Source organism: Coturnix japonica, chromosome 11, assembly GCF_054131305.1.
Source record: "Coturnix japonica strain WE chromosome 11, WE-NBRP24, whole genome shotgun sequence".
NCBI lineage: Eukaryota > Metazoa > Chordata > Aves > Galliformes > Phasianidae > Coturnix > Coturnix japonica.
Genome location: NC_140673.1, coordinates 10,919,129 through 11,035,993, shown reverse-complemented (window position 1 = coordinate 11,035,993; position 116,865 = coordinate 10,919,129). Strand labels below are relative to the sequence as shown.

The window sequence follows — 116,865 nt, the reverse complement described above, 5'->3', positions numbered from 1 at the left end:
CAGAGAAGGGTGAAGGGGTCAGCAGTGAGGATGGGCAGGGGGTGCAAGGCTGGGGAGCTCCCTGCTGAAATGTCTCTAACAAATACTGCCACCTCTCTAACAAATATTGCCACAGCCTTGAAATATTATGCTGTCAGAAGTGAAAAGAGCCTGAAAAAAAAAATCCCTAATTAAATACCAAGGAATTCCTCACAGTGGCCTGGGAGATACAGCAAGGAGCAGATTTCCCTCCTGCCACTATTGCTAGGGAACAATCCACGCACATGCTCATCCACCTCCCCCGCTAGTGCATGTGTGGGATGCATCCCTCAGATCACAGTGCAGGATGTGTCCCTCAGCTCACAGCACAGGCCGTGGGAGGAGGCTGGGAGCATAGCAGCACTGCTCCTGTGGTCATTGCCCAGAGTCAAGCTACCAGAGGCCATTGCCCTCCCAGCAGCACAAGGCTCTTTCCCTGCTGTTCCTCACTGAGGCTTGTACAGGCTGGATGCCTCTTTCCACTGCTCCTGCTGGTCTCCAGGCTCCTCAGGACTGCCCTAGCATGTCTCTGGGTGCTGAGCATCTCCATGGCAGTACACCTGCTCCCTCCCTGCAAGCACTCTCTTGCATGGAATCCCACCCACCACAGATTCCTCCTCCTCCAATACACCTGTCAGTGAGTAAGACTGTTCTGCTGCCAAGGACCACATGCTTCTCCATTCACATGTATGGTTTGATTGAATTACTGGTAATGACCTGGGAGCAGGGTGCCCTGGAAGGACTGTTTGGTTGTGAGTTTGGATGAATCAGCTCTGTATGTGCCTGCATCTGACACTGCAAGCAGCCAGGTTTCCTGTTCTGGGGTTCTGCTGGGACCTGGCTTCTCTCAAAGATGCATGGAACAGCCTAATTTGTCTCCATCAGATCCTCCAGCTAGCACAGGCATTCCTAGAATTGGCATTCCACAGCATGGAGAAACAGAACTGTCTCATGTCTCTGCAGTGCGGTGCCTGACTTCATGCATGACCGCAGTCACAGCCCTGGTAAGCAGCCCAAGGCAGCCTGTGCAGAGAAAGCATCCATTCCCCACTTAGCCCTGACAAGAGCTATGACTCACCCTGCTGCCACATGCTCCATTCGCTGCTCACATGCAGAATTTCTGTGAGTGGATTTATCTCCAGGCTGACCCAGTCACCTCTTTGCTTTTCTTGTCTATGATAAAGACCAACTTTTAAAGGCAATGCAGATTCGACTTGTTCTGCTGAGCCTGCTCCTCTCTGAAGTGATGCTCTGTAGATGTTGGCTTATTCAAGAAGCAGGCTTCATCTCCATAGACTTTATACAACCAAAGAAGCAACTCATTCAATGTTCCCACATTCCCAGGTATTTCTTGCTTGTACATGTGCCTGTATTACATATGACTCATTTGGGGCTGTGATTTTTTTGGGGGTATTGCTTTTTCTTCAGTCCTCAGTTTCTGGGCTGCCTACTTCCATTGCTATCAAGAAGGCTGAGAAAAATCAGAAGAAAATACTTAAACTTGTATCAAAGGAAGAGTTTTGTTTTGCCCATGCAGACTTTTTTCCTCCTGGTTTGGGTTTGCCAATGAAACAAAGAGGTTTTTTTGTCTGAGCATTGCTCTTGTTTCTGGGCATCAAACAGCAGAAAAAGCTGCAGTTTGAGTCATTTGCCTTCCAGTTCCCAGATCTCCATCCCATCTTCCATTGTGATTAACAACCCCTTAAACATTTTTTCTTGATCACTCAGGAAGTTTTGAATAACACTGGACCACAAACCAATGCCTCCATATGCCTCTTCACTGATGCTTTCCAAATACTAAAACCACTTTCAAATGTCTCAGCCAGTCTGAGTCCATTTAATATGGATTTTATGGTATTTTAACCCAAATATTGATAGCAAGTCAGACTCATTTATAAATCTGTTTTATCACCACATCTGTCTCAGAAAAGCACAATTAGGTTCATTAGAAAAGGTCTGTTTTTTTCCATTAAATCATGTCAGCTGGTATCAATTACATCACCTCCTGGATCTGCTATCATCTGTGTTACCAGTGTTCCTGCACTGATCAAAAGGTTAATAGCTTGGTGACTACACAGCTCTTCTGCTTGCTGGGAGATGCCCTACCAAGGCAGCAGCAGACAAAGGTGAAGGTGGGACAGCTCAGACTGGCTCCACCATAGCAGCATAGGATTGTTTGATTTGGAATAGACCTTTAAAGGCCATCTGGTTCAACTCCCCTGCACTGAACAGAGACTCTTACAGCTCCATCAGGTGCTCAGAGTCCATCCAGCCTGACCTTGAGTGCCTGCAGGGACAGGGCACCACCACCCGTCCAGGCTAATTCCAGTAGCTAAAGGACACTGTGGTCTGTGTTCAGCTTCCTTGGGTACCTCTCCCTTGTGGGCTGACTGCTGCACATAAGCATATCCAAGGATGCAGGGGAGGCAGAGAGTGAGGAGGGAGAGCCTGGCTGCATCAGGATCTATGAGCATCAGCTCCTTTACTCACAGCCAAAACACTCCCTGCTCTTCCTGCACCTTGGCAACCCAGCTGTGCAGGGACTTCCTATCTACAGCTTTGAAAAGCCTGACTTTTTAACATGTCTGAGCTATCTTCTGCTGAGGTGATCATTGGAGGATGTGAAGTTACATCCTGCAAAGCCACATCTTTCATGGTTGCATATCTGGTGAGATCTGCAGCCTTCACCTTCCTTTCTCCCTTCCCTCCCCCCTTCTTGTCTTTCCAGCAGCAGCAGAGCAGGATTAGAGCTGCCATACCTTGGAGGTCCATGCCAGGGAATGAGGCCACAGTTTTGTTCAGGAGTGCAAAGCCCCAGGGACACTTTGTAGTGAGGTCACGGCTGGGCAGCCACAGCTTGTTGCTCACTGCTCCAGTCATAGGTTGGATGCTTAAACAGCACTTGGTGCCAGTGCCTGCCTCAAGGCTATGCTGGCTATCTAAAAGGTGATGCCTGGCAAATCTGTGGGTGGGGATGCAGAACGTCGTGAGTGCAGCCTAAGGGAATGCAGAAGCAAGGACAGCACCTGAACCAGAGGATCATCTATTCAAAAGCACTGTGTGATGCCAGGAGGGCAGCTCCAAAAGGCCCCAGCAATCACTGGGACAACAGGCTGCTGGCTGAGGAATCACAAAGAGCAAGCAGTGAAATGAGAGGACACTGAACAAAAGCTGATCCCAGCCTGACATTCCTCAACCTGTGTCTTGGGGGGCGAACAGGACAGGATGAAACTGCAGATGGTAAACATCCAGTGTAGCAAGTCACTTGCTGCACAGGCTGATGGCACAGAAAGGCACGTGGTTTGTCACAGACATGCAACGACTACTAGAAAACAGCCATTGCCTGATGAGCTGCTTTCCAGCACCTCTTGTTTAAAATGCTTGTTATAGCTGCACTTTACAGCAGATCTGAGCTCCAGCATGCCACAGAAACAACACGGAGAAAAGCCGTGAGCAGAATCCATGGCACACAGCACTCAGCTGTGCCAGGCAGCTGATGCTCTCAGCATGGTGCTGAGAGCAACAGCAGTTAAAGCTTCCTCATTTAGAAATGAGGCTTTTTCAGGAAATAAATGAAAAGAAAAAAAAAGAACTAAATGCTCCATGTTGTTGCATTTCATCCTTCTGACCTTCTCAGCAGAATGGCTGTGGCTGAATTTTCCCTGTCTCCTCTGAAGCTGTGCTTGCCTGGGATACAGGCTGTGTGCTGGTGGCTGCAGTCAGGCTCATCTGTGTGGCTCTGCCGCCTGCCATCCCACAGCATCTTTTTGCTTTGGTGCTCCACAGAGGCATAAGTCAACACATGAAGAAAAAGAGGGGCTTTCAACCTAGTTTGAATCAAGCCCCTAACACTAATAACTGGCTCTTCTAAAGGAGGATCACTTGGAAACCTCCGCAGGGGAAGGCCTCTAAATGAAGCGATTAAAATGTAATATAAATAAATGAAGAGATGCCAGGCAGAAGCATGGTTTCCACTCTTGGCACGCGTGGCCAAGAGCAGTTCATGTGCCTGGTGATGCTGTGCCAGCTGCAGGGCCTGCTGCAGGATGTCATGCTGCCATGTCACGGGGAGACACTCAAGCTGCTGGGAGCTGGAGGCAGCTCAGGGAAGGGAGCCTGCTGGGAATCCCATGTGCTCTTCCTGTAAAGCAAGGTGCAGTGCAGACCAGGGCAACTGGTCACACTGGGACTGTCAAGGATCAGCATCTCTGGAGTACAAAATAGGAACGTGACAAAGACACACAGCAGGAGTCCTTAAATTGGCAACCATTGAAGACCTGTGGTCCCAGGGATGCAGTGCAAGAGCCAAAGGAGATGTTGCCTTGGTTATTCTCAGACAGACACAAGAAGATGCATTTTGGTTCTATACATTCTCAGATCAGATCCAAGGCACCGCTTCTGATCACTGTAAAGCCAAGCATGACTCCTAGGGGAGCTGTAGCGTTCAGCATTATCATGGCATAAATTGCTATCATGTACGAAGTGCTTGATATTCCTTAAACGTAATGTTTAGCTTATTTGTGCATCATTGGAAACCACAGGTCTCTGATGAGGGTAGCACTGAGAAATTATGTTTCCCTGTTTTGTGAAGCAATACTGCAGTTCGAGTCGGCTCAACCACCCACAACACCCCCACATGAGACTGCTGTCCAATTCCAAGGGCTAGTCCCAGGTGGAAAGGATTGCCAGAGACAGACCCAGGTTTGTTATAGAGAGCACCTCTGTCACTGAAAAGGTCTCACACCCCAGTCATGCCATGTTCTGCGTCCACATCTGCCCTGTGAGATGTGTCCTATCAAATTCCCAGCAGCAAACCCAGCTGTGCGAGCATCAAATATGTTGGAGTGTCTGTGGAGGGAAGGTCAGGCTGAGGAATAGAATGGAGCCTTGCTGACCAGAAAGGGGAAAGACTGGGGTCATGAGAGCTGGAAAGGAGGAGAGCAGGAGGGAGAAAAGTGGTCAGTGACGTACAAAGGGGGCAGGAGGCTATGTGAGGAGAACCCCCAGAGATGAGCCGTGGGAAGGAGGAGGATGCATCCCATGGCATCTGGTCAACCCGATCCTTGGGAACACTGACAGCCAGGGATCCCCTGGGAGACGTGGATGTCTCTGGAGGGAGCCTGTGCACGTGCTGAGCAGCCTTGCTGCTCTGCAAGGAAGGCTGATTAGAACTAAAGGCAGCGCCCCAGGGCTTTGGGGCAGCACATGAGACCACTGGAGAAGCTGTGTCATGCATGGGCCTCCAGCACCAGCCTTCTGCTTGGCATGTCCCTGAGCTTCAAATCCACAATGGAGAATCGCTTATGTTCTCTCTCTGACTAAGACAAGCTAAAAATAGTGCTAATATCTCAAGGATGAGAGATAAATTTGCAAAGTAGAGCAAGAAAGCTCAGAAGCCCCTCACAGTCATTATATTCTCCCACAGATCTTGGCTGTGCTTGCAGTGTGTAAAGGAAAGAAGAAAACTGCCTGAGACAGCGGAAGACATCGTATGGGAATGATTTATTTGTAGCCTTCCTCTTTTTAACACACCCCAGTGCTCTCCACCTTGCAGCCCTGCCTTCTTCAGCCCCCTTCTCCCAAAGCTGCCAGCATGCACACACAGTTCATCTGGTAAAGCACCACATCAGACCTTGCACTGGGAAAGAACAGGCTGATAATCTGCCATTTTCTAAGACAGCAACGACCTACAAAGATGCTTTTCTTTCTCATCAGAGTCAGAGACTGCCAACAACTCTCACAGCCTCTTCAGGCTGACCCTCGGTTGTTCTGACCAGCGTGGAGAACCTGTCGCCTCTGATGTGGGCTCATTAGCAGATCAAGTTTTAAATAAGCTCTATGGATCTGCTAGATTTTTTAAGCACTTTTTGATAAATGAAAAGCAGAACCTCAGGGGAGGAAACAGCCAAGAGCTCAGGATACCAAATTAGCCAGATCCCTGGTGCAGTCCAGCTTCAGATGAGGGGCACAGGAACACTTGCGTCACACCACACCAGTGGCCTATACACCTTTTCCAAGCAGCAGGAGCTCCGAGCTTAGCAAAAAGGTCACTTTCCTTTAAGAGGTCACCCCTTTGAATCAAGAGACCTGAGCAATACCTGGATCTGGTGCTGCTCCCACCCATCTTGCACCCACGCTGGTACTGCTCAGCATACTGTGCTGCACAAGCACTAAGCAACCCCTGCCCCTCTGTGAGGCTAATTGAAAGGAAACTGGCCAATTTAAACTCTCTAAATAATTCTGGAGGTTTTGGGGGTTGGTTATCTCTCCTATTCTAATAGGTAGGGGCTCCAGGGAAACTACTTTGCAGTGTGAGCTGCATCCAGAGTGACAGGCAGCTGATGCAAAACAGGCTCACAGGCAGTTTGGGAAAAATAACTGGGATAGTGAGAGGGTTCATCCACCCATAGCCACAATAAAACGTTTGATGTTTCCCTCCCCTGCACTTCATCACGTTCCCACTGCCTCTGTGATTCCTATTATGCAACTGATTGACTTTGTAAGCTATGAGAACAAAGTGTCTGCTTGCCTGTTCCCTGATGTGCGTTAAGTGTGTTGTGTTGGAAGGCCAAAGCAGAAATCAAAACAAGCCCCCCGAGCCTGGTTCTCTGCTCATTGCTGTGCTCACACCCTTGTGATGCTCAGACTCAGCATGGCAGCCATCTCCAGGCAGCATCCAGGGAATGCTTTCACTGCCCTGCAGTGCTGTTCTGCCTACTGATGCTTTCTGTATCAAGCAAAAGTGTCTTCCAACAGGATTCTTCCCCTTGAAGGTTAATGAACAAACCTTAAAGCTGCCTCTGATCAACAACATGTGAACCTAACCAGGAGGCAGAGGCAACTACAGTCATTTCAAACAAAAGTTTAAAAAAAAAGCCATGAAGAGAAGACTGCAACCACAGGCATCCCTTGCTCAAACAGGGTCATGGCCCCTGAAAGCATGGCTCAGGCAAGGTATCTCCCATGAAATCTCAGCCTGCTTCTTCTCAAGAACTCACTGCCTTAGGGTCACCACATTCCATTTTGGTATCTTCTGGCCAGTGACATATCCCCAGGGTTGTTCTGTCAAAATGACTTGGTGCCATGATGCTCGTACTCAAAGGGTACAGGCACTGCCAACAGATGACACCCACATCATGTACGTTCATAGACAAGGTACATAGATATGACAGTGCTAAACTTAGCTGTTTTATTCCACTGGTGTTGACTGGAGAGGGTTTTGCTCCAGTTTTATTTCCATTTTTCCTGTATCCAGCTGAGGATTGCCTTTATACACAGCTCCTAGATAATACAGGCTGAGTGCTGCCGTGACTGTTCTTTAAACTCTCTAATCCATGCACACCTGGTCCAAAAACCACCAGTCCAGCAGGAGAGGCAGGTCAGATTCTATCAGCAGCAGAGACCCAAGTGGGCTCTAATTTTAAAGACATTAGCTCTAAAATCAGTTTGTCTTTGTTCCATATGAGTCACACAAGGAAAGAGAATGGGAACAACTCTAAGAGGGGAACCATTTTTTTTCTTCGCTTTCCCTTTTGTATAGTCTGGAGTTGTTCACAAGAGGGGAAAGACATGCTACCTGTAGCCTGAGATCAGCAGAGCCCTACAGCAAATGCTGCTGTCTGCAGACAGCAGAGCAGCAGAGCCTCATTAAGCTGTTACAACGGGGAGCAGCCCTAGGGACAGTAGGTAGCTGTGAGATAGAGGCAGCCAGGGAGAAAAACAGAGACAGTTGGGATACAGCAGTGTGAAAGGTTTGCAAGAGCAACAAGAAAAAGGGAATAGACTGAATGGAAGGAGCAGCAGAGATCAAAGACTTGAAGGAACAAAAAGGAGAACAGCAAGGACCTTGATGGCACAGTGTTGCTGGAGAAATGGAATGGAAAAGGTTCAGGAGGTGCAAAACCCAAGGCCTGAAGCTATAATAGCATCCTTCTGGCTACAAATAACATGGGCTAAACACTGCAGATCTGAGAAGTGTTTAGGGCAGTAGATGTAGGGTGGAAGACCTCTAGGTGCTGTAGAGAGCCCCGCTGCCATCCTACAATCTGCTCCTACAGTTCAACTGCAGACAAAAATTCTCTGTTGTTTGGAAACATTCCCAAACTGCTCTGAGCCCTTATTCTCTTTTCCTATCTGAAGTATTATTCATGCTAGTGGGGGTTCATTCATGCTGGTTGATACCAGATGTTTGCCTAGTGTTTCTCACTAGGTATAGAAATATTTGCACAATATATTTCAATGAGAGTCCTTCTGGGAGGAGGAGATGATAGTGGGGCTTTTGAGTTGGGTTTTTTTTTTTTTAAACCCTCAACAAGAAGCTGATTTTACACACACACACAATCCCTCTCTCACAGATTTCTTTCACTCAGACCCTCACACATTCACAAGCACCACGTTGTGAGAGTCCAAGGGGCCTGGATGAGATCAGCCACATGCAAAGCAGAAATCATTGGCTGTTAAGGAGTGGTTCTTTGCCTCAGAAACATACCAACTTGCTTCCAGGCTGCAGCCCTCCATCTGTTTTTTTCTGCTTAGGTGGCCTGTCAGGAAAAGCAATGGCATCCTCTCAGCGGATTGTGATCATCTGCTGATGAGCTGTCTGTGCTGTGACCTTACCAGGCAGGACACAAACCTTTATGTGCCTGCCATAAATACATCCTCCAGTTTAACCAGGAATGGCATCCCAGGAACTGGGGCCTGAGAGGGGAGATCTTCATTATCACTACTGGCCATTCTTTCAAAATTCATTTGCTTCTTTCTCTCAGTGTTTACACACACATTTCCATTCAGACTTCACTTCAACTTTAGTATTTCTGTCACAAACCTTGTGTATTTTTGTGTGGGATAATCAATATGTTCTGCCTTACTCACACATTCAGCAGGAGGTTGCAAGATGGGTATTGCTCTTCAAGAAGGCTGTAGGCTAACTGGAGAGAGTCCAGATCACAGATCTGCAAGGAAAGATGGAAGAATGAGAATTTGTTCCATCTAGATGTGAGCAAACCAAAGGCACACGGGTTAATGATACACGAAGTACCTAAATGTCACATCCATAAAAGGCTGCAGTTGCAAAGATGAGGATGATAAGCTGTTCACCATGTTAATGCTGGCTAGGACAAGAAATGTTTGTCCTGAACAAGGAAGTATTAGACAGTAGACAAGATATTATAGCTGTAAGATCATGAAGTACTGAACTGGATCAACTGGAGCTTGTAATAACCAGGTAGAAAAACTACTACAAGTACACTTCATTTCTTTCAGCTTTGCTGAGACCCTGGGTGATGAAGCTCTATGCATTTCCTCAGCTAAGAGGTCTCAGGAGATGATGAAACAGAAGTCTAAAGTCCAGCTTCAACACTCACATTTAGGTTCTGGTTAAACATTGTATGCATAGGATCTCCTGCTCCCAATGATCCTGCCTGGCTGTTGCAAGAGACAAACACCTGGTTGCTGTTGGATAGCAGGAACACACTGGCTCCGAGCAACCTGTCTTTAGCTTGGAAGGTGCAGCTTCCCTCTGCAATCCAAACTGTTCCATTTGTACCAAGCTTTGGTGCTGCTTTGCCATTGCAGTAAGGCAGGCTTGCCTGCATCACCAAACCTACCAACAGCCAGGACACTCCCCAATTGCTCTGTAAAGTTCTGCAGTGCCAAAGCCTGTCTGTGTAAGCCATGATGGTCCAGACATGTTGGGGAAACTCTAGATATGTTGTTCCATTCATGAAGAGGAGATGGGTTCTACTACTTCATATCTATTTTTCCCCTACCCCACTTTTTATTACTGTCATTATTTTTAGAGCTGAATATCCTTCCAGGCACGTTGCACCCACGGGGAAATAGAATCCGATTTTCTGGCTGGAGAAAACAGCTCATAGTGACCAGTCCCAAGGGAAAGAATGAAATCAGTGTTTCTAAGTTTCCAGTTAATTGTGTTTACTGAAGAATACATAACATTAGAATGCCTTGAGCCTTGGCCAGGTTTGTAAAAGTAAATAAAGACAATTCCAGTCTAATGTTAGAAAACTGACCCTTGAATTATTTCTGAGCTCACTTCTTCCAGCAGCTAGAATAAATTCTGATGCTTATGATGTTAAATAAGGAGCATCAGACCCATACCTTGTTTTTTCAGCAAATAAAAACATTCAGCTGCTATAGCTGGAAGGCATCTCTCTTCCAGAAGAGGGGCTATGAGGCAGAAGAACAGATCCTTCCTCCTCAAGAGCCATGTTTGTTGGAGAAATCTGCTGCACAACATGCTGTGTCAGGGTGATGTGGGAGCAGGACTGGAGATAAAGATGAGCACGTTATGCTCACAACTAAGAGGCACCATCCCAGGGCAGGCAGCCCAGAGAGCTTCTGACAGTCTATCTGCAGCCCTAGGGATGCAGCAAGGCAGAGGACATCCAGAGAGGCCTGTCAGAAATAGTAAGGGATGGGCTTAGAGACAGACAAAATAGCTCAGGAGAAGAGGGAGGCCTGAGCTTAAGCACAGCTCCTGGTCCATGGGCAGGTGAGGCTGCCTGGTATGCCTGTACAGTGCTGCCTGCCCCAGAGAGGAGAACAGCCATCAGGTGCTTCCAGTTCCTCTCTGATCCTTCCCAGCCTCGTTGCTTTGTCTCTTTGCTTTCTGCCTGGCCACATGGTATCAGCTGGGGACCTGCTGATTTCTCCTGTGCTCTCCAAACACATCTTGCAAATTGCTCACAGCAATCCTAATACAGCCATTTCTGCCCAGTAGAGTCCCATTAACTAGCAGCTCTCTCTTCAGTCTCTAATGATTCAAACCACAAAGCTATTTGTCATGGCTACATCTTCTTTCCCAGGGTGTAAAAGTCAATTAGTGTTCCCAGTTTGGCTCTGAAAGAGCCTTGGCTCTCTCGTTTCTTCATGCTACCAGGAAACCATCTACAGTAATGACTTGTTTGGATGTCTAGTTCTCTGTTAAAAATTTCCTTTCTGTGTATCAAACACCTTAAGCATAAGGGACATTGGGTGTGCTCACCTTCATCCCTACTCAACAGTGGATCTACACATTTGCTTAGATTTCATTAAGGTTAATCAAGTGTGTTTTTCAACCAGAATCTGAGAGGAAAGGCTTGAGAGGTGCACACAGAACGAGTACACTGAATTTGTACACCTTGGTCTCCTTTAGCAGTGGCTGTCAGTCATCTGCCGATAATGGCTCTTATTTCTCAGCAAGAGTACCAGACGATGACCAAAGTTCCCTCTGCTGGTACAATGTGACACAGATTTTGTTTTGATGTTGCATTTACTTTTGCTCCTAAAAGACAAAATCCCATTTGGCCTTCAGGCTCTTGTCAGCCACACTTTGCAGGGGGCATCCCAAGCTAACTCAGTTAGTAATCCATCTCTGGAAGGAATTGCCCCTCCTGGGCAATTTCTGCTATATCACCTGCTTCAAATGGCCCACAGAGCAATTCCTGGCCTGTGGCTCATCCATGAGCAGAGATGTGAGCTGGCCTTTGATTTGCACTGCATGCTTTCTGGTACCTCATGGTGTAAGCTGTGTATAGTGCCAGGCCCCTAGTGCTCCAGTGAGTGTGCTCTCCAGCATCTGCTGCTCATGACTGTGCACAACTTGTCTTGGGAAGCCAATGCGGGAGGCACAATGCAGCCTGAGTCAGTTTTTGGGAAAACAGCCACTATTTAGATGGGGCTGAACACGTGCGCACTGAACTGTTTGTGAGAGATTTGCTCATCTCTGATTCAGCTTGAGGAAGTAGCCTGCAAAACTCACCCAGCCTGGCTTCAGGCCCAGCTCACACAATTAGAAAAGTATTAGCTGAACTTAGTAGGAAATTCAACATTAAGCAGATAGGAGCTGGTGCAGTTGTTAAAGACAATGTAGTGTTTTTCCCTGGCAGAAACCCAGACTAATGGAGGGTTTCCAGCATCCAGAGCAGCCTTAATTGGCCTCAAAAGCCACTCATATAATTACAGATACTTGTAATGAAACATGAAAAATACAAGGGCTCGGGACTGCGACTTAGTGGGAAGAAATAGTCTCAGCTGTCTTGGGAAATAAATCACAGCTCTTTTGCCTTTTTCCTTCCATGGAGCCAGCTCCTCTCTGGCCAGCAGGCTTCACTCTGCTGCTGGTGGCCAATCGACCCCCGTGCTGCTACCTGAGATTGGGAGAACAAGGCTAAGCTCCTGCTTTCCCCTGGCAGCTGGGGACACTTTCCCTCTCTGGGTGCAGTTGCTGGTTGGATATTGGGAGGACACTAGATGGGTTTAGACTGCCCACTGCTGGTATGCCACAAAACATCTGCTTTGCTGAACGCTGCGTACTTTGATTCCATCCATCTTCAGCTAAACGACTCTCCACGATCTCTGTTTGGCAAGAACAGAACACAACCTCTGTGTAGCTGCTCCCTGAAACATGCACCTCTGCCACTTGCTCAGATACAGCACCTGACTCTGGCAAAGACAGGTGCTTCCCCCCTAGCCTTCATTCCAAGGACCTGCAGCTCCCAGGACAGCCTGATGAGGAATTCAGGGTATGATTCCCAAAGTTGCTATGCTGGATTGAGACAAGGATCAATGAGATTTGAGCCACGTGTTGCTTTGCAAGTTTCTGTCTCAGTGGAGACAACTCAATGGCTTGTTTGTGCTGGGGAAGTCTCTCAAGCCCTGCTGTGAGTTCAAAGTCACAGTCTCCAAGGCTGCAAGGGCTCCAGGACCCAACTAGTCCAGCACTTACACAAAGCAATGATAGCTTCAACATTTACTGTGCACCCTTTCTATGAAGCAGATGGTGTCATGTCCCACTGAAAGGAAATTTCAACCAAGCATGCTAGGGAAAGCCTGAAAGGGTTGTTAATTTTGGTCAGGAAGGATTCCTTGCCACAGATACCCACAAGACAGATGTAACAGCACCACACCAGCTTAGTCCAATTAGCAATGCCATTTCCCTGACTAATTAGACCACTCAAAGCTTTGCAAGACCATGGTATTATTGCTTGTTCTTTCAATATCAGATCAAATGACACCAGGTCCCTTCACCTCCTGCATCTGTGGCATCCAGCTGCAATTACATATACTGAGGGCTGAGCCTTGGTCACTGGAGGACCATTTGTTTTCTATGACTCATGTCTGTCCACAACTTTGATGGAAGAGAGGCCTATGTGAGCCAGATTGTGTCAAGATAAACATACCATAAGACCATTTCACATTTAGCACGTGCAGCCTTACAGTGCACCAGCTGGCCGAATGAAGCAGGCAGTATTATAGCAAAGTGGGGAGTATCCTATCCTGCCTAAGAAGATGGTGGTTAATGCAAACTACAGCCTCCTGAGCACAATCTGGGCACAGCCAGACCCAAGGTCATGAGATTTCCCTTGCTTGCACTATTTTGCATCATTTTACAGCTTCAGTGCTAAAATGTGACCAGCTCGCGATTAGCAAAAGCAAGACCTGACGCAATCTTAACTGCCCCAGCGTGATGATAAGCAGGAGGTTCAGATAAAGAAGTCACCTGAAAATAAGTGTGTTTTGCAGGAGCCTGAGAGACTATAGGGAGGCTCAACTGTGTGCAAGAGCTTTTCCTCCACTTGCTGCAGGCTCAAGACTGCTGTTTTACTTTGAAGTGCCTGCCCTGGCTCTGCCCCAGGGATGGGGTTAGGGCTCCTTGCTTTCAGCTCTGCTCAGATAATGATCACAAAATGAATATAGCACAACCACCACAGAGGCGGAACAGTGACACATGTTTCTTCAGCAGCCATAAAAGGACCCCAGCTCAAAGCCCATCTCTTTTTTGCAGCTGAGATTATGCAGGTTCCTGCACGCACTCAGTTACTAGAAAATGACCCCAGGTACAAACATCAGGAGCAGTCTGTGTGTTTTGCCACGTCTGCACAGTCCTGCCATGAAAGCAGCAGAAACAAAAAAACAAATGACGTGTGTGCCCTCAGTGCGAGCAGGGATTTGTTATTGATGGGGCCGTCACTGGGAGAGGGCAATCAGGAGAGCTGTGCATTATCAGAAGCAAAATGTGCAGGCAGGGCAGGTGTTAGGGAAGAACGCTCTGTCAATTCTCAGCAGGGACAGAAGGTTTCTGTGGTACTGATGATTTTTCCTGAGCTCTGAGCATGGCAATAACATCAGGGAACACGTGAATACTGCATGGCAAGGAAATACCAGGAGATGGAGTCTTGAGAGAGCTGTCACATAGGGCAGAGCCATCCAGGCTGCCCAGACCAGCTCTCATGGTCTTTTCAACTAGCAGAAGGGGCTGCTCGGCTCTGGCTGCACCCAGCACATCCACTGTGCTCCTGCCCATCAAATAATGGTGGCTCTGGGGCTTTCCCCATCCCTGGGCTTGTTACCCTTCTCTCACAGCCTTTCCTGGACATAAAGCAGCTCCTCTCATTGGAGTGCTCACTCAGCAAAATATTCACCAGAGCTCAGATAAATAACGCAGTATTTTAGGTCTTTTGTGTATTGCTCTGTATTTCTGCTGTCACAACAAAACACCTTCTGATGGGATGTGTCAGGCAAGCCCAGCACCAGACCAAAATAAAAGGAAGGAAAGAACCTGCCACAGAGGAGTTCACACTGCACACAGGGCTCTTGGACTCGGATAGAACCACTGTTACCCACACCGGGCTGCTGGGGTCAGCCCTGTTTCTGAAGGAGAAGGGACATGGCAGAGTTGTTCCAACAGAGGGAGCACGGGGACAGCTGTGGCTGTTAACACTGCCCGTCCCTTCCATGGAGGGCATCGTGGGCACTGAGAGACCCTACAGCTGTTCTCACCTTTGTTTTGGGGATAATCTGAGCTCTAGACTTAACAATTCCCATCCTCAGGCAATATGAGCCAATTTGCAACAGAGACAGTATTTCTATTAGATTTGGTGGCTCTAGAAATTGCAGAATTATTAAATAAGTTTATCAAATCGACAGGGTAAACTGACAAATGATCACCTGTTTTTCCTCAACAGAGAGACTGGAATAGCTTGCTTCCTGGTGTGTATACTGAAAGTATCGTGTTTCCTCCATTTTGAGGAAGCATTCTTTGCAACCTTTGCAAAACTTACTTTTGCAATTACAGTTTTTCTACATGAGGCAGGGAAACTCAGACAACAGAAAGAAGGGACTGTCAGGCAGGGCCAGATAGGGACTGGGTTTAGAAATTAATGTTGAAATCACAGGATGGCATGTTCAACGTTCAGAAAAGTTATGATAATAACGAAGCACACTCTGACATGGCCTAAAAGCTAGGCAGAGCCCTGGTGAGAGGGTAATTTGCTGTGGACACAACAGCAAGGAAATGGGGAATCTATGAAGTACATACAGCTGCTAGAATACAAGGTGAAGAGCGGTAGCTCACATCTACAACATAACAAGAGCAATTCACTATACTACTTTTTAAACCCTAGCACCATCAGCTAAGTCAGGACCTCAAACAGTGCACTTTTAGGGAAAAAAAACAGTTTTGTATTGCAAAACTCTTAGCTGTGCTTTAAATAAGCAAAAGTGCGTGTCTGTATCAGTGTAAACTGATATTGAGAGAGGGAGCACCAATGAAGCTCTGCAACCATCACGGGTGGCTTTGCAATTAGACATCCTTCTCATTCCATCCTGAATACCTAAGGTATGACTTTCAGAACACATGTTGACAGCTCTCCCAGCCCTGCAGCAGCCCTCTTCCCTGTGGAGCTGCTGTTTAAATACAAAATGCTCCTCACAGCCTTGTTAATTCTGTATTAAGGACAGTGCCAGGCCCAGTAGTTCCACTTGTGCTGCAGGTATCTTGGAGATATCCTCAAATTATCTGAGTGGGAAAGCAGTGAGATTTAGATTGGATATAAGGAAGAAGGTTTATCCAATAAGGGAGGTGAGGCAGTGGCACAGGTTGCCCAGAGAGGTAGCAGTGCCCCATCCCTGCAGACAGCCAAGGTCAGGCTAGATGGGCTCTGAGCACTGACGGAGTTGTGGGTGTCCCTGTTCAGTGCAGGGAGTTGGATCAGATGGCCTTTAAGAGTCCCTTCCAACTCCAAACATTCAACAACTCTATGCTGACCTCTAACACCTGAGGGCTTTGCTTGAGCGACAGAGTAGTTTACTGACAGTGGACTCAAGTGAGAGAAAAGGGATTATATTCCCTTGTCTGCTGTATCTCCTGATTTATGGTCTGTGGACCAGGGCTTGCTGCTTTCTAGGGGGAGGTTACTAAGCCATAGTTTCTCCATTCTGTTTTCCCATACTTTTCACAGATGGAGCAGAAAATGCTCAGCCCAGCTCATGCCATCGCTTGCACCATTAGTATGGTCCAATAAAAACCAAGAAGGCTGTCACATGGAGACCCCATCTGAGTTTCTGTAAGTAATACCTAATTCCAGTCAGACACTTTGGGCAGGATTTAGAGTACATTCCTGCCTTCAACATTTCCTGTGGATACACACCAGGAAAAAACAACACATTTTAAGATGTGTAAGAGCGTCCAAGGTGAGCGCTTCCGGAAGCTGGGCATTAAAACACGGTTGTCTGATGAGCACTGATGTCATTGCAATACACTTGTGGAAAGCCAGTTGTAAACACGGAGCGGTCCAGCTGGGAAAGCAGCTTCCTGCAGATTAATTGTGACAGTGATGTATGCACTATGTAAATAGAGCTAATCAGAGATGCAGGCCATAGAGCCACGGGGCAGGCAGGAAATGAATGCTGCTGAGAACTTTGCAGACTCACTTTCTTATTTTAACCTTTCAAAAGATGAAATAATAAATTTAGCTCAGCACAGATGAGAACATTTTTCATAGCAGAAGCTATGCTGAGATGACAGGAGGTTCCCAAGCCTCCACCGAGTTTGATTTTTCACCACAGACTCCTTACTAAATTCCTTGGACACTCCTGTCTGATGGAGCACACCTGCAAGGCATTCTGTTTGTGTTTTCAGTGATGCATATCTACAGCAATGTAATTGTGTTTCCTCCCTTTTAAGCAGCAGCAGCAAAAGGTTTTGTAATGTGAACTATGCATAGATGTAATGGTTCTCTCCCACTGACTCGGAAGTATCTCACATGCCAAATTCCTCCACCATGATGAATCTTTTAAGCGCACCAATGAAGACATTCACAGAAGTAGCAGACTGCAAGCTCCTCTACTTGAGGTGTACAACCAAGTTCTCTCCCTCTGGTACTGGTTCAAAATAACATCCAACATTGGATCGTAATGCTATTAAATTGTAGTTCCAATTATGGTTTCCAATAACAGGCAAGCAATAAACACTGATGAGTGATAAATGTTGAGCAGTTTTGGGGGAGTCGCAGAATACTTTTACAAATATTAATTCATCCAAAAGCTGTAATTTTCACTTTCCATTCTTTAAATACCACAGCAATAAGGAGAAACATGGAAGCGTGTTCTTACAGTACATGTTCTCCTGTGAAGATTCGTGCCGTGCTTACCCTTTACAGGACACTGTGAAGGTCAGTCTCACTTCCCTTCAGCAGCAAATAAATGTAACCCCACAGAAGGCATGCAGCTGGTGGAAGGGGGTTGAGTAAGAATGATAGCAGAGGTTGGTTTTGGAGAAGCCTGGGCAATGCTGGAACACAAGCATGGATGTGAAGGTGGCAAGGTTTGCATGTACCGGGCCAGCAACAAAATGTGTTTGAAGAAAGATGCATTAAAGTTGCTTAGGAAGAAGCACTTCTGGTTGTGTGCTCCCAATTCTGAGCTGAGCTCAGTCAGGATTTCACTTGTTTTCAGCTGACAGGAAAATCTGAATTATTCAGAGCTCACCTTTACAAAAAGAAATAATTACATATTCAGCATATGACACAAAGTCTCTATAGCTAATGCAATCAGTCAATATTTCTCTCACAGAGAGCAGTTCTCAGTTCTACCTAACTCAAGCATGACTTAATCACCAGCTGAGCTGGATCCCTACCAAACCCTGACATCAGTCTGTGCAGAGACGTTTCAGCTGAGGAACAGGCCCAAAGAGATCAGTGCTTTCCGTCATGAACTTTGTGATCTATTCAATTTTGCTGTTTGTGTCAAGGAAAGGTACTTCTGAAAATACATATTCTATTCAATTATCTGTAAAAGGTTTGCTAATGTATTTCAGAGGTCAGATAAATGGTTGCTAATTAAGACATCAGTTCTCATCCTGAATTTCTTCAGAGCTTTCTAGGGCTGAAGTCATGTCAACCACATCATATTCCAGGTCTGTTTTTTTCTGGCTTAAAATAACGTACTCTCTTTTCTAGCTCGTCATCCTGCAGTATATAAACCAGCCCAGAAGCATTTACGGGGCCATTAATACCGTTGCTATAACAACTGCAGCCTGCAGTGCAAAACAGAAATGCTTATTAGCACCAGCACCATCGCTGACAAAACACAGGCTGACTTTAATGTCATTTGGCTACTTCAGGGACAGGGTTTAATATTAGCTTTCTTTTTGTGGGAAAAAAAAAAAAAAAAAAGAGAGAGAGAGAAAAAGATTGATTGCAGTGATTCTGTATTTTCCTTCTAAATGCCCAAATGAGTTCTCGGGAGCTGCACATCACAGTGCTGTGCTTGGGCTGATACCATTGTCACACAGCAGTACAGTCATATTTTAAGAGGCATCGTTTGCCTTGGAGTCATGTAAGAGTGGACTGGACAAGGCCTTCAGGCACGCACTGACAGATCATTGCAAACACAGCATTACAGAGCTGTAAAAGCTGAAAAGATTCCATGTGACCATCTCTGTTAATGAAAAGTGAAATAAAATAATGCATTCTATGTTTATTTTTGTACTTATTGGTAAAAGGCAGGATATGTTACTAAAGACAGCTGTGGTTAAAGAGTCCTCAATAGGCAGGATGTGATAAATTAGCCTACTCTGAAACTGAAAATGTAGTTTAAAACCATAACCCTTCTTCTCAAAGGTGCTCAGGCTACAAAAAGCAGTTCTGCACTGAGTATTTTCCTTTCAGTCTGACCTTAAAATGTGAGTCACAAAGGTAATACAGAGTAGCTTCTCTCTGTTCCTTTAAAATAAAATATAATCAGTATAAACACATATAGAGAGAGGGAGTGGTTATATTTCAGGAATTTGGAGATGCAGATTTTTTACATTCTTTGGACTCCGAGTACTTCCCCTCCTCCTCAGCCCTGTAGTCACAAGGAAGGGACCTGAACTTAGTAGCATGTCAGTAAGTGCACAGAACCAGCCAACGCTGTGGGAAGAGGATGAGGTCATGCCTTCTCCTCAAAGCCAGGTATCTTATCTGAGTTATCAGAATGAGTCACTGCTAAGAAGAGGAAGATTCAATGAACTACGGTATTGCTTAGCTATAGCGAGGAGACTTTCTCTGGGACCATCATGCCAGTTGCTCTTTTCCAGCCTCTTATTCAACTAACAGTGGTTTCTTTGGTGGATTTATTATTCCTGTGGCATCTCCAACATAAATTGTACTAGAATGAGACATTTAACCGAGAATGATCTTGTATGTTAAGAGCTAATTTGTGACAATTAGCCTTACAAAATAGCACATTTAGGTTACGGAAGCTGAAGTAGGAAATTTTTAGTTATATGGTGTTAAAATGAGAATAAATCACTTTCTTGTGTATGTGTGTGTGCTGAGAGTGTTTTTACTCAGGCTGGGAGACTGTAAGTCAAAATAAAGCCACAAAAGATACATGGGAAGCTGTAAGTGGACAAGCTTGAAATTAGCAGTAGGTGTTCACCACTGCTGAAAAATGATGCAAAGATCAAAATATATCCTTACAAAAATATTTTATCAACCACCAGGACAGCCTCAGAAATGCCAGGTTTCCCGTTAGCATGTTGTATGTAAAGCTGACTTTGTGTCCAGCATATGGCATCGGAGACTGCAGAAGGCAATTTAAGGTCATCTGGAAGTTCCTCTAGGAGCTTAAGGGTAACGTTACCCATTTTGTACTACAAAGCGATTCTCATTGAAGTTCATTTTAGAGGAGCCATACGCACTTTTCAAACTTTTTTTTTATGGGGAGAAGATGGTGGCATCATCCTAATGATTCTAGCATGTGGAGTTCCACAAGCACTCTGCTAAAAGCTGTGTTTGTCCGTACAAGCAGCGGCCATTTTGGAGAGTCGTAATCTCACTTCCTTAAATGATGACTGTAAAAGCAGAACTCTACTTCAAGTCCTGTGTGCGTGCAGCTGCAGTGACAGCTAAGGTGGTGAACCTCCTCCTTCCCACTACCTGCTCTGGAAACTGATCTACAGCCAATTGGGGGAAGCCAGCCTGAGACAGCATGAACACGCCTTGCTGAACACACCGCTTATACAGATGAAACCACTGTAAGGGAGTTAAAGGAGCGTTCTGTAAAACTGGGAAGCTTATTTAGAAGATGGAGAACCCACTTCTTTTGTTCACTCAACTGAACAATTCTGCTTCGAAGGATAAATCCTATTACAAAGTCACGAAAGCAACAGTTAAAGAAGAGCCAAATAAAGCAAGCAAGCCTGGGTAAGTTTTAAGGTCATGCTGACACTTTGAGTGTTGTTTATGCAGAGGATTCTTCTAACATAGCTTGTGGGTGTGAATTTAGGGCTCAGATCTTTCTGGTTTTGACCAGCATATGTGAAAACTGGTGAACTGCAAGCCTGGGAATTGTAGACATGAAATATTCATTCAACAAGGAAATATTTTTTAAGAACAAGAAACAAATAAATAATAAACTAACTAAACGGGAAAGGGAGGCTTCACAAAGTTCTGAAAAGGGCTTTTTAAACCCTTAGTGTGAGCTGGAAAATATTCTTTGTAAAGACTTCAAGTGTGAGGAAGCACTGCTTCCTTTTTTCTTTGCAGAACATTAAAAGTAGAAGATGCTGAGCCAACTGTTTTGTGTGTCCACGAACTGCGTTCATGTTCCTAATATGAAATCTCATCCTTCTCCTTCAAGATTAGTGGAAAGTGTATTGGAAACAAAAAGATGCCCACTTCTGTTTGCCAGTGCTTCATATGCAATTCATGTTAATGTCTGAAAAAGAAATTAATTAATGTGAATAATATAAATAGGAGAAGTAGTGGAAATATTAGTGTAAGTGAACCTGTGGGTGCAGAGGCAGAGATATTAGTCAAAGAAAATGCCTGGAAAAAAAACCAAACTTTTAACAAGGTTGATTTAAAGGCTACTTGAACTCTGTTGTAGAGCAAAACAGAAGAGAAACAGACTGAGCCTTCTCCTGCAGAAATCTGAATTACATGAAGCTGAACATCTTGGTAAACCGACAAGCTTGACAAAAGCGTCAAGGTAGGCATTATAAAAGGCAGAGACAATGGGGATTCCTTCTAGGAAGTGTTGGTGTGACCCAGAACATTTCCTGCATATGCGTGTGTGCATTCAGTCTTGGCAGAGAGTAATACTTTGAAAATCTGTTTCATTTAGAGTTGGCTATCGAACTCAAGCATACAAATGGTACAGAATTATCTGGCCTAGAACAAGGGAACTCACAAGCAGTGTTTTCACACCACTAAGTGCAGACTGTTACCTAGACATGCACATATACCAAAATCTTTACTCACACCAATGGTGTTTTTCTTAGCCCACTGGTTATCCCAAGCAAGCACTTACTCAGAAATAGAGGTGAAAATTACTGTTTAGAAGGAATTATGCAGCTCCTGGGATAACAGATATTCCAAAGAATTCTGGATGCATGTGAACTACTGGATGCATAGTTCCTTGATAATTGCATTATTGACAAAACACCGTCTTGTCTCCCAAATTCAAATGCTGATATTTCAACACTGCTGTAATATTGTCTCTGTGACACTATTTCCCATAAAGACAAAGTGGGAAGTATTATTTTTTGGTAAACTCAGTGAGAACTCACTTAGTTCTTGACCTCACCAGGACACCAGAATCTTAGAGATGTACAAAGAATTTGTAGGTCTTGAGTGAAAAGTACTGCAGAAGTACTGCAACTCCGAGGTCGAAAAAATTAGTAGCTCCCTTCTTTCCACTGCAGAACACTTTAGAGATTCCCATCCCATTTTTAAGTCTTGTTAACGTTGTCTAAGCAATTACTGCTTTGCCGGCCAAGATGTATTGCTTTGACCAGAATGCCTTCTCATAGAAGTAAACATTGTGGCTATCCAAGTGATAGCACGTACTCAAGAACTGGAATACTTTCCACGCTCCCAGGGGAGGATTTCATTGCTTTCCACCTCCCCTCTCTTTCTTTGTTGTGTTGTTCTGCTTAATTCTACCGTGGTTCTACGGTTCACTTAAAAGATCTTGAAGCTATGAACGAAGGTAAAGGACTACAGCAAACAACCTTTTTCAGTTCCTCAGTTCCAGACACATAAAACTGTCCTGAGATTCTACCTAAAATGAAAAAGCACAGCCTCCACGCCACCTGTAGGCAGATGATACCTTTTCAGTGCTCATATTTATTTGGGTGGCTGATTACTGCTGGGTATTTCATACCCGGTTTCTGGTTTCTCTTTGTTATGGCAGGAGCCCCTGGTGTGCCATTGCCTTGGGGATCTGTGAAGCTACTTTCTTTCTAAAAGAAACTGAAGAAATCACACTAGGAGTTGTCAGCAAAGGACCTCTCCCACATTCTGTGCACTGTTGGACTGTGTATGTGCTCTGAAGCCATCAGGGCTTATCATTCACCATTACCAAATTCATTTCTGTGGCTGCAGTAGCCTGTTATTCCCAGATGTACAAGCACACACGGTTCAGAGAACTGCACTCTATGTACTTCCCATAATTAAAAAACTCTGCGAGGGAGCAAGGTCTCACTTTCCCCGACTCCAGAATTCCCCTGCTTTATTGGCCTACGTTCATTTTTCACATTTCAGTTCTCCATTATTTGTATGCCTTGAGAACTGTTTGTCTCTCCCTAGCTAAGAATTTCATTCCTATAAACAATTACTTCAGCTAAGAGACACATGACACCTGTAAAAGTCTAAAATAAAAATCCTCCTTTTACTTATTATACAAAACCAAGAGAATTACTGGCTTAAATGCCCTCTCATAGTCACTGGAATTTCCCTTCGACTATATTTCATGTGACTACAGATTTTGCCAAGGGAACCCAAGCTATGTAAATCAGGCAACAGAAAAAATGTGAGCCTGGGGCAGAAAAGAGGCATCACTTCCAAAAGCATTCAATGCAGAACAAGTTCTTCTGGTTTTCAGCTCCACTGTCAACTAACACTAGACAAGCTGCTTAAATGAGGACATTCCCACTCTGAGTACAACACTATGTGACCAAATGAAAATGGTTCTAAACGTTAATATCCATTCTTCACCTTCAGACTTAGAACTTAGAAGTCTGAGCATGATAAAGTTAATGCCAGCCTTGTGCCTATTCCTGTATTATGCCAGTCTGTGTGTGCAGGGAAAACCTACACAGAACAGAGTGATTCCTGAAAATTTTATTTGGAAGAATAAAATTATTATTACTTTCCTACCTGTATAGTTCTCTAAGATGGAATACTGGAAATAATTGGTAAACACATGTAACTTGGCACAGATGATGAACAATACACGGAGTTTTATAAACTGAGTGCAGCATCTCAGAATCACGTGACATTTGAGACGTGTCTGTGGTGAACAAACCAGACTGTATGTGCTAATACCCTAGAAAACTATCACCTAGACCATACCACTACAGCTTCGTCTTCAGCCTACTGAACTTCCCGTACTTCATTGCAAATAGGCTGTGGTAATGCAGGCTCAGAACCACATCTCTGCAGGACTATTTTTTATGACTAACTAGGTGACCGACCTGCTTCCCTTGTGAGTTTTGCCATTCTGCATCACCTCTATTTCCTCAAAGATTCCTCACAGAAGCACAGTGTAAACATTAAAAGTCTCTGCTCCAATCTTTTGGTTTTTCTTAAGGTAAAAATAAAAAGGCAACTCTTCTGGAAAGAGTCAGAAAAAAGCTATATTCTATGTTTCTGAAGTCTGTCATAGAGCTCCTACAGCAACAGAACCTTATCACTGTGTGAAATGGTCCAGAGCAATAATAGTAATCAATAGTGTATATAATAGTATAGTAATAGTAATCAATAGTATCAATAGCTTGATGAACATACAGTATGCACAGTTCCACAAAGCCATATTTTGTTTCTTAAGCAGTGTGTCTCCTGAAGAAGCAATGAAATGGGGTGAATCCTTTGACAAACTTCTTTCCCAGAAAGGTTAGTACTCTTCTCCTCTCTTAGTGAAGACTACGCTGGTGGAAAATTGATGGAAAATTACAAAACACAGTTGTGCACTTAAATAGATCTGTCAGTTACCTAAATTAGGTACGCTGGGTCATTTATAGCAGCATGTGTTCCTGCTCTGCTCATGTGCTTAGGCTACAGCATGCTGTCAACTACTGAAAGTAGTTGAAAATAACTTCTATGCTTGGTGTTTTATTGGATGAAATGATAGGAAGTGAAGAGCCCCTGCAATAACCAGTAAAAGGCAGCCAAAGGTAATTAAATTGTTCAGTAATGAATAAAATGCTTTTCTGCTGTATGAATTCTTATCAGACTCTTGGAAAAATCCATTACAACAGTGGCATGCTCATCAATTATTTAGAATGTTATTCACTCACATTAGCAGAAGGTTGTCTTATCTTTTCTAGACTACATTTTTCAGTACTGTCAAAGAGAAGAGCTGTGTTCTGATGAGCTAACTGCTCTATTACCATAAAAATCCCAAACAGCAGCCTTAAAGAACGGCTGGAAATCTGCTGGCAATCTCATCCGTCGTTCGGCCTCTGCCAGTCTTATTATAAAGCTTGTATAATAAAGGCTAACTTTTTTTGGTATTATCATTATTATCAGTATTATTAGTTCATCTTTCATGAAGTGACAGTCCCTTTGTTCTTAAACATATTATAGTGATTATTTTTCTATTAGGGATAACTAGCCATGCATGGCTTAGAGATAACATTAAAATAAGCTTATGGTAGGGGAGGACTTGAAAGAAAATGACTCTCAATTCTAATCCAAAATAAAAATAGCTTTTTTTATTATTATTATCCAAGATAAAAATAGCAAAAAAACTCTGAGTTTGCATTGAAATCATACAGTATCTTTGTACTTTGCCTCCAAGTTTCATTCTGAACTCAGTCAAACAACTTACTGGCACTGGGATTTTGCCTGAAGACCAGAATGTGAGTGAACAGATCATTATGGAAACATTGCTCTTAGTGCAATGTATTGATTTTCGTATAAAAAGGTTTGGCCAGGTCATCCTTTCAATGTTGATTGACATGTAGATTGTTACACTGTAGCTAGATTATTTTAGTCTTCTGTTAACTCTGGGAAAAGAAGAGACATTTAAATGGACTACACTAGATATAAAAAGTTTGGAAATATCAGGTCACTAGCTTAGGAGCATCATTTCTGGTCCATATCCTTAATACTCCTTTTCAGACAGATAAATCTGTCCAGAACCACAATCTCAGTGGTTTAAAACTCTTGAGAATCAATGATTGATTCAGCACTGAGTATTTAGTGATGTGTTTGTGGACCCACAAAGCATCCCAAGGCAATAACAATTTTCATTACATATAATAAGAGCTATAGGAGGCAACATTTGGCCAAAGAACTGACTCTTCATGATGGCTACAACAAAGATTTATTGCATCACTTTCATTTGAATATTGCTCAAATATTTCTAACTGCAAGACTGTCTTGAAAATGAAAACATGTTCAAACAGACCTAAGAAATGAATTTGTCAGTTTTGGTGCAGTTTGTCCCTAAATCAGTAATAGGATACAAGCTAGCCGTTATTTGAAATGGCCCATTGCTTACATAGATATCAAATGAATATCTGTCATTGTCCTTCCATTCTGAAGGGACAAACATGTAATCAGCTGCAGCGGGCTGGAGGACAGCCTCCTTGAGAGCAGAGACTCTCATTGCATTTGGGCTAATCTAATTCAATCTGATATTTATCAAATTCCATCACTTCCAGATCCATACAGATGTTCTGATTGCTTCCAGTTATACATTCTTAGGGTCTTGGTAATCAATAATGAGAAATCTGTTGTGGGAGTTACAGCATGCAGTTATTTTAAAGCCTTTATGCAATTTAAAACGATGATTTATGATGCAATGTAATTTGAAGGGAGCACAACCTGTTCTGTGACTTTGCTTAGACTGCCTGAAGATACTAACTGTCCGATAAGGATATATATGTATGTATTTAACACAATTCAATATTCCCTTCTGTAGATGGATTGGATGCCTTCACAAAATTCCTGAAAACGGAGTTCAGTGAGGAGAACATTGAGTTCTGGATGGCTTGTGAGGATTACAAGAAAAGTAAAACTACAAACGAACTTTTCCCAAAAGCTAAGACCATTTATGAAATGTTCATACGGAAAGATGCTCCAAAAGAGGTACAGTAAAAATGTTCTTCAGTGCACACATTGTTTTCCCACAACTGCATCTGATGAAATCTTCTTTTAAGAAGTGTGTGTCCAGAAACACTAACAACCATTAATTGTGTTGCCACTGACTTAAGGAGACTGTATCTTACATGTCAAAGCTTTGGAAGAAAGCCTGGAAGTTACTGCTTAGTTTATTCATCTCCAGACTCCTTACAAAACTCACTCCATATTGCTCTTCTAAGTATAGAGCTCTGAGTTCGAATATTAGATCACGGGAATCAAGGATTCCTAGTGGTCTATAAAGCCAGGATATACATATACATACATATAAATATGCACGCACAGCTAGTTTAGTGAAAAATAGCAGTGATAAGTGTTAATGCTGCCATGAAACATATCAACTAGCATTTGTGAAGAAATACTGTCTGTCTGTATTTAATGCTGCTTTCAGAAAAACAGAATATTTCTCCCATTCTCTTAAACTCTTAACAATTTGCCAAATGATTACACAGCTCAGACTCAGAAGCTTTTGTTTAAACAAGCCAAAAGACCGAAGGAGGCAAGGCTAGAAGAATTTACTAAATTAAATGTATGCTTAAATGATAGTGATAATGTTTTAAGCAAAGATTTTTCATGATTAATGTTCCCCATCCTCAAAGGTCTGGCTGAGCATTCTTGCTACATTACTGACAGCATACAGATAAACACAAGTTGATACATCAATACTAATTAACACTAAGGCCTTTTATTTTATTACTGTATTAGTGCAGAAAGTCTTAATATTTACAATTCCTTCATATTGCTGAAATGTGTTATGAAGGAATCATATGGTAAATGAGCAAAAAGAACTTTTTTCCCCCATATTTTCTTGCCTGCTCTGGGAAGGAGATGATGAACTCTTACTGAAATCAAACTGAGCCTCCTCAGTAGGTATTTTGGACTGACATTTTGCTGTAATTCTGTCAAGGCTGAGCAGATCAAATATGTCACTCCCCAAGACTCCCTTTCCCTTGTATTTTTCTTTAACTTGTCAGAATAGCAGAAGTGAAACCCCAACTGCTACTTCCCTGCAACAAAGGTGAAAAAAGCGTAATTCTCATTTTAAGAGAAGGATTACAAAATGGTGCAATCTCCACCCAAAATTCCCATAGATTATATAAAACATTCAGACCCACTTTTGATTGGACAGGGGCTCGACTTCCTAGGCCCTTTCAAAACATACAGCCCCTTTTACTTCTGCAGCATCTCATTGGATGGACCTTACATAAAAAGAAAAACCTATAATTCGGTCTAGTGGTTGGCAGCCATGCTCATGGCAGGGTGTTGGATTTAGATAATCTTTAAGATCCTTTCCAACCCAAGCCATTCTATGATTCTCTAATTATTTGAGCTGGAATTTATCAGTGCTAAGTGCTCAGTCTACGAGCAATTATGGTAGCACATCAAGCCATGATACTGTCATGTCTTGAGTCTGACAAACAAAAGGATAAGCAGGAGGAAACCCGGGGAGGGAACAGGGTATAGAAGTCATACTTTGAGCAAGAGTAACATAATTATTTCTGTGAGAAATCTTCCCAGGAAGAGTGCACCAGCATGTGGAATAAAAGATAGTTTTGAAAGGCTTTCCACATCTCTAAAGCCTACAGAGACTCTCCAGAACTATTTTAATAATTTAATGCTTAGAATTTTCATACCCTCCTGCCATCCAAACGCCACACAGCATCTAGAAATTTTAAATACACACCAGTGTATTTTAACAAGACAAAGTTCTACGCACACCCTAAATGAGAAAGGAGGGAGTTCAGCCTTAGCTTGGCGATGCAAAATGTGGCGGCAGCAAATCTTTCAAGATTGCTGTGAGTTGCTTGTAATCAGATAATACCACATCAAACTGTACTGGTTTTATTTTAACTGATATTTTATCAGTGACACATTTTGTGGAGACTTTCTGGCAGCCATAACTGAAAAGGAACACACTAATTCATTCTATGGCATTAATATTGAGTTCTATAGGGAATTCAAAGTCCTTTTTATAAGAAATCTCTCTCACTAATCTGCAACATCTTTACTATGGACAAGAGCACTGTGTTAATGCACATTAAATAAATATGTTTTTCTTCATCTTCCAGGTGAATTTGGACTTTAAAACCAAAGAAGTTACTAGTCAGAATATTGAACAGCCCGTCATTACCACCTTTGATGCAGCACAAAACACAGTCTACAGGCTGATGGAGCAAGACAGCTATCCACGCTTCCTCAGATCTGATCTTTATTTGAATTTGGTTAAGGGGAGAAGTCCTGGCCGTCCCACTCTTAGGAGACGATCACGGTCCTTTACTGTCAATGATTTCCAAGGTGTGCGACCAGACTTTACCATCTGGCAATAGAGAACTCGGCCCTCATGAATTCTAGCTACTGCAGGCAAATTGTACATGTGTTATGAATTACAAATCCTTAGGTGGTGTAAATAAGTGACAAGCAAAGTTGCATGCATTCATACCAGGTCATAGCCTTGTTGCTAGTGAGTAATTTTATTTACTGCAGACAACCAGGCAACTTATTGCTGAGACACGTCATATGGAGCTTTTGTACAGTATTTTTTTTTAACTCAAGCAGGAGCTGTTATCACATTAGAAGGAAGAATCTGAGTTTCTGACATAAAAATGCTGTTTAAAACGCTATTTGATAACATTTGTTATATATTCTGAGCCTGTATTGGAAGACAGTTTCATCACAGTTTGAATCTATGTAGCTAACCTTTGCACTTTTTTTTTTTTTTTTTTTTTTCCCCCCCCAGTATTTCCTACACTAAGCACAGAATATTTGTGGTATTTTCTCATACTGCAAAACACATGGGAACATTAGCTGGGTGAAATGTAAAAATTATATGGATTTAACTACAGCTACTGCTTAATTAAAATTAACTACTGTGTATTTCAAGAGGACGAGAAGAATGCCTATTTAATTTTTATAGGGATATGTTATATACTCTTTTCTTATTATGTACATCTTTATATTTAAACTATGCTGTATAAACTAGCTTTGCTATCAAATATTTGCATCCTCTCTCTTTTTTTTTTTTTTTTTTTTTTTTTTTTCCCCAACCAAATGAACAGCAGTCAAGGACCAAGAATGCCATTTTAAGACAATGTGTGTCAAACATCTGGTCATGTGGATACATTTGTCTGTCTAGAAGGAAACGTCCTTTTTCCCCCACGCTAAGCTAGGTATGAAGCCAGTTAAACAACACAATTGACTGTTGCTCTCAGTCTGTAGTTCTGTGCTCTAAGACTGGCTATCCATTACTGCAGATAAATGTTCCTTTGTGTGCTCCCCTCCATAAGTAGAATCCTCTCAAATCATAGAACGGCCTGTGTTGAAAAGGACCACAATGATCATCTAGTTTCAACCCCCCACGCTGTGTGCAGGGTCACCAGCTGCTAGACCAGCCACGTCCATTGGTTTTCAAATGCCATGCTTGATACACTAGAGAGATAACAGCCGGTCTGACACAACACAGGCATAAAACCTGTATGTTTGCAGCCAGATTCTCAACTGGCGATCATGTTACTTCATACCTTCACAGAATCTTGATGCTTGCTCTTGCCGTGGATGAAATAAACGTAAAAGAACACATGCATTTACTACTGCTCCAACACCCAAACAAATGACCAATACAGTGCTCTGAGTAAGGCATTCCCTTCTTAGCAAAAAAGCCCTAGCAGTTAGTCAAAAGTGTCTGCAGTGATAAATATAAGTCAGCAGACGCTGACTTTGTTTCCTTTCACAGGAACATGGAAAATGTTGCTTATCACCAGGGAGTCCTTCCTCACAACCATCATTCTGTAATACTGACAGTGCTAGTCCCTTGCACGAGTTTAGTAATTACAACAAACAAATAAGCTATTCTTGGTAGCTATTTATGCACATATGTTGTTCAGAGATAATTATGAACCATGATTTACTGCAGACTGAGGCCATGGGAACTACTGTAAGAAGAAAGCCGAGATAAATTCAGAGAAAGGAAGAGAAAGGGCACAAAGATAAACCAAAAGGACAGAATTATCTGCTTTCAAGAGGAGACTCCTTTTCGTGGCAGAAAAACAAATGGTGGAAGATGAACTAAACAGGTTTAGTACAAGCCTGTAACACTTCTCCGTGCTTCAGAGAGACAGAATTTATCAGATTGAGGGCTAGCTCTGCAGGGATGTATTTATAGCATGGACAGTGCCAGAAATCATCACTGGGCTTCTCTAGGTTTGGCAGAATCAATGTCACAGCTAAGTAAACCCTCTTGTTTAGCTGGCCTGATGGGAGTAATACATACAAAGCCTAGCGGGTATGTAATTTTATTGAGAATTACATTATATAGCAGCTCTTTGGATTTGTGTGTGTTGTTCAGTATTCACTAAGAGCTCTCAAAATGCCTCTTACCAACACTTTACCTTACAGAAACACTTCACCCTATTCCTTACATATGAGAAGTCTCCAGATCCAGTGCATGAGGGAAATAATCTACATAATTCTGTAGCACAGATGTTGGTTGCCTGTTTATTTTCTTTTACCTAGCTTTGATTAGATGTATTGAATAAACTAAATTATTATCTGCTGTTCTTAGTTAGCATGAGGGAGATCAAAATGCACATCTTCACATCTTTTCTTTAGCTTCTGGGATTTGATATTGTGTAAACGACAACTTAATTAATATTTGTACTGACAAGAAACAAGAGGAATGAGTTCTAACATTATGAATCTCAAAGGAAAAGAAAGGTTTCCTTCCACAGCAACTGTAGCAATCGATAAAGTGGCTCTTAGAAGCTGCAGCATATAGAGAAAAGTAAGTGACTCACAAATGGCAGGTTATTTTTCCTTTCTTTTTGTCCCCAGCTGCTCAGCTGCCTTAATTAACTTTGAATACTGTTCCCCCTCCCTTCCAAATTATTTTCCATGCGTATGGTTGAAAGCCTCCAACTGAAAAAAGAAAAAAAGCATAAAATCATCCTATTCTCTTCATCGAGTTATATGCTGATGCATGAACACCTTGCTCAGATACCTGTGCTAGACATCCTCCCCCCCCCTCTGTTTTTCTGCATTACAGTCAAATGTCTCAATCAAATGACTGTTTAGCTCCTGTAGAACTGTATGCCAAAGATATAAATATCAGCCCTGTATACAATGTCCAGCTTGCCTCCATTCCTTCATTTCTCCTCCTTTCATTTTTTTTTACACCAATCTGTTATAACTTAGCTGTGAAGGCTGCCTGTTTTTACTTTAAAGCATTTATCCCTGCTTTCCTAAACTGCAAGTGTTGGCGTAAACATCTCACGTGTCAGCTCGCAAGAGGAGCTGTTATGATTTAGACTTTATCTTTGGCTTCATTATGAAACTTAGTTAAAATTAAGTAGAGTGAAAAACAACCCCGTGAAAGTCAATACCTGGTTTTCAAACAGAACAGAAGGTTAAGCTGAAACCTAACATAACTGCAGTTCTGAAACAGTTGTTTCTTCACTGTGCTACTTTCTTGCATTTTAGAAACTTGTTTCTTCACAATCAAGGACACTGGCGTATTGGTTTTCCCTTTCATCCATTACCTATCCCAGCTTGGTTTGGGACGTGTCACCAGCAAGGCATGACTCAAAAGACAACCGATACAGGGAATTATGGCTCAGGAGCTCTCTCTGACATCATGCCTACTTCTTGCATTGGTGCAGTTTATACCCATTTGCAAGTGCCAGGTAATGATACCGACCTTTAAGTTTGCACCGTATGGGCTTCTTGTGCAAATAGGAGCCTTTGTTAATCTGATGTTATATAAATAGCAGTTTCTTCATCCAGGACAAGATCAGAGACAAACAATCTGCTGACTAGTACAAATACTAATTTAAACTCTTCAAGCTTGCATAGTTACTGTTGAGAATTGCTTCTAATTCTCCTTTACTCAACATTTGTGTTTGTATAGCACTTAGAAATCACATCCATAAGGATGATGTAAGGATGATCCACAAGATGATGTAAAACATTTTGACAGATTGTTCTGGAAATCAAATCTTTTACCTGAAGGGACGCATCGCTTGGGTGGAAAATAGCTGCTAATTTCTTTATGCAAATTAGCTCTGTGGCATACTGAAGATACACACAAAAAAAGTAGTGTGTGTGAGCTGTCCACACTGTATTATTGGAAGGTGGAAGATGGGCATTTACATAGTGCTGTGATTAAAATGGATTTGCATCCGCTATAACAGGTGGTTGCATTTCACTAAGATGCCAGCAGTGCTCAGGTCATCTTCCAACTTAACAAAGGTGGTAAATCTACATTTACTTTAATTGCTTGGACCAAGAGAATCTTCATTTTCCTCCTGAGGTTATGCTGTACAGAGTAGTATCCAACAAGCCTGGCTGTGGAATGGATTCAAGAAAGGCCAAGTGCTGAAGGGCATTAAGATATCGAACCTGGTTGCAACATACTAAAACCTTTGTGGGAGTGTGTGACATTTTTTCACATTGCTCTACGGTGAGTACAAGGCAACTCTTTTTAGGAATATATAGAAATGCAAGTGATTTACTAGGTTAATACACCAATAGCATGAGCTGAAAAGCTGTTTTATACTGTCTGTTGAGATAGTAGTATCTAGCTCAGGTGTGGTTCAGTTCACAAAGTGATAAGCTTAATTGCTCCAATCAGCCAATGCCTTTTCATGAAGAATGCTGGTTGTTATCAATTAATAGGGGTGAAGGATGAAACGTGCAACCAATAGATCCACATTCTCTTTCCTACAGTTCTAGCTCTGTTACCATCTGCCAAAAGCAGCACACTCATAAATCTATCGCACAGTCAACAGAGAGTTTGTTTGCTTGATATAGTGCATTATGAATAACCACCACATTAGCACAAGTAGCTGATAGATGTGTTGTAATACCGAGACATTTTTCCCCCTGTGAAATTTCAGTAAAATATTGGTCTTATCTGACACTATTTTATAGTTCATGGTGCATATTCAGTGGAAATTAGACCAAATAGCTAATTGCAGAGAATAAATTTGGTAGTTCTCATATCTGTGTTTCTATTATTACTTTTAGAAGCAAGTGGATTCAAAGATAAGAAATTTGTAGGAAAAAACCAAAAACAAAACAACAACTCAAAAGCTTAATTTTGCTGCTAGGAATCTTGTTCAGTATTAATACAGTAGGGCTGAAAGGGGTACCTTGAGTCACTGATCCTAGTTTCCTATTATCAAAGGTGACAATATGAAATAATCTCTTTCATAAATATATCAGTCCCTATCTTTGAAGTACAAAGAAGTAGAGAGGTCAAAACCCCCACCAGGGGAAATTATCTATGGCACTTTCTGAAGCCTTCCATTTTCCCCATGAATTTTTTTCACTGTTTATATCCATTTGCTCTTTTACCAATATTCATCTTATTCTTAAGCTAAAATATACATATTTTTTCCTCTATTAAAAGGAGAATAAAGGAAGCTGGGTAAGGGCAGCAAAGGATTAGGCAGCGCCACAAGGAGAGAGGCATGAAAGTAAAAGCCTCCTTGTTCAGGAGAGCAAGGGAGCAAGGAAAAAGTGTTGAGAAGAATAAAGAAAGAGATATCACAGCAAAAGGAAAAATTCTATGAGGATGTTTCTGGGGCAGAGCGGTGCTCTTCGAAGTGATCACACCAAATGAAGCATCAATAAGAGCAGAAGAAATTGCTGCATTACGGTTTTCAAATACCACAAGACCCCATTGTTCATAACAGCATCAGTGTGAGAAGATTTGCTTGAATAAATCAGGAGCAACACTTCAAAGGCTTAGACCTTTGAGATGTGTAAGATAATGGATAAGTTGCAGGTGTGCTTAGCACAGATACAAGAATAAGAGCAGAGAAATACAATGAGGAATTTCTAACTAGGTACACTGAACCTATTTTTCTTCCTGCTTTTCCACAGTCAGTAAGATGATTTCTCTAATAAGATGTCTTTCAGAGCATAACTATAAGATAGCATGGCCACTGTTGAGAAATAAGCCATAGTTCTGAAAGAGAAAATTGTAAAGGAGGTGTTAAAAACAGCCTGCTTGCACTGTACTGTGTGGGGATGCACGTGCTAATTGTATTGTTCCTGCTATCATATCACCTTCAGCTTGAAGATCAGTCAGGAAAAGAATTTCTGCCCTACCCGTGACAGTCAGACAGTGGAACAAAAAATGCCAGTGAAGTGAGTTGTTTTTTTTTTTTTTTATGGCTATTTTAATCTTAGGCTAATTATGAGATGGTCAACTTTTGAATGATTTAGGCACTTTTTGCTTTCCTTCCCTCTTACAGTATACATGATGATTTTGGTTCCTTGTTGTCGTTTCTGCTTGCCATTCCCATCTAAATCCAATGAAATCAGTGACTGATAAACATGAAATCAAACAGTATTACTGATGAGGAAGAGAAGCACAATTATGTTTATACTACCTTATCCTTTGTATTTTGTTCTGCTGAAGCACCCCAAAATTTGTTATATTTAATTAGAGTTTATTACTGTCAGTGAAAGAAATTATCTGCTGATTAATTGCATGAGCACACAATGTCTCATGAAGCACTTGCTACGTGATGCTACATTTAGCTTTCATTTCTGTTTTTCAATCCAGACTGAATGTAAATGCTCTCCAATTTCCCTCCTGTACGCGTGCATACATACGTATAAATACATATGTAATTTTCTTCTGTTTATTTAAACATCATTTTATGCAATCTGCATACAAGTAAACCAGCAGCTCCAAAACCACTTGTTTTTAAAAATATCAATGCAGAAATCAACTGTAATAATTCTAATTATAACTGCAGTTACAGTACATGGTGGCACCATCATTGAATCATACAACTGAAGAATGGTTTGAGTTGAAGGGGACCCTGTAAGGACATCCTGTCCCACTCTCTGCACTGAACAGGGACACCCACAAATCCATCAGTGCTCACAGCCCATCCAGTCTGACCTTGGCTGTCTTCAGGGATGGGGTACCCACAGCTCTCTGGGCAGCCTGTGCCACTGCCTCACTGCATTTTCCTTATATAGATATAACCACATAAGCTCTTGACAAACATACATAGAAAATACCACTAGTAGTATTTCCAATGTTCAATTCCCCATTACTACCGAATGAGAGGGAAGAGGCATACAAATATTTACAGAGCTGCCAGAAAGTCAGGTAATGATTACATTCACATGGAATGCAAATTCAGTTTCAAATCCCCACACCATCATAACCTGTGTGAGACAGATAACCACAGGATGGGAAACTTGGTTTCCTCTCGAGATCTTTGTATAAAATAGAACAGTTTCAATTTTGCAACACAAGATGGGAATCTGTTGGATACCTTTCCATGTATTCAAGACTTTACATCCTCTTTTCATTGAATAAAAAATCTGTGTCTAAAATTTGGAGGGGAGAGAGTAATACTCTACTGGAGGTTTAAATCAAAAGCTCATAAAGCGTTAATTTCAATCAAAGTCAAGTTTGGTATGACTGGAAATGTTTACTTTTACCCTTATTTACATGTATTCAAATTTTTATACTGCTAAGAAACTGTGGAAAATACCCATTAATGCTACCACTGATAGCACGGTAACTATTTAGATAATTCTACTCATTCCAAGCAGTAAGTGTCATATCGATGGTTAACCCATTTGAATTTGAGAAGGAATTCAGTACTCTAAAACGTTAATATCCCTCCTATGCTTTTAATGCAGTTCAACCAATTGCAAGCATTATTAATGACATTTCTTGGATGAAATGTCCAGTGTCAAATAACATTCTGTTTTACAAGTTTAGGTCCTCTATGCCCCCCCACCAAAAAAGTGATCCCTCAATGGGATATCCAAATGATAGAGTAGCTACCATGGTCCGCACAGGCAAAAGATCATGATGCTATTTTCAAGGATAGATGTTGTTTCCATAGGTCAAACACAGAAGAAAAACTGGCTTGGTCTGACTCTGTGGATACGCTACTTGCTAATAAAGGTAAGAGTACATGAAAAGCATTGAAAATAACAATACCACGTCAAACCAGCTCACAGACACTGACACCAGGTTTGCTCACTGCTGTCTGCCCAAATCACCATGTACTCTGAGCCACAGTACTGCTGGTGGCATGTGAGCCTTGCTCAAATTGAAACTCATTACCTAAAAAGCAGAATAGGAGCTATCTAGCCAGGCTAACCTCAGCTCTAAGAGAAGCACACTGCCACAGCATGAATTAATGTTCAGCATGCTGCTTAGAGCTGGGGTCAGCCTCACATCCCTGACAGATGAGTTGCTCCAAATGCTCTCATAGATCACCATGACCCAGATTTCTTTATGAATAATGAGCATTGGAAAGACCAGATCACCCCACTCAGGTACTGGGAACCTTCCCCTGACAAAAACTGATAGAACTCCTTTCATCACCTCACCACTGCTGTTGTTTCATCCCCTAATTATTTTCCCCACAACAGCCTCCTGGGGCTAGCTGCTGGGCAAAACAATTTCAGAAACATGAGTGACAATATATAACCTGCATACATACGCACACATGTATAGAATCTACATTTATTTTACAGCTTTCTTCCATCCCTCACTCTCATGCATTTTTCTCCAGATGGCCTGGCAGCTTTTAGGAAGTTTTTGAAGTCAGAATTCAGTGAGGAGAATGTAGAATTCTGGCTGGCTTGCGAGGACTTCAAAAAAACCAAGTCTTCCACCAAGATCGCCGCCAAAGCCCAAAAGATTTATGCTGACTTTATTGAAGCTGATGCTCCAAAGGAGGTAGAGATTCTTTTTGCATGTACTTTGGGTACTGTCTGAGGACGGGAATCAAGAGGAAAGTTCAAATGTGGGAGGAAATTCAGACTCTGATTGTGTCCAGTATGCAAACAGACCTCAGCATTCCAATCAAACTGACACTGATTTTATTCTTCCTTCCCTCCTACAGATTAATATTGACTTCCATACAAGAAACCACATCTCTCAGAACATCTCGGAACCCACCCTCAGTTGTTTTGATGATGCCCAGAGGTTAATCTATAGTCTCATGGCAAAAGACTGTTTTCCCAGGTTTCTAAGGTCAAAAGAGTATAAGGAACTAGCAGAGAAGCAAGAGAACAGAAATGAAAGAAGGTGGCTCCCATTTCTGTGAGAAGGTAAAAGCTGGAGGCCTGAGGGGTTATGAATTTGTAGATGCCTCCTGTTGCAACTCAGGATAGGTAACATTTTATTAAAGTGATTGTACAAAGCAGAGCTCTTAAATGGCTTGTTTTTAATATATGCACAATTGCTTCTGCTAAAGTTGGTAGAGAAGTGTTGTAGAAACAGAATGGAAAAGTTCATTTGTTAACTACCTGACTATTTGGGGGAAAAAACAAAGAGTAAACGTTTCTTCATACATTTTCTAGTAATTATTAATTTAGTTTTTTTCTCTAGATGCACTAGTTGTAACTCATGATGAAGTAATGTTAACAATAACTACTTTTTCCCCCCTCATTAAATACAGAACCATAGAATTATTATGGTTTGAAAAGACCTCTAAGATGAACCAGTCCAACCATGCACCTACCACCAATACTGCCCACTGACCACGTCCCTCAGTGCTACACCTCCATGATTCCTGAACACCTCCAGAGGCAGTGACCCCACCGCCTCCCTGAGCAGCCTGTTTTGATGCCTCACTGCTCTTTTGCAGAAGTTTCTCCTAATATGCAGCCTGAAAAGAACCCAACACTTTCAGTAAAGTAACCATATTAACTGGAATCTGTTGTGGTGTCACAAGAAATAACAAGATTCTAGTGCAATTTTTGGTGTCTCCAAGTGCACACTCTGATCTCCATCGCTCCTCAAAGATTTATAGCATAGTTTTTAGGTGAAGAATGAGCCGTAATGTATTCCTGAAGGAAAATATTCTAAACCATATGGGGAAGGAGAAATATTCATGATCAAAAACAATTCTAAATACAAGAGATAACAGTAAAACAAGCAAAAAAACCCTAGTAACTTTCATTTTCCATTAATTTGGTTCTCTTGCTATTCTCCAACACCCATAGCCTATTCTATCACCTACTTTTTCGTCCGGCTTTCTACATTTCTTTTTCATTTCTTTTCTCCTCGGCACTAGTGGTTAGCAGAGAAATGAACATGAGAGCTGAGGCTGAGCTACAAGGAGGATGTGGTTTTGTTCAGCAGTCCCGCAGCTACCATTCATTTTGCAATGATACTTCAGTGGAAAATCACAACTTCCGCCTGAGCGCCATCTCGGTATCCCTTCAGCACTGGGGAATTTCTGATGATTAAAGTCATGGTGAAGGCAGCAATCGGGACTGCTGAAATTACATAATTTACTCAAATACATAGCGAGCCATTTTTCCCTCTGACAAATCCAAATCTCATTTTCAGAAGAGGTGAGATCAAGTCACCTTTCTTAGTAGGCCAAGAAGGAAGCCCAGAAAATCTGCTGCACCAATGGTTTGTGATCTAAGGAAAAGAGTGCCTTGAAACAGCACAACCTAGTATTAGAAATGGAGGTTGGCAGCCCTGCCTGTGGCTGATCCTTGAGGTCCCTTCCAGCCCAAGCCATGCGGTGATTCTATGTGTGATTCCACACTCCTGACACTCCTGACTCTACCACAAAGAGAACCAGAGAGCAGTAGAGCAGGAGGCTGTCAGGAATCTCTAAATTCCTGATTGAAAATACAGGATAAAGTTAATATAAATAAATAAATAAATAGTCCTTCTTCATAAAAATAACGCATTGTACTTTTCCTGATAACTCTATAAAGAAATAATGGGAAAACCTCAGTGGAAATATATACGTCTGCACAAATGAACATTGGCTGTGACCACAGGGGTGGATATCAGACTAATTCTCTCATCACTAGCATAATTATCATAAATAAAAATAAATAAACCTTTCTTAGCGTATTACTATTTGATGATCATTTTAATAACTCTGTAATAAAGTAACATGGAAGGTTTTAGCACTATTTCAGCTAATTCAGGATGCTTAAGCAGAAATGTACAGCAATTGTGTCTTTAAGGTTAGCACGAAATCCAGCCTAATATATCATACTATTTTTTCCATAATCTTCTAATTAGAACTACAAAAACAAGGTAAATTAAATAACTTGTTGAATAGACTGTTCAGAACTTTATACATTAATCTTTTTTCCTGTTTAAATACAAGAGGCACATTGCATAGTCACCTTAAACACCCATACGTATTCACTTTAAATTCATATGTGATATCTCGACATGCATTCATAATTTTTCAGATCCTTAAAGCACTCCCTTACTGCATAGTATGCAATTAAACAAAAGTATCTACAATGTGCTGCAGTGTTTTGGAGTTGAGCAACCAGATTTCTGAATATTTATGTCATACAACACTTGCATTATTAAATATCCACTTCAGAAAGCATCTGAAAATGTCTAGATGCAAAAGATGGGAGCCAGAAGTCTTTATTTCTGTTTATTCTCTATAACTAAAACTTTCACACATAAAGAAGTAATAATCGAGCATCCTGAAGCTAGTAATTTGATAGAGGAAAAGGCCGGGCACTGAACTAGAAGACCAAACTTTGTCCAAATCTCACAGCTTTACCAAATACTTCAAAGAGTGATCTTGGCCTGCTTCTATAACCTGTTGTACAATGTGAAGTAGAGAGGTTACCTCCATCTTCCATCAACATATAGGACAGCAATGCCCATTGATATTTAAGGAGCATGTCAACACTATAGTAAGGCGAAATGGATGTTCAGGCTTCTGGGTGATCCTTTGGACCAAAGCATGTTACTATCAGGCAGAGAAATATCCTCATTGCCAAAGACATTTTTTTTTTTTTTTTTCCTTATGCTTTGTCAATAAGGACAAAAAGTACACTTGTACCTAAATAGAAAGCATTGGCAGAGAGTTCTATTAGAAAGAACATTAGCACTGCAAGTCTCTTGCTTGCTTTTGCCGAGGTATAGTGGTGGTTCCTTTTCTCACTCACGCAAAGAGCTCAGTTCTGAGAATTGTTATGTTTTAAAGGGCTCAATCTCTTTCAGAACAAGAAAAGTGGATTAAAAAAAAAAAAAGCTACAGAATATAAACTGTAGGAATAAACTCAAAGTGAAATTTATTTCTTAAAAATGCCATATTACTGGGAAAAAGAAAAAACAGAACAAAAAACCAACAACACAACCCAAACCAACAAACACAACAAATGCTGAATTCCTGCATGCAGTAACACTTCTAAATATCCCACAGCATAGGTGCTCAGACCCTATCAGATCCATCACGTGCACATCATGGTTGGGCTACCCCACAATTACAATTAGAGGCGCAACAATAAGACAGATAAAACAAACAAAAATGACTCACTATCACCACTGCTGAAACACACCACCCACCCCTCACTGTGCTCACATCCTCTGTTTGGTCACTACAAACATTCAGTAAGTGCTGATGAATGCCAATGGGTGCCATTTTTTTTCTGCATAGAGAAATCCATTGACACCTCTGAGAATGCTGGATCTGAAGACAGCGCTTTCTGTTTTGTCAGGAAATTCCCTGCTAGAACTACAGTGCGCAAAAAGACTTGAATGCTCATACACCGAATCACAGGATTTGCACAACAACCTCCCCAGACTCATTTCAGTCTTGAAACAAACACTAAGTTGCAACCAAAAGCTCAAAAAACAGAATCTCTCCAGCACTGTCTGCTGCTTAAATAAGATGAGCATCACATGAAGATGACCTAAGAGTGGTTTTGCACCTGTACCTCACATAACACCTTTACCTGTGAATGACAATTACACTTAGTGTTACACGTGGGACTTTGAAGCACATGATGGGCCTGAAACATGGAATGCATTTTCTGCCTTTTGGTGCACTAAAAGCCAAGGGTGGAAAAACCATGGAAAGAATAGTCACAGATCCTGGCACTTACTTTAAGATCTCAGTTTGCTCAAGAACCCTCAGTTTTCATACTTGGTTAACAAGAAAAGAACCTCATTCATATTCACCTTCAAACAGAGTGTGATGTTCTGCCCATATGGTGCTTAGGAATTGCAATTGTTTCGTACTGTAATTATGAGGTAAAATCACTCCATTTAAAACACTCATTTAGTGGCAGACAGAAAAATGGCACACAGAAACGTGGCGCTAAAAATATCTCTAAAAGCTTTAAGTATTCCTAAGCTGTTCATTTTGAGAGAAAATGCCTCTTAGAAAAGTTTCTTTTTCATTTTCTCTGGTTTTTCAACCTCTGTAGCATTTGGTCTCTGAAACAGGACTCAGTGTATTCCTAGATATTTCAGAGGAAGCCCTGCATGCTCTGTTCTTTAGTGAGAAGAGGGATATAATACTAAAGTAAATAATTCTTTTATTATTTTGCTGCCACAGGTTGTGACTGCCATGATATCATCTCTCTGTCTTAGACGAGATGTTGCCTTGTATAGTTTTTTGTACTGCATTTATATTTGCATGCAAATTGACTACAGCCGGATTTGTCTCCCCATTTACACCAGTTTGCATTTCTGTTTGCATGTGAAGCTATATTTTGATCTATGTATATGTTCCCATTTACGCATAACCTGGAAAGATAAACAAAGCCTTGTGCTCAATAAAACTCAAGGGAAACCAATGCTTTTTAACCTAATACAGTGGTCATAGCTTGAAGACTCAAAGGATAAAGAAAAAGCTTCTTAAATTACATTTCTTGGAAAGCTTTGTGTGTATTATATTGTCTTCAGAACATCATGTTTTAGTAGAGAGAAGAGCACAGGAAGAAAAATCATGAACTGCCTGACGTAGTATTCTGGATGAAGTATCTTCTATTCTCATTTGCTTTGACACCAACATTCCCATGCCTGCACAGTCCAGGGATACAGAAATGAGATACTGTTCAACTCTACCTCCTATGCTTGTCAATCACCTCTATGCTAAAGCTTCTTTGGAGAGCAAGTAAACTCCTTTCAATCTTTCACCAAATCAGTGTGAAAAAAAAGAAAAGTATTACTTAAAATGTGTTACCTTCTTCTGAAATACAGAACTGGACTACATTAACTACAGATTATAGTCACTAATCTACCAGCACATGTAAATAATATTATTTAGTAGTTCTTCTCAACTAGATATAGATATTTCTGTGACTAACTGTAGCAAATAGACAGCATAAATGGGGCAAGGGACATTTGCTTCTAAACAGATAAAGAACTGAGAAAGGCATATCATGAAAGAAAATCTCAGTCTGGAAAATTCAGGCATTTCTTTGCCAGCCTTCTTATTTCAAATGCCATATTCAACAGAGAAGGTGCACAGGCAAATTCAGGTGGAATGGGCTGACATCAGAAGACTTGAATTGCTCAACACTGTGAAACGATGCTACATAAATTGGCAGATATCAGATAAAATGCCATTGGCAGGCACTATGATGGTGCTTGCACTGCTAGTACTTGTTCCTGAGCTCTGTGTTTTGCCTTCCTGCCTTGGCCCATCAAAATGAAGAGAATTCCTTCATGTCTCATCTTGAGGTGCTATCAGCAAACACACAAAACTAAGCACCCAAAATTCCTTGAATTTAATTTCTAGAACAGATGGTCTGGATTTTTGACCTAAATTCAATCATTTCAACTGATGGAAGGACTTTACATAGCAGTCATGAAAGGTCCTTATATCTATCAACTTCCTTCTAGAGCTCTGTTGTTTAGTAGAATAAAATGAAAACTGCAACTTGCCAAATAGCACAGAGGAGGTTTTGTGACATGATATATTTACCTTTTCACACCAAACAAAAAGTGCAGCATATTCTGATCTAGACAGACACCTTCTACAGCCACAAATGGCTTTCACTGTTGATATCTAATCAATACAAGAAGTTATGAGGAATGTTTGGTTGCTCAGCAGTATCTATGAATTTAATAACTACAAAAATAGGAACAGTCACAGTACCTCACACCACAGCATTTTAGTAATAATTTCCAATATCCTTTTTGTGTTACTATTTATTTTTCTAATAATTATTCATTAAAATTTTCCAGGGGAATGATTCTCGCTCTGTCAGCCCACGTGAAAAAAGAGAAATGACAAAAGGAAACAAAACTCATTCAAGACGTTTAAGTTCTTTGATCATACAGAGTGAGGGAAATTCATATGCAAATGTAATCCAGAGGCCTTAAGGAGGTGGGTAGTACAATGCAATTGCATGGAAACTGCACAAAGCAGAACGAAGACAAAAAAAATTATGATAAGACAGCTTCATAAATGTGAATTAACATATTGAAGGGTAAGGAGCTTAAAATGCAGCTGACTGTACAGATGTGAGCTATCAGTACTGTCGAAGAACATTTTGCACCTCAGTGTGTGAGCTTGTTTATTCAACTGCATATCCCTTTTAACAGAAATAAGTTTGCCCAAGGAAGCTGTGGATGCCTCATCCCTGGAGGCATTCAAGGCCAGGCTGGATGTGGCTTGAGCAGCCTGGTCTGGTGGTTGGCAACCCTGCACATGGCAGGGGGTTAAAACTACATGACCATTGAGGTCCTTTCCAACCCAGGCCATTCTGTGATTCTATGAACTGCTGTCAGAAATAAATTTCAGAGACCTGAACTAACACGGTCATGTGATGTCCCTTTAGGCTCTGGCTACAAAGGGGAATATAGAACTAATGGCTTTCACTAAGGACAGACTGCTGCATTGAGTTCTGCTTTGAGGACTGAAAGCAGTACACACAAGTCTGATCACACAGGCTCAATGCAGCCCTGGAATTCCATACACGCCTTGCACGTTGCAGCCTGCAGATCTATTTAGGGCTCTTCCCCCAGGCACTATTAGTAAACAGAACCAATCTTTCCAGAAGTTTCATATGTTACCAAGATGTTAAAGAGAGAATAAAAACAGTGCCTTGGCCTAGAAGATATGAGCCATACATGTTAAAGAGCAAAAAGACAGATGACAGAGTGTGACTGAAGGAACAGAGTAATGAGAGATGTTCAACAAGGACTGATGCTTTAATAGAAACGTTTCCTTATTTTCCCTGAAGGAAAGGTTGCATTTCCTATCAGATAGGATACTCACCAGGATAGCAAGAGACCACAGAAGAAATCCTCACCACTAAATAGTTCTTTTTGTGCTTGCAATTCACTCCAGCCTGACACTGCTGCAACCCCTATAGCAGTCACTACACACAGAGTGGGTGCTCAGATCCCATACTGCACAACTGTGACAGCTTCCTGCTCCATTAGCTCCTAAATATCCCACAATTTTCAGGGACATTGCCTTTAAGCGGACCAGGACCAACTGTCCTCCTAACAGCTCTTGCCTTTGTAGGTGTAAATCAATGTTCTGTGAAGACTGCTATCTTCAAATAAGGGTGTTATCTTAAAAGAACTTGGCTCGCATATCATCTAATTGACATTACACAAGATAATTTTGCTTTTGATATGGTCTCTTTGACATCTACAAAATCCTATGGTACCACCTAGTGGCAGCTCTTCAGGCAGCACTAAGACTGCGGGTATTGCAAGGAAAGGAGACATTAGTTCTGATGAGAGGCTTGAGTTATTCTCAGAATCACCTGCACATCAAAAGAAAGTAACATGCTTCATGGACTTGTGGTCGTAGAATATTTGAGGTAAACGTTAAGTGTGTTTCCATGGAAGCTGAACACCAGTATTCCAGCACTTCAGAAAAATCACTTTACATACATACTAAGTCTCTGTTGAACCTTCTTGGTCTGCAATTGCTTGTGCACACAAATATTAGCTAACCTAGGGAGCAAGAAGACGCTGAAACAAAGTTAACTATGCTGAGTGGAGACATCAGACTCAAGCATCCAGCTTAAGAGAAATGCCTGGGTTAGTCCTTACTAATGAGCCCTTCTGTACGCTTCTGTTTCTTTCAGAGACTGGTATTTAAACAGCAGCACTGCTTCAAGCACCTTTTAGTCTACTCCTTTCACAGCCACCTTCACCCTTTTTTCCACACCACTGCAGGAAATGAAGATTCTGTTTAGATTTTGGGTTTCAGTGTGGGTTCATCTTAAGGTATTGAAATTTAGATACAAATCTCTCTTACAGCTTTGACAGATTTGCAAACACAGAGCAGGAAACAGAACTCCTCTTGTTTGAAAACGGGAGTTAACAGGCTGCTTAATGTGTGTGCAGGGAAGCTCTGGATGTCTTCACATTAATGTGGCTTTGGAGCCGCTTGCCACATTCCAGCTCAAACTCATGCTTGCTCCTGTTTTGTTCAGCAACAGCAAGCATCAATTTTGGTGCAAAAAGAAGATTAAAAGCTGGTACAGAAGCTATGCACAAATAAATCAATTTAAAGCAAGAACCCTGGGCTCTCCAAGATCTACATCTCTGCAAATATCCCACTGAATCATGAAGGGAGAATCCTTGGGATTATATTTATTAAGTCTGGCAACGAAGTAGGAAGATGCCAATAGATGATGTGTTTGGCTCAAACTGAAGGCAGAATAGTGAAATGTAAGGTGATTAAAACATTACACAGCAGCTCTGACAGCATCTGAAGAACACCCTTTGTTTAGCAGTCTTCCCTTTGCACTTCCTGATCTCTCCAACCAAAAACCCGTGCTGCCTCTACCTCCAACTCAGATCTAAAAAATAAAACGAAAGAAAAACAACCCATGGAGTGATTAGAGGAGTAAAAACAATTTGTACTGCAGCAACACGATGGATACAGATCCCTGCCAGAACAGCCAGATAGACTTTTACCATCTCCTTTGGTTCTGAAAGCCAGCCTTTAAATACCCACCCAGTTTTGGTACCGGTAACTGTCACAGCCTGTTACTGGGGTGAAATGTTTTCCACTAAGGAGACACTTATATACCTGAGACGTTTGTTTTCCTGACTTTCTCACACATACTCTATAAGGCAATGTTGACTGCAAGCTGTCAAATAATCTTTGCAAATATCTATCATTTATGGTAACTAAATGCTCGTGCCTTGATGCTATTTTAAATAGCTGTAACTCATGACAAGAGGAGAAGTAGAAAGAGGAGATAAATTGAGCTAATTAAAGGAAGCTTTCTTAAACAGTTTCTTTAACCTTCGCACACTAAGCTCCCGTTAATCATTTTCTGCTCTATACTTGTGATACTCTGCATCACATGCCATCTCCTCAATATGGACGGCTAACGCAGGATGCCCTTAAACATGCACTCACCCAGCAGCTGGTGGGAAGAAAGAAGAGTGGGAGAAAGGGAATGTGACAAAAAACACGAGAACAACGTGTAACAGATTTAGATTTTATCAGAAACAATCTTACAAATCAGTTTAGGCGTTGGCAAGAAGATGGGTGAAAATTCTCTTTCCTTCATTCACACTCTCTCCCAGGATCAGTGGAAGGACACTATTGCAAAGTTGAGTACAGCGACTTGTGTAAAGAGAAGTGAAACCATGAGGGCTCAGTGGGACGTCTACAGACAGCTACAGCCCTCACAGACTTCCTTATGTGCTTTTTAAGCTGAGCACAGGCTGAATAACCCCCCAGCAGAGGCACTGAACAGGGAAGCTGCACATTGCCATGCACTGCCCAGATGTAAAACGGAGCACAGAAAGTCAATGAGAGAAAGCTAGATAAATACATTTTCTCTCTCTTTGAGAGAGTCCATGATTTACAGGCTAAATGGGGATGCAGGGAGACGCACATGGAGCAGGAGACACATGTCTCAAATCTCCCTCACGTCAGATTCAGTGTATCCTGTGACTGAGTGATGTCTGTCTGACTGCTGATGTCTCCCTCTGAAAGCAGCAGTTTCAGTTCTTCCAGAGCAAAGAGCAAAAGCAAACACTGCAACTACTGCATTCTTCCTAAGGAAGAATTCTGACTTTTTAATCACCTCCTAGTCTGACACATCTTGACTTGGTTTCAACTGGTACAAAGTTATTTTCCCCTTCATACTGCCTGGTACGATGCAGCGAGCAAAGGGCTGTGTATTGTTTACTTCTTGCCAGGTTAAACAGCAGAGCTACTGAGTCCCTTTTTTAACCCAGGTTCTTTGTCCACGCTTCACATTCTCCACTTGCTTTTGAAACATGCCAAATCAAGATGAAATTTCTGAGCTCCTGACAACATTTTCACTCCTTCTTCTGCCCACAGAAGCCCTAATGCTCCCCAGTGCAGGGGTGAATTTGTGGCTTCCCATGCTTTTTTTGGCTTGTCTGACTTTATGGGAGGAAGTGGGAGATAGCACTCTGCCCACATTTGTCTCTCTTCATCTATATAAAAAGCTATTAGCACGTATGTGTGATATTTCCACTACTGATGGTTTTAAGGCCTATCTCAATAGCAGGAAGGTGGGGACTTGAAGGGACTATGCCAACATGCCCACCCAAAGTTGATGACTTGGAGGGACACTGCCAACATGTACACTGGGGCTTTAAGTTGCGTGCCACTCCTGAACTGCCCATCCTAACCAGGTTGGTATGAACCCCTTCTCCACTCAGGCAACTCCCCTCTTTAGGCTGAGAAGGAAGAATCTAGCAAGAGCACCTACAACTGCATTTTTTTAGCAGGGTGTGAAAAGAACACTGGTATTAGTGAATCCTGTTCTCAGCATGGAAATTAGCATCAAGGCCCACCCTGCTGTCACCTTCCACCTCACACCCTATGCAATGCTTTCACTTCCTACGCCCACAGCCCTTGCATCTCTGCCTCCTCCCTCCCACAGTCTGTAGATCTTTGTCAAGGCAAGAAAAAGCAGCAGCTGCGCACGACTTAGAGACAGCACCAGCTCTTCGTCAGCTGGGTATCAACCTCAGCCTTTCCTATTGGGACTCCAGCCTCATAAGGTCAGAAGAACCATAACCCTCCGCCAGGGTCACAAATGGTTGGAACCATAGAGTTATTGTGCAAGGTGGCTTTGTAGTTACAAAGGAAAGGAAAAAGAGTAGTTTGCAGTAAGTTAGGCTCAGCCAAGACTCTGCAAGAGATATTTCAGATTTACTTCAGTTACCAGCAGGGGACAGCAAGGCTTTATACATAGAGTGCTTTTCCTACTCTGATAAAACACATTCAGTCTCCAGATACCATTGGGCAAAGTTTTCCAAGTTGAAAGAGTTCTGAGTGCTCCAACTCACCCAGAACTGAGGGATAACCGTGGCAAAGACCCAGAGCACAGATCCTAGGACTCAGTCTTGGATTACAAACAACTACTACCACCCTATTCTACTTTCCAAACTAAACAGAGATTTGAATTTTTAAATACGCATATTTAGTGGTATTATACATACAGAATGGGATGCTACCTGGCCTTACTGCTATCTGAAAAGCATTCTTGGGTTACAGATGATTTAAAAAGATGTAAATTACCAAGTAAAAATCTCCAAATACTGAAAAATGAATGGGACAACGCACAACTATCAGGGTACACATGCTGCATATAATTAACCCAAAGCTTCTTTTGAAGTTTGCCTAATTAAAAAAGGAGAAAACTTTCAGTCCTTAATGTAGAAAAATGCATTCTTTCTAAATAAGGAGCAGATCATACCCCACTAAAAGAGAGTGGGCACCAGACACACAGACTCAATTCTCTTTATGCATGTGTATATAAGTGTATGTATTATATATGTATACGTACACATGTAATTTCTGCTTTCAAAATATGACTTATTTCTGTGTTTGGATTACTCATATAAAGGGGTGTTATTTTCCACACATAGAAAGGCCATAAATCCCATCCCATGCCTAACTTTGATTTCCATGTTTACAAAGACTGTTTCCAAATTTAATGGGTTTGTAAGAGAACTAAGGCTGAGTTCCAGCAATCTGGGATCTTCTAGGAAAAGAATGAAGAAAATAACACTAAATGTATATCAAAGAACAGATTAATAAAAACAAGGGAGGAACAAAATAAAACAGAAAAGCAAGACATCTTCAAATTAGGATAAGACACTTCTAAGCAAAAAACAGCACCACTTGAAAACACGTTAGACTTATACTGAGACTCAAATATAGACTGGATAACAAAAGTGTTTTATACGCACATCATTCTAAAGCCTTCATTTTGCAGCAGGTCAAACCAGGTTACCAAGCTCTCTTTCGCATTTAAAACTCTCTGAATCTATTGTAAGAATTTCTATTGCAATTACTTTTTCAAACACTCTATAATCTCATCATTGCCTTTGCGATTTGACACCTAAAATTATGGTAGGATCCACTGTAAACTTCTTCAGTCTCCTGACTACTCAAGTGGACTACAGCAGAACCCATCACTGTTTTATTGTTATTCGTGATGCACACAAGCTGGTTATGGCTCTGCCAGATACCTCTTTTTCCATCAGTAAATCCTTTTTAATGCAAGCTGAGTGCGCTAACACTAATAAAATAATGTTCTCTAAAAGAGAAAACCCAGCACACCCTGGTTGTTGGACAGTTATTCCATGATATGCACCGGTTGCTATTAACAGCCAGAAACAGCCTTAAGCTTCTGGCAGTTTATTGGTTCATTGTCAACAGCATTTGCAAGAGCTCAAAGATCAGTCCAATGATTAATGCCCTTGATTAAGGAGCTCTCCCAGAGTTATGTTTTTCCAGATCCTATTGAAGTGAAGTCAGCATGCGGGCTCACCAGCTACAGCTAAATCTCATAACCCAGACTTTAGCTTATAATCTGAGGTGAGAAATTGAACTATGGATTTAAAATTGCATCAAGATGAACATGTTATGCTGCCTTTAATATACAGGAGAACACACACCCATAATTTTAAGGTTCTGTACAAATAGAGGACAATTATGACTGTTGGAAATTCTCTTTAAGACTTCATGTAGTTGTGCCCAAAGCAAAAGCTGGAATTTATAGACATGTGAGTAGCATTAAAACCCACATCAGTTTAGTACTCTCTCTTTTTTTTTTTTTCTTAGTCATTTTTGTTGCTAGAGATGAGCACTAAACTGTGTGTGTCAGGTTGGAGAAATACAACTGTTCAGGTAGGAAATTAATTACATCCTTCCATAGGTAGTACAGGTTCTGCTCATGACAAGTATCACATTGAGAGAGACAAGACAGAAGACCTGAAATCTTTATGACAAAGAAGAGAGGAGAAATTTAGGAGGATGGCATCGGCTTCAGAGTCCAAGAACTAACACTGAAGTGCTGCTCTCTTCCTTGAAAGTTCTGATTTCCATTGAGACTCAGAACTTATCTAGCACCCTAAAACCATACCTTGTACAGTCCCGAATGTAATCCCCAGAGGAAAGTAAATGGGAGGTTTGCCTCACTTTGTGATTGGAGTGCAAAATCCCCCCCTTCTTCCTTATTCCCCCCTTACTCTTAGTTTTCAAACTTGGCCTTTTTTTTTTCCCCCCCCCCATTAGATACTTTAATCTGAGCATTTCTTTTAATGAAAACCTTTTAACTCCACTGAAGTGTTTTTCATTTTAAAACAACTTTTAGTCTGTCAAAATAAGTAAATAAAAACATACTCCCCATCTTCTAAACTGATCACACTATAAGAGAACAGAGGGATATCCTTTTCTCTTCAGAAAATGGCATATGCTGTAATTGGAAAAAATATATAGTTCCAAAATGTGTAACGAAGTTCACTAAATAAGCTGATTTTCTTCATACCATGCAACAGTGCGTAAGACCAGGTTTGAGTCTGTCTGGCAAAAGCGTGTGGTTATGTGGGATGTATGTCTCAAACGCAGTTTTTCAGACTCCCCAATTTCCTTTTTCATGTTTGGTCTCCTGTGCAACGTGGTTCTGAGGGGGGAGGAGGGAAGTCTTCTGCTTCCGTTTTAAAAGACTGACTAATCAGCTGGGAGTCGCGTTAGTCATTTCTCACACCATTTGTAATCTCATGGTGAGACAAGGAAAATGCTGTGTAGGCAGCAGACCTTTGGGACATGTGAGATATCCTGTTGTAATGAGGGGACACTGTAAGAACGTAAAAGAAGCATCGCCTCCTGATGTTCAGCTTGTAAAGGAAACAGGAGAGTACAAGTATGGATGGCAGGAGATGTAGCCATTTATACATACCCAAAGCTGCAGAAAAGGATACAAGGAAGAAAAAAATAGCTTTCTGTTTTCAGTTAACTATGTAGCAATAAAGCAAAAAAAAAAAACACAAACATTTTAAAAGGTCTCCTTGTGTAACCAGCTAAATTTATCCACTGTTAATGGTGATGCAGACTCAGTCTGCCTGAAGCTGCCAGAAGTCTGTGCTTTGGTTACTCATTCTCAGAATAAACCAATCTGAACAAATCTAGTCAAACCCAGGCCAAGAGCCTTTGACAGCTTCATTGTTCTCATCAGTTCACTTCAGATGTGCATCAGATTTGACAAACAACCTTCAGAGTCCTGCTCTCCTTACCCAGGTTAGACATATCCAAACTGAACTAAGGTCTCCTGAAAATACCAAATATGCAGGTAGCCTAAAATTCAGAGAATAAAACTCAAAATTACTTTGCTCACACGCACCCCAGATCCTTCTACATTTTCTCCTTTCATTTTTCGCCCATTTATTCTTAGACCTAAGTTGCTAAGTTACTACCTATAACATGTTTGCTAAATCCCAGACAAATCCACATCTAACTGACTTCTGTTCTTGCCACTTAGCTCACCAGTGGCCAAAATGGGTGTAAAAACATGCAACTTTTTCATTCATTTATATGAATTATTGTGAGCTCTGCCTTCCTTGCAACGATGCACAAGATCTAGGAGAGTAACTCCAATCTATCATTTTGCCCCTGACTGAAGGGGGTCTCTCTATGGCTGGCAGAAGAGATTCAATGCCTGCAAAAAGCAAAGCACAGCACTGAAGCACCCCAGTGTCTAAAGCAAACAGAAACAGGTCAAGAATACTGATGTCAATGGCAATAAAGACTTTAAGGTAGCAAAAAAAGAGAAAAACCCAACAGAACAAATAAGACTCCTTTTTATGGTACTGCTAATGTTAAAGCTGGAAATTATTAAAAATTAATTTGAAATTTTGAAATTACTTCAAAATAAATAAACCCACCATTTAAGTGAATAAAGTGACAATTCATGTTCACACCTTCCTACTAACAATTTCATTTTTTCTGCAATAAAACTTTGCTATTCCATAAGACAATAATGAAGCTTTGTTTATAATACTTTGTATTACTTAAGAAAGTAATCTGTTTTCATGAATGGTCAAGAAAAGACTGCTTGAATGTTAAAGTGACAATCTCTTTGTATGCCGTTTGGCATCTAGGAACCTTATTTATAATCTCATTAAAGAGAACAGGAATAGGATGGAACTACTTGTCCAACTGATAGCAAAGAAGATCCCATGTGTAATGCCTTTTGCTATCCACTCAAATGCCACCTGATCTTCTATCACCTCAAAAGATCACAAGGCTCCCACAGGTCCTGTGTCATACTTGCCAGCACTGTCTGGACTTTCCATATGCCCTGTTGCATCTCAGATGGGAAAAGATACCTATGATGGCAATCAGAATGAACACAGAAAGGTTTTGCTCTAACTCACACAACAAGTCCACAGCAGACCCAGAAATCAGAGTCAGCTCACTTAGGGGTCATCCAATAACCACAGGACCCCTAATGTTTCTGGCACTGGAACATTTAAACAGGTAACCACCTCTTTGTGGTAGAAAACAGCCCTCTTAGTATACATCCTTCAACACTAAAAACTCACATGCTCTGTCTTCCAATCACTCTAACATGACTTCTTAGCTATTTTTGTCCCTAACATTTAATCTACTTCCTTCTCTGTGTTGAACTGATCTCGCTACTGTAGCAGCAAATGTTGCTGAGGCATGAAAAACACCCAGATTAAGAAGCACTGAAGCACCAGCTTTCAGCTGACCTGTTTTCCTCTTTCAGGTCTCCAGAAGGATATATTTTCAGCCAACTGATGTTCTCCCAGGTGCATGGCTGCACCTGGTCAACTGATACAAGAGAGAGCTCAGCAGGTTTTAGAACACTAGTTTATCTTCTGCAGGTCAAAGGAGAAAGAAAAGCAGAAAAATCCATTGTGACAAAATGAAAACAAAGGCAGAAGCATAAAGAGGAATAAAAAGTATGCATTAGAGAGCACACTAACAGATTATGGAGGCTACACTATATAAACCATTGTCAACAGCTAACCAGAATTCTTTAGTGTCTGCATGTCACTGTGGCAGCTTTCTCACCAGCATCTGCATTACCAGGTAGGAGGTGTGGCAGGGATATCTGTCAAACTGGGACACCCCCAGCTCCAAGAAGAAGCGTGTGCATATTGGTGAAGCACACCCTTGGGAGGAGGAATGCGTGTGCTTTAAGCACGAACATTCAAGTTGTTAATAGAGCTAAATAAAGACAAGAGGATCTTCCCAGAATAAGCAACAGGAAGCACAAGTAGGAAGTCGACAGCATCAAGCAGGGACTTGAAGACAAACCTTGCACAAGGTATTTGGTGGGCCTGAATTGAGAGACCATTGACTAAGATGGATCCTAGCCTGCAAAGCAGAAAATCTGTCTCGACTTCAAAATTCAATGAAAATAAAAATATGATCCCAGTCTATATAGATGAATTTCCATGAAATATTTCAGTCATCATTAGAATTTTATTATAAAAAAAGAAATACACTGAAAAAATCCAAACCTGTCTGCTAAGAATGATGAACAAGCTTCCTAATGCTACTCTAGCAGCACCACAGATTTCCCTGGGTCTGTGGCCAAATGACTTCCTTCCATTTGCATGTGAACTAAGTGGTGCTTCTGGAAGTTGGAGTTAGCTCTTAGCAGTTGTTAATTTGTATTTATCACCCTACAGTTCCATGAAAGCTACATCCAAGTTTCTCCTTCGCCAATACAGAATATTCACTAATAAGCTGCTAATTCAGCAGAAATCCCCAAAAAGGTCATTGGGTTCATTTATGAGGAAGGAAGTACAGAAGGGGAATGTGAGTCAACAAGAGACTTTTATATATGAACTCCCCGTAGAGCCGATGACAGCTTTCCAATTTTAACCTGAAGGCAGAGATTCTTCAGAATAATCCCAATAGTCAGTAATGCCGTATCTCATTGTCTGGCACAACGGTAATAAGGAGTCATTTATCTTTTGAAAAAGAAGCTGAAAAACATCGCATAGACAGCGGAAAACCACTTGTTCTGAAGTGGTTTCCTTTTGCCAGTCCCTAGGGATGGCAGCTGCAGATACTGTGGTGGCCACAACTGCTTCAGGTGTTTCTGAGCACTGAGAACCATGGCTCAGACCATGGGAGAAAAAAGAAAGAGATGGAGGCCTTACAGTTTTAGTATTAATTCTAGAACCAATAGGTTTGTGCAGGTTGGGCTTCCTGCATCACTCCTAGAGCTGTTTGATAATAACCAGATCTCACCAGCACCCCTCGGCTGCTGAGAGGTCTAAAACAATGAGTCATAATGCCTCACTGCACACATCCTGAGCATTCTTGGCACATCTTACCTTTAGGACAGTACTGAACTTTTTGTTATTTTCAATGGAATGTGAAAATGAAGACTTCACAGTCTAAACTCCACTACATGTTGAGGAAGAAAATGAACTTACACACTTTGTCCTTCCTCTCACTCAAGTCCACTGATCTGCAGAAGTGCAAAGTTTGCACCCTCATTCCACAGCACAGCTGCAAGTCACACAGAGATGTATTCTCTCTCTCTATTCTATCTTCTCATTTCTTACCAGCTCCTTTTCTTGTTTCAGTCACCTGCTACCCATTACCTCACATCCAGAAACCTTTAGCACAATGTCACATTCTTGAGGTTCCAAAGCAGCAATAACATGAGGTAAAGGTAAACGGAGACGTGGCACTGAGGGACATGGTCATTGGACATGGTGGGGCTGATTGGACTAGAAGACCCTAGAGGTCTTTTCCAACTTTAATGATTCTATTTTTTTTAGATATTTATGTTATTTGCTTCCTCATCTTAACCTTAGCTCTCACTTCATTTCTTTAAAATGCAAGAAGAAACTGCAGCACTGAGTGAAGTCTTGTGGTTTGGCTTCAGAAACAAAAATCCCTATTGAGATTCTTAGAGATTGTGAGTGCACTCCTTCACGAATGCAAGATAAAGCACAAAAGTTCAGCAAAAAGGAAACAGGTGTGAGTCTGCGCCAGTGAAAGCGAGAAAGTAAAATTCACAGAAATGACATTTAGAGGAATAGCAAAATACACTGAAAACTTGCCTGCTCCTGAACTGAGCCCATTAACAGGTACATCAGGTAAACAGCATCCTCCTTCAGTAATGTCATAGCATGCTTTGTAAACTCCGTGTTCCACATGTCATAATGTTTTGAGGTCTGTGATAGTCCCTCAGATTCTGAGATCATATTTTTCCTATTGTTTTGCTCTGTGACTGGAAACCACAGGCAGTCCTGGCCTCTGTCATCCCACAGCTCCCTAATATTTGGAACGTTCCATAGCAACACGCAGTGAGACTAAGCCGGATGACAAGTGAAAGTGGTGCTGGTTATTCAATGAGCACAAGAGGTATCAAAAAGGGAAAAGTTGGCTTATAAAACACAGGTCTTGCTGCAGAAGATAAAAACCATTAAAAAAAAAATAATATAATACACAATCAATCTTCTGAACTTCAAATACGCAAGCAAGTGTTCTAAGGGATATTTTGTTAGAGGCTGATTTGAATGAAACATGAGAATACAGTAAGGATATATTAAGCATTCTTTAAGCTTCACTGTAGTTTCCTGTTCAGTATATCCTTGATGGTCAAAGAGATGTCATAGCAAGCTGAATCAGAATATCCCATATTGGAAGGGACCCATAAGGATCATCAAGTACAACTCAACTATTGATGGTAGCCACTGCAGGAAGACCACTCATGTTGTGCAGCTGGGCATCAAATTAAACTCTTTTTTCCCCATTCTCACTAATTAACCTCCATTTTGAAATTTTCAAAGCAGCAATATTTGTATATGTGAAAGGTCACCTGCCAGATTCCCAATCCTAAGGAAAATGGAACAAAGCAAAATCACTCTAATGGGAAAAGTTATCTCATGAGAAAGAATCCATGAAAGGAGTTATTAACAATCATTATCTAAAAGAATGAGTGGTGTGGCATGGCAGTTTACTAGAAGAGCATAACTATAACACACAGGAAAATTCCTGCCTTTTTTCCTCTCTTAGGAGGAGACATTCAATCAGTAATCCTCTGCTACTTATCCATGTTCTTCTGGTGCAAGTGGAAGCTGTCATCGATTACTCAGCTCAAAGAACTTTCTTATGTACTAAACTGTCCCCCTTACTTATTTCATCCCTAGGTCCCAACCTCTATAACAAAAAGTCCATGGTGCCTTTGCTCCACGTGCTTTTGCCTTTAAACAGAACAGCCAAAAAGTCCCCACAGTAAATTCATGATTATGTTCCTCCTTCTGGAAAACAATAATAAGAGAAAGGAAGGGGAAAGCAAAAAAGAAAATAAAAATCACTGTGCTGGTGGGAGTCTCTCAACATCATAATTAATGGGGAGGTTTTAAAGCAACTTATACAGCTGCACTGGCCTTAATTCAAAGCGTGCTGTTACCTGACTTCACTTTTTCATTACATTAAATAGACTGAAGGGGTATCCTGCAGTTTTCAGAAAAGTAAAACAAGAATTAGTATTTCAAAGGCATTAATGAATGTGAATATTAGGAGGTCATAGCTGACAATCACCTTGGGGATATTCCTGTAGTAGCTGAGTTTATGGTAAAACAACAGGATGTAATCACACCTCATGTGGTTCTACACAAATCACATAACTCTCTGCCAACTATTACATTGTTCTTTCATCTAGCTGCTACACCAGCACTGGGTTTGGTGCTTCTGACTGTCACTGCACGTTCCAAAACTTGGTGTGTGTTGAAGATGACAACCTGCTCTCAAATGAAAGCCAAGAATAAACCACGTTTGAGAAGACCTGAAAGCTTCAAAGCTGCTTTAAGTTACACCACTGGTGTCACACATGGAAGGATCCACTGAGATTCCTTAACAGCTGTGTTTTCATCAGGCCTGTCAGAAATACTGCAATGTTGGGATATAGCGTGTATGTAAATAACAGAACAATTCTACTATTACACAGAAAAGAATATGTAAGATGAAGTTATATACACATGCTGATCCACATATTTATCCAAACATCTTACACTTGTAAGGCAGAAAATACAATGAAAAGAGAAAGGTTCAGAGATTTTCTCCATTCCATTTACACAGCCCAAGCAGTGCCAACCAATAGGGAAGCTGTCTTTACATGGGAGTTGTGATCTAGTGGTTTCCAGGTGCCACATCCAGGTAAGGAGATCACCTATCATTCTTTCATGATTGCTTTCAGAGCAGCACATAAATGCCCAGCAGTTAGCAGCAAAGCTATTTTACTGCCATGAAACCTGGTGAGTTTCATTTTCTGTTGCTCTTATGAAACCATCCCTGCTCACACACTGAATTTCCTTCTGTTCTCATCTTCAAATTCATTGAAAATTAAAAGGAAATGGCCATACATATTAAAACTCACCTGGTTTACAGTACGGCAGTACTGATATGTACAGCAGACAGTCACTGGGAAATCCCAGGCTGCCAACATACAGACCACATTGCAGAAATGAGCATGGTTTTCTTAACCTTTCTAAGGACTATCACTGAGACTAGGCTGAACAAATGAGTTTTCCCCACTGGTGGGATATGGCAATTCCTCTGTGATTTAATAATCACATGTTAGGAAAATCTATTTTAAGGGTGTGGCCCTTTGTATTTGGTAGATAGAAGAGCCAACGCTGCCTTCTGGGAGCAGACACTCAGATGATCCTTGAAAAACTGCACAGTGATTTTGAATAACAGAAGCCCCACCATTCTGTGCTCTATAACTTAGAAGGAAAACAAAGCATTTCCCACCCACTCTTGAGAGACACCAGATACTTCAGGACCCAAAGAGACAAAACCATCAGCACCTAAACAAGTTACGTGTAGAAAATCCGCAAAGGGTTAGGCTGTTCTTAAATCAAACCCACGCTCAATATTTAGACCAGCATTCTGGGACAAATAATTCCAAAAAAGCAACTGGCAAGCACATGCACTGCTGATGTGGGGGATAATTTCAGGAATATCTGCCTCACTCAAGTTCAGTGTCCAAGAGTCATCTGGATGAGAAGCTACAAGGTATGGTTTAGTGGCTTGTGGTAGTGGATGGTTGGACTAGATGATCTTGTGGGTCCTTTCCAGCCTCATGATTCTATGATACTTAAATAAAGAATATATAGCTGTCTTCTAGTTTCTGCCTAGTTTCTCCTGGAAGGCAGCCCTGCTCTTATACGTATCTCTAGTTCTTCTCATATTGGTGTCCCTTGCAGTGAGTGCACCTCTTTGTTCCCCACTAGGATATTGCCAGAGATGTAAAACAGGACAGGTCACAGGACAGGCCCTTGCAGGGCACCACTCATTGCTGCCTTCCAGGTACACTGTAGCCCAACTGTTACTTGTCTGTTTGTCCTTCCGTCCAATTATAACATCATAGCTTTACTGTCCATACAAATGCTACAGAGCACAGCATCAACAGCCATGCTAAAGTCAAGGTAAGTATCATCTGCCTCTCTCATCCTCCTGTTTCAGCATCAGTGGCAGACCCGTCTCCTTTCACACCCCATAGAAGCCTCAATTCCAGGTGAAATTTGGCATTCCAACAGCATCCCTATGAACCTGGACAACATTTCTAAATTCCTCCTCTGTAGTCTGTTCCTTTTTATTTCCACTGTAAGGAGTTTCTTTGTTTTTGTTTTTTCTTCTTCTAATCTTGACAGTCATGAGTGCCCTCCTTAGCCAATGCAGTATCCTGATACTTCTGCTTCTTCTCCTGGGTGCCAGCACAGACCAGTTTACAGTAACATCAGGCAACTTTGTAATGAACCCAACCCCATGAGAATTTTATGATAAGAGTCTGAAAGCAAAGCCTATTTAAATGCATTAGTTCACCTAGAGAATGTAGAATGCTAACTATAAAACAAACACCTGAAAGGTGTAATACTACAGAAACTCTTTTGTCAGCATAACTCCACCTAATTCTTTGATATTATTATTCCCGTTCAAAAACACCTAAACCATTTCCAGAATGGAAACAGAGTTAAAGGTTGTCATCTATATCCAATCAAAAGATCTGCTTTTTTTAAAAATGAAGGATTCAGAATCTTAACACCAATTAGAACAGGAAAAAAAAAAAAAAAAAGAAGCTGATTTTTCTCCGTCACTATCAATGTGAAACTTAAGAATGCTAATTTCAAAAGCCAAATGGGTACTGCGTTCACATCTCATTTCCACCTTCCCAGAGAACACTCAGCAAACTCTACTTCACACCTCCCCACCCAGGCCCTATTCTCACATTTTTTTGCTTAGTAGCATACACAAGAAACACAGCACTGCTCAGTACACCAATGTGCAAGCACAATAAAATTTGTGAGGCTGGCAATGAGAAATGTGAGCGTTTCCCAGATAAGTGCTTGCTGAACACATTTCCTGCACTGCTGAGCAGCAGACACAGGAAGCATCGCCACCAGCAGCCAAAAGTCACTGTGCTTTTTTTTTTTCTTCAATCCAGGTGTCAGTCAGCACAGCTGAGAACCAAAAATCCCCTGACTTCAAAGAAATCAAACAGTTAATTTATTCCTGATGGAAAGCCCCAGAATGAAAAGGATCTGATTTCTGATAAACTGTATAAGCTTATTACAGTCTACGGTATACGAGATGCACTTCAGCAGAATGCAGAAATAATGCATATACAATCCCTTGTACTGACTTTACTGTATAAGCAGAACTGGTAATGCTAACAACACCTGTCATAGAATATTTTTAATATTTCTCTGTAGAGAGGAAGTAGCATAGAAAAAAAAAGTAACTCTGTAAGAACAACAGTGTGCCCAAGGCGGTTGTGGATGCCCCATCCCTGAAGGGCCATTCAAGGCCAGGCTGGATGCAACTCTGGGCAGCCTGGTCTGGGGTCACATAGACTGGCAGCTCAGAGCCCACTGCAAACTTTCAGGGGTTGACAGGTTTTCCCTTTGTGCATCTCAATCTCTTTACATTGCATGTAAAGGCATTTGGGAATGGATGCAACAGATGAACAGTATTTAAACTTCATCTGATCTATATAGAAGAATCACTTGTAGGCTGTCTTCTCCAAAGTGATTTCAAGGCCTCCTGACAGATCACTCCTTCACTGTCATGATGAGAACATAAGAGGTCCTCTGCAGAAGCTGAGGAGACTTCTGCAGGCATTCTGCTGGTAAAACTGCAGAAACAAAGTGTGCCCTTTTTGTTGCCCACAGAACAAAAGTAAGGGAACTTATTCAAGTGGAAGATGTTTAATTGACTTTTAATATGTGGCATTCCTTGCTGCAAATTGTTATTATGCTTCAGATGTTCTTCAAATATTTAAGCCTTCCAGCATTTTCAGTGCTGGTTACATCTTGCTGATAGCAAAAGTAAAATTCCCATTCAATTAATTAGGAGTAAAAAGTAACATGAAATACAGTAGAAGTTCAAGCCAAATAGATATATCTCAAAAAAAAAAAAAAAACCCAAATAATTCTCAGTCACATCAATCCAACACCAACAGTGAGACCATTAAATGCACATGCAAGATTTTAACCTGTGTCTTCAAGACTACATTCCTGAAAGCATTCATTTGTCACAAATTATACGTAGAAGAGGATTCATAAGGGATGCTATCACTCCATTATGGACCAGTTAGTTATACAAGACAAACTTAATATCTCACAGCCCCTACCACTTAAGAGTGGACTCTCTGCCTTTGTAAAATGAACACCATTTCCTCTTCACACAGAAGCTAGTTTCAATTTCCTTTAAGTGCCTCTTTTGCTTAAGAGATGGATTATCAGTAATTCATCAGTGTAGGTCATGTAAGAGACAGTAGCGTTTCAAAGAAATCACTTGTTTTCATAGCTAAGCTAAAGCTCAGCAAGCGGATGGCCATTCTCTACCAAGAGTAGCTAGTAAACATAATTCAAACCCTGTAGAACACCAATGTTGGATGCAAGAATATTACTCCTTATTTGCCCAAGAGAATGTTTGCTGCAAGAAGATGTACAGTGCCCTTGCAGTAGGGCATGATAATTCCTTCCTAGAAGAAGGTCTGTAACAACAACAGTGACATGCATTGTTATTTCAAACATATCCCGTAGGTAAGGATAGCAACTTCATTTCAGATGGGCAGTAGGCACTCCTTGTTGGCAAATAAAGCATCAACAGTCCTGCATTCCTAATAGGTAAAAACAAGCAAACCAGCCTGCTCTTTGTAAGTAGTCTGTCTTCCTAGACACAGAACCTGTCTGCTGACTTACTCATAGCTGCTTGTAACTGAAAGTTCAAGCTGTACCCCCTTCTCCTTTGACTCTTGATCACTAGCAACTACTTAGACCAACTACCAAGAGCAGGAGTAGCTTCATAGTTGGATCAGGTTGCTCATGGCTTTGTCTGCTTCGTGCATTTTCAGGTGTGCAGACTATGCACAGCATTCTTGCTGTGAAATTGTCCCAGAAGGAAATCAGTGGTGCACCTTTCTGAGTAGAGCCTGGATCTGGCATCCCTATAACCCTCCCAGTAATTCACTGAAGACAGCTGCTACCTGAAGACACACAGTTCCCCCAGCCTCATTGTTCATGCTAGGCATGAAAACAAACACAGGACTGATACCATCTCTTCTTTCCTTTTTAGCCCCATTCAGAGAGAGGAAGAGCAGTTAGCAAATATGTCTGTGTGTGAAGGTCAGTGTTTACCTGATAGCGTGAAGATAACTGTTTCCTGCAGTACAGCCTATGCTGTACAGCCTATGCTGTACATACGCATTTATGTCATTAATAGCATTCAGAGGATCAGCTGCCGCCTGTGGTCAAACCAGCCTGATGCAGACAGGCTGTCCTGCGTGTGTGTTGACTTCCTGAGACCTCTGTACCACAGTCCGTTATGAAACTGTAAATAAGTGAGGAACTTCTCTGTTGCCATGACCATATGTAGCCTGACACAAAGAATTCATGAGCTATTTATAGAGAATCAACATTGTAAGCATTAGTTACAAAGTCTTTGAAACTGTCCAGAAAATCAAAATATTGAGATGACCAGGGATGAGATGAAGTACTTACACCTCTAAACTTCAGACAAATAAACACAGGCAACTTCTCTCTCTTTGGGGTAACAATGTATCTTGCTTTGTATTCATGGTACTTTCTTTGCAGGAGAATTCAAGTATATATATGGAGAAAGAATGGACACCTCCCTCAGACACATTACAATGATCACACTGCCTTTAAAACAACAGTTCTGTACTTTAAATCCATCTTTATACTATTCTGAATCACCTAATTACAGAGGCTTTCTTGAATTATGGCAGTGAGCTTACAAGTAATCTCACCCTTCTCTCCTCCAAAACTATTTCTTATCAAAATCATTTAGTATTGTCACAGTACATGTGGCTAAACAAATCACATGGCTTTATCTAACACAGTAATCTTTGGAGACCAGCTGGTACAGAGTTGTTGGAGTGGGTACAGAGGGGGCCATAAAGGTGCTCAGAGGGTTGGAGCATCTCTCCTATGAAGAAAGGTTGAGGGAGTTGAGCTTGTTTAGCTTGGAGAAGGCTCATTGTAGCCTTCCAGTACTTGGAGGAAGCTTACAAGCAGGAGGGAGAATAACTTTTTATGCAGGTAGGTAGTGACAGGACAAAGGGGAATGGATTTAAACTGAAAAAGGGAAGGTTTAGGTTAGATATTAGGATTAAATTCTTCATTCAGAGGGTGATGAGGTGCTGGCACCACAGCCCAGAAGAATTTTGGGTGCCCCATCCCTGGAAGTATTCAAGGCCAGGCTTGATGAGCTCCCTGGCAGCCTGTTCTAGGGGTTGGCAACCCTGCCCACAGAGGGGGACTAGAACTATATGATCTTTAAGGTCCCTTCCAACCCAAGCCATTCTGTGATTCTGTGGTAATGACATACAAATAGTTTGCTACATATGGAACATAGGTATTGGCATATGTTTGAGTACACAGTTCTAGTTTTCCTTTTGACCCACAAAAAGAAAGCAATCCTAAAACATATATGGTGTACAAGACACATAATAGGTGAATTCTTTCAAGGTTAAACTGCAACATTTGGGGCCCATTAGATGAACTCAAGAAGAAACGCTGATTTGAATTCACCAGAGAAAGAGAAGAATTCAAAATTCTAGAGGGGATATTTGGGGTTTTCAGTATCACGGACACACAAAACAAACCTAAAGTAAATCAGTCTCATCCGGTTTAACCTCAACCACGAGACGCTGCTGTCTGTTTTCTTTCTCAAAAGACTCACGTCACCGCGCGCTGAAAAAAAGGGAACTTCCACAGTTTGTGGTGAAGGCTACATGATAAACAGATCTGTTCACACCAACTAGTGGGGCTGCCTGCGTCAATAAAAAGGCAGCAGCAGGCAGAAAACTGACATTTGGTGCTTGGAGGATTATCGCTGCAAGAGGCGCTTCCCATCAAAGTTCAGTAAAATGCCAGGATTATTTTTTTCCCATAACAACATGACTGAATTAAATGGAAAGGAGGACTGCAAGCTTGCAGAAGGCAAAATCCATAAAAAGAAGCAAAAGGCTTTGTAAGTATATGTATAGATATCTTAGTATAAACTCTAATGTATTAGAAATGAAAATAATAGTAACTCTTGGAGATAAAGAATTTACACCTTTTTCAGGCTAAAGGACTATAAAGCCCACCTAAAGGCCAGGACTATAGCATTGCTAGAAACAGTTCGAGCTAATACCAACCAGCTCTTTCATTTAAGTAAGCAGGATGAGATTTTGGAGACGCCAGGAGTCTCTTAGTCTTTAAAAAATAACTACATGGATACATGACTTTCCAGACTTCAGTCATAGGATGGAGCTGTTGGCCTTTAAGTTTCAAGAAATTCACTTAGAAAAGAAATGCATCTATAACTCCAATGGATTACAAATGCCTATTCATTGTTTTCAGTGGTGCAGACCTCAAGAACTATTTGAGGTGCATGGTACCACATCTTGAATCTGGGATCAAGTCTTCTAACGCCAGGAATGTCATGTAAGTACAGAAAAAAAGTAAAGACAAATTTAAACATACAGTTAGATTACTAAATAGTCAAACTTGTTTTCTTTTAATTTTTATCCTACTTCCACACTTAGAAGTTATTTCTAATATAACAACAACAGCTGGAACTTTCAAAAGAGGTGAACGTTAGGAAGCAGAAACTATATGTGGAACTAGAAGCTGTTTCTTGTTTGCATCAAATGAGGGCAGAGTGGACACCTCACTTAAATCTCTTTTCCTCAGAGGCACACTGTACTCATTCTATAATGGCTTACAGGAGGCTTCACATACAATATAATGGCTTCACATACAAGAGTATAACAGGGGAATTACAAGTCTCATTTCAAAAATAAGGAAAAAGTAGCACGGATAAAATATTATTTGCTGATAGTCACAGTAAAAGCTCATCTCTCTGGAAATAGAATTCAGGATAACCATTAAACCCCTATGTTTCTATTTTTCTGGTTATTTTCTCAGTGTGGGCTCTCACATCTGCACTGAGAAAGCCGTAAGTTTAATAAACACACAGTACATATTTCTGGAATAGAATAATAAAACCTGTCTCCTTTAAACACACAAAAGAAAACACATGGCTTCTTGCCTCAAACCTTTTCCTTCATTTGTCAACACAGGCTTTCTGCAGAGGAAGTAATACAGTGGTCCCAGTCTTTGGAAAAGCTCCTGGCCAGCCAAAGTAAGTACATTACTTCAGTATTACATTGTCCTTGTTCTGAAGAATCATCATCATCATTCTTATTAATCCGAAGTTCACCAAATATGCAAAGCTGTAGCGTTGTGCAAACACTGACAGAGAATGGCTTGTTGCCTTTTAGTCACTCTCAGCTGTTATGTTCTAATTTCCTCCTAAGGCTTTGTGTTCCCTACATCCCCATTTCCTCCTCCTAGAAGAGTAAATAAACCCTTGCAGGCCCAGATCAATGCTTTTTTGACCACTTTTCAGCCTGCATACAACATCAAATCAATTTGGAATTTTGTTTTCAGCTGAACCCTAGGTGACTCCATTTAGGGAAGCCTAGAATCCAGGGATGTTATTTGGTAGCCAGGTTCCAGATCTACAAGCCCCTAGATGTCATTAGGAAGAGTCCCATTACCCTTGGAACTGGAATATTTGCAAAATGTAAAAGAAGGGAAGAACGGAGCATCCCATCAAGATTTTATACTCAAGATTTCAACAGAACCCCTGCTACGAACTCTTTATTTCACCCCCCCCAAACACAAATATCATGCTCTATGTGTGTATTTATGTTGGCTGCAGGTGGTCAAGGTGTCTTTCGGGAGTTCCTGAAATCAGAGTTCAGTGAGGAGAACATAGAGTTTTGGCTGGCTTGTGAAGATTACAAAAAAACCAAAGCTGACCACTTACATGGCAAAGCAGAGAGGATTTATGAGGAGTTCGTTCAATCAGATGCTATTAAACAGGTAAGTTCAGTGTTACCTGTACAGTTTTATCACAGAGATACTGAAAAGAAATCAGAAGATAGAAGCATTGAGATGTGCGCACATTCATTCAGTTAGACAGGAAGAAGATCCAGCCACACGTTTTACAAGCACGCTTGTGCCATTGCTGTATGCAGCTGTGAGATAATCAGACCTCACAAGCAGAGCCACACAACGTAGGCAGTGCGACAGTGCTAGCAACAGAGCCAGTGGATCAGCACACAATGCTGAGTCAGCCCAGTTTGAATTACTGCTGGTGCTTAGAGTCAGATACCTGAAAGTAAACCTTGCTAGTAGGAATGCTATGGGTTGTAACAGCCCTTTAAAATATGGGGGCACGCTAGAGAATTAAAAGTTGTGTGTATCAATTGCATACCTAACTGGAGACACATCCTACACAAGATTTCTCCTGTTGTTTTAACTTGAGGTTGTTTTACTACTTTCTCTATCATTTAGTTTTATTGCCTCTGATTTCTAAAGAAACAGTATTTCTATTGCACATGACTGGGTTATAAACTTTAATATTTCCTCATTCTGCACTTCAGCTACCAAAAATCACACTGAATTCTAAGTCCAAGAACTAACTTGCTGTCAGTACCAACATACAGGTACAGAATACATTTCTAATGTGTCACCGACAATTGTTTTTCCCCTTCCAGATCAATATTGACCATCAGATGAGGGAAGCAACAGCCAAAAAGGCTCAAGACCCAACTCACAGCAGTTTTGATGAAGCCCAGAGAACTGTCTACATCCTTATGGAAAGGGATTCATATCCCAGATTCTTAAAATCCAAAGCCTACCTGAACCTTCTGAACCAGCTGCAGACCAACAATTCAAAATAACATGGTTGAGATAACAAGGAGTCAAGTAGACTCTGTCAAATGTGCTGTGAACACATTCTTCAAGGTGTCTGGATCTTGGCACAGAAAACACCTGCCTTGGGAGGTGGTGCAAGAGGGATGCAAACAGCACTGTGGGCAAGAAAACTCAGGATAAGAGCTAACAAGACTGCTGCAAGTGTGAAAGCAATGTGTGGTGAAAATCCTCTCCTTCCTTAAAACGTGGAATCAAGACAGGAGATGGATGCTCTTTATTACTTGAACTCTACTGTGAATGTTGAACCAAGGGTTAGAAACCCAAAGAACAGCTGATGGGAAAAGATGATAAAGGTTCAGAAGAAGAATAAGGATGACTGACAGTTTTGTACATAAGACAACAAGGCTCAGATGAGACTGTGTAATGGCTTTTTGAAATCTGTGAAGTGTTAATAAGTGTATAGAGCAGCTCCATGATAATACTGTGTGATGTAAATATATATCGACTCCTCTTAAAATTGATATATTCTAAGTTATGTAAGAATTATATAAGCTGTACTTTTATTATGTTTGTGCTCAACAAACATATGTAGCATCTTTTCTGTTCATTTTCCGTTTAACTTATTGCAAAATAAACTTTTCAATTAAATCTACTGAAAAATACAAAGTAGGTATTATAGTTACAACCAAGCAGTGAAACACACCGTTGTTTTACATTCTACTAGGTCACTACTTCCCATCTCTTTATTCAATTACTATGCTTTCCCCACAGCACATATCCTTTTCTCTCTCCTACCCATTCTGCAGAGACACAGCCTTGGTTATCCAGAGTAGGGGATCCCACATAGACAACCACCCTTTCAATCCACATCATCCCCCCCCACAAAGAAAACACAAAAGCAGGTCCAAGTTTCCTATCTCTTTTTCATACTCCCCCAGCTGCCGGCACCTGAGTCAAATCTCAAATATAGAAATCACCTCATCACTGCCCTCACAGTTAATCCAGCTCGATGCTGATGTGTTGAGCACAGCAGATCAATCACACTTGCTTACGTAGGGAGGCGGTAACGGGTGAGACTCACCAGCAGTCACATTACTTGTGGTGTTAGTACTATACAACAGCAAACAACGGGCATTAAATTTCACTGTGAATGTTCTATTAAGTTTACCCTGTAAAATATGCAACATTATGTGTAGCCTGTACTGTCATGGGACTAAGGAAAAAGAAGTTGCCGTTATACATGAACTATGCAAGTACAAGTTTGGTAGTGCCTGTGTCTGAAAATCTTGTGACATTAGAATTTGTAATGAAAATAAACCCAAGCTTCTCCTGGTCTGGATGAGCTACCATCATGAGAGACAGCTATCATATGGCTGGCAACACAGGACTTAATCTCCCCACTGAAGATTCTCACTTTCCCAAAAATAACATGAGCTTAGTCAGGCACAGTGAGCTATTCTGTACCAAATGGCGTCGCTGCAGACCCACAGACATCAGCTCATGGGGACTTGCTGCCGCCCTTTGGGGACTTCTGTGCCTCTGGGGAAGGAAAACAGCTCTTCTGGATGCGACACAGCAGTGTGGCAGTTGCTGTCACCATCGCCTCATCATCGCAGCCTGGTGGCTGCTGTGCAGCACATCCTTCCACTTCTAACACTGATACCAAAAAACAGCTGACTCCCACACCAGTGTATCCTCATGCTTGTCCTAACATGCCTCCCACATACCAAGTGATCGCATAGTTTAAAAGCCTCAAAAGATGAGTACCTCTGCTCATCTTTGTGCTTAGGGAACCAGGTCTCATCAGCACTGGTTACCTCCTCAAAGCAGCAGCCATCTACATCCACTGCTCATATCACAGGACGTACTCACAGCACTACAAGTGCTCCCACAAAACCTGTTAAATACGAGACATCAGCTGCCTTTGCTACTGGCACTACATTTAAGTGATGCCACTATTCTGAACTTAAACCTCTTGAACTCATCTAGGCCCAACTCTATACCCCAAAGCTGTAGTTTCACAATTTTGTTGTGATCTAAGCAAAATTATATATATCATGGCAAAATAGGGGTATTGTTTCCAATTACTTGTTACTGCCAGGAAAGAGTGTCAGAAGTTGCCTGCATTTGGGTAGACTGCAGGATGGGGTAATGGTGGGTATAACATTTCTGACTCAGTGTAATACCCTTAGAGCTGGAAAACCATCAGGGGAAGGCAGGCTCTGGAGGATTCCAATGGGTCTGAGTTCCACAGCAGCCACTGTTGACTCCAATAGAGGACTTGCACTGCCCACACCTCTTTCTGCAATAAGAATGGGAGAACTACACAGGTCAGCTACCTGGGTTCCTACCTCCAGAGCCATCCCAGCCTGCTCCAGAGGCCCTAGCAGCACAACTGAGTTTTGACACAGAATAAACAGTGCAGCAGAAACCCAGAGCTGTCTATGGGATGCTGTCATAAGCCCAGCATTATAGCCCTGTTGCTATAGCAGGGACATACAAAGCCAGTTGTTTAAACATGGTCTAAGTATTCAACGGAGATTTACTGTGCTGTCCATAGCCATCTATTTAATAAAGAGAAGCAGCTATAAGTGATAGTTCAATGGTACAACTGAAACAATGTGCAAAGCATTCTAAGACACTTCATCGACATGCTTTTAAACATCCAAGAGTTATTGCAGGTTTTTCTAATCATTTCTGCAAAATCTCTTTCAAAATGCAGCACATTCATTTTGCTGTGACCTCTTTTCTTGAAACACTGCCTAAATGGAGTCCCGCGGGGCTCAGAAGCACAGCAGAACACACAGACCGAAGGGATTAAAGACTACTTTTTGTGACCCCCAGTTCACTTACAAGGTGAATGTACTCTATCAAGTTCATCCATGATTTCTTACTCATCTCCTCCTCCCAGCCCTGCACACCGTCAGCCCCAATGCTGCAGATGGGTGTCACAGCTGTGGGCTGAGCCCTGCAGAATGTGGCAGGCTCTCCCCAAACAGTTGGTGTTATGCAGCCATCACATGGAGCACAGGATTGAAACCATGGTATGACACTATATGGGTCTTTCACACATAACAAAAAGACATGTATATTAAGCCTGTTGTTGGAGGCACTCTGAACACCATAGCAGGAAGGAAATCAAAGGCGATGCCAAGCTGAGATGGTTAAGAACACTACAGTTTCACCACCTCAGACTCCTAAATGCCATCTGTCTGTGCCCACATTCTCAAGTAATGGACTTTCCGGACGTCACTATCTCCTTTGTGGCTGTGAAATGGGTTTGACAAGAAAAGACCAGATGACAATAGGTGGAAAAAACAGATGTTTTCATCTTCCATTCAGAGACATGTGTTAATTATCTCGGAGTGTGATCTCCATGAGCAAAGCTCTGTGAAAGGAAATCTTAATTCATTAGACATGAGTAGAAACTGCAAAACAAGTTCTTATTTACTATTCACTGGATGATTTAAATTTCTCCTATATACTCAGAAACAGGCAGAGTTAAGATTGTCCCTGGTGTTTTCAGACTATCACAGCTCAAAAGGTCTTAGTCACAAAGATTTAAGATCTACAAAGCATGGATGTGTGTATTTCAGAAATAAACTTAGTCCTCACTCTCTTTTCCAAACAGCACCAGAAAGCAGCTGACAGATCTCAGTGATCTCCAGTACTAAAACTGCACCGAGCACTGAACTTTGGTTTCTTCAAGCAGCCTAAACAGCCCCAAAGCACTAACCTGAGCTGTGATGGCAGCCTTTCACATGGCCTCTTTTACTAATAAAGTGAAGAACAACTTCAATAAGAAATAAAGAAATCTAAACTTTTCAGCAACTCTTTAGACCTGTGCACAGAGGGAAACAAAGCAAGTCAGCCACTCTTCTAAGTCTGTTATACAGCCAAAGCACTTAAATGACATTACAACTGCCTACAAATCTAACATCCTTGGAAATGAGAGTCAGAGGCTTTTTATTTGTGTTATCCAATTACTGTGCTCTGTAATTAGAGGACGATCTTTAAAACAGAATAAACATATTGTGCTAATAACTCATAAGCACATGAGTTTTAAACTTTTTACTTCCAGACTTATAGGAAAATCTGTACTGTATTTACTGGATGGGTCATCAACTACGCAAGTCAAGACCAATTTAGATATACAGAGGGAAGACTTGCTATTGAACAGAATTTGATCTGCAGTGAGGTTAAGCTACACAGTGCATTTATTCATGCCAGTCTGAAGAAACAGTAAACACTGAATACACGAACAAAACTCAATGGCCAGCTGGGAACTGTTGTGCTGAGATGAACAACAGGGTTAGGAGACCCAGGCTAACAGGTCAAATGTTCTGACCAACTTGAAGCATACAGTAATCAGTAAACTAACACCAAAAACAAACTACAATAATTCTCTTAATGAGGGCATTGCCACAGAGAATGAGCGCCTTCAAAATGAATCCACCCACACGATGCCCATGTAAATATCCTTGCATACTGCTGAGATGTGTGAGCTTGCTAACAGGAGCCTGACAAAGTGCTGTAGGGGCACACAGTGCTTCGTACCCAACCACAGCATCCACCTCTCTGAAGCCTGATTGAATGGCAGGGCTGAATGTTCTTGTTCAAAGCACTGCAAGCACCCAGTCACATGATTTCCTCCTCTGCCTTACCAGTTGCAGAATGTCACCCTCACACAATGACATCATGGCTTTTAGGAAGAAAAAGGGAAGAGAAAGGTTAAAGCATACGATAGAGAGAAGGTTTTCAGAACACCTATCTAGACTTTTCAGCCATACTCCAGACTGCTTTCTCTAAGCAGGTGGTTATTTAAGTACACAGATATTGGTGACAACATAAGACTTGTCAAACTCCATGGGCAAAACCTGAAGAAGTCATAACTATGGAAACAATTCCCACGCCTCAGGTTAGCAAGCACTAGCAAGCTATGCTCTACAAGCAGAGTATATTTTCACTACCCATTTAATAGCAGACAACTGTTGTTGTCTTGTTGTCTGTTGCCCTGGGCAAGGATGTTTGTTACTTGCTGATCTTAACTTTTCTTGAGGTTACTTTCAAATATATGGCAAGAAAGTTCCCAACAAAGGAACTGGTCCAAGACATGGCTGGTTGAAGCCACAATGTAAGATATAGCCTAGAACATATGACCGTCGTCTGGAAAACTCAGTGGCCATAGTAAGTAAAATGCAAGACTTTTGACCCATTTTTCTTTTATACACTATGTGCACTCACTGAATAGAACACAGATCAGAGCATCTATTTTCTGTGCTCCTCAAGGAAAAACAAAAGCCTCCCAGTGCCTTTTCTCACATGCAGGTCTACATCAACTGGCACGCTTTCAGTGCTCCTATTTACCTGCCTTTGTAGGACAGAGCCTCAAGGATGTGAATACAAGGCAAGCCCAGGCAAGCAGTGTTCCTGCATTCACAAATGCCAGCATGTGGGTGTACTACAGGAGAAAAAGGAGGCTGAGTAGAAGTGTACAAGCAATGGAGCATGTGGGTGGATGGAAAGAGCGGGTACAACACAGAGAATGAGGCAGACAGGACTTCCAAGTTCACTGGTGTGAAACAGGTTCAGGTAGGCGAGGTGCTTAATGAGCAAGAGGAGCATTAAAATAGAAACCCAAACAGGAAAGACTGACTGTAACAGCAAAAGAAGAATAAAGAGAAAGCATGAGGATTAATAAGGATACTATTTAATGAGCAAACATGGGAAAGAATGGAAAGAAATATAAAGCTTTGAGCAAGAGCTTGTCTGGAAGCATTATTATTGCTGACAAGAAAAGAATTGCAATAAAAATAGTCATCAATTAACAGCTAGTTTAGACAATATATTTAATCCTTGGAAAAAGAACTGATCAGAATAAGTGACAAGCAGCTCTGGCTTGATAGTTGTTTCTCTCTCCATCACTGCCTTTTCTGTTTCCTTTGCTTTATTTTCCTCCTCTAAAGCATGTCCTGTTCAACTACTGCACGAACCAGGCAGTCACTGGCTCCTACACAGCACATGCCTTTACAACATCGCAGTTATTCTGTGCCCTTATGCATGCAATCTAAGGTTTCAAATAAACAAGGCTCTATAAGAAGCCATGTTAGACAGCCTGTCCAACAAAAGCCTCAGCTATGTGCTTGCCTCCTTCTCTCTCCTGGCTGGATAAGAAACCCCTTTCAGACTAGATAATGCCATTCACTACAATCAAAGGGTTTCCCCAGAGCCTGCAGAAACCTACACTCACCCGCATGAGATCTATTTGAACTGGTACAAAGATTACTTGCACCTTTTCCTTCAGAGTGATGTCAGATGACATCTAGTGGAATAGCTATGTAATAGGAGGGAGGGCATAATACAGGCTTGATCAGACAACTTGTCATTGAAGCATGTTGTGTTCTTTTTGTAGTTAGTGTAATATGTTTGATCACAATGTCACTAATTACTCATGAACAATACTTAGTCACTACATAGTTTAAGTTTACTACGAGATGATCTTGCCAAAATAAGATATTTAAGGTTATACAAAAGAACTTTCAGATACACACGCATACAAAGCCAGCCTTCCCCTCCTGACCCTGACCTGGTTACATGCTTACAGGTTCACTGGCCTGGCATACAGATGCTATGAGTCAAAATGGAACAGGCTGCTCAGGGAGGTGGTGGAGTCAACAGACCTGGATGTGATCAAGAAATATTTAGATATTGTACCAGGGGGGACAGGGTTTGGTGAGAAATATTGGTGATAGGTGGACAGTCAGACTGGATGTTCTCAGAGGTCTGTTCTGACTATAGAGAATCTATGAAAGCTTACGCTGGAGCTCAAAAACAGGTAATGCTCTAGATTGGTATCACATCTTGTACACAATACCCTCATGTCTTAGATTCATTTATCAGACAGGTAATTCCTCTGCAAGTATCGTAGCCGTGTGATGACTTCTTCAATTAATAATCTGTGGAAAGCACAGGTCGTATGCCTTAATAAAGTTTGTGAATTATTACAAAAAATAGTGTTGCCTGATATCCCCCACCCCACTCATCAAACATTTGTATGTACCAGCTGAAATCGGCTCCTGCAGCCTCCAAATAGCCAGCTGAATTACCAAAGCAGAAAAGTGATGACGTACGTGTGCTACCATTTGCAACAGAGAATAGGGCACAAATGTAGGCAAGGTCACAGGCTGTACTTGTGACATTCAGCCAATGCAAAATTGGCACACTTTGCACGAGGGCACGTTGTAGCTTTGTGTGCTGGATCTGTTTTGTTTATAGAATAACATCACCGCCAGCAGTAACAAGCGACAAACTGATGGAGTACAGGCTACATACTTCTGTGGAATGAAGAAAATCCAAGGATAAAGATAAAATATTTTAAAAAAAAACCTAAGATCAGCACACTTTGTTCCTTGGCCTATTCAGAAACACTTTCTATGTAAAGAGAATTATGAAGCCTTGGTTGTCTGGAGAGCAAATGCATGCACACAGCCAGCTCTGGGGCACTGCATTTTCTTTCAAACCTCAAACCCTGTTTTATAACGTCACTCAGAGCAACAATATCTCATGTAATGTGAGTCCTCCATGCGCCTTAACAAAAATAAAGTTAATGAATGACACTTTGAATATAGATGGAAGTAACTGAATTACTGCTGCATCTCATATTTTGAGGGAATTGCCATGCAGTACTAACTACAGGTTTCAAAGGTTGTGTTTTGTGTGTATTTCAGTGACCTGTGAGCATAAGATGAAGATATGCAAAATAAGAGGACACTAGGTAGACTAAAACAAGGCAATGGGGATGGCTGATAATCATACACCAGAATTTAATGTGTAACGACTTTAAATATAGAATATTGCATTGTTCTAAAACATCCCTTATATGCAGAAGGTGAGATCACAGTGAATACTAGTGATATGATTAGGCAAACGTAGAGGAAGTTATACAGAAAACAAGCAGAGCATAGTTCGGAGAATTCCACAAAAGTAGGAAATGAGCAACAGTCACTGGCAGTTCTACAGGGCTGCGGGAGCACAAACAGCCTGGCTGCAGTACCACGCACAGGGAAGTTAAGAAGCTTCAATATCCTGTAGGAAATCTACTGGGTAAGATTCTCACGTAATACCAAACTGGATTTGGACATTAATAAGACTAAGCTCAGGATCATTTCACAAGTACAGAAGATATGGTCTCCTTTTGTGTTTGATCATGTTTGAGTTGGAAGGAAAACTAGGCTGCCAGAATAGTATATGCCAGTCAAACCCAAACCTGAAAGAAACTATGAACTAAAATAAATAATGTGCAAGATAATTGATTTGCTTTCAGGCAGATCTATTCAAACTCACTCTCCATCCCTTGCAATCTTTGCACAGTGTTTGATCTCTCTTTAAAGAAAACAGAGAGGGGTATAATCTGGGTCAGAAAACATTGATGGGGTTTCTGTTATGCTTTTCTGTTGTTGTGTTTCTTGCGTGTTTGGTTGTTTGGTTGTTTTCCTGTGTGTATGTGAATATATTCTTAACAACCTTGTCCTTAGTACAGATCATACCTGCTCTCACGAATATCATCTCTATATGAAAGAAAAAGACCAGGTTTTAATCAGAATTTATTAGCCGTAACTGCGGGGCAAATTAGTGCCTCATAATTAAGTTACTGAACATTGTCCAGTTCACACTGAGCTCTGATTCTTGATCCAGGTGTACTTGTCCTTTCAGAAAAGAAATAACCACCTGTTTCACTTCTCCTGTTAGTGAAGTCCAGTTCACTAACTGAAGTTGGGAAGGAAGAGAAATACCAGCTCTATTTCTTTCTCCCTTTAGAAATATTTGTTAAACTGCCTACATTTTTGCACGCTACAAAAATACATTTTGGAGTACTGGTAATTTTAAAATAAAAGATGATAAAGATTAGATGTCCAAAATAATTATACTGATAGAGCAGGCAGCGCTGCGACATGGGAGACTGAATTACAAGCAGAATTTTAAGATAGTCAGCTATCAGTATAGGAGGTTTAAAACTCACATAGTTCTCATGTTTAGGAGAATGAGTCCAAATATTTGCTGGCTTTGCAAGACATTCAGAGCAGAAGAAAATAGGATCATTTCTAGGTAAGTAATGACAAAGTTCTTACATTCCGCAGTACATGCGGCTCTCTGAATAGGACAGAGATGTAAAACCCAGAGGATTCACTATGAGTTTTCTTTACAAGCCTAAAATCATGCAGATGCATGCAGCATCTTCACAACTGCTCCAGCTGATCACCTGCAATGCAGCTAATTGCTTTGCAGTATATTAAGTGTACATTAGCAATTTGCTATTGGAAGTGGCGTGTATCCCAGATGGGAGTTTTAGTTTAAGTATTTAGGCACAGGCCTGAGCTAATCCTTGGTTTAATCTCAGGTTTATGCTCCAAAAGAATTTGGAAGTTCAATTTTGTGCCAAATCTTTTGAAGAATTCAGACTAATGGGAGAGACTGAATACATGTCATGTGGGTTCTTCCATACATGAAGCTATGCTGTAGAGTGGAAAAGAGAAGCAGCAGTGCCTCCTGCAAGTCATCAGCTGCATCCAAACTCTATAGAGGCCAGGCATAGCCAGAAGTTTTGGTCAGCATGTCATACATCAAGGTGGCTAAAAAGCTTCTATTCAACACGCCCAACAAAGAACTGGTACTAGCTTGTACACTGTACTTATTTAATGACTGGATAAAAATACATCCTCCATAGCAGTATTGAGGAGTTTCTGCTGACTGTCGTTTGTGTGAGGCTAAGTGACAGCTCAGCAGAAATCCAGAGTGCATTTCCAGAAGGGTCTCCTGAACATGGACTTTTACACAACAGTGGCTCAGCCTGTGGGAAACTGATGCTGCGCAGCCAGGGAAATCCCACACGCTGGGGAGGACATAACAAGCAAACTACAGCTCCCACGAGGCCTGGCAGTAGCATTTGGTGTATTAAATATTGGAGTCCAAGCCTCATATCTTTGGAGAATACTCACATTTCTCAGTGTAATAGATATTCTCTGGCAATTTGAATCATCTTGCCAATTAACGCTGAGAAAACTTCACAGTCAGCACAGCAGCTATGAGAGTGGCATTAATAACACATGCTCACATTTCCCTTAGTAACGTTCATGATTTTAAAAGGGAAGACAAGAAAAAGAGTAAAAAGCTTTTCCTCCATGTCAGCTGCCCCATCAGGTAATGTTCTTTCTGCTTCAAAGATTAATGCTAAATGCAAATAATCAGACATGGAAATAAGGTGGCCCAGCTGATGATGCTCAGTGAGACAGACGAGACTGTCACTTGTTCTATATACAAATGCTATTGCTGACAGGAGTGAAAAATAAACTGCATCAGTAACACTGACGATGACTCAGGAGTGGCTCCCAAGGAAAGGGAGCGTTCAGATGAATAAAGATTCTCACCTCCCATAATAACAAGTTTCCATAGATGAGAGCCACTAACGCATGGGAGGGGTGGGGGGGGAAAGAGCTTTGGATGAGTATTGAGCACACTAGCAAGAACTACTAACCCTGTAATTTGATAGGGGTAGGATTTGTATTAATATATTTCTGATCACACAAACCTGACACAATAATCACTATGCCTCAGTACACTCGGTCAGAGAATTCTATCAAATTAAAGATGAAAGGGTAATCATCAGTTTTCAAAACCATAAAACACTCCTGATGCCTGTAGTGCAGCAGAAGCCTATGAAGCCGCACACAACATTCATACTTAAGATGATTTTGCTTTTAATTAAGGAGATATGTGAATATCTCTCTTCTGAGATGCTAAGTATCTTTCACATGCTACAGTTCTAGAATCACTAAAGCTATACCTCATGCAAAAAGGGAGCACTCGGAGAAGCTCTCTCTTCCCAATTCTGGCTGACTCATAGTGGAAAGCACTCACTGGAATACATCCCTGTGTTTTCTTCTACTAACATAAGCAGGAGCATTTTTTCCAAGTTACTAGAGTTGAGCTCCTAAAATTGCAAGGCTTAAAAATCAGTTGGTCTAAGTGGAGCAACATGCACATGTCTGGCCATCAAACATTTGTTTTACCTTACTGTGTTTAGTCTCTCACCTCACTGCTTCCATACTTTTTCCCCCAGAGTCAGGCAGGAAACTCCTACAATCTTATGAAATTGCCATTTGAGTATAGCAAACATCAAAGAAATCTCATTTCATCTTCAAGAACTGTTTCCAAATTAGTAATAGCATGTCCTACTGTACTGTAAACAACTGGAGAGAGATGGAGAGGATGTACCTTACAGCTGAGGTTAGACTTTCAGTATTTATGTTAGTTTTGGAGCTCATTTTCAGCTCCCAACTGATAAGTCAACTGCAACTTGGACAAGAAGGGTCTTTAAAAATTACAGTAAGAATTTGAGCCCCTAAAAGTCTTTGCGACTAAATACCAGTGTCAACACTGCATAATCAACCATATCAATCAATAATTCCCATCCCAAACAGGTGACAATCTAGGAAGTCACTACTTATCTTGTGCTTAACCTAAGCACAGCTCTAAATTAGTAAATACTATTTTCAGAGGAATTAGAAAGGAACACCAAGATGGAACTATCTGCTATGTTGAAGAGAAAACATGCTTAGTAAGCATAAGACATAAGATACACAACAAAGCTCTTTCAAATGCAAGATTCATACATCTCACTTAAAATAGGGGACATATTTTTCAATAACTAATTATATTTGACTTTATAGAATTAGCTCTGTCTCAAACACATAATAATCTCCTCTTATTCTTTCCCCCTAAAGGCTGTCTTTGGATGAAGTGCTACAGTGGTCCCAGTCTTTTGAGAAACTGATAACAAGTAAACGTAAGTAAATGCACATTAGTATCCCAGTTGGATTACTGAAAGAGCTTCTTACGAAGCACAATCAGTAAGATAAGCAGTATGCTGTGTTCTTTATCTTACATGCAGCTACTGAAAAACAGCTTAAGGGGCTGTGTTTACCATGCAGCACACCGAAGAAACTGAAAGCAAAAGTAGCTTTGTAAACCTCGTGTGCAGCCAAGACACTCTCACCTCAGATGCAGAAAGAACTGTAGCCATAGCAGACAATCTGAGTATTCCCCTCCACTTTCCTTTTGCCTCATTCAAAGCTCATGGCTGGCAATCTGACTGAAACATCGCTGCTGAACTTTCACATTCACCAGACAGTCAAAGTTATGTCACAGCAAAAACCTCTTACAATGATTTCTGAGAGCAGCCTTTATTTTGAAACTAAGAGAAGTATGAGAGCAAGGAGAGGAACAGAATGAGGATTTGTAACAGCTATGAAGAAAAATGCAGAATTTACAATGTCTATGTAGAGGGTGAATTAGTGCATTTGATTTCCCACTTTGATATCATCTTTCAATAAGAATATTTAGAGATGTTGAACAGAGTTATACGCACCACCTTCTAAATATCCCTACTACCTTCAAACGCCTCTCAAGGTAATAAACATGGCATGCTGTATATGAAGTTTGGCTTTCAAAACATTTACAGATGGACCTATGATCTACAAGACCTACTTGAAGACAGAGCACAGTGAAGAAAACATAGACTTCTGGCTTGCTTGTGAAGCTTATAAGAAGATCACATCACAAAGAAAAAGGATTTATGTGGCCAGGAAACTTTTTGCAAGTTACATTCAACCCCAGGCTCCAAAAGAGGTGACATACCCTAATATGAGCTTTTTATTTCCTCTGTAGTACAGTCTGAAGTGTAACATAGCTTACAAAATGCAACAGATATCTAGAACTTCTCATGAAGCGATTGAAGGCTCCAGTTCATCCTCCCAAAACTTGCCTTCACTGCTTTGTCAATAGTAGTTCATATGTATATATACACACACCATATATGCATGTATGCACACAGCTAGATTAGGACCCAAATTCATTTATCTTTATGTTCTTTAAAAGAGTCTGATCCATGGGCCACTTAACTCACTACAATAGATCCTGAACAGTGCCATTCCCACATGCAAATATTAATCTGGCCTTTGCAAGAGTAAACAGAAATCAAAAGAAGAACTCCATTCAGCCCAATCCTCCAAGTCTGCCAGGCTTTTGCTCCCCAAAGGAGCAAGTTCCCCATCCAGCTGCAAAGATAATGGATTTTTCCTGACATTATGAGGAAAGATACTGCTGCAATAAGAAATATTAAGCTCTGATTTGAAAATAAAGGATACATAAAACTAGAGAAATAAAAGTCACTCAGTACAGTTCATCTAACTTCAGCCCTCCTTTGCAAATATTGAATGATACTTCAGTAATGCTGATTTGTGCTTTCAGATTAATATTGACAGTCCGGTGAAGAAATCCATTATCAAGAACGTACAAGAACCAACACAGTCCTGCTTTGATGAAGCACAACAAGAAGTTTATATACACATGGAAAGAGATTCCTACCCTCGATTTCTTGAGTCAAAGTTCTATCAACAGCTCAAATACAGACTCCAAACTGATAGCATTAAAGAGAAGGGAAGAAAACTTGCTCCTCTAGCCTGAGTTTCTAAGACTTAAAGTAAACAACAACAAATCACAGTAGACTAGTACTTATATAATCATCTGTTATACCGTTCTGCTGATGTTAGAATTGATGAAGAACTACTTTCCCTCTTTTCCTATGGAAATGTTCTGGTTTGGCTTCCCCAAAATGATTTGGCTGCATATAACTTAGAGAAAAGAAATGTCTGCATTGCTGCATTCACCACTTTTTTGTTGTTGTTTTACTTCTATATTCTGCCACAATAAAAGAAATGAACCAAGGATATTGTGAAGTACATCTTTAACTTCAAGTCACAAGGCAGATTTATTTCACAGTTCTCTGCTGAATTATGGTATACAACATATGTCACAAAGGTACTTGGTTCACATATCTATATACTGCACAGCTTGTGCCAGTGAATTTATCTTCTGTGATACAACTCATAAGATCCTTTCTTCTGGATACAGACACACAGATACTTTCCTTCCTCTTCAGGTTCCTTAATGACTAGATAGGAGCACAGCTTATCTTTGAATATCATCCTATAGCACAAACATCTGTCTCTTGGTTTACCCCAGTAAGCTTTTATTCTCTTTTTTTTCCTCCTCTTCAACCAGAATGGATAATCCCTTTCCTTACAAGACAAGCATGAAAACATGGATCAGCACAGACATACAAGGAAAAGAAATTCCTTTTGTAGCATCTATCTTATATCAAGTAGGAACTACATCTGCTTTATACTTCCTAATCTAGTCCAATAAGATGTATGAACATATTCAGGTAGTCCCTCCCAAAATTAGGTACATCACTGTGTACTTGCGTAGAGCAGAATAAAGCAATTCTAAACATGGCCTATTGTAGCACAGAAAGCATTAAGGTAACCTCAGTATTGTAAGGAAAGACTGTACTCATCCTACATAAAAACCATTATCCTAGATAGGTGGGAACATTTAGCTCATAAAAATCATAATCAACAAGGGCACCACATTTTGACACATGTTGGTCTTGAGCTCAGTATACACTGCAGATGCCATAAGACTCAGAGCAAAGAAATGCGGCAGGAACTTTTTGGAAGCAAAACCTGCAGGGAAGCAGATCTGTGACAAAAGCCCAAGAAACTGAAATGAGCACACACTGGGTTAGTCAGGCAGTATGCTGGTGCATCTTAGCTTTCCCCCTGCACCAAAGAGGTTATCCAGAAGCAAAAATGCACTCTGACAAATCAGAAGACCCACAGACACAGGAAATCAGTTTTCCCCATAAAATGTTTGGTGTTTGTTTTGCAAATAAGCCATGTATCTAACAACACACACTCCTGGCTGCCTTATTGATTTTATATTGATTGAGGAATTCCTTCTGGAAGTGAAAGAGCTGGGAAAGTTTTCCTTGCCCCCCCAGCTAGAAAAAAAATCACTCTTTTCCTAAAACAGATTAATTGTTAACAGGTGAAGATCTCTTGCTCAGTTTGTGTTTTGTGTTACTAGCTGCTCAGCAATAACAGTTTATTTCATCAAGTCACATGATTCATAACAACAGTAACTAAAGGCAGCAAGCAATAATTTGCTGCTTTTAACAGCCTCATTAATAGCAAGCTCAGATGTGCTTTCCACTAGCAGACAACACTAAAATGTGTTTGCTCACATTAATCACTGTAATACGCTGTTAAGATCAAAAAAAACTTGAAATGAGTTGGCAGAACTCTCTCATTCTAACATAGTAAAAGCACAAAATAAGGTTAAAAAAAATAAATCAAAAATGGTGGCTAACTTTCTTCAAAGTTAAGTAAGAAACAGATTAGTAAAAAGCTTTCTATTAACTATATCCAATCATGGAAACCAGTGACCTAATAGGGGCTATTATTGGATTTGCTGGAGCTTATGTTCCCAGAGCAAATCAAAGTGACTGTGGTATTTTCAAGCACTGTCAAATATATCATGCCAAGCACCCTTGCAATCACAGGTCCCTTCAGGAATTATGTTTGGCCTAATATTCACTAGACAAAGGAGAAAGGGTGCAACCTAAGAAAAATAACATTTTCCTGCATACTCTAATTAGACAACTGGATTACATGGGTAAGGCATTTCCCATTCAGAGGCTGCATCCTAACACAAGCACAACCAACATCTGCAAATGAAGCTTCAGTGGTGCTTATTTCTCTCTCAGTGGAACCATACATTTGATAAGTTGTCATGTAGCACTGGGTAACTACACAGATTTAAAGGATAGCCCTCTGTGTATGTATATATAGATCGCATACAAACATATATACTTTTTTAATATATGCTCTACAATGTAATTACATTACATTTAAATGCTCTATCACGTGTGTCCTATGCAGTATTCCTCAGCCCACACACCTGCAGAATTAATGAATTGATTACCAACAAGTATTCTATCCCCCAACCTCTTCCTTCTCTAAAACACCAAGATTAGTCTCATGTTACTTCAAGAGGGTGGCTTGGGTTTCCTGCAGCCAGCTACCTGACATGATGCTCTTGTTTCTTTCACATCCGTCCTCACAGACACTGGAACAGCTGCATTCCTACAGTTCTCCACTGTGCCACTATGCAGCTAAGAACAAAAACATTTGCATCCAATGTGATGAAGGGCTTCTGTGGCACTCACAAGAGCTCTATCAGAACAAGCCTTTAGAAGCTGCAAGAACACACATCCTATTTCCTATCCAAATAACTTGGTACCACCTGGCACAGAGAATACTTTTTATTTTTACTCTCTGCAATAGGGAACTAATTGAGAGCTGCCCAAATTTCCAGCAAATTAAAACTGAACAAGTACCAATGAACATCAATTATCAGGTTATCCTCCAAACAACATTCAGAACATGCTGAAAAGATAGGGAAGAGATGAGGCTGCAGGCCCTTCTCCACAGCTGTGTCCCTTTGGGGTTCATGTACTCTGCAGATTCTCAGGCTGCCTTTCTCACTGGGAAGGAAGTTAGCAAACTTGAATGTAAAAGCCAATGTAAGCTGTGATATAAGGCTCTGCTGGTAGAAAGGCCTGAAGTACAATGTGAAAGCACAGCTGAAAGATTGCATATCGTTAACATCAGAAGTGCCAATAACCAGAAATAACAAATCATCATTTTATTTGCCAAGTCCTGAAGAAAAATTGCATACATCTAATGACAGATTTCAACAGCTGCCCCTGGCTCCTATCAGTGGCAGACAGGTAAGTCAGATTTCCCAGAACATCCATCACTGGGGCTATTGCTACACATAGCACCAGCCAAGGCAAATAGGGTTTTCTCCCACACTCCTTGTCTGCAAACGGCAATTCCAGTTATCACCTCAGTAACAACAGGTGAGCAAATAAGAACAAGGTATTTAATTTTTCCTCAGAAGAAATAGTTACATGCTCTATGAAGGTATTTCCTTCTTATAACATCATCATCTGCTTTGCCTTTCCTTAGCAGGTGAAGGTGGTCAGCACAGAACTGTAATGTGACTTGCGTCAGAAAGGGGAAGAAGATAACTTGCTATTCAAAGTACAAAAAGCAGCTTTTCATGCACTTGCAGCTATTACCATTCACATGCTCTGGTAATAGCTCAAATGCTCTTCTCAACACTAGAAACATCACTGTTTCCTGCTAATCACTATCTGCCAAAAGTCCAATAAATGCTTAGCTTTTAGTCTCAGCACGTCAAGTCCTCAACTTGGAAAAACAAATATCAAAAGAATCATCTAGAAATCACTCATCTCCAAACCCTTGGTCATGCTTTTACTGTTTTGTCAGCATAAATGTATGTTTTCTATAGGTGCCACAAGTAATCTGTGACAACCTCTTTAGCACAAGACAGCTCTATGGGAGTGCCAGGCCCAAGCCAGCAGCCAAGTGGCTTCAGGGGTCAACTCTGAGGTGCTCACAGGGAACAATTGCAGGAGAGAGATGAAGAACAAATCTTCAAACACAGCTCCAGGATGCAAACATAGCAACAGTTTCACAGAACGATTACAACAGACCTGCTTTGGTTAATCATACTACCATAAAGGCTGGAGAATATCTAAGATCACTCAGCCCAAACATCAACTCATTGCTCCCATGTCCAATTGACTTCAATTTTGGCTGTATCAGTGTGGCAGTTACTTCCTAGCAACATGGTTAATGCTGAAAATGAAGTAAGCCTGCCTTGTCTTTGCACTTGTAGGTCACTAGATCAATTGTTCACCAACTTTCAAAACTAGATAGCCTTACACTTAAATTCTGAAGGACAGGAGAAATCCACCTCCGGTATCAGTTACCAAAGAAATAATACAACTTGCTTTTAAAAAAACAAACAAACAAACAAACAAAAACAATGAAAACAGTTGCTGAGATAATTGTGTTCTGTCTGGTAAACTTGCTAAGGTATAATATTATAACCACCTCAGGGAGCTTTCTGTTTTCAGCCACAGAAGTGACATCAAGAAAAAAAAAAGGAAATCTAGCAAACAGATTACCTAGTCTCTCAGCTGTAACAAAAGGGTCAACCAAAGAGTTCAGTGGTGAGCTAATGATTGCTGCAAGACTTTACCTGAACATGCTAATCGTTTTGCCTCTAGCAAGTTGGATTTACTGATGACTCTACAGCACTACAATGAACCTAATGGTCTAAATAATCTGGGCAATTATTATTAATATTTATTACAAGTTTTGAAGCATTCTTTTCGTTTCTGTATCTGTGCTGACTGCTGGCTATTTGAGCTATATAAAAAAAATAGCTTTCCTACCCAGCATCTAAAGATTTACAAGTGAAGTCAACCAACCAGAAAACATCTACTGCCTTTTGTATAAAGGTGCTAATCTACCCCACCTGCACTTCACAACAGCAAAAGAAAGATCAGTGCCAAGGACTGTCTGGCTCTACTTTATAGCAGCAGCTGAGAGGCTGGTTTGATAAAAGTACATCTCGTGACTCTGAGGCAGCGAGGCTTTAGCCATGATGTAAATTGAAAGGCTTTCTGGACACAGAGAACTTGACTGTCATATGTTTATATTATGGTAATGCATGCGGTTTTCTTGGAAAAAAATCTCTGAGCATTAGTGCTTTCTGCATTTGAGAACTCATGAAGTAGTAACAGAGCTGAAAAACCAGCAGGTAAGAAACTTAACCAGATATAGGGACATACTAAGTAGGTCATTTCAAAGCTAACACCTATTTATTTCCACGAAAACTACAACAGATATAAAAGTCACAAAAGCAATTCTTGATAGAGTAAGTTTTCAGCTTAAAAAACACTTTCAACACAGCTGAACACCACCACCAATAACTATGTATTGTTACAGTGATAAACAAGACCATGCTGCCCTTGTAAAAATGAGCAACAGTAGATGTGACCCACTGTTGGCACTACAAAACGCCATCCACTGCCGCGCTGCGCTCACACCCACTGTTTGGTCTCTACATTTCTGAAAAGCCCCTGTAGGTTTCTTGGCAAAACACAGCCCTAAAGAAAACAGTGCCACCTCTTCCTCTCCACCTTGCTCTTCACCATGGACCAACATGCAGCCAGCCATAACAAGTGCTTGAGAACATTCCCTCAAGATGTGACGTGTGCATGCAGCATGACTAAGCCTGTCTCCATAGGCACCAGAATTGCAAGGCAGTGGGATTCTCAGACCGTGCACCTTCTCTCCCCACTGCAACCAACAAGCTGAATGTTGCCCACACAGCCCAAAGGGGAACCTAAGCATAATTTCATACTTGTTGTAACCCATCAGTCACAGCGGCAGTTTAGATGCTGTTACATATGATTCTTGAGTTCCCACAGAAACAATATGGATTAAACCTCAACTATTTAGTATGATGTTCTTCTAAGCTATGCTACCACTCAAGAAATTATAGCTTCTATTTCAGTACAACTGAATGATTCTGTATTTTTATATTAGGAAGGCATTTAATACACACAGTCAAAAAAAAACCAAACTAATCAGACTTAATCATTTAGGTACACAGAAGCATTTAGAGAAGCAATCTGCACCAAATATAAATCAGAAACTTTCCAGACTTCTCTCATTACTTTCCGTTTGAAGAAAAAATACCATTTAAAAACCACAATTAAAATACAACTAGGAGGTTTCAGAAGACAAAATGATTTTAATTAGTATGCTGTTCCTGCAAGACCAGAAATAACAAGAGCTAAAAAAGAATGAAGAGAAACAAAAATATAAAAAGACTCTTGCTTCCCATTTTGTCTAACATCAAGCTTTCTAAAACCCTCGCAAACAATTTAAAGTCTACCAGATGTGGAGAGTGGAAGTTGTCTTCTCCTTCCCAACTTGCACTCCCCATTTACTGAAACAGTAAGACCTAAGACTGATCGTATTTGGTCCACATGTGTAATTGTATTCATGAAGTAATATGAATGTTTGTATGGGCAGTATTATAAAGGAGAGAATTTGGATCCCATGAAAAAGACCAGAATAGAAGCACAATATCCCTTTGCTTGCCAGTAAAGTCGCTTGTGATCAGTTTTCCATAGCATTATTTTTTTTTCTTTTATCTCTACTCTTTTGCTTTTTAGTCAAATAGATTAATTAATTGATGCACATAGATTTGATTGAGGTACAAAGCATACCTGCTTGTAGAGTTAAACCAGCCTTGTCCTAGAATCATAGAATTGTGTTAGGGACTCTCAAAGACCTTCTGGTTCAAACTCCCCCCCCCCCCCCCCCAATCAATCAGGTGCTCACAGACCCATCCAGCCTAACCTTGGATGTCTTCAGGGATGGGGCAACTCGCCACCTCTTTGGGCAGCCTCTGTCAGCACCTTACTGCCTTGACTGGAAAAAACTTTTTATATCCAATCTCCATCTTCTCTCCTTAAGTTTGGAGCCATTTCCCCTTGTCCTATCTCAAAGACACTGTGAAAGAGTCTGTCTCCTTCCTTCTTATAGCCCCTGAAGATACTCTCGGATGAGCCCAGAGCCTTCTCCTCTCTACGTTGAACACCTCTGGCTCTCAGGCTGTTCTTGTAAGCAGAGTCATTTCTGTGGTCTCCTCTCCATCTTGAAGGATGAAGCTGTTGCGCTCAGAGACACCGAGGAAACTAAAGCTGTTACTGTCTCCTGTCCAAAGAGCTCTATCAAGAATCAATTACACCATTATTTTTGTCATTTCAGCTCATCTACTTACAATCAACATAATTTTAAGTGTGAAGTAAAAGATCTGAAAAACAATTTACATCAACAAAATTCTGTGACAGTGAGTGATAAAGTTCACTGAAACTAAAAGCACAAAGCGTACCCTACTTAACTCCAGCACAACTGAAACGGCAGATGCAGCCACACAGAAACAATCCCAGAATAGATTCTCAGATAAGTGAAGAAACAAGAAGCTCCAAAGCGCAAGGGGAGAATGTGCCCATACTTGTTGCATGAGTTACGAAAAGAGGAAGAGAAACAAACAGAAAGCAGAGCTTTAAAGGCAAAGGGACAAAGGATGCAGCTATCAGGTAAAGTAGAACAACTTAAAGCACATAACATTTTATTCCTGTGTGAGTGCTGTGCTAATCCTGACCCATAAACGGGGTCGAACTGGAAAGGACAGAATCTGGGCAAGCAGGGCATAGCAAAAGAAGTTACTTATGGTGTAGAGAAGAGACTTTAAAAGGTATTCTCACAAACAAAGAGAATTTAAAGAACAACACAGATTTGTAAATTAAACCCCTTTACACATTTCCTTTCTGACCTCTTTAATGCTGCATTTACTTCAACTCACAGAGCAATTCCAGTCAGTCATTTCATGTTCAGTTGGAACCACTGCTTACCGCTCATCCAAAACACCCCATAGACAAAGGGAAACCAAAAACACAATGCACCCCATCATTTCTGTCATGTAACCATGTATGTTATGCTTTCCTCTGTTTCTGAATTCATGCTTTTAAAAGTAACTCTATTGCCAAGCATCATTTTGAAAGCCACCAAAGACATCTGAACAGCATTTTTCAATAGATTAAAGCAGCAAACACATTTGTCACAATAATTAAATCACGCTCCTAAATATAAACTAGACTCCAAAAACAGGCTCATCAACAACACTAAAAGCAATTATAGCCTTTCTGGTGTATATGAAGATTTATTTTTGTACATGTTTCTCAGTTTTCCTTTTCTTCTCTCATCTTTTGAGAAGGATCCCATTAAAATATATGTAAGTCTGACTTCCTTGTTTAACTCCAGAATATAGTTCTTAGGCATGTATACCACAGGTCCCTACAACTATACCACATCTGCTCGACCTGCTGTTGTAACTCCATTTCCCTGTTCAATACAGACTGTACCAGTCAGCCACTAATCTAATACACCAAAGCACTAAAGCAATTCTACCTATTGACAGATGATGTCAAAACACTCCTATAATTGCAGATTACATTGTTGAGAATGGGGATGTACAATAACCACTATTGGAGGATGGAAGGGTAAGTAGAACACCCACATGCTTCCTTTACCTTTCAAGTTCTAGAGAGTTTGAACAGGGAGCTGTTTGTTTTCTGCTTGGCTTTTTCTTTTATTCCCTTGGCCCCCATCTGGCCTCATTAAAGTCCCGATTAGTCCAGTTACATTGAGTATACTTGGTGCTGGTTGATGTACATTCCCCTCTAGTTTTGCTACATAAGATAAGTCAGCACTCACTCACCTACTGGACATAGTGGCTGTAGAGCTGGCCAGCCTCTTGGACAGCACAATAAAGTCAGTCAGTTACCACAGTAAACAGCGGTCAAACATCTTGAAACAGAACAGTAGATATAAGTCGTGTATTATCAGATGGCTGGTACGGGGTGTCTGGTCTCATTTATCCCATTTAGAACATTCTTCGGTGATACCTCATAACATCCCTAAGAAAGAGTTGGCACAGAGGACACTGAGCAAAATCTCTGCTTACCCCTCACTAAGAGAACTGGATAATTACTCTTTCTGCCCAAAATGCAGTACAATTATCAGCTACAAGAGCCAGTCTGCAACCAGCAGCTGTGGAAGTGGCATTCCAGCTCCCAGTCCTGAAACCTGCACAGCTGTTTTCATCAAACATAACTTATCTTTGACCTAATAGGCACGCTGCTTTCACCACACTAATCCAGTGTTCAGAACACCAAGCCATCACCCCAAAGAGAGACCCTGAATTTTATTCAGTAGCTTGCAGTCATCCCAGGAGTAACATGGAATGGTTGCTGTCACTCAACTTAGCCATTCTCTGTGCGGAAATAGTTTCACTTTCTTATATACAGGCTCTCTCTGTGGAAAGCAGAAAGTCTCAGGCAGAAGGCTGTGTTAATATTATAGGTATATTTGATGTCTGTGCTTTTAATTGAGGTATCAGGATTGTGTGGGATTCAGTTAATGAGCCAAGCTTGAAAAAAAATAACACATCCAAAGATACTCTTTGAATGCTTGTCTATATCCAATTCTTAGAACTTCTTATCTCACATTAATATGCCTGAAGTTCATTAAACTTTGACAGCTTTCTTATAGGAATTCCTCTTACCAGTGATAAGGGGCTCCTAAAAACTGAGAAGTTGCTTTTTTTCCTCCCCTTGGTCCAGATTAGAGTGGAAGGCTGCCAAAACTGCACTTGTCCTTGGCCTTGTCACAACCCAGTCCACACAAAGCAGCCTGAACAAGTTGTTAACAGCAAAATTCATATTTACCCCTCTTTGTGAAGACTTGCAGTTTGTTTAACAGGAGGAAGGTGACGTGGCTAATAGCTAACATAACCAAGAACTGCAATAGGTACATGCACACTGCAGAACACACAGTAGCCAATTGAGCAGCTCATGTTGTTCTAGCACATTAATAAATATTCATTAAGATGCGTCATTTGTGTTCCTTTTTTTAATGATTCTTGAAAAATGTTGCTATCATGTGAGGTGTAACTTATTCCTGCCTTACTACTACTGTACACAGCATGGCTCTGCTTCAGGTTTTTCCCACAGCTACCTGAATTCTGGAGACCAGCCAGCTGTTAGTCAGAAATGAATGAATTAGCACCAAGATAAACATATAACAAGAGGAAAAAATATGAACTTAAATAAGCCCAATAGGAGTATGGAAAGAAATGTCTAAATAACAAAGTAATGGAGTTCTATGCAAATAGGAATTGCAGTTCTTTCCCTCCATGAAGTACTGATAACAAAACATATACAGCAAGCAACAAAGAAAAAACATCCCACAGTGGCGAGCACAAGAAGTGAATTCAGGCTCCCTTATTTTGGGAAGGAAGCAGTGTGGAAGGGAGTTGTTCATAACTGGCATTCAAGTTCCCCAGATATTTAGGGCCTTCTTTATGAGCTTTCTCATTTAGATCACCAACCCTCTGAACAGTGTGTTTTGTTTTCCTTGTTCCCCCTCCTCCTTCTAGTTGTTACATGCATGACAACCATGCCCATTTCCACTAACAGGAAGCTGAACTGTGTTCCTAATGCAGGTATTCCAGCCCTTCTTTTCTAGTTGGTGATACTAGTTAGCCTTCAAGTTTAGCTATTACCTATACACTGCTTACAGAAATTAACAAGTTATTTTTTTTCCAAAGACTGTAGATACAAGTGTAAAATGCTTTAGTATTTTTGAATATTAACTACTCACTAAGCCCCTTATTCAATATCAATAAATATAAAACCCCACAACAATAATTCCTGAGAAATACCACTATTCTTACTCCAGTTAGAAGAGACAACTTGAACAACGCTGCACATGCCAGTGCAAGGCAAGATATATTCTACAAGGAAGCACTCAGCCCTAAGCTTTGGTGAGGATCCAGGAAGCACAAGTCTTCACAAATAGGGTTCTTGAAAGGGTTTTGCAGAGGCAGACCTTTTCTTCTCAGATGTTATACTTCTTTTCTACAATGTACTGAACCATTTACAAGACTCTGCACCATCATAGTTTCTCAGTAATGATTTAAAGACAGGTATCTAAGTCTTGCTTTGTACCCATTAGAGAGGTTTCACTTTAGCAGCAGTTTTTCCCATCAAACCACTCCCACCCAAAAAGTCATCAGTTCGGAAAATTTTGCACAATCAATTGCTCTTGCACTGCTTACAGGAAAAGGGAGCAGAATACAGATGTGCCAGTAAAATTCAGAGCACTTGTAATAAATCTCTCCACTCACCGCTGGGATTTGCATCAACAGGTAGGTTGGACAACGCTATTTCTAGTGCATAGCATGCACTTTTTCTTCTAATGTTCTACTCACACAAAGCCACATAAACCACTTCTTCCATCCCTTTGCACCCTCCCCTCTCCATGTGCTCAAGCAATCCAGAATATTGAGGAGACTGTGTAATTAGAGATGCTGTTCCTCATGAAGATGTCCAAAGAGTGAAATTTTGCACATGGAGTTCTCAAGGGGTGCTTGACAGCACTTAGAGACGTTCCAATACCACAGGTTTGGAAAGCGGTATTTGACCAGAAGTTTAACAGGAATAAAACACAGAAGTGTAATGACTCTGGTGTAAGCTGGAATAAATTTCTAATGAGTAAGAGGAACAGATCTGCAGAGTAAGAATAGGTCAGAACTAGTTGGCAGCTTCTCAAGATAGACTATTCTATAGAGTGTTCCAGGAATATTACCAAATAACTTAAGAGTACTGGGCAACTCATTGTGCTGGTGACAGAATAATTAGCTTAAAGGAAACAAACCAAGAAAACCAGACATTTCCCTGTTCTAATACTGCTGAAACACCTAACAACCTAACTAAATTTTCAAATGGCAATATTCCCTTAAACTAAGTTGAAATTGCATAGCACCAACTCTGTAATCTAAGGAAGAGAATGTGGTTACTACAATTCTGATGTTTCAATTAATTTTTTATAGCCCACTGGTCCCACAACTGTGGTCTATCAGTAACAGATCAGAAAAATAACCCAAGACCCAGCTCATCCAGCAGTGTTAGCAACAGAAATAAACTAGTGTTTATGAAACATGTTTGTGTTTCACTTCCAGTCAAAAATATAACTTGAAACACAGCATTTTCAAAATCATGCCTTGCTCAAGGCACTGGCTGAGGCTCTCCCTGCTTGCTTTTAGCTGCATGTTTTCTCGGGCTCACGTAAAGGTCCCTGCGAGTCCCCCACTGCACCCTCACTTTCTGATAGAGATGAGCACAGCGATCACTGTGCCAGTGTCAGAAAGCACATGCTTTCTGGCTTGACTCACAGAGCACAATTAAGAACATTATTCAAGTGTTAATGAAGACATCACCGGTGTTTAATTGAAGGTGAGAACAAGCCAGGAATGACAACCATCAGTTTTGTGTTTCTCAAGAGAGGTACCATAGGCTACAAGGTCCTACAGTGGCTCATTCAAATCCAGATTTCCTATACAGATACACAGTGCTTGGAGCCAGGGCAGCTGAAGTGTTCAGCTGAGTAGAAACTTACTTTGGGAAAGAGTGAAAACTCACAACTAAAAGCCATGCGGATTTTTCCTCGAGTTTATGGAGAAGTTAAGGCAAAAGGAATGGAAAGACATAGAAAAAAAAATCAAACTTCTGTTTTGTTTTAGAAGTTTATTAGTAGGTCTGTAGGGCAAAAAAGCCCAGTTCACCAACTGCATCTCTAACTGTAGTAAACCTCAAGGTCACATTTACCACAAATAAAATATTATGTTATTTATCATACAGATCTGCTGAATGTCATTATGTCCCTTCTCACACCATCAAGAGTTTCCATGAAAATAAAAGTGATAGGCTAAGCAGAAAAAATAAGTGCCATTACTACATAGATCTATCATACTTGTTTGGAAATGGATCCAGCAACACAGATAAATTTAGACACATAACTGAAGAGAACGTCATCCTCATGTTTAAGCGCAGAAGAAACAGACAGGCAAGAACAAGAATCATCTGCCAAACTCCTAGATGAGATGTAAAGATTACCCTAGTCATTTCCTCATTGCATACAGCACTGTGCTGTTCTTTATCAGATGAGCCAAAACTCAGTTCAAGAGCAACTGACTGCAATTAATTTATATCAAGAACAAGCTTAACATTTCCAGGGAATCCTACATGGGCTACAGAACTTGAAAGAGAAAAGCCAGTAAGGCAAGTGACATGGGCAACACCTACTTACCTCTCTAATTGGAACCAGAAATTAGAAGGGTTACTTACTGTGCAAACAAAGAATTAAAGCAAACAGTGCTGCTTCTGGCAGCTAGGAGAAAAGGGTGCCCCCCGCAGTCTTTGTTTGTTTAAATATATTGCTCCGTTTATTCATTTTTCTGTCTTTCAATAGAACCGTAGATGTCCCCAGTCAATGGGGCACACTTCCTCCAGTATTCTTGGAAAGAGCTCCACACATTCAGAGAACCTCTTTGTATCACAAACAGGTGCTCAGTGGTGCCTTCAGAAAACCACACCTCCAACCTCTCTCAGGTTTTGTGTACATAATTGTTTCCCTACCTTGAAGCTACAGGAGAAAGAGTGCAGCCAGCAAGTAGTTCCACATAGCCTTAGTCCTGATAAGTAAAGCTGAACCAACTTCAGACCACTTGCAGATCTGGCTGCATTTAAAACATACAAAAGAACCATATGCACACATCATGCACACAGCTTCCTGCAGCTTCACAACTACAGCAACATACCAATGTAGCTTTGCTGTCTTTCTATGCCAGAAGTAGGAAACATTTCAGAACAGACTGTTCACATTTGCTTGCAGATTTATAACTGGAACATAAATTCTCAGCAGCACTTACTGCTGCTCTGTTTTTCTTTCTCAGATATTATCTCCTGTGACATAATTGCAATACATCAAAATGTGTCATTACGTGAAACCTCAGCCAGCAGATAGAGAGCAAAATTGCTTCAAGAAAGGTGAGGAAGGAGAACGATTCATTAAACTCAGGTGGATTTCTGTGACGTGCAAGGAATATGTAGTACTTTTTTTGTATCTTTTTCCAACATAAAAGTCACTCCTACACTGACTTTCTATGATTGTTTTCCAAAAGATGGAAATAAAAAAAATACACAATAATTAGCATTTTTAGTGGTGATTTTTCTTTACTGCAAACTTCCAATATTACATCCTACTGACCTTTCTGACTCATTAATTTGTGAGAGGCTTTAAGAACCCTGTTTTTTATTAAGAAAGGACCTATGTTCTCTTTTCCTTCTCCCCACAAAAAACATCATACAAGGAAAAAGTGAAGGAAACAAAAACAATCAGCTGGTGTTTGTATCAAACATCGCTTGTATAAATGCAGTTTTCAAGTAAAACTGACTTGAATGGAGAAAAGAACACATAGTAATGCTTAAGATAATCAAAACTGGGTAACAGGGCTGCAAATATAAAGAACAGGTACATCAAAGGCATTTTTCTACTTTTGAGCTCTAAAAGCATTCTTCATGAAGGTACACATAACTATGTTATAAAAGTAGCTGCAGAAGTACCAGATTATGCAACAAAATAAACCTATTCCCTTTTGTTGCATTTTACATCATCAGTAACAAAATAAAAACCATCCTTAATTCATGCTACAAGGGATACGTTGTATTTCACATGTTGAACATCACCTCATGCACAACATTATGTTATCAAAATGCTACAGCTCTTAAATGAGGCCCTCCCAGGCTCAGGGTTGGATTTCAAAAGTGAATTACATAAAAACTAGCAAAGCAAGAGACTTGTGCCCAAGTGTTACCATTATTTCTGGTGTAGTCCAAGGAAAAAGTTCCAGCGACACAAGGTATTGCATAAAGAAGCAGCCAGTGCAGATCACTAAGAGCCAGGAGAGCAAAGGAGAAGCCTGTTGGAGCGGACAGGGTAAAGCATAGCAGCACTACTCTTTGACTAATATCCCTCGGCACAGAGCACAGCAGGTAGCAAATGTAGACCTCTGCTACAATCTTTTCTCAGACACAACACAAAGATGGGCTTAAAACAATGAGAACAGAAGAGTGTAATGCTGGGAAATGCTGCTATTCAGACCTTAAGCACCAGCTCCATGAGCCCTACTGAGCTACTAGCTTTAATAAATTACTGAGCAAGGAGTACATTCTGTCCTCCTTGCAGCAGTCTAAATTTAAACTCTTGCTCCCCAAGTGTATTTCTTACCAGTTATGGGAACTATTATAATCAAATCCTTATCAAAGATAATACAAATTTCAAAGAGGAAGCAGAACTGATAAGAGACAACTACTGCGTATTCTGGCCTGATATACCTTATCCTCAAAATGAACTTATGGATCACCCTTAGGGTGCTCTGCAAGAAGCAAGCTTGCTTCACTCATAACCAAATCAGATACAAGTTAGTGCCTATTCTTCAAGATGCTCAACAGCTGTACAAAAAAAAAAAAAAAAAACAAAAAAAAAACCAAAAAAAAACCAACTGGAATAAGGCTGCTGGCCTTGCACACAACACTAACACACCAAACCCCAAACAAATATAGTAATGTTCCCTCCCTACAGCTTGGCATATGTGCAGAACCAGGTCACTTCCACCTCAGCCCACTCCTGAGGAAACACTGCTTCCAGGTACTGTGATACTTGGAATAGTATTAGAGCATCCACTCAGACTTTGCTGCCTTAAATTTTGTCTTCTGAGCAGAGCTTACAACCTTCATTTTAAAACACAGCTACCATTACTGGTAAAGGAAGTGACATTTATCCAGGACACAGAAAACTCACAATCTGCATTTCCCTCTCTGTGAAGTTTTGCAAGACCAAACCCGAGGAAGCTTCTGATAAAATCTGACCAAATATAGTTCATTAAACTCAATTATTTCAGACTATGGTTCTCCACATTGAATCCAACTGCACTTACCTGTAAGACAACATCCAATCATCTGTACTGGAGAAGTTTACTACAGGAACTGCCTTAGCCTCAGTTGCACATATCCTGTTAGGGAATTAAATGGGTAATTCAGAATAGCTCTTACTGCCTGTATGGTGACAATAAAGGAAAGACAATAGCTATACATACCCAAAAGGTTATTTATAGAAAAAACTCACCCATACAGAAGCCTTCAGTCTGCTGGGAACCACTAAGGCAATCTCCACCAAGGAGCAATCTCCAAGAGATGCTGCCTTAGCGGTGGTCAGCCCTTAAAAGAGGTCTAGAGGAGATGGAGTCAAGCTCCACCCCTTCTGGGAGCACAGCTTAATTACTCTCACCTGTGCTCCCACAGCTGACCAACACTTGCCTCAGCTGATTAATCAAAGCTTCAGGCTGTGATTACCAATTTCCCATACACTGCCTAAATTACTCAGCTATATATCTTACATAAATACACTCTACAAAAACTCACCATGTTAAAACTTAAAAAACACCTCCTTTCTTCTGAATACATCATCTTCCCCAGCACGAAGCCTCTGGAAACTTCAGCCTTTCTATACAATTGCAGTTACTTGCTCAAATACCAGCTTCTGCATCACCTGTTTACCATTTAGGGCAACTTCAAACCAATAGGAATTCAAGATGGTAATCAGCAGCAGCTGCCACAAGAGTTGTTAGGCTCTCACTGCAGTGAGGCAGGAATTACCAGCACTTTCAAGTTAGGCCATCCTGACTCGAATACCCCAGAGGGCTAATTTTAGATGTGATCATTTTCCTCTAAAAATATGGCATATTTTTCCTGTTATTTCTTCTCAATAATGTTCTCTGATGCGTCCTTTGCTCTACTCTGAAGCATTGCATTTCATTAGGAGTAGATATTCTCAGCACACAAAGAAAACATTGTGTGGAACATGAATTTGCAAGACTTCTTGACATTTGCACCATAATCAGAAAACAAGATAAACCTGAAACAGCCATTCCAGTGCAGATTTCTAACAGAAAGACCATTCTTTGCTGATACTCTGTTTCCCTGGGAGAACTATCCGCCATTAAACAACAATCGTCTCTACATCCCTGTTGCATGGACCTATAGTCAACGCTGGGAAAAGCAGAAAAAGCATTTGGGTCTGCTAATTAATTTAGCATGGATCTACAGAAAAGATGGACTGTTGTGGAATCCTGCCTCAGGTCCTTCTGAGTTCAGAAGAAATAAGAGGGACAGATTAAAATATGTCCATCTGAGCCTGTCCTTACTTGCTTTTTCTTTTAACAGAGGTGTATCACTGGACAGCAATTACTGTTACCCTTTGGAAAAGCTGCCAATGGCTTTTACACTGCACTTCAGGAGGCCTGTGCCAAATTTCTCCAAAAAGCAGGTGCCAAAAGTTAGATCTTTGTGCTTATGTACAGAGTGATGCGACCTGCATGTGATTATCTCCATGATATTTAGTTCAGAAGTCTGAATCACACGGTTTTAATTAGCTATTCGGTCACTCTGCCCTCTCTAAAATTCCAGCCATTTATTTGCACAGAGCTCAGGACTGGGAGGAAAAGCAAAAACTATAAACCTCCCCAGACTAATAATAGATTCCTAACATCATAAGGTATCATAAAAAACAGTTTCACCAGGAGAAGCTCATTGCTGAAGACTGGAATGGCCTGCCCAGGGAAGTGGTGGAGTCGCCGTCCCTGGCAGCGTTCAAGAGGCATCTGGATGAGGAGCTACAACATATGGTTTAGTGGCTTGTGGTAGCAATGGTAATGGGGGGATGGTTGGACCAGATGATCCTGTAGATCCTTTCCAATCTTGTGATTTTATGAATGTAGCATATGAACAACTATTGTGGACAAAGCTAGGTGTTCATCCTGGTTGGTAGTGGGGTGATTTTAAAGAACTACTGTGCTTTCCTCTTTAAAAGTGGCTGCTGCAATGTGTCTGGCCAAAGACTAGTAACATTTTGTCAAAAAGTGTGTGTTAACTTTCAGCAACTGTGGCAAATCCTTAATATCTGTTTAGAGAAAGAGGATGGAACAAAAAGCGCATCTGATGCCTGTGCAAATATTTTCTTTCCAAATCTCATTACTCATTAAGAAACACTTTGTCGACTGAGTTCTGGCATCAAAGGGGGAAACAGCATGAAATACAACAGAACAGAAGATAAGACAATTTTTTTGGTAAATTTCGTGGTTTGGTACATTCAGTTTGTACTGTACTTTTTCCAGATTTATTGCAGTTTCAGATCAGCTCAATGTATTATACACAGAGGAGTGATCTTGCATAGTGTGGGCTGTCCAAGCCTTGGGTGATGGTCTAGCGCAATTCTGTATGCCTTTTCCTGCTACATCAGTTCAGTCTTCAGTAGCATTTGGTGAGGTTTGCTAAGGCTGCACCTATTCCTAAAGTTTTCTTTTAGGAGGAAAAAAAAAAAAACCCACTGCTTTTCAGGAGCCCATGATTCCTTACAGCCCTGGTCTTACAATCTTATTTAAGCATGATGTAGTGAACGCTGGCTTTAAATAGAAGCATTGTAAATTAACAGCTTAATCCTCAAAGGAACTGCTTGCCAAATTTAGCACTCCACAGCTTGCCTCCAGTTTCCTATTCTCCTCTAAACATACACAGAATGACAATAAGAAGTCATGGCATCCTGCAAGCCCCATTATACCCAACATCTGCTTCCTGACTCTCTCAGAGGCTCTTTTCCACAGCTCTCCCTCCCATATTTCTCTTTAACCATTATTCTGTTTTGCAGTTGTGTCTGAAATGTGATTACCTCCGATTTTTACCCTTTTCTTATTAGGGAAAGGCGTCATCTATACCCAACTACCTACTCTCTTCTTTTGAGATTTCATTGTAGGAAAAATTCAGTTAGTAATGAATCAAGAATCGACACCCCACACTATCGAGACAAGTTTTAGTTTGTCTTTCTGTAATATTCTGTTAGTCTTGACAGATCAATAGGTCTCAGGTGCTGGCACTCCTCGCAGCTGGGCAAGGCAGAAATCGCTGTAGCCAACTGAAGAAGGAAGTCCCCGTTCTTCAGCTAGTTCCCACTTAATTAATCACAACTGCTTCTGTAGTGGCACTGCGGTAGTGCCATGGTTTAGTCACAGGTTTGCTAGGAAAGCTGGTGGTAAGTCAACATTCCTGCTAAAGGAAGTTGCTGCAAACCCCGTTTCCTTCTATGAAAGACTTTTGGCCTCATTCTGATGAACTGAGGATTAAATATTTTGGTCAATAATATATTTATACGAAAAGTAATATGAATTCTTAGGTAAAGTTTACCTGGAAATGTGTCTAATGGTTACACTGTGACTAGTGCGGTGAAGTCAGGAAACCACAAACAAGAAAAAAATATTGTATGAGTTACACAGGGCTCTGACTCATTCTTTTAAAGGTAAAGGTAAGCATATTTCTTTTCTGTTTCCATGAATAATAGAACTACAGTTAGACAACAATAACAGCCTGTAGCAAGGCTGTAATAAGATAGTCTTCCAGCATAAGTTCATTACAGTCATCTAAAGTAGCTGTGAATGGTTGTTCATTAGGGAATCAACCCACAAGCATTAAGGCAATGTTCCTCCTAAGGGAGAGTTGGCAACCCACAGTAATTTCCCTGGAGAGATGTTTTGGCAAGAGGGTCACCTTGGCAGAGCCTGAAGGCTCCTCTCCAGCACAGGGAGATGCTGCCAGGACAGGCGAGGGGCTTCTAACTGCAGGCTTTCGGCTGTACCTCAATTTTGATTTCTCCAGTGAGAAGAAATAACACTTCTGACTGCCTAGAACACTCATTCCTATCCTTCTCCACATTGTTAATTCATAGAACTTTTTAAATGGCTGAAGCTGGAATATTAACAGTTGTACAAATTTTCTCAAGCCAGAGAAAAGATGGAGTGATGCCCATATCAGGAGCAACTGAAGAATTGTAGGGTCTGTGGGGGGACCTCTAGAGTTGACCTAGCCTAATCCCCCAGCTAAAGCAAGTTCCCTACAGCAGGTCGCACAGGAAAGCATCCAGGTGAGCTTTGAGCATCCCTAGAGAAGGAGACTCCACCTCCTCTGTGGGCAGCCTGTTCCAGGGCTTCATCATTTTCAAAGTAAAGAAGTCGTTTTTCCTGCTCATACAGAACTTGCAGCGTTCCTTGAATCTGATTTCTGCTTTTGAATTTCTGAGCTCTCACACAGAACTTAGGTATTTGTGTTCATCAAAACAGCCAGTTCATATCCAAGGGGCTTTTCATGTTTGTTTGGTTTGTTTCATATGTTGGGAAGACCTCTCTGACTTTGAACTTAGAGCTATGTGAAAAAAACAAGTCACTTCCTTTTAATAATTCTTCTTTTGCTTTCCTTGTTTACGGATAAACTGTACAGAGCTTCAGTGGAATCATCTAATTTATCTGGTGAATGTGATCGTTTTGTGCAAAAGTAAATTAACTTACCATCTTAAATAGCTGACTGGAGAAGAAACTAAGATAAACATTGCACTTCATTTTCAAAGTTAATCCAGTATAAGAGAGCTGTTATTCACATTATACCCCTCTGAAGAAGACTTTTTATAAACTCTCTTCCATCTAGTCCTGAGAAGAAGATAAGATTCAGGCTGTGGAATGCCTCCTTTAGTTCTGCCATGAAAGAAATGGAAAGAAGACAACAGACATCAACTTTTGAGAAGTGAGATCCCTCCTCTCAAGACTGGCTAAAGCTGATGTTAGGAAAAGGCCCCTCTAGACCTGTTAAGAAAACTTAGCACTAATCCTTCTAATTCTATGTGGGACAGCTGTGCTATGGACACGTTTTGTTGTTAGCATCCAATGCACAGAGAAGAAAAATAGCACATGACAGTAATAATGAGTTTCTGAACTTTCAGCAACATCACAGCATCCATTTACAGTAAGCAAACCAAAACTCTAACATCTATGCTACCAAATATACAATCAAGAGAAACCAAGTGATACAGATAATATATTTACATTCTAACAGATAATCACAGCAAATAATAACTGTGATGATTTACCTCTTTCCTCATTGAAATTAGTAAGCAAAAAGCCCAGAGCACTGAGCATATTCTTTTGGCCTGGTTTCAAGTTGTTCCTTTAACAATTTATCTCTAGTAAAGAATAAAAAAAAAAAATAAAATAAATGGAAATCCAGATATGGAGTTTATCTTATCCTGATACAAAAATTCTCTCATTGCTAGAGAGAGCTTGGAGAGACATCAGCAACTCCATTGCAAGGTTAGAGAATGAATAACTTGCAGTTCATTCTTAGAATGTATTTGGAGAAAAAGAAGGTAGTTCAGCACTCCAAACAAACTTGCAAGAAGAAACTTTGCTATAAAAGCTGCCTTGGCAGTTACTCTTTCTATTCTATTTTAGCTCTGGTCACGAGATGGTTGTTTCTTTGGGAATTGCACTGCAAGAGACAGGATCGTATAATAGAAGAAGACTTCAAAGACTTTAAATACTATTTTTTGAAGTTTATTTTCCACTTTTTCAAAATGAGATCGGAGTATTTTAAGATCTTCCTGTACTGAAAATGCTTATCTCTCCTTTGATTTTGGCATGCATGTAAGCAAAATAATACTAATGCATTCTCCACAGTACCTTCTAAAAATGTCAGATGTAAGCTTGTGCCTCTCCTGTCCCTTCCCAGGGACCAAAGGAACGTGAGAACTTGAGAACTGGAAATGATGCTGAAGAAATGGATTGTTAATATTTTTAACAAACAACTACAGTCCAAACTTGCTGTGCCCTGTGGATAATAATGCATACCAGTACTAAAACTAAGCCTCCATCACTGAGAGTTGATGGCAGGCCTCACTACAATCACCAACTGAACACAAAGGCATTCGGTAACATGCATTTTGAAATGTATGCTCCATCCTGACTGCCATATTCAGGTTGCATGGACAGCACATATAATCCTTGTAGAAAAACATTCATAATTTATTGGACTCTGCTATTCCAGCTTTTCGGCCATGCAAAGACCAGCAAAAATATTTACAGAACCTAGCATTAACTCCAGCCCTTTTTACCAACTACAGTTCAGATAAATCTTCATTAACACATCCTACTATTGCAATTTTGCTGGCCAGCAGTGATTCACTTAAAAATTACTATCAGCTGTCCTTTTCTGATTCCTAATCTTAATTCCAGCACCACACTGACAGCCTCTCATTGAATGTCTGCGTAGCACTGCACCAAGATTCCTGCCACAACATTTCTCATGTGTTGCTTTATTGTTGGGAACAAGACTGTTATCTTACACAAGGCCAAAAAAATGGCACAAATAATCTGGAAAGAACAGACTTCTTTGTGTAAAGATTAAAACCTGGCTATCTTGCAAGTGTTCTAGACTGTTCTGAGTGTATTTTGTAAGTGCAACATAAAAAAAATATACTGCGTTGTATGCATCCTTGGTGGAATCCACCAGTCAGAAATAAGGGAAGACTTGTGTTTTCTACTGGTGAAATGAAGGAATAACTTGTTTCTCTGGTGTCTATATGTTCATGATTAAATGGACATGTTTCACAAGACAAGGAAGTTGTTTTAAACATCTTGTTTCATCTATCTGCATTAAGCTTTTTTTTAAAGAGCAAAACAAAACAATTACAGAGTCCTGAGTAAAACAAGAAAGACAGTGTTTCAGATGCAGATCAAATGCTGTGCTGTGGGACCATCTCCAGTCTTTCAACCCAACGCTGTTCTTCCCTTAACAATTATTCAAACCAACTCCATTCTTACACCACCAACAATCATGACAGAGGGGCCATTTGATCCATAAGATATATATGTTGCAAGTAAAAGTAAATCTTCTTTATAGCTTCACCTTCTGTTATGGCCTGGATTTTGACCAGAAAGAAACAAAAAGTGGTTTTGTTTCCTTTGGTTACCCAGAAGCCATACAAGGTCTAAACTCAGCATATGCAGAGCACATAGAGGAACAATAGCAAGCCTGCACCCTACAGAAGTAAATCACCATTTGCTCAGTTTAGCTCCAAAGTGAAGACACATCACTCCACATCCCTTTTAAGGATGCACAAGTGGTAAGGCTGAAGAACAGCGGGCCTCTGCCAGCAGGAACATCTGGGAGTTATAGAGACTGAATGGCTAATGTTTAAAGTCACTAATGGTTGTTCCTTCTCATAGCATAAACATCATTCTGTAAACATATTGGTCTCTTTGGCAAGAATTAATTGTCTAGCAATAGCCCTATTTTTCTCATTCCTGTCTTCCTTCCTTATTAGTACAGTAGTTTTTGCATAGAAAAGACAAAGATGAATACAGATTTCCCAGCATTGCAGTCAGTTTGCCCTTATGCTTTGATAAACAATCCTAAGTGTTTTCTCTGTTTCTCCTTGAGGTGATACCTCGTGTCTCAGCTTCCAGCTGACATTGCTGACTGGAATACGACTTGCTGAGCTCAACAGTTCTTACTTCCTTGTATGCTGCAAAGTCTTGACATCCATTAGACACAAACATAAATTACCAGACACCAAATAAATCTGTCTGATGGAGCAAATATTCACCTCAGAACCAAAAAAACAACAGTCATGCACATAACTGAAATAAAGAAGTGTTTTCTAATGGAGAGAATAGCCCCATTGTTTGTTCCTTCTTTGGCATTCCCTTTATACATTCATGGTTGCAAAGCCACCAAAATAGCTCATGCAGTATTCCTGGTTAATGAACCACCAGGCTGCTAACACAAAATTGTCCAGGAATACAAAAAACCACTAAGAAAGAATAATTCTATGACTGTTAAAAAAAAACATCTCACCTCTTTTCTGGCCGCTAATAAATTTTGATGCATGTGAAAATATCTCAGCATCCTTTGTGCCACAAGACCCATTCTGTAAACATGTTAAGGAAGAAGCTTATTGCATTCCATTTGACAGCTTTTCAGACTAAGGGAAAAGACGGTCCTCCATCAACTGAAAAGAATACGGTTGGGGTTTATGTGTCTCACACGTGGGAGAGCTCAGTGAGCCGGGCGCCCACACCAGCCATGAAGCCCTGCAAATCCATCAGAGGAAGAGACAAAGGGCTCAGTTCTATGCCATCCACCTGGCAGACCACTAAGGAGCCTACCACAGTAGAAGAACAGCTAGGAAGGAACGTAAGTGATGACCTCATTGATAATACATATTGCAACAAAGTGTTTTCACTTGGGAGAATCAGCATTTTCTAACAGCAAACCAGTTAGCAAACCAGCTGGAACCTCTCCACACAGCTCCAGCGCTTGGTTTAGTCATTCATGTTTTTATTCCCATCTTCCAGGTAATTAGCTACTGCTAAGACAACGCGTGACTCTTGCTCTGCAGGTAGCATCTCTTTGTGAAGCAAGCATAAGCCACACATCACGAGATCTCTGTCAACATCCAACGTAGACTGTTTGCAATCATCTCCTGTCACTTAAAACACAGCCTCCTAATCCAGTCTTTAGATATGGCTTTGTTTCTTGTAAAAGATTATCATGTTTTTCTCACCTTTTATTTTTAACTGATAAAACATTTTACGAGTGACAGAACACTAAATAATTTTGATTATCTGATTTTTATCTGTACCTCATCTTCTAAACACACTTTCAGCCAGGGTAAAATTAGAAGGAGATGTACTAAATCCTTGGCACTTTAGATCTCTAGTTTGGCTCAGCTGACAGCTCTAACTGGAAACGATTATTTATATAGCCATGTAAATGTTCATGGTATTATTTAACCAAATAAAGTATAAGGCCTGAGCCTCGCAAAATCTTGTGCGTATACAAGTTCCTTAATCGTAGGCTTTACAGTGGGAAATGCTTTAAGTCCTAAATGTGCTGTGGTCTGAGCTATAAGTAAATCTTATAAGGACACACCAAATGCCACAGAGGCTTGAACTAACACCTGATGTAGCCCAGCTGTATGTGCCTAAAAGAAGATAGGTAGGGAAAGCTTAAGAAATCAAACTGTTTCTTGCTCTGTTCCTCTCACAGTCCTTCAGTATTCACAATTGTACTTGACACATTGGAGGGTTTTGTCCTTTTCAACATCTACACCTGGACCAGATGCCCATGAAATTACTGAATCCCCGTCTGAACCTTTTTGCTGACTTCCCCATCTCCGCAGTTTTCTGTTGAAACAAGTTTTATAAATTCACTGCCTACTGGCTGAGGACTGGTTCCCATTCTGGTTTTCACTTCACTTCCATCTGATTATGTAAAACCCTGAACACACCACCCCTCTGCCTTCCCCCATTCAGTAGATCGAAGAGTCCTATCCCTTCTGTTCTTGCCAGGCAGATGTTTTATTCCTTTAATCATTCTAATCTCCCTTCTTCACACTTTCTCCTTGCTCCTGCCCATTAGTACACCTTTACAGATCTATTGCCCACCAACAATAGTATGCCAGCCAACAGGAGTGAACACCAAGTGCCATTTGTCCCCACACACCAGGAAACAAACAAAGAAAGAAGTCTTATCTTCTCTATATTCTCTGAACATGACATTCTCAGAAGAATTACAATTAAGCAGCAAGCAGGAATTGCTTAGTTTGTTGGTTTTTTTTTCTTACATCTTGAGTACTTGTAACATTGCTCAAGGGCATCCACTTTTAGTTACAGACAATATAGATAGAAAAAAAAATGAATAAAGAAACCATGAGGAACAGAAAAGCTTTGGAAATTCACAAAGCATAAGCTGAGAAAATGGAGGAGGTCTTGCAAGGCCATGGAAGGTGGCACTGTGGTAGATAAGGAACAGCAGAAAAGCAGCTTGGTCAAGGAAACCAACCATGCAATGGCTGAACAGAGGTGACTGCAGCAAAGCAAACAGCATAAATGGATTTCTCTCTCCAGAGAGGCTCTCACCTGAAAATGGTTTCACAGAAAAGAGCATTAGAGCTCTGTCTCTATAATTATCCTAAATTCCTAAAAGCTTGCAATGCTGCTACCGTACCAAGAATATTCCAGTCCAAATTGCACTTTGCTGTAAACGTGGATAATTTTATGTGCATTTGGGCCTGCTTTCAGAAAGTTTGTTTTGAAAAAAATAATGTTGCTATTTCAAAGCAGGAACCGTATTGAGCAGACAGATAAATATGTCATACTTGGAATGATGGCTGAAAATACTCAAAGGCTACACGTACCTTCAGGAAGAGATGTCCCCGATGATGTGAATCGCTAATTAATAGCAAGCAAATGTGAGACAAGAGGCAGAGAATCACTGCTACTCCACTAAGATATAAGAGGCTAGGCATGCAAAAGACAATGCTGAATTAAATACCCATCTGTTTGTGACTTAAACATCATGCAGTCCTAACTAAACTGATCTAAAACCTCATCACACACTCTGCACATGCATTGTCTCCGTCTCATGCAGGTGTTTCACACCACAAAACTTGGTCACTTTCTTCCAACAGCAACCCCAAATTCTGATTCTTGCTATTAGGCAATAGTTAATCACTACCCTCTTATGAAGGTAAATTGTATACATCCCAAGAGATATGATACATACAAAAGAAACAAACAAACAAAACAAGAACTACACCATTTGCAGGCAACCTAACAGCTTGCAACCCATTAACGATGTTTAATAGATCCAATTCTTACAGTTCTGCCACTTCAACATGATATGGCATCCTTCTACAAAGAAACAATATCGAAACACAAACAGAAGTGATACAGTCCACAAAATGGGAGAACTAATGATTGACGCCTGGGTAGGCCAATACGTTCAAAAATACAAAGAGAGAAGTGTTAAAACCAGAAGCAATAGTAGAACTTGAGCAAAGTGCAGTCTATTTTTCTGCTGCTGAGCCATAAATTGTGACTAAGGGCTTGAGCAGACAAGATCTGATCACTGGCTATGCGAGTCCATCATCAAATTCTACAAGGTACAGCAGGATATTGTGGATTCACAGGGGAATATAGGCCTGGTTTTAGATCTCCATGTTCCCTCTTTTTTTTTTTTCCCCCTCTCATTCCATTTTCCAAAATAGTGCTGTGTCCACAAGGAAGAAAATAAATAAATGGGGATTTAGTAAAATATCAAGCTGGTGATTTCCCTATCAGAAGACAGAGCTGGGGCTAGCAATGCCTTTATAAATTCAAATACACACTGACAGAGAAAACAAAGGTAGCTTAGTTGTTACAGGCTCTAACAAAAAAACCTTTTTCATTTCAGTTCCACATTTCCTAGTTTTAATAAATGCAAATAAATTGATAAGAGGCAGACAGGAGACTCAATAGGAAGATATTCAAAGCAGTAAGACTGTAAAATGGGTACAGGGCAGTTGTGCAGTACTCCCAGAAGTGCAGCATCTACAGCTCAGAAGAAACAGGCTACCAACATACATTCATTCTCCACCTCTGTCTGCTCTCTGAAATACAGAGGATACAATTCAGATGCATTCTGCCTATATATAAAGAGAGCACACAGCTAAGGCAGCAGGCAAAAGCACCTCTCCTTTCCCTGCTCAGGAAAGTGCATTGCAAATCTCCCTCACTGTTTTCTCCAGACATGCCTCACATTAAGAACCAAGGAGACTGCATTCATCCTAGTCCCATTTGTTACTCCCCTCACACACACACAAACTGACTTTCTCTTTCAGCTCCAAGAGTAAATATAAATATGTCATTCCTTGTGCATACATGGAGTTTACATTCTCATTTACACTGCTCACACGGCCCATGCAGCTGAAGTTAATCATAAGGCACATAATTCCACGAAGCACTGACCCCATCAGTCCAGCAAAGATGGACATCAGCCAGGCAGTGAGCAGCCAGCAGTGATGCCAAGGGTCCTCTCCACTGAGCCCCAGCGTTGCTCCAGCTTTGGAGTAGTTGCAGAAATATGAGGTTTCAAACTCAAGCATCTTTTGTGGTGTTTTGTTGCCTGACCTTCTTCCCCATGGCAGTAAACACAGTGCCTTGTATAAACACAGAGCTGCTTTTGAGTGAGTGATGGAAAGAATGAGAAAAACAGCAGTTGTTTGAGCTGGGTATGTCAGAATGGGCCATTAAATGAATGATGCTGAACACAGACTTGAGCCTAATCTAGATGTTGAAAGTCCTGGCAGCTTCCAGTGGCTACTCTTTCTTTCATAACTTTAAGTGCTTGCACATTAGTAAGTAATTAGTAAGTAATCTGCACAATTGCTCTCCTTATTTGGCTTCTAGACATGAGTGGCTTTTTAAATTGAATCCCTTGTTAGAACTAACAGCTCCTTTTATCCCTGCAGTGAGTGCACAAGACCCCTCAGAGACTTGTCCACAGATGTGAAATTAATCTCTCATAGCTGCTTACTGTACGCAGATTACAGCATCTCTATTAGTCTGCAGTAAACAAGCTGTATGGTTTACACAGCATGCAAGAGAGGAGTAATCCATAATAAATGGAGGACATTGTCCTTATCTATTCTGTACCCAAAGGAAACAGATGACAGTCAATACAGTTGGTGTAAGTCATACTGTGGATGTAGGTGTATAACATGGAAGAGAGTCATTTCCTCAGTGTAATTTTTTGTTCTTTTAATTTCTTCTTGTAATTCACCTGATGTGTTTGAATATATCCCAAAGAGTTGCGCCATCTCGTCCCCTTGCTTCTTTCTAAGGTCCCAGTCTTGCCAGGAATGTTGTCTCAGTCTTCAAATAACAGTTTGGGTTGGAGAGCTACCAAAAAGCCAAACTTATTTAAAGCAAAGAGATTAAATAAACAACATGATTTAACATTAAAAAAAAAAAAAAAAAAAAGAAATTTGCAGCAACTAAACACCAGTTTTATGATAAGCTAAGCTAATCTTTATGATATGCTAAGCTTAACCTTAACTCAGGTTTCTTGCTCTCACCTATCAGTGATGCTGCATTCAGCTTTTGGGAAGCTCCCACCTGAGCCACCCACCACCAGTGTTAAGTACAGCTTGTCAAAACACAGCCAAATTACGTGTAGCTTTTTAGGCTTCTGGGCACAACCTACTGAAGCGTGCAGTCCTGTGCTGCTGTTTGCCAGCACCATAAACAACACAAAGTACATCTTAGTGCAGTTACCTGCCACACGTGTCTGCTATAGCAGTGATGCACTGAGGAACTCTAATGCTGGAGCAACAGCAAAGCATTGCTTCAATGATTTCTGGGGAGTTTTATCTGCTTAATTTCTTTTTAAATGTGATAAATGACTTTGTAGCTCCATTCATACCATTTAAAGGTTTGGATCCTTAATTTCCATACAGAATGACTCACCTGGAATCAACTCCGAGCTGCTTTCTTCTGAAGACTTGTCTGAGTGCTGAACAAATAGCTGATGAGAAAAAATGTTCCAGGAGAACAATGCATTTTCCTCCAACTAATGCACTTCAGTTGGAGGATTAAAGCACTGTTTTGCAATGCTGAGCATTAAGTGAGTGACTAATGTCCCAGGCTGCTTACCTGCGGCTCTTTCCCAGGCTGAGGCACTCTGCACTCCCTGTGCATCCCCGGCCACAGCCTCACCTCTTCGCTGTGCTCCTGAACCAGCCAGGAGGGTTGCTAGAAGCTGGCAAATATCACTCTGTATATCTTGCACTGATTACTCTCACTGCTTTCTCTATGGGAATAGGTCAGGATGCCACTGGATGAATGTGGCACCACTTACACTGTGCAGGAATCCTTCCTTCTGGCTTTCACTTGTGCTCTCTCTAGTCCAGACGAAATACTTGTTTTCAAAACCCCAAACTTTCTGAATTCTTCATATTCCTCCCCAGTCTTCAGATTGCTCACTGTTGTACTCCTGACTGCATTCACCTGCAGGGGAGGAGGAATGGATTGATTTATAAGTCACGCAGACTTTCTAGCTCAGTGTCTGACTAATGCCATTTAGGTTTCATTAACTTAGATAATCACCAAAAGGATCGTGTACTGAATGTGTTACGAATGATATGACAACGTCCACACATCCAGGTTTAACAAACATACTTGCTTGTTCAACGTCCCTCTGCACACAGAGTTTAACTAACATGGCCTTTTGAGAGAGGGGGAAACAAAATAGACTGCAAGACCAACAAATCACAGAGACACTGTTTTGCATCACCTGGTTAGCAGCAAACAAGATTAATCACATCTTTGCAGCCCAGACGATGTAGTGCCTGCAAAGAAAATTTCATTGTTAAAAATACACTGCTTCTTGCTAAGCTGTTTGTTTTCAGTATTGACAGAAGAGGTAAGGGATATTGAGAATGTCCTGTCCTTTGCAAGGCAGACGGTTTCAGCAGGCTCTGCTCAGCCTCTGCTTCCAGAGGGACTAAGCAGATCTCCCACCAGCAGGGCAGCACCCAAAGCCAACATTTCCCAGCCTTGGTGGGCAGAGGAGGAATCAGAATCTGCTCCTCAAAGCCTGAATTCAAATTGTTCTCACAGTGTGACAAACGTACAAGGCCACAGAACAGCAAATGCTGCAAGAAGGCATATTGTTCTGGTTTATCCACTTTTTGTTCAATTCCAGGGCTATTTTTAGCAGTTTTATAAACTCCCATGGCTGTCTATGTAAAAACAAGGTGGATAACAGCTGGGGTTGATGAGTGCCCAGAGAGCTCTGTCTGGTTTATACACTACTCAGACAGAGGATTTTGTTGAGTGAAAAGAGATCCGCACATAACAAGATGCATTTTATTTTCTATTTAGCAAAGACCAAACATTTAATTGCTCCGGTCTTAGTGCTGGGCCACAATAGTGTTAAATTTAGGCCCAGAAATGGCTTCTTGTGATTTGCAGGTTTGCAGCTTCACAACTGGAAAATCACGTAGGGTAAAGCAGAGCAGCACCAGCGTCAGGGAGCACCAAGCTGACCTCAGCGAGCCTCCAGCAATCCATCACACGGCAGCTAGAAAGCCAGCAGTCACACACACTGCATGCTGCTGGAGCTGTAAGAAGGACTGGAAGTCCTGAATGCAAACAACAGAATGAGAAGCAGACTAATGCTTGGAGTAAACATCTTCTCTTGCATACAGAAATATCAGAAAGGGAGGCAATTGTAATGAATCATATCTTAACACCTTATTCCTTCTTTTGAACATGACTTTTTGCTAGCACCAGACAACAGTTCAGTAAAGCATTCCTCCGATAACTCTGATGTATGGTTTGAGCCACCATGCAAAAGCATTTTCTCTCCTCTGGGCTTTAATGAAACTCTTTGCACTATTTTTTGGTATGTTCTTTCCTATCCTCCAAGTCTTCTCTATAAAAAGAAGAAACAAGGACTGGCATTTTAGCAAATGCAGACACAGACTTAAATACTATGCAGTGAGAATGCCTGCTCTCCGGGGACTTGGAAAAGATCAGCACAGCTATTGCAACACATAACGTAACTAAGATGGAAAAAACCTCATCTTCTACCCTGGATGTTTATTGCATATGTTACAGCTCCCTGTGCATCTCGCTATCGCTGCTGCTAGCAGGAATCGTATAAGCAGAAAAAGAACAGAACATTCTCAAGAAAGCCTCTGCAAAAAGAAGTGTGATCTCCAGGGTGAGAGCTTGTGTCATTAATGCCCGACATCAGATTTCATTACTTGGCAATAGCTGAATTCTCACTGACTTGAGCAGCAAGTTCGGGCTGCAGGCTCCCCCCCCCTCACTTTCCATTGGCCTTGCTCCTTTACAGCGAGATTACAGTTACAGGAATAGATTAAGTCTTCAAAAGACATAAAGGAAAAGGTTTGGCACTACACCGGTAGCAGCCCTTGCTGTGCAGACACACAGAGGCTGTTGCACCCCAAGTGAGTGAGGATGGGTTGGGGCAGCACTGCTGGATTTTATGGGAACATTCAAAATACCATCAGCAAGAGGCAGCGTGAGATGCAGCACGGATGTTGCATCCCTCACTTTGCCTGTGGCTCCTCTGCCATCCCAAAAGCAGACTGGTGCAACCTGCCTAGTTCACGTGATGTCAGCAGCAGCGCTGATGACGTTGTTTGATGTCAGACACGTTCCCCTTCTATTTAAATCATACACAGGAAACATCTTCTGTCACACAAATGTTTTAACTGCTGTCCCAGCAAAGGTCAGGGTCACCACCAGAAAGCACGCAGCACAGCATGATGCAGCAAGAAACTATTCCATGTAGTTTCTTCTTCACTGCAAAAAACCAACACAGAACCAACAAAACATGCTAATAGCCTCACTTTAGGAGTGTAATGAAAATGTAAACTTCAAATACATATTAATGCAGATGATCAAAGTTGATCTAAGTATCTTTTTAAAACCAGATGTTATAGCAAGTATACCTTATCAGGCCATCTAACCTTACAATTCCACGTTCATAGGGTTGAAAAGGACCATAATGCTCATCTAGCTTCAAACCTCCTGCTATGTGCAAGATCACCAACCACCAGACCAGGCTGCTCAGAGCACGTCCAGCCTGGCCTTGAATGCCTCCAGTGTTTTATTTTAACCTGAAATGCTATTTTCCCCTCTCACTGTTTAAAGACATAACAAAAGCTGTCTTAGAATCATTAAGGTTGGAAAGACCTCTTCAAGCCCAACTCCAGCCCATCCGCACTGATCATGCCTCTCAGTGCCATATCCTCCTCCTTTCTGGAACACCTCCAGGGACGAGGACACCCCCCTATCTCCCAGCACAGCCTGTGCCACTCTATCACCACAAACTATTCCTAATACCTAACCTGGTCCTCCCCTGGAGCAACGTGAGACTATTCCTTCTCATCCTCACACAGGCTTTTCCTTAGCAAGCTCCCACCTGGGCAGCTCCTGCATGCAACAGGCAGCAGTGCTGCATTCTTCTTTAAACGCTTTCAATTATTAAATAGAGGCCGTTTTCACCTAAGGCAAGATGCCCTGGCACACGGCTGTGGGGGGGGGATGCTTTTCCGAGACTAAAGGTGTCGTGACGCGTGCGGCCGGTAGGGGGCAAAACGACGTGCTCAAATTTATCGCCGCTTTGGTTTTATCTTTTTTTCTTTTTTGAATAAAGGGGCCTTTATTCCTCCTTCCTCCTTTTCTTCTCTGCTCAGAAGCCTGTGCTGACTTCACGGACCCAAATCTGCAAACCGAAGAGAAAGAGAAGTAGAGTTGGAAAAGCAGTTTAAAGAGGAGAGAGAAAAGAAAAGAGCGGAGAGAAAAGTAGCTCTGGGAGGGGTGGGAGGAGAAAGGAGGAAAAAAAAGAGAATAAATCAATATCGGAGCGCCCGGCCATACGGGGCGGGGCGTGGGGCGGAGCACGGGTGCTATATGGGGCGCTGCTGCAGCCGGGCAGCGGTGTAGGGCGATGCAGAGCGCCGTGTTCGTTGCTTTGCCGCAGGACGGCGGGCGGATGGAGCGGGGCAGCCGGCGACGAGCTGAGCTGGAGGAGACGGACAAGGGCAGGATGATGAAGCGCACCATGTGAGTGGCACCGCCGGCTCGGCAGAAGGGAAAGGTTTCTCTCTTCTGCTCGCAGCCTGAAGGCGGCTCTGGGTACTGGGGTGAGGTTGGTGGTTGACGGCTTCGTTGTAAATGAGCGTCTTTTGTTTTTCCAGCATTAAAGACTGGAAGAAGAAGCTGAGCTACTTCCTGCAGAACTCTTCCCGTTCTGGCAAAATGAAGTCCAACAAAGCGAGCAAACACCACACCTATTTCAGGTGAGTTCCAGCCTTAGATAACTCGAGTGCTGCACAAAAGAAGCAGCAGATCTCGAGCAGCGGTCTCACTTTCTCTGTTCTTCTCTCTGCCTCACACAGACCTTCCCCCGAGGAAGCCCGGCTGTGGTCAGAAGCCTTCGATGAACTGCTGGCTAACAAATGTAAGTTGGTCTTCAGGCTGTAACTGTTAAGAACGAAGCAGGGGAGAAGCTGATGTAGTTTGGAGATGGCTTCCTTGCATGTCAGTACTGCACGGAGCTCTTAAAGTAATATTAAAGCAGAGCTCCCCACTCTGAAGCATTGTAGCTGTAGGCTCTGTAGTTCAACTTTACCTATTCAGCCTGGCTTTGCCATAAGTGCAAAGCACTGTGCTCTCTTATCCAAATCAGATTCATTCTTATAATTCAGTAAGGATTCTGCAGCACAGAAGTCCACTGATTTCATTTTCTTGTGGGGCAGATTTTTGCTGGGAAAAAAAAAGCACTCAACAGCACAGCAGTAACAACTAAGAGCTGATACGGCCATTTGTTCTTTGAACTTCTGAGTCATCCTTTCCATTGCAAAAGCGTTCCAGGGGTTTGTTGTGCTGTCAGAAGTATTTGCTCCAGCATAAAGGTTAATGAGGATGATCCCATCTAGAGCTTTTCTTCTTAACGTAGCTCATCTGCAGGTATCATAAGGGTACACACTGACTAGAAACAGCTTTTGGTTTTGCACTTACATTAATTTGGCTGACTTGAAGCCTGCCAAGCTGTTAGGGTGTTAATTTGCTTGCAATGTGGATTTCTTATTACCATAACATTGCAGAAAAGACCAGAACTACAGCAAAATATTTTGCTAGGAGCAGATGTGACAAATTGGCAAATATAAGATGCCTGGAATACTTAATTGATGTGGTTTTGCCTCCCTCCCCCCTTCCTTTCCCTAGATGGTGTTGCTGCTTTCCGAGCTTTTCTGAAGTCTGAGTTCTGCGAAGAGAACATCGAGTTCTGGCTGGCATGTGAGGACTTCAAGAAAACCAAATCCCCCCAGAAGCTGACACTGAAGGCAAAGAAAATCTACAATGACTTCATTGAAAAGGAGGCTCCCAAGGAGGTAAGGAAAGCACATAAGCATTGCCCTGTTCCGTGTCTTTAGCCCCACTCTATTCCTCTGAGCTTGTAAGATGCAGATGTCACAAATGCATTGGGCACAACTTTTCCCTGACTGCCTTCTTTCATCAAGGTGGAAAATGGTACAAGCTGTACTCCAGATTCCACCTTAGCATGAATAGGGAGGGGGGGAGGAAAACCAGCCTTGTCAAACACCTGTAACACTTGGGTTTGGCACCAGAAAACAGCATACCTGGATTACTCCAAGTTTTCATAGTAAAGAAATAATTTAAAAGAAACTACATCAATTTATCCCTGAAGCAAAAGGACTCCTGACCTCTTCAAAAGTGTTGTGCTTGTTGGGATTCAGTTCTCAGAAAGTAAGCATCTGGTTTTTGTATTTCAGATAAACATTGACTTCCAGACCAAGAACATGATAGCACAGAACCTCCAGGAAGCCACACACACCTGCTTCAGTGCAGCACAGAAGAGAGTTTACAGCCTCATGGAGAACAACTCATACCCACGGTTTCTGGAATCTGAGTTCTATCAGGAGCTGTGCAAGAAGCCTCCCATCACCAGAGCTGCCCAGGGAACATGAGTGCAGAGTGAGGAAACACCTCTCAGCTACCAAGGAACTGAGCTGGCTTGGCAGCATCCTGACCTGAGAGACTGAGATGGGAGCACTCAGTCAGTTTGCCGCAGCATAAGGACTGATATTGACTTTGGTGCAAAGCTGTTGGCAAAGGACATTGTTGGAAGGCGTTTGTGGCTGGCAGCAGTGCACCAGGCTGGTGATGTCCTTTTTGGAGTGCTGCAGTAAAGGAGCCTGCACGCATCTAACTGAGCTGTGCCTTGTGACACGCTCCTTGTCATAGCTGTGGTGTTATACAGCAGGTCAGCACAGAGCTGCCCTTCTGCAAGCAGAAGCACAAGTCTGTGCAGTTGAGCAGTGCTGGGAACTTGAGTCATGTATAGATTCTGGTGGCTTTTTTTTTTTTTCCCTGCACATCAACCAGTACTGCTGTCATCAGTTCCTGGGTGTTGTAACACCATTTGTTTAAGCTGACATGAGCTGCAAAGAGATGTACTGAGGTTTGTGTGTGGTTTGCAGGCACCAGTTCTACCCTCACTGCTGTGCAAGGAGGGGACAGCCAGTTCTGCTCTAGGAGGAATGAGCTGTGCAGCACAGCCTGCAGGGCTGGGCATGGCAGCAGGGCTGCGTGAAGCTGGGCAGAGGGCAAAGCCCAGCTACAGTGAACAGGAGCTATACAGTATTATATTTATATACAGATTATGATTGTGTTGAACGCTGCAATATGTCATAATTTGGTTTGAGACAGCAAGCTTCAGTGAAGTCTTACTGTTTTTAATAAACTATTTTGATACAGAACTGCTTTTGTTGCTTGTTTTGCACACACACAAACTGGTCTGAGTGAGTTATCCTGCAGTAACCACTCTTACAAGTGCACTCCACTGGGCTAATTTTAAGCAATTAACTCTTGATATACAAGACACGTTGGTGCTTCAAACATAGTAAAAACCTTCAGAGCTTGAAAGCTTTGCTAGAATCTACCTCAAAATTATCTCTACGACAGTGCAAGGTACACAAACAGCTGGACATGTCAGATCAGCCAGAAAGCAGCAGCATTGTTGCTAGAGCTCCCAGCCATAGAATACAGGCACTTACAGTGCAGCAGCACAGCTGCTCCTCCTCAAGACCTCTACTTCAAATACAGCTTCATTTCCAGGCTGCAAAGCCTGTGCAGAAGCAAACACTTTTACTGCCTGCTGAGCAAGCACACCTTAGCAGGAGTCTAGCGATCCATACCGTGTGTGTGCTTGATTTTTTTTCTGTTTGACAACATCCAAAGCCAGCATTCAAAATCTGAATTCAGTATCTTCTCACATCCTGGTTCCAACTACTTCTCCCACCCTTCTCATATCACAGCTTCACCTGCTTGGTTCATGTATCCCCAACAGCAGTCGCTTCTCCAAGCATCAAGAAAAGCCTCACTACAGTATTTCAGCTGCATAGCAAAAGCAGCTCTACTATGCAAGTCACAGGATTTGTAGCAGTGTACAAACGTATACGCATTTTACTGTCTGTAGACATAGAAAGAAGCATAGCCCCAGAAACAGGGCTGCGTGGGACCTACCTATCTGTGAGAGCTGGCTCTCCCGCAGTCAAATTTATTGATCGCTTGGTTATACCCACA

The 116,865-nt window shown here is 41.2% G+C and overlaps 5 protein-coding genes and 2 long non-coding RNA genes across 9 annotated transcripts; 5 read left to right on the top strand and 2 right to left on the bottom strand.

Moving 5' to 3' along the window:
- Positions 1-8,842: 8,842 nt before the first annotated feature.
- LOC107317179 (uncharacterized) lies at positions 8,843-96,350 on the bottom strand. Its single transcript, XR_014932660.1, has 3 exons — positions 96,147-96,350; positions 95,959-96,033; positions 8,843-8,969 (listed from the first exon to the last, which is right to left on the bottom strand). It is a non-coding gene; the product is annotated as an uncharacterized LOC107317179 (long non-coding RNA).
- RGS18 (regulator of G protein signaling 18) lies at positions 20,129-29,425 on the top strand. Of its 2 annotated transcripts, none has more exons than XM_015869527.3 (5): positions 20,129-20,486; positions 21,172-21,273; positions 24,115-24,179; positions 26,215-26,381; positions 28,502-29,425. In XM_015869527.3, exons 1-5 carry the CDS (start codon positions 20,368-20,370, stop codon positions 28,757-28,759), a joined length of 711 nt encoding a protein of 236 aa, XP_015725013.2. In that variant the 5' UTR covers positions 20,129-20,367; the 3' UTR covers positions 28,760-29,425. The 2 variants fall into 2 exon arrangements, with proteins under 2 accessions (XP_015725013.2, XP_015725014.2); XM_015869528.3 differs by having other exon boundaries at positions 20,130-20,486; positions 24,118-24,179.
- RGS21 (regulator of G protein signaling 21) lies at positions 35,905-39,228 on the top strand. The gene is made up of 4 exons (XM_085511908.1): positions 35,905-35,973; positions 36,261-36,369; positions 36,986-37,152; positions 37,319-39,228. The coding sequence occupies exons 1-4, from the start codon at positions 35,905-35,907 to the stop codon at positions 37,520-37,522; spliced, it is 549 nt and encodes a 182-aa protein (XP_085368034.1). The 3' UTR covers positions 37,523-39,228.
- RGS1 (regulator of G protein signaling 1) lies at positions 63,801-67,365 on the top strand. Its single transcript, XM_015869529.3, has 5 exons — positions 63,801-63,964; positions 64,339-64,422; positions 65,061-65,122; positions 65,705-65,868; positions 66,546-67,365. Exons 1-5 carry the CDS (start codon positions 63,861-63,863, stop codon positions 66,729-66,731), a joined length of 600 nt encoding a protein of 199 aa, XP_015725015.2. The 5' UTR covers positions 63,801-63,860; the 3' UTR covers positions 66,732-67,365.
- Positions 74,671-80,486, top strand: RGS13 (regulator of G protein signaling 13). Its single transcript, XM_015869530.3, has 5 exons — positions 74,671-74,808; positions 75,742-75,810; positions 78,486-78,547; positions 79,223-79,389; positions 80,011-80,486. The coding sequence occupies exons 2-5, from the start codon at positions 75,746-75,748 to the stop codon at positions 80,224-80,226; spliced, it is 510 nt and encodes a 169-aa protein (XP_015725016.1). The 5' UTR covers positions 74,671-74,808; positions 75,742-75,745; the 3' UTR covers positions 80,227-80,486.
- Positions 96,351-106,516: 10,166 nt separating the features above from the next.
- On the bottom strand, positions 106,517-110,272 carry LOC107317181 (uncharacterized). Of its 2 annotated transcripts, none has more exons than XR_001556763.3 (4): positions 110,012-110,272; positions 109,372-109,725; positions 109,186-109,243; positions 106,517-108,618 (listed from the first exon to the last, which is right to left on the bottom strand). It is a non-coding gene; the product is annotated as an uncharacterized LOC107317181 (long non-coding RNA). The 2 variants fall into 2 exon arrangements; XR_014932995.1 differs by having other exon boundaries at positions 109,186-109,231.
- Positions 110,273-113,192: 2,920 nt separating this feature from the next.
- On the top strand, positions 113,193-116,039 carry RGS2 (regulator of G protein signaling 2). Its single transcript, XM_015869533.2, has 5 exons — positions 113,193-113,319; positions 113,454-113,555; positions 113,655-113,716; positions 114,484-114,650; positions 115,053-116,039. Exons 1-5 carry the CDS (start codon positions 113,204-113,206, stop codon positions 115,245-115,247), a joined length of 642 nt encoding a protein of 213 aa, XP_015725019.1. The 5' UTR covers positions 113,193-113,203; the 3' UTR covers positions 115,248-116,039.
- The last annotated feature ends 826 nt before the right edge of the window (positions 116,040-116,865 follow it).

What these genes read in the sequence shown, in the direction of transcription:
- RGS18 (XM_015869527.3), top strand. Translation starts at nt 20,368, where the DNA reads ATGGAGAACCCACTTCTTTTGTTCACTCAACTGAACAATTCTGCTTCG. An exon ending in AATAAAGCAAGCAAGCCTGG is followed by an intron (nt 20,487 to 21,171) that starts GTAAGTTTTAAG and finishes ACTCTGTTGTAG; the next exon opens with AGCAAAACAGAAGAGAAACA. An exon ending in CAAACTTCTTTCCCAGAAAG is followed by an intron (nt 24,180 to 26,214) that starts GTTAGTACTCTT and finishes TCCCTTCTGTAG; the next exon opens with ATGGATTGGATGCCTTCACA.
- RGS21 (XM_085511908.1), top strand. Translation starts at nt 35,905, where the DNA reads ATGTATTCAAATTTTTATACTGCTAAGAAACTGTGGAAAATACCCATT. An exon ending in ATGCTACCACTGATAGCACG is followed by an intron (nt 35,974 to 36,260) that starts GTAACTATTTAG and finishes TGGTCCGCACAG; the next exon opens with GCAAAAGATCATGATGCTAT. An exon ending in AAGCTGATGCTCCAAAGGAG is followed by an intron (nt 37,153 to 37,318) that starts GTAGAGATTCTT and finishes TCCCTCCTACAG; the next exon opens with ATTAATATTGACTTCCATAC.
- RGS1 (XM_015869529.3), top strand. Translation starts at nt 63,861, where the DNA reads ATGCCAGGATTATTTTTTTCCCATAACAACATGACTGAATTAAATGGA. An exon ending in TCTAACGCCAGGAATGTCAT is followed by an intron (nt 64,423 to 65,060) that starts GTAAGTACAGAA and finishes TTGTCAACACAG; the next exon opens with GCTTTCTGCAGAGGAAGTAA. An exon ending in AATCAGATGCTATTAAACAG is followed by an intron (nt 65,869 to 66,545) that starts GTAAGTTCAGTG and finishes TTCCCCTTCCAG; the next exon opens with ATCAATATTGACCATCAGAT.
- RGS13 (XM_015869530.3), top strand. Translation starts at nt 75,746, where the DNA reads ATGAGTCCAAATATTTGCTGGCTTTGCAAGACATTCAGAGCAGAAGAA. An exon ending in GAAAATAGGATCATTTCTAG is followed by an intron (nt 75,811 to 78,485) that starts GTAAGTAATGAC and finishes TTCCCCCTAAAG; the next exon opens with GCTGTCTTTGGATGAAGTGC. An exon ending in AACCCCAGGCTCCAAAAGAG is followed by an intron (nt 79,390 to 80,010) that starts GTGACATACCCT and finishes TTGTGCTTTCAG; the next exon opens with ATTAATATTGACAGTCCGGT.
- RGS2 (XM_015869533.2), top strand. Translation starts at nt 113,204, where the DNA reads ATGCAGAGCGCCGTGTTCGTTGCTTTGCCGCAGGACGGCGGGCGGATG. An exon ending in AGGATGATGAAGCGCACCAT is followed by an intron (nt 113,320 to 113,453) that starts GTGAGTGGCACC and finishes TTGTTTTTCCAG; the next exon opens with CATTAAAGACTGGAAGAAGA. An exon ending in TGAACTGCTGGCTAACAAAT is followed by an intron (nt 113,717 to 114,483) that starts GTAAGTTGGTCT and finishes TCCTTTCCCTAG; the next exon opens with ATGGTGTTGCTGCTTTCCGA.